This window comes from Electrophorus electricus, chromosome 13 (genome assembly GCF_013358815.1).
Source record: "Electrophorus electricus isolate fEleEle1 chromosome 13, fEleEle1.pri, whole genome shotgun sequence".
Lineage (NCBI taxonomy): Eukaryota > Metazoa > Chordata > Actinopteri > Gymnotiformes > Gymnotidae > Electrophorus > Electrophorus electricus.
In genome coordinates, this window is record NC_049547.1 from 9,482,257 (window position 1) to 9,618,070 (window position 135,814).

The 135,814-nt window shown below is 43.0% G+C and overlaps 10 protein-coding genes across 26 annotated transcripts in view; 5 read left to right on the forward strand and 5 right to left on the reverse strand.

The window, feature by feature from the left end:
• Positions 1–7,739, reverse strand: part of kif26ab (kinesin family member 26Ab) — a 71,320-nt gene extending 63,581 nt beyond the window's left edge. Inside the window, exons 1-2 of the mRNA XM_027000277.2 lie at positions 7,515–7,739; positions 7,089–7,328 (exon numbers count right to left, since the gene is read on the reverse strand). Coding sequence (XP_026856078.2) covers positions 7,089–7,328; positions 7,515–7,571 — 297 coding nt within the window. The 5' untranslated portion in view covers positions 7,572–7,739. The remainder of the gene's footprint in view (positions 1–7,088; positions 7,329–7,514) is intronic.
• Positions 7,740–14,692: 6,953 nt separating this feature from the next.
• aspg (asparaginase homolog (S. cerevisiae)) lies at positions 14,693–33,350 on the reverse strand. 7 transcript variants are annotated; one of them, XM_035533053.1, is made up of 19 exons: positions 32,909–33,350; positions 31,217–31,346; positions 30,481–30,516; positions 27,224–27,335; positions 26,872–26,997; positions 26,609–26,692; positions 25,753–25,879; positions 25,497–25,609; positions 24,014–24,199; positions 23,773–23,886; positions 23,473–23,592; positions 23,164–23,259; positions 22,043–22,206; positions 19,506–19,592; positions 18,937–19,036; positions 18,641–18,706; positions 18,335–18,358; positions 17,736–17,759; positions 14,693–15,290 (listed from the first exon to the last, which is right to left on the reverse strand). In XM_035533053.1, the coding sequence occupies exons 1-19, from the start codon at positions 33,174–33,176 to the stop codon at positions 15,246–15,248; spliced, it is 2,022 nt and encodes a 673-aa protein (XP_035388946.1). In that variant the 5' UTR covers positions 33,177–33,350; the 3' UTR covers positions 14,693–15,245. The 7 variants fall into 7 exon arrangements, with proteins under 7 accessions (XP_035388946.1, XP_035388949.1, XP_035388947.1 ...); XM_035533056.1 differs by lacking the exon at positions 30,481–30,516; XM_035533054.1 differs by lacking the exon at positions 18,335–18,358.
• A 6,455-nt stretch (positions 33,351–39,805) lies between these two features.
• arf6b (ADP-ribosylation factor 6b) lies at positions 39,806–42,464 on the forward strand. The gene is made up of 2 exons (XM_027000261.2): positions 39,806–39,890; positions 40,078–42,464. The coding sequence occupies exon 2, from the start codon at positions 40,891–40,893 to the stop codon at positions 41,416–41,418; it is 528 nt and encodes a 175-aa protein (XP_026856062.1). The 5' UTR covers positions 39,806–39,890; positions 40,078–40,890; the 3' UTR covers positions 41,419–42,464.
• Positions 42,465–54,376: 11,912 nt separating this feature from the next.
• vcpkmt (valosin containing protein lysine (K) methyltransferase) lies at positions 54,377–55,933 on the reverse strand. Its single transcript, XM_027000253.2, is given in 6 exon segments — positions 54,377–54,655; positions 54,825–54,944; positions 55,025–55,097; positions 55,415–55,528; positions 55,652–55,860; positions 55,862–55,933. Coding segments are annotated over 6 exon segments (681 nt in total). The 5' UTR covers positions 55,919–55,933; the 3' UTR covers positions 54,377–54,547.
• A 15-nt stretch (positions 55,934–55,948) lies between these two features.
• Positions 55,949–58,504, reverse strand: tex36 (testis expressed 36). 4 transcript variants are annotated; one of them, XM_035532701.1, is made up of 4 exons: positions 58,421–58,504; positions 57,148–57,291; positions 56,875–56,949; positions 55,949–56,726 (listed from the first exon to the last, which is right to left on the reverse strand). In XM_035532701.1, the coding sequence occupies exons 1-4, from the start codon at positions 58,466–58,468 to the stop codon at positions 56,412–56,414; spliced, it is 582 nt and encodes a 193-aa protein (XP_035388594.1). In that variant the 5' UTR covers positions 58,469–58,504; the 3' UTR covers positions 55,949–56,411. The 4 variants fall into 4 exon arrangements, with proteins under 4 accessions (XP_035388594.1, XP_035388593.1, XP_035388595.1 ...); XM_035532700.1 differs by having other exon boundaries at positions 58,403–58,479; XM_035532702.1 differs by lacking the exon at positions 58,421–58,504 and adding an exon at positions 58,120–58,203.
• On the forward strand, positions 58,454–68,933 carry edrf1 (erythroid differentiation regulatory factor 1). Of its 5 annotated transcripts, none has more exons than XM_027000198.2 (26): positions 58,454–58,571; positions 58,864–59,072; positions 59,337–59,403; positions 59,528–59,653; positions 59,842–59,966; positions 60,084–60,240; positions 60,381–60,476; positions 60,622–60,743; positions 60,908–61,019; positions 61,116–61,263; positions 61,344–61,455; positions 61,581–61,692; positions 61,807–62,073; positions 62,545–62,616; positions 62,762–62,900; positions 63,061–63,252; positions 63,470–63,670; positions 63,963–64,184; positions 64,396–64,622; positions 64,844–65,002; positions 65,134–65,283; positions 65,718–65,871; positions 66,104–66,222; positions 66,856–66,912; positions 67,847–68,022; positions 68,262–68,933. In XM_027000198.2, exons 1-26 carry the CDS (start codon positions 58,479–58,481, stop codon positions 68,416–68,418), a joined length of 3,771 nt encoding a protein of 1,256 aa, XP_026855999.1. In that variant the 5' UTR covers positions 58,454–58,478; the 3' UTR covers positions 68,419–68,933. The 5 variants fall into 5 exon arrangements, with proteins under 5 accessions (XP_026855999.1, XP_026856000.1, XP_026856005.1 ...); XM_027000199.2 differs by having other exon boundaries at positions 68,265–68,933; XM_027000204.2 differs by having other exon boundaries at positions 68,369–68,933.
• Positions 68,934–69,437: 504 nt separating this feature from the next.
• Positions 69,438–85,957, forward strand: tonsl (tonsoku-like, DNA repair protein). Its single transcript, XM_035533083.1, has 28 exons — positions 69,438–69,690; positions 70,078–70,173; positions 70,313–70,455; positions 70,553–70,736; positions 70,965–71,094; positions 72,302–72,473; positions 72,592–72,706; positions 72,827–72,972; positions 73,165–73,317; positions 73,588–73,713; positions 73,917–74,115; positions 74,222–74,277; positions 74,534–74,623; positions 74,708–74,780; positions 74,902–75,065; positions 78,678–78,807; positions 78,958–79,175; positions 79,402–79,873; positions 80,276–80,466; positions 80,551–80,645; positions 80,746–80,902; positions 81,307–81,385; positions 81,525–81,832; positions 82,328–82,499; positions 84,007–84,182; positions 84,423–84,496; positions 85,255–85,388; positions 85,523–85,957. Exons 1-28 carry the CDS (start codon positions 69,666–69,668, stop codon positions 85,708–85,710), a joined length of 4,266 nt encoding a protein of 1,421 aa, XP_035388976.1. The 5' UTR covers positions 69,438–69,665; the 3' UTR covers positions 85,711–85,957.
• Positions 85,958–106,462: 20,505 nt separating this feature from the next.
• Positions 106,463–110,104, forward strand: psmc1a (proteasome 26S subunit, ATPase 1a). The gene is made up of 11 exons (XM_027000284.2): positions 106,463–106,522; positions 107,039–107,092; positions 107,191–107,287; positions 107,451–107,575; positions 107,737–107,922; positions 108,090–108,218; positions 108,368–108,464; positions 108,547–108,736; positions 108,977–109,128; positions 109,305–109,459; positions 109,859–110,104. Exons 1-11 carry the CDS (start codon positions 106,520–106,522, stop codon positions 109,991–109,993), a joined length of 1,323 nt encoding a protein of 440 aa, XP_026856085.1. The 5' UTR covers positions 106,463–106,519; the 3' UTR covers positions 109,994–110,104.
• Positions 110,105–110,307: 203 nt separating this feature from the next.
• Positions 110,308–119,900, reverse strand: zranb1b (zinc finger, RAN-binding domain containing 1b). Of its 2 annotated transcripts, none has more exons than XM_027000283.2 (10): positions 119,716–119,900; positions 117,074–117,967; positions 115,688–115,875; positions 115,335–115,488; positions 114,528–114,599; positions 114,199–114,397; positions 113,277–113,397; positions 112,861–112,990; positions 111,844–112,073; positions 110,308–111,745 (listed from the first exon to the last, which is right to left on the reverse strand). In XM_027000283.2, the coding sequence occupies exons 1-10, from the start codon at positions 119,759–119,761 to the stop codon at positions 111,527–111,529; spliced, it is 2,253 nt and encodes a 750-aa protein (XP_026856084.2). In that variant the 5' UTR covers positions 119,762–119,900; the 3' UTR covers positions 110,308–111,526. The 2 variants fall into 2 exon arrangements, with proteins under 2 accessions (XP_026856084.2, XP_026856083.2); XM_027000282.2 differs by having other exon boundaries at positions 119,704–119,900.
• A 3,297-nt stretch (positions 119,901–123,197) lies between these two features.
• Positions 123,198–135,814, forward strand: part of akap6 (A kinase (PRKA) anchor protein 6) — a 107,626-nt gene continuing 95,009 nt past the window's right edge. For 2 of the 3 annotated variants that reach the window (XM_035532551.1, XM_035532553.1), the window contains exons 1-2: positions 123,198–123,304; positions 134,019–134,405. In XM_035532551.1, coding sequence (XP_035388444.1) covers positions 134,088–134,405 — 318 coding nt within the window. In that variant the 5' untranslated portion in view covers positions 123,198–123,304; positions 134,019–134,087. Of the gene's footprint in view, positions 123,305–123,366; positions 123,563–134,018; positions 134,406–135,814 lie in introns of those variants that run through there. The other variant, XM_035532552.1, reaches the window with a different exon arrangement.

Sequence of the window (135,814 nt, forward strand, 5' to 3'; positions counted from 1 at the left end):
GACGTCTGAGAATATAAGCCTTCAGAGCCACCAGGAGACAGCCCTACCTGTTCACTTCTTTATCTGTGCGGCAGTCTGCTGGCTCTGATAACAGACAGCCCCTGGCATCAGACATCAATCAGACATTGGGTATACACCTCTATTTAATGCCTCCATCTTCACACACACACACACACACACACACACACACACACACACACACACACACACACACACACACAAACACACACACACAGGAACTTTCATACACACAGAGAGCCCAAAGACTCCCTGGAGCCTGTTTCCCATGTCATGCCCTCTGGTGCTTCTTCCAACAGAACGTGATGAGAGAGATGCAGTTACTGTTAATCTGGATATGTCAGCATGTTTCCATGCTCTTTCTTCATCTACACATTAAGACTGAATGCTCTCATACCTCCTCTCTCTGCTGCTCCTGCCCCCGTTCTCTGCTTTCGTCTGTTCCTCTCTATCACTCCTCTGACCTGGCTTCTCTGTCCCCCTCAGTCTCAGCTCAGGCCCAGTGTTCCACAGTCAGCACACTATCATTCTGTTACTTAAATACAGCACATGGGCTTTGGGGCAGACATGGAGAAGGTAACTCCTATTATTGAGATTTCTATCAATATCACTACCTCTTAGGAACACAAACTTCAGAGATTAAAATATTATATATATATATATATATATATATATATATTATATTCCTGACAGTACACAAAACTGCATGGGAGACATCTGTCTATCCATAGGTTAGTTCACTGAAACCTGATGCCACGTTAAAGAAGGCTCAAACTGACAGAGGAGACATAGGCCAAACAACAAATAGCTAGACTAGACACCTCTATGCAACCAATCTCTCTGTCTCTCGCGCTCCTTGTCACTCATCTTCCCCAAAATATAACCAATAAACCATTTAACCCCACACATCAATCTTTCACAGAAGTGGACTTTGGGTGGGGTATTTCTAAGTTGCACACTAACTAAAATAGAAACCATTATCCATCACGGCATTACTAGTGTCACATAACATTTATATTACCATCCCAAATAACATTAACAGAACAATGCTATATCACTCGCTCGGGAAGGTGTAATTACAATCTGTTTAATTAAGTAACAAAATATTAAAATACCATTTCCTAACTTCTCTTGTGACTGCACAGGGCTGTCTTTCTTATACACTGAGTGTATAAGCAAATATATGGGAAGACTGACCCATGTGCCCCTAGTGGGAGAAGTGTGTAACTTCACTGTGCATTAAAAATCCAAACCCAGCTTCTGGAGGCCAACCTCACAGTCATTCACCAAGGCCTGTCAATCAACAGGAATGACATATGTAAAATTGCTAATCAGTTCTGGCTTATCTTCAGGAAAACATATGCTCACATTGAGGAAAAGACAAAAATCTTGAGGAAAATTATTAGAAAAAAAAAACAAAAAAACACCCATTTTTATCTTGCCACCATAAAGTGACACGGCAAATAAAACAATTTAGCTTATCAGCTAAATACCCATGTTATCTCTGAATAGCCTCCTGCAAAAAACAAGTTCAAACGCTGCTGATTGTGCATCGGTTACCAAGGTTTACACAAGCAAATGTTAGTAGCTATGGATGCAGTTCACTGAGCCTCCATCATTTCCTGTGGTTCAGCTTCCGTGGCCCGAGGTGGAAGATGAAAGGTTATGAATGAGGTGAGAGCTGCATGCAGAAACCTGCGCTGGTAGGCGGCCACTGCGACCAGGCGTTCAGCCTGTGCCATGATGTACGCCCACCATGGACCTCTGCCAGCACTTCTACTCTTCCAATCAGAGGGTCCACTACAAACTGCCTTACTGGCCAGACACATCAGTGCAGTGCTCTGCCCACTGTGGAAGGCAGAGATGCTGGCACAAGCACTGAAATTCTTGCACATTTAGGTGGCATTTCCAGAAGATCTTCTCAAACGTACATGTATGTCACGCCCCACTCAGCTGAAAAAGGTTTTGAACAATGTGATTTTTAGAAGGAAACAAGGATCACCCAAAATAATCTCATTATTAGAAGGTTTGGTATATTCTCACAAATAATACAGAGATACAGAGACCACAGGGATGCTGAAAAAAAGCTTTGTAAATCCTGCTGGTGCCCAGCTCAAACCTCAGGAGCAAGCACGCGGCCCCCGGGGCTCCTAAAAGGTGACTGATTTATAGCAGCTGGTTTGGTGTGTGCAGGGCTGTACCCCCTTCAGGGCTCCAGGAGAAGGGATGGGCTGAGCCTGTCGAACCAGGACTTCCAGTAAGCTCTGCAGCTTTCCCTTTTACTGGACCGCCTTCCCACGAGAAAAACATGCCACATATGGCAGGAAGAAACCACTGTTGCTGGTGTCATCAAAGCAAAGTATTACCTACCTAACTCAAGCACGCAGTCGTAACAAAACAAAGTTCACATCAGTTTTCCAGACGGCTCAGATAAGCTCTCCTAGAAGCCTACTCAAAGGTTTATGGGGTGTTGGAGTGATCACAAGGTTGTGATGTGGTTTTGCAGTTCTATGTAAAAGTGGCTTCAAAAAGCCCAAATTCATTCCTTACAATGGTGCATTGATACTGGCTATGATGTATGCACGAGCCGAGAAGTGTTGATGTGTTTTACATCACTGCGTATAAGAGACTCAGACTCAGAATCAAGCTGACTTATTCAGCTTTATAGTCTGGCTGGGTCACAATTCAGTGTGATAGAGGCAGACCATGCACACTAACCTTTTCCTCATATCCTTTCCCAGAAAGACCAAACACTCTGACCTTTCATGTCAAATACAAACATGCATATTCTCCCTCAAATCCTCGCTCTTGCTTGTTCACTCTCTCTCAATCACACACAGACACAGACACACACACTATTTTTCCTGGAGAACTAAGTCTTCATAATGAGCCACTAATTTCCCAAATCCATCCATGAATATCATTCTGACAGTCATTTGCCTTAGAACAAGGTTAATAGGAACAGCATAGGAAAAGCTCATGGCATCCACTGTATCAGGTGACACATGTGGCCAGAAAATGGCCAAAGGCTGTGGAAGCTTTTGACCTGCAATATGAAAGCGTTTCAGACGTCCTGCAGGTTATAGCAGAAGGCTTTGGAGATGTAGTGACCAACCGAGATAGATGACAGCCACTTCAGTCCCTCTCTTTAGACAATAGCCACGAAAAGCCCCCCTCCATGCACCAATTCATCTTATTAAATTTGATACCATGTAGTGTGCAGCCCTGTCCCACAACAATGGGAGGGGTAACAGCTCTGCTCCATATGGTAGAGTTGATCTAACACAGGTGTCCAGCTCCTCAGTCTTGTTGAAAGATCTCATAATTGCAGTGCACAATGCAGCTGGAATCCAGGGCTGGACTGGAGAGTTCTCAGGTTCCTTTTTACTGGTTAATCTCTATTTACAACACAGAAGTTTCAGGATAATTCTGACCATTTGAGTGTCCCTTTAAAAGTCATGCCAGCACTGCTAAAATAGCTGTGCGCTGAATGCTTAAGGCTTTGTGACATGTTAAGTACCAAGTCGTTTTTTTTTTTCTCAGTGAATACTTTACCCATTTTACTGTGTTAAGCATGCGGGAATTTCAACAATTTTCAACACTGACACTGAAGTACATGAAACTTATGAGGCACAAGCTGCAGCATTCATTGTGTGAGAAGAAGTGGTCATTCTTCAAAGATATCAGCTAAAGGAATCGCTGACAATAAATAATAAAACAAAGGACTGTGAGCACCGTGGGCATGGCCTAGGTGGGGGGGGGGGGGGGGTCAGCCCCATTAAATGCTGTGGGCCATGAAGAAAGACTAATTGCCACCTGTGAACACACACACTACAGAAGACTATAAAGAAAGGGCCTGTCACCATAGCTTCAGTGCTGACCAGGCAGTTTCTGAGCCGGGCATCACTGTCAGCTAACTGTACAAGTATGCATCAGAGAAAGAGCCTTGGAATACCCAACACACACAGGGCTTACATACAATACACTTACAAACCCAGCGCTTGCATACACAACTCCTACAAGCCCTGCACTTACATATTCAACATTTAATTCCAGTGCTCATAATTCCCATGCCCCAGCCCTGTTCCCGCTGCTTACCTGGTAGAGCAAGTAGAGCGAAAACCTTGGGTCCTGGGAATGATTCCAGAAAACACATTTATCATTATGACAGTATGTGTAAGTTATTGTTGAGAACAGCATCTGCCAAATGTAAAATGTAATGGAATTTAGCTTACAACAGTTATAAGTCCAGCACTCCTTTATCCAGCACTTACAACTTCAGTGCTTATATACCACAACATAACACATAACACATAATACAAGCTACACTGTGTTCTGTCTTTTAAAAGTCCAGTACAGTGTGAAGACTGCATTTCAATGTGTACTCGATCAAGCTGGTGTGTGGGACTGTGAGGAGTATGTGCTATTGAGTTTCCTAACAGTGTGTACTTGATCAGATTGGTGTGTGAGGAGTGTGTGCTATTGCGTTTCCTAACAGTGTGTACTCCATCAGGCTGGTATGTGGGATTGTAAAGGGTGTGTGCTATTGCATTTCCAAACAGTGTGTAACCTATAAGGCTGGTGTGTGGGACTGTCAGAAGTGTGTGCTGTTCCGTCTTCTGACAGTGTCTAGCAGCTCCCATTTAAATTCCACATTTAATCTCAAAAGTCCAGAAATGGTGTAATGAACAATCCTTCTGGTGGGCAAAAGGTCACTAAAATCTAAGTAACTTCCAACTCTGCTAATGCATATACTGAACAGGAAAGGAAGACCCAAGTTTGAAAGTTCACCTTGCAGGTAACGAACTGTGAAATAAATACTTTATGCAAATCCCAGTCACTGCTACCTCTCATAACAGAAGGAGCAACCAAAAGCAGCATCTCCATGATGTTCCACACATGCTCTCCACTTGAATTCAGCCAGCATGCCAGATTAGGGTAAACTGATCTCCATCATACCTCATACCCTATATACTTATATCCTAATATACTTCAAACATTAAAACTCTAAATTGTACATTTTCATCCTTAATTGGTCAAGCAAAACAAGGTCGAAGGGCAAACGGCAAATCTTAGCAGCTGATATCAGCTGGGTCTTGGAGTTCAGCACAGGTAAGCACTCAGCAGCTCCACCTGGACAATGTCTCCTTTCTGATCTCCAGGTGAGGAGCCCTTCCCTCGCAACCTCCAATAGAGCTTGTGCCCACAGCTTCTGCCTTCTCCCCCCCTTTACCTCCGGACCACACAAGACCAGCACTGCAGTCTGGAGGCCAGGACCCCTTTAGTTCCCATGCTTAACCAATTACACACACATATACATACACATACACATACACATACACATACACATACACACACAAACACACACACACACACACACACACACAAAGACCCCTCTGTCCCCTCTGGTAACCTGAAGTAAGGATAAGGAGGGTCAAACAGAGATGGGGGAGTGTAATCCTACCCAAGTGTGAGATCTTCCCCTGAAACACCACAAAGGAAAGCAGAGCACCCAAGGCAAGCCTTCACAGAGACTCAGACAGCAATAAAGAGTTGAGAGCCTATATTTAACAGTGGTGGGAATTTGGAGCTGGGTATACAGAGCATACAGGAGCACTTTGAATGTGTGGTGAAGGTCAACTGGGTGTCCATTTCCTCCCTAGACCGCACAGCGAACCTACTCGACTATTCGCCCCCCACCGCACACCCCCGAGGGCCATGCAAAAGAAGGGAGATAAGCATTGTTTCCCAAAACAATAGGCCACTTCCAAACAGAGCCTCACTCTACATGCTCCCAGGCCTTGAGACTCTGAGCGTATGGTGCAGAAAGTAGCAGAAACATATTCTACATGAGCATGACTGCATAATGCCAGTCAAGCAAACATTCTTAGTTTATTCAGCAATCACTCAGTTTATTAAGTGACGGATCCATTTGTTTGCAATTAGGGTGCATTTTATCAAAGATCTCTGCATCTTATTTTGATAATAAATACATATTTTAAGATGATTATGTATATGTTAATATTTAGATTTAGTCCCATATAAATTCAGAAAGTATATTAGTTTAGGAAATATCAGTGTCTTCCAGACTCCTTTATGGCCAAGAAAAAGGACTTCATCACTCTGAAGTGCTGTGTTCATAGGAGGGTTTTGACCTGTTTATACAGATTCTCCCAAAGCATTCAGAGATCATCTCATATGGTCTTGACAAGTGAAGGGTTCCAAAACACATGAATAATTGAGTCTCTCACATTATTAAAACCATTCCGCTATGACTTGATTCGGTTAATCGCTGCTCTCACCTTGGGCCAGAGAGCATGTGGAGATCTCTGCCATAAATGACAGAACATGTTCTGTTTCTAGAAACTGACAGAATTGCAAAGTTAGTCTGGATTGGCTTTAGGTGATGCTAACTTCGTAGTTATGGGGTTATTTAAAACTCTGGACACTGCCAATATATTTGATGGAGACAGAATGACCTACAACTCAGTGGAGACTTTTGTGCATGCATGTGGTCTCCACAGTGGTGTGGTAAAGGGTTAATCCCATTCCAAACTGGAAGAGTTCTGTAAACTTCATCTCAATCACTGCCATTCAGCATGACTGCTACCTTTTCACCAATAATCTGATGTGATCAGTAATCTGATAGGATCAATAATCTGATATGACCAGTTTTGTTATGAAGGCAACCAAAAGTGTTCATTTAGAAAAACAGTTCACGGTGCTCTTAGCAGGCAACGCACCAGTGGAATGCAATAACAGGAATGTTCACTCTAGAGATCTTTAGGTACAAGGTTGGGGTCAAGAGGTTATGACACTAACAAAGATCCATATCACACTGCATCAGAGACATCACACAGCCAACAACACAAGGTGACAAATATTTACTTAAATATACAACATATGACTTATTTCACCAACGTATACGAGCTTTACAGGTGTTGCGAATTCGTGATGAGAAACGGATCAGTGAGACCTTGGTCTTGTTTGGTGTTTTGTTTTGGGGGGTTTTGTTTGTTTGTTTTGTTTTTTGTTTGTTTTTTCAGAAACAATATCACTTTTTCACTGACCTTCAGCGAAGCTGGGTCAATCAGCGCGAGGGCTTGCTTCTTCAGCTCAGCTACGATCAACTGACATTGCTTGCACAAGTCTGCCTTAATGTCGTCTCTATCCGATTCGGAGACGCTCACGGAGCCTGCGCCTTCGGGAGGAGGTCGGCTGGCGCACCTTGCGTCCTCCGCCGAATGGAGCCTCTTCCGCGGACTCCAATCGCGTTTGAAGGATGACTCTGCGCTGGGACACCCCTCAACCTTAGGAACGAAAGACAACAGTGGCTTCTTATCTGTCTCTGATTAACAACACATTCTGCAAACGTACAGCACGTGAAGGCTGCGCTTGGAAAGATACCGGCCCCGCTGCAAAGGTTGTTGGAGTGTGGAAGATATTCAAAAGTTGTTCAAGCTAATTAAAAACATCTCAGTCAGATTGTAACTTACAGTGAACCGCTTGGTCTCGGACGGATCCTGTGCAATATTACCCTGAGTCCTATTCATCTCGGTTAAAAAAAAATAATTATCACGTCGTTTTGTTTAAAAGTAACCGTATGCTATACACGTTGGTTAGCAACACGGTTGCTCAAGTGGTAGTAGAAGCACCGTGGAAAAAAACAGGTTTAAATTGCAACAGAAAAGTTTGGCGTTGTAGTCCCATGGCGACGTGGAAAAGCGGTGGTGAAGTTTGGGCTACTGTTAATTTGCGCACTACGCAGCCCTGTAAACTAACTGGAGGGGCGTGGCGGGTTTGCGGAGCGCACACCATTTTATAGCCTTTGAGAAGCGTCAAACCGAAAAATTAAGATAAACTCCCTTTGGTGTCTTCAGTAGATCGAAATAATCATAAACCATATATCAGATTTGTACATGCATACAAAAAGATGATAAAGTTGTCTTAATGGAACAGCAAAAAGGGCAATCACACTCAAACCGTATTTTTAATTTAGGTTATTGGAAATTCTAGTGCTGCTTTAAATATTATTTACAAATCCTTCATTTTAAATATTTTTCTTCAATTTGCATATTGGAAAATACCATTAAATTAATAATAAATCCAAGTTGGTCGTAAATTGTCCTTTTATTCAAGTTAAACGTGACCATTTTGCTACCGCGACTGACGCGCGTGAAGTCAGATCGTTATTTATTACTCTGGCGCCACCATCTGACAATTCTTTCAAATTACAAATTGCATCCTTTGAGGTTGAAAAAACTAAAATAATTGTTAAATATTTAATTAATATGCAAATATTTGATGTTGATGATGCACTGTGATCACATGATTGAAGTCCCAGCCCAACTGGTTTTTCCTTTCCCCACTTCTTTGTCTGTCAGGCGTAGTCACACGATAAGAACAATCAATATTGCTTCAAAATAAATCTCAAAGCACAGAACTCAAACGTAATGCACCGAGTTCTTTAATTCGCACACACGCTGCATCGCCTATATGGAGCTTATGCAGAAGCAACAACTTGCTTTTATAGCCTATTAAACAAAAACCGAAATCATTATTAAGTACACAATACTACAGCTATTGAATCGTTTAAACCGATTGAAACTGGAACCTGGCGTGAAGCCCGAAGGCAAATGAACCTTTTTGGTTTTTGGTGTCAGACACTCAATTAAAAGACCTGATGATTCGTCCAAATTAAAGGAGCCGGTAATTACGGTAATAACGGCATCCCAAATTTGACAATCTAGAAAGCGTCCCAGATTCCATTGTGTTCATACTTTTTTGAAAAGCCACTTAATTAAGTGCACTAAAAACTTTGATTCATTCCTTTAATCCAATTTCGCTTTACACTTTCCATGAGGTCAACGGAACTTGCGCAGAAGTAGCTGGCATGAAAGACCGTTATGTGTGATAACGAGTGTAGACACGGATTTGTGGGTGAGTGATTACCCGTTCGTCTTGATATTAGCTCTACAATATGCTATAGGCTGTTCTACTAATTGCTTTCGCTCGACCGTGGCGAGCTCGTTGTCTGACCCACACATCATTACACTGCCGTCTGCAGAACTTGTTGCCCGAAACGCTGAAACGAGTCCACAGCAGCGGGATGTTTAAGCATAACGGTTCTCAGATTTCTTGCCTTGTGACAAAGTTGAAGGTACAAATGGACGGTCCGTCAGTAACTGAGAATGAGAGCTGCTTTCGGTCCTGAAAATAATAAAATGCCACTCCCGTGTAGGTATTGAGAAATCACAAATTGGCAACCTTGCACATATTTGCTGCCAACTTGTAGAGTGTTCCCTTGCATTTTTGCCACTTAAATTCACTTACCTTTGCTTTTCGTTTTAATAGATGACTTGTAAATCCAAATATTATGTCAGAGTCCACAAAGAATGTTCCCAAGTCAATGAGACTGGGGTTCGGTTTGTCCGATACGGATGAATCTTCAGAGTTTTGTAAATCCATTGTTAGTTATCAGGTTGAACAGAACTGATCCGCCTGTTTATGTCGAATATGGAAAAGTCATTTGCGTTTCGCTCCGCGGAGTCATTTCACATTTTACCAAAATTTTGCTTTTACCCAGAGATGCCCTGTGTCTTACATCCAAAGGATAACTCATTTACAGCGATTTCCTTTATCCGGAATGGGTCTTCTGAGTTATCTTTATTGTTTAAAAATATTGTTTATCCCAAATGTCCAAACAACCAACAAGCCAAATATTCCACCCGTAATCCAAGCGCTATAACCAAACAGCAAATATCCCTCTGAGACACTTTCCTTACCACTAACTATCCACGCCTTGTCTGTCTACACTGCAGGTCCACGATTGAAAAAATCATGTTAGTATTTCGAGGACCACCTTGAGCAACTCCACCTCTTTCTCTCTCTCTCTCTCTCTCTCTCTCGATCGCTCGCTCGCTCGCTCGCTCGTTCGCTCTTTCTTCCCAGCCTTATTTACTTATGGTCCGTGCTGACGGGCTCACATTTTGCGCTGCCAGTGGGCTTTTATGCGTGGATCGTGCTGGTTCTTCTGCCTTGCCCCACGTGGCGCAGCGCTTAGCCCAAGCGTTCTCACCCCTGGGATCTGCAGTGGTCCCGAGTCAACTGAGCTGGTACAAGGTCCCAGTGAAGATGTTGCAATCTGATATTGGTTTTGAAAATGAATAAAGTGTATATATATATATATATATATATATATATATATATATATATATATATATATTGGTTTTGAAAATGAATAAAGTGTGTATATATATATATATATATATATATATATATATATATATATATATATAACAGCGGGATATATGGGTGATAGAGCACAAAACGGGCTTTGAGAGTGTTTTATACGGAGTAGAGTACCTCACTGTGGAATTATTCTCAGATTTTGTATACCTAAGTATTTCCAACACACACACACACACACACACACACACGAATGCACAGAGAGAGAGAGAGAGAGAGAGAGAGAGAGAGAGAGAGAGAGAGAGAGAGAGAGAGAGAGAGAGAGAAAGAGAGAGAGAGAGAGAGACGCACACACGTTTAGTGTAAAGGTGAACTCGCATCACGCCTGTTTCCAATTAAGCATTTGAAGCCAAATGGTTTCAGAATAGTTACACTCTCATATTACAAACGTATCCGCCTAAACTATTGTATGTGATTTTTGATCAGTTGTGGCTTAATCTGTCACGAATCCACCTAATTATTCTGCGCTCTCAGGTTGTTTAAAATGTGTAGCAATCGAGCGGCCTAAATTCTAAGGTTATTGTATTAGATTAGGTTGGTTATACCCTGACTCTGGAAATACAGGACATTACTGCTGGTCTCTTAATACAAATCTTATCTTGCGCACACAGAGGACCTCCTTGTAGATAAGCAGGCAGACATCACTGACATAATAAAGTCGTTTCCGTTTTGAAGGAGCCGTCAATGCTGCCCGATTAAGAAAATGGGGCTGCTGATTTTAGACAAATTCGACCGTGAACACAATATCACAGTATTTAAGAGCTTCAATAGCTCGTGTTTTGTACTTTGTAGAATCGTCACATAATCCTATGAAACCCTACACGCACGTGCGCGCGCACATACACGTGTAAGCACGCGCACGCACACACACACACAATTCTTTTTGAGATGACAGGGTGGTATGGATCGCAGCTTCTTAAAAGGTGGGGGTCACTCATACGTTAGTGTTTTAGGACCTGATGATTACACTCCGCTATAAAGGTGATTTACCACTTGCAGCCTCTAACCTATCTGCTCTCATCGCTGGCGTGGTCACCCCTACACGCTGGATGAGGCACGGCAACTCCGACATGCTGATGAAATTCCGCGAATAAAGTCCCAGGGGAGTCCGACTCGACATCTGCTGCCGTGGTGCATGTAGGCAAATCGCTCCGGGCTGTTCATCAGCACCGCTGAAATATCTTCCTCCTCACACACTAACCAGGTTCTGCCGTTGGGCTTTAAGAAGGCGCGTTAAGCAAATATGCTGTTTAGGCGCACTGCTGAGATCAAAGGGGGAGATAGCTGCGTCTTTGTCGGCTAAAGACCGTAACTGATTGTGCGCTAATGAATTATTTATTAAAAGACACCGGAACATAAGACTATTGAAACGGGTTGAGCAAAACTACCCTCCATCCTTTAAAAGATTTTGGTTCCTTGGGGGGGGGGGGGGGGGGGGGGGGGTGTTCGCTGAATTTGTGGAGTTCAAAATGCAAACATGTAAACATCAAAATCCCGATGGCCTCCTTTTGAACCCATGATTCACTTACAAGGAAAAACCTATTATCTACCGTCCAAAAATACAGTTTTGTAGTTTTCAAAGAGCATTTTTTATTGAAATACTAATTTTTAAGTATTTTAATGTTTAAGACTTTTAAGGTTAAAGGACTGGAAAACATCCATAATGTACTGTTTTTTGTTCGCTGTGTTGTGTGAGCGCTAATCGATTGTATTTGAATTTCAGTACTTATTTGCCATTCGTGAGTCTCTCTTCAGTCTCTTCGATCTTGCGTCTTTCACTTGTGTCCAACAGCCTATAAGACACTGGATTTGTTCACTAATAGTTTGATATTTGTATAGTGCCAATGGCATGAATCGGTTCAATTTCTTTGTCATAATGAACTAATGAAACTGATTGAATGTAATAATTGCACTTACTGATTCTTACCAACAGTTTATTTAGATAGCGCCATTTCTTTAAGGTCGCTGCTGAAGATAATAAAAAATACAGAACGCATGCCATGAGCCAGATTAAGATCATCGTATGCACAGAAATACAAGCAAATACATGCACAGATATACAGGAACAGACGGATACCGTCTTAATTCAACAGATATACGGGAACAAACATCTTAAAGCAAGTTAAAACGAGAACTTTCGTGTAAGGCTCTCTCTTGCCATTTATTTTCATTTTTCAAGCTTCTGGGTATATGTAGTTTGTTCCGTACTTGGGAAGCATAAACAAATGACAAAATACATGTTCAGCACCACGGACAGCACCCGCGTTACGCGCTGCAAACGTGTTCGATAACGTGTTGGCGCAGACTTACGTTTCGCTACTAATCAAAATAAAAATCTTTGGCGCCTGCGAGCAGATGTGAAACCTTATACACATTGCTTAGAGCATAACCTGAAAACTGAAAGCATGAGTACAAGAAATTAATTATTCTGTAACAAAAGAACACAAGGGGGCATTAGAGAGAGAGAGAGAGAGAGAGAGAGAGAGAGAGAGAGAGAGAGAGAGAGAGCGATAGCGATAGCGAGAGAGAGCTTATTGTACATATAATATATTTTTTAAAAATTCGAAATATATTCAAATTTAGTTTCGTTCAATTAACTTTTATTGCCAAAATTATTTAAATAGTATTAAAATGCCATGTCCAAACCTTTCATTTATTTCACCGAGTTCGTATTATTAAACTCCAGGAGTTAAGAGAGAAAACACCACTGTTCTTAAATACAAATACAAAGGTCCATCGCAGACCTGCAAAGGTATCTACAAATACAATGGCGATTTTCAAAAGCTGAATTCGACTAGGCTACACACAGCATCAGCGAGGCCTCTGCTCCAGAGTTAATATACAAACGAAGCCGCTTCTCCTTCCTCTGTTGTCGCAGCACCACAGAAATCGTCTGCCTGATCAAGTGGTCCTAAACATTTCACAATTTTGGGACAGAACTGTTGAACTGTTAAGAACCACTGCATCAGAGAGACCAAAAGAACCCGAAGTTCGATGAGTTCCTTATATCAAGGCGTGCAGTACGGCCATCTTCAAGTGTTGTCTTACCGTATGGTGTTTGAGTAGAATATCATTCCGTTAACAGTGATTTGATTTATTTGAGGTCCATCACATATAAAGGTAACCACAAAAGAAAAGAGAAAGAGCTAAAACAAAGTCTGAGGAAGACGTCTTCCAAACAGTGTTCGTCCCCGATAACACAAATTGTCAGTGTGGTGCAGTCTTTTATACTGTGTGGTGAGAGAACTGTTCACACAAGCCTTTTCAGTGAGACTGGAATGACGGCCACGCAGGTCCAACCGGCTCATCTGGGTTCCAGCGGCATCAGGCGACTCTTAGCCTGCTCTCGATCAACAATGAGTACTGCAGTGAGAGACTCATGCACGTTGGAATCCTCGAAAATTCTTTACATGTGCATTTTCAAACACACACACACACTTCTTAATATTCATCATAAAGCCTGTTTCTCATTGTTGTATAGGAAGGCTGACCTTAGTAGAGGTCAGGTGCCCACCATCAGATCTGAAAAATTAAAAGAAAATATAATCTAATATGTAAAGGTTCGAGCGTAATATATATATATATATATATATATATATATATATATATATATATATATATATATATATATATATATATATTTATTTATTTATTTTTATTTTTTTTAGAATACAAACCAAATAAGATTAAGTATGAATTGGTACTATTCCATTAATTTCATCATGTCTGTATAGCTGTTCCAAACAAACTCTGTGAGATTAAATCAGTCAATAATGAAGATGTAAATAGTTAATTTCCATCTTTGTGCTTTTTCTCAATAAATAATAAACAGCAAATATATTGAAACCTATCTCTCAGTCTTAAAGACAATGCACACATTGTCTCCTGCTATTATGAGAAGACAATTTATTTAATATTAATTATGAAAGAGGAAACAAGTATCATTGTTTCTTTGTGGGGTGCTTTCATTTGGTTTAATGTGTAATTTAAACATTTAAATTGAGTGTTACAAAGGTGGCAAAATAGATGAACATAAATAAGCAAGCTATATTGATTCAATCAGCCAGCTCAACTTTAACTTTACATCTAAACCAGCAGTGCTTATTAAAGCTGATGCAACAGCATTCATTCTAATTACATTCGCTTTTGTCTTGTGCTATTTAAAAAACTGAATTGCTGTATTATTGCAAGAGTTTTACAAAGGTTTTAAGTTTCATAGCAGTAACATCTGTACACCCACCTGACACTACATATGACAGGGACAATTTGTGTTATAAGCAAATAAGTGTTGAAAGTCTGCTGGGCTGGGAACAAACCGCTTCATTAGTGTGTGTTTCTCCAGCAATGAAGCCTACAGATGGACACAGGATTTACTCACCTGAGATATATTCTGTGGTTGTACTTTAAAACTGATTACATGTGCAGATTAATATAAAAGCAAATTTTTATTAAAATTCTGTGGCACTTTGGCACAGTAGAAACTGAACAGCATTTACAAGAACAATATATTACATGGTGATATTGCATCATATTTGCTAATTAGCTAAATTGGCTATAAAAAGACATATCACTACCACTATCAGATAGCTGCAACTAGTTGCGAATCATAACCTTTTTTGCAAAAATTACCCCTTATGATATTTAACTATGTTTCACCAGCATGTTTGAACTGTAACAGCTCCCAGAATATGGGCAACACTTAATTGCAAGCACTTTCTAAATGCATAACAAAATTCAGAATCTTTCCATGTGAATCCAATAATCTTAGACAACAATATTTTATTACTGTCCAATACTGAACTGATATCCATAGCTACCCAATTACTTTACATCACAATACAGTCACATTTGTGTTCTTAGCTTTAAAAGCAAATATACATAAAAGGAAGTGTTTTTAAATGTAAAAAAACAAAAAAAAAGTGAAAATGTGAAAATTAAAGGAGAGTGACCAGGAATCCAGCGAGAGTAGAATTGTCTTGTCAGTTTTCCTGTGGGCAAGCCGTGAACTCAATGAATTCGCCATTCTAGAAAATTAAGAGAAAAAGAATAACAAGCATGACTTACGCTCACTTCTAAGACAGTTGTATGCATTGCAGTAATAAATTAATCTCACTGGAATAAAAATGCCAGCAACTTGTATAACAACGAAAAATGTACAAGAACACATTTTGCAAAGAGTAATAACCCTAATGTACATGCATTCTGCATTAGCCATGATTCAGTGTGGAAAAGAATTCCTCTCTAAATGAGGTTATTTCTTGCCACACACAGCCATTCGATAGTGTTTTTCAGTGTTAAATATTGTGCTTATCTTATGGAAGGAATGTATAATTTCAGGTTCCAAAAGTTTAAGAATAAGTTGATTTCCCTAATATATTCTTGGAAGCACAATTACTTTCTGAACATAACCTGTCCCAGACTGTTATCAGCGCTGCTACCAATTCTATACACATAGAATTCTATACACATAGAAAAGTAGTTTGGTGTCCCACAAAGCTCTGTTCTAGGACCACTGCCATTTTCACTATTTGTGATACCACTGGATAGTTATCCATATCCATAAGCTTCCATTAGCATCAGTGTGCATACTGATAGCTTTAAACTTTTTGTATAAGCCAAAACCAGATGGTAGTTACTAGTTTAGTAAGACAAATTTGTGTACAAGGAATTACGAATTATTATATACGATGTAACAACAGCTTTGTAGTTTTATTAAATGTTTTAGATGTATTAAATGTTAAAGACTAAATACAAACCCCTAATTTGATGCACATTTCACATAAGATTGCTAAAACAGCCTTTTTCCATCTTTTAAAACATGCAGACAACATTTGTTCATATCTTCATCATCTCAAAGTTGGACTACAATAATGCCTGGCTGTCTACATATTCTATGGACTGCCTAAACAAGGTCTAGCTAGTTCTCAATGCAAATGGCATTTAAAAAATGGAAAATTAGGCTATGTGGTCAAAGTCATCACCCAGGTTACCAGTTATTACAATCTATTATGACTTACCTGTAAAACCCTAAATGCACCCGAGTAATCCCACCACCTATTAAAATCTGCCACACCTTCATTGATGACGAGGTATAGGGTTTTTTTTTTATATTAGTACCTAGAATTACCCTTTCTACATAGCTCCCGGCCATGGAATAATCTAAATTTTGGTGTTTGGGTCTCAGTCTAAGCTAAAAGTGTTTTTGTTCAGCCATGCCTTTAGATAAAAGCTTCTCTTCCTGTGGTCTAGAGGGGTGACAATATTTCAGGGTGCCCTCAGGCCTCTGCTAGTCTCCCTTTGATACTCCAGACCTTCCTTTTAATCCTTCAAATGGTGTGATGTGATGTGGGATGGCAGTGGTAGCTCAGTGGTTAAGTGGTTACTTTACTTGTAATCTGAAGGTTGCCTGTTCAAGTTGCCACTGTTGGGCTCATGAGCAAGGCCCTCAATTGCTCAAAATTATACTAAATCATAATTGTAAGTTGCTTTGGATAAAAGTATCAGATAAATGCAAATGATGACTCAATTAAATCACATTCACATTCACAACTATTCACCCATACATGTTCTCAACCTGGTTTTGGATGTTCTAAAACTGCTTTACGCTCACACTGAGCTTCTCGATTATGATGTTTTATAGCCAACATTCAGTTGTCACAGGCTTTTAACATCGCTGGCTCAACTCTTCTTCTTGACTCTCCTGTATGAGGGCTTCTGGTTCTTCCTGCATTGGTACACTTCCTATTAAGATTCCACTACCCAGTGTCACTCGGAGAAGAATAAGGTCCTCCATCTAAGTTCCTCACAAGCTCCCCTCCTTTTACACCATGGATGGCATTTTTCTTCACCATTGACACTCCTAGTTTGTTCAGGTTTGGACAAAGAAATTCTATTAAAGATGCTTTACAACATTATCTATTGGAAATTTTATTAAGCTTTAATGAACTAGTTGTATCAAGCATAAAAGAAAGTTTATTAAACTTCGCAAACTTTTAGCATTCTCACGGGTATCAAAATCAATGGCGTTTTCTCTGCCTGTCTTCAGGACACATTTCATAAAACTGGTAGAATATTAACTACATCACAGGAAGACTTTACATATAATTGAACCACACCAGGAGGACAAAGCCAATACAGAACCATTCACACTGCTCATGTTACAGACCCAGTCAGGGAGTTCTAGCCCAGTAAAGCAAAAAGTCACACAACTAAAGCAAGACACAACATTCAACAAAGACATTAACAACATGACTCCCCTTCAGGCTGAGATAAATATACAAGAAACTATAGATTTCATTTTAATCTTTGTAAGTAGTATAAACTATCCTAGCTTTTCTTCAGATTAAATTAATTTATTTGCCACATGAAGCATGGAAGGATATTTTGATATCATTGACCAATTCTGCAAATCCCTGACTGTGGCTCTAAATGAGCACCAGCAGTAATATCAGACACAAACTGAAATGTACCTCTTCGCTTTCATCAAGAACTGTCTGCAAGATAAAGAACAGTTAATAAAAAGCGGGAAGACAAGGAAATCAGAAAACAGCACATGCCACAAGACCTGGACATGAGTGGACACTCAAACACCACAAATCAATCTATCAATCTCTCTCTCTCTCTCTCACACACACACACACACACACACACACACACAGGATGACATCCCACATGGTTTATGAAGTAAACCCTCCTACATAAAGCCTACAGCAGTTTTATGTCAGATAAACCTTCATTAGCACCATCATCACAACATGCTCTGACATTCAGGTGATGTTCATTAAAGGGGTGTTTTATGGCAGTGTGTTCAGGTAGTCTTCATTAAACATGTATTTTACTGCAGTGTGTTCAGGTGATGTTCATTAAAGGGTATGATTTATTGCAGTATGTTCAGGTAGTCTTCATTAAAGGTGTGCTTATTGCAATGTGACCAGGTGAGCAGTGAGGCACTTTACAGGTGCTCATTGCTCACAAAGCAGTTGCAGATTAAAATGCTTGTAGTTCATCTAAGAGCACAGAAATGTTAATGGATATTCACATTCAAGGGGAAAATTACTGGAATGTTTACCTCATTACCCTCATCTGTCTGTTGCTGAAAAGTGCACAGTAGCAGCAAGCAAATGAAAACAAATAGCTTTACATTATAAAAAGCTTTTTTATCAATCTCAGAGTATTTGAGTGTGTGATTTATATAGAAATCTGCACGCAAAGATTCCAGGTGAGTAACTGCACTATATAGTAGTATGAGATTTAGAGATATTCAAAAATGTAGAGAAGTAGTGAGAAGTACAAGATGTTTCAGACAGAGGTCCATCATCACACCATACTGGTGTGTGTGTGTGTGGGTGTGTGTGAGAGAGAGAGAGATCCACACCTGAGCTTGGCATTGAGCAGCCTTTTGTAGAAACTGCACCATCTCATCATGGCCTGCCTGCATGGCCTGGAACAGAGAGAAATCCAGTCAGACCTCAAATACATAAAAGGCTGTACGACTGTAGCATTTTATGACAACACTTTACAACGAAGAACACATAGTTATTATTATGAGAGGTCCAGGTATACACATGTGTTTCTATAGGCTGTTATACAGACATCTACATTTCACTTAAAAGATCAAAAGTGATGGCATTTGCATATAAGTATGTAAACTTACATGTACTGCTTCCTTACCACTTCTATAGGCATCTGCCCATTGAAACTTGAGGTGGTTAGATCAGCCCCAGCTAGATACCAAATCTCCAGTCCCTCCAGGTCACAGTTTGCTGCTAGACTATAACGCAAACATATGAAAGCATGCTCACACACACAAACCACTCATATTGCACATATTACATTTCTATAGATTATCAACCCTGAAAAGTGTTTATTAGACACTATTAAATCAGAATAACATCCAAAAAAACATCATCTCTACAGTTTCTTCATGTTGTTTTGCAATTACTCTGTTGCTGTTAAAAACTTGCTAGGATAAAAAGCGTCACTCATCTTTCCCCATGAGTGCAGGACCATGCAGGACCATGCATAAGTCTTTGGCCACATATCAACAGGTTTAATGGAATAAATGACACAACTTTGCTTCAAGAATTAAATACCAGGCATATATATGTGCTGTCAAGTTGCAATGTAACTGGGGACCATTCTGAAACCTGATGGAAGCCTTGTATGACTGGAAAGACCTGTGCGAGAGCTGCAGAGTGGAAAGGTGTGTGTGTGTGTGGGGGGGGTGGTCTGGGTGTCACCTGCACAGTTCGGTTCCAACACCCTCCAGTTCCTCCCGAGAGAAATGGGCTCCAGTCTTCCGCAGAAGCTCCACCACATCTTTATGTCTAAGAGAGCAGAGGAGACGAAGGCCGAAGATAAGGTCTGTAGGCAGGAGACAAAGACAGCGGCAGCAGCAACCCACAGCAGAGCTTCTTGAACTGGGCCTGACGGGCCACATTCGGTCTTAGGAGAACTTGTTTGGCCTGCGGTACAGCTTCTTCCTTCACGCAAGATGCTTCAGCACACAGTGTCATCATGCATGCACTTACATACCACAGGGTCAAAAAATGGGCACCCTGAACTAAAGGCTGTACCGAGGTACAGATAAGAGCATGAACATGGCCGCTGAGGAATGCCACTAGGCCATTTCATAAGAGAAACAAAAACACTCCCTATTTGTGACACTGCAAACTGAACTATAGAAAAGTACAATGTTGGATTAACCCTTGTTGCCCCTAGTGACTGTTGGCGCAAGTGTTGCGTGGCTGATACTACAGTACAAGGGTGAGGGTAATGGCCCAGGCAGGCTGGGACAAGTCAGGCCCCGGTGCGTCATCTCCCCAAACAAACAAACACGCCACACAGTACCCAGTAAACCAAAGGCAGGCGCATTCCACGGCTCCGGCAGCTCCATGCGTTGGCTACAGACCGACATGGAAACAACAGAAGAATAAACAGAGGAAACAATCTTTAAAGAAAAAAAACTAGCACTGTGTGCTCACTGGCACCTCTGGAGGGATGTATTACAGTACGAAAGCCATGCCTGTCAGGCCAGGTTTCGGTTAAATTAGCAACAAAATAATGAATTGTCTGAAATAATGACGGGTGTGGTCCTTCTCCAACCTATTTCAAGTGCGTTTGGCCACAGTTTAGCCCTACCCTGCCTACTTCGTCTATTTCCCTGTAAGATACTGACAGTACTAGTGGCTGTTACATATCCAGTTGGTCCTCTCTCTCTCCTAGTGGCACTGTCAGCCCTGGTGAAAAAGCAGCAGTTAAGGCAGGTTTAAACACACCTTCAGGCCGGGCCTCTCTTCTGTGCCTTACAGGAACATGACACCATCACGTAGGCTTTTCTCCCACTGAATGAAAAGGAAGAGTCTTCAAATTCATCTCCCTGCATAGATCTGGTGACAGAAGATTTTAAACTGTTGCGCCCCTGACTGCCAATCTGGAATTCTCACATTTCACCGTTTAGTCCCCCGCTCTGCAACTGGTAATTATACGTTGCGTTCAGATCAAAACTGAAGCTGTTGTTTGCAGAATGCAGACAAGTGAGTTTGCCCCACACGGCATATGCAGCATCACTACTGACAGCCAAGCAAGTGTTCCTCTAACAAAAGGCAGCGAAAACGCTGCCCCGAGAACTCAACCTCTCCCTCATGACTGGAAATGTGCCCAAGGAAAACACAGCTGGAGGAAAAAAAACACCACCAAATCTGTCTGCCTCATGATCAGGCTAATTAAATGATAATTGTAGTCAAGGCCTTTCAACAGCATGTCTAATTCTGTTAGACACAGACACACACACACACAGACACAGACAGACACAATTTATCCCCCCCACCCTTCTTTTCTTAATGAGGTTGACATCTCATCCTGGTCTGTTTGTGCGCTACATCTCCACAGAGACAGGGCAGAAGACAGGAAAAGACCGTCTATGGGGGACTGGAGAAAATGAAGGAGTTAGTGACTGTCCCACTTGGACTTTGTCCCAGAGTCTAATTTTTTTTTTTTCTCTCATTTGTTTGATTTGCTTCCCTTTATCTACTTTTAGGACTTGTGGGACAAATCTGATGGTTTTAGGTCAAATTTATGCAGAAATATAGAAACCTCTAAAGGGTTCACAAACATTCAAGCACCACTGCAGGCTAGCCAAGCATCTATGCGCTTCTGTGGGCAAGAACTGTGGAAACAGCTGTGGGTCACAAAGAACTGGAGAAATGAACAGGCCACCTCACCAGATACAGAGCTAAACGATTCGGCTTGAGCAGCCAAACCTTGCCAAGCCTTTTGCTTACAGTTCGGGCCAACCAATGAGGCAGTCAGGTGCACAGTCACAGTCAGACACATACCAGAGCCAGAGAACCAACCTGATTCTGAGGATTATCTTCCCTCATTAGTGCTGTGATCCATTACACATTAGGCAGTGACAGAAGTTGAAATATTTTCAATTTGTATCAAACTATAAGGATTTTAGAAGGATTTTTAATGGAAAGTAGATTTAGCTATTCGCTGAATGACACTGGACCATGTGAAAAGGTTGAGCTGAAATGCTGAAAGCTTTAACAGGTCACAAAGGCACCAAGTGAATGTGATGAGTGATAAAGGACCTGCAGAACAAGATGCCCACACACACCTACCCACCTTCTTACACCTACGCCTTACGTCATGCACCTGTGCAACAACACACATCTTCACATACACACAAATGCTCAGGTGTAGGCATGCACACGCGCGCGCGCACACACACACACACACACACACACACACACACACACATGCGCACACTTACCTGAAACGAACAGCATTTTGAAGGGGTGTGTCTCCATAGCGATCTTTGGCATATACAGTAGCTCCTTGGCCCAGCAGGTATTGCACAGTTTTCAGATGTCCCTCACAGGCAGCAACGTGAAGTGGAGTTCGTTTGTCATAGTCCGCCGTGCTCAGATTACTGCCCTGTGACAGAAGGGCAGTCCACCAGCTCACTAACACACCTGCTCTATCTCTGGGACTCATCATAGCAAAAAACTGTTAACAACATTACATTTAATTACTTTTTTTATTTTATTTCACCATCAGTATAGAAGCTTAATTTACACCAACAAGCACTAACACTCATCCATCAGAAAAGTAGAAACAACAATCCAAAATCTGACTTCAGCCTAGAGTGACCTGGTCTAACAGGATCACTGGGCCAAATCGTGCATAGGGCCAGCTCTGTGGCGGCCAAGGTTATGGGGGCAGCGGTTTCCAAACAGACTGCGTTTCATCTTATCAGTAGACTGTGTGTATTATCTGAACGTTCCCTCGAACTCCACAACACAACATGTTTGGCTTCCTCATCAGTGTAGTCAGGGAAAGCCTGATAGACGTGTTTTCTTTGAGACATAACACGGGTGGATTAATCATTGCCTCCTTACATAAATTCATTCATATAAGCCATGCAGTTACATAGTTAACTATTGACTAGATTAGCTGGATAAAGATTTTGGATACATTCTGCTGTCAAAAGACCACAGTTGTTGTACCAGTCAAACAGAACTGTTTTCCCAAGTGCATCTACATCACACTTCTCCTCTGAACTTTCTGACTCATGTGACACCTTAGCTTCACTTAAGGTGTGTATGTGTGTGTGTGTGTGTGTGTGTGTGTGTGTGTGTGTGTGTCAGTAAATGTTTCTCTGTTGAACTAAAACAGGTCTGAAAACTTGTCTGAAAACAGGTCTTGGGACTTCAGTGGAGAAATGAGAAATGGCTCATGGAAACCAGCAGCAAAAAGCCAGTGTGGCTGGAAGGCTCTGTGAGGGGCCTCGTTTCATCACACATGTTTGATACAGATAGACAGAAGCACATTGAATGGGTGAGCTGAGGACTGAAGCCCCTCAGTGGTAGGGCAGACAGAGAAAGCCTCTACCATCTCCCGGATGGCCTCCAGTGCCTCAATATCGCCAATCTTAGCAGCAGCACAGGCCAGCGTGGGGGTCAGGGTGTCACGGATAGCCTCCAGCTCCTAGAAGCAAGAATCATAGCTTCAATGTTCTTTATCAGTGGAAAGCCAGGCAGAACTGTGTCCCAAAGCATTGACTGAAGGCTGTTACCAATGGCCTGTCTGACTGGGTCTTCAGTACTCTGCCAGAGAAGCTGAGAGAGAAGCTGGGGAGCTGGCAGAGTACTGACTCACAGAGAAACAGACTTGCAATCAGAGCAGAAGCAGGTATCTCACCTCTTTGCAGCTGATGCTGAGGGACTTGGCAATGACCTGGATGAAGCGGCTGTTGCTGAGGGTGAGCTTGGCCCCACTGAGGTCAGCAACCATCTCACCGCGCAGGTTCCTGCTCAACAGCTGATAGCCAAACAACCCACACTCAGTCTAGTTCATTAGGAGCAGCAGCATCCTATTTATTCCTACTCCCAACATGTCTGGGCCAGTTACAGACTGGGCTGTCGACCTCTGCTGTAGGCAGTACAGCGCTCCAGCTTAGATCTCCACATGCAGTGGGTCAAGTATCAAAGGTCAGGGTACCTTCTTCTTTTCAAGTGTGCTAAGGTCTTTCCTAGCCAGCACGTAGGAGAGTTTAGACAGGGCAGCTTCAGGAGTCATGTCGCACCCGGCTACCAGTCCAGCATCACTCAGAGCCTGAGAAAGACCAGGGAGAAGTTACACACAGAGCTACACAAATACAATACAGCCTACACAATCAAACAAACACCCCGACACACGCACACACACACACACACACACACCCACACACTCACGCACACACCTTTCCTGTGGCATATGAGGTAGTGACAGAGCCTCTGAGGCACTGGGTGCAGTTGACCATGATGAGGCCTCGCTTGGTGGCACTGCGGATCTCCTCCAGCAGGTCTGTGCGATTGTCCGGGGCGTTACCGCTGCCGTAGGTCTCCAGCACAATGCCCTCCATGGGGGGCTGCAAGAAGGCCCGCACCTGGACCAATCACACACACACACACACACAGCTCAGCCGTGCTGCTCTACCAGACCTAACAGGCTAACAGAAGAGGACCAACCACTACAGTTCCAACCGTCTTGAGACCTGATATCTTGAGACCTGATATACTGAGACCTGATATCCTCTATATAACACAAGATATCATAACACCTTTATTAGAGAACGATTTGAAAGCAGTCATGAAGCAGATTTGATTTTATTCTAGGCCTGTTCCCTTTTGATAGTATATAGGACAACTACTTAACAGCTATTTATTCAAAACAAAAAGGAATGCTGTGAGAACATTTTAATTTTGCCATTTGCTGTAAAGACTACCACACCTAACAGTGTCTCTTTACTGCACCAGCAACACTGGGCACAGTGAATCTACCACAGTGCAAAATGGTGTGTGTGTGTGTGTGTGTGTGTGTGTGTGTGTGTGTGTGTGTGTGTGTGTGTGTGTGTGTGTGTGTGTGTGCTTGGAGGGGTTATATAAACAAAAATGAGACTTTGCAGTACAATGAAATCTGAGAGAAAGCATGCAACAGTGTAGCTTCATTCCCAGTGTAAGAGACCTAGCTGACATCACTAGGCTTAAAGGCCCGTTTGGTACAGTAGTCCGAGGGAGTGTGGATTGAACCGTCCTGGGGATGGATGATTGCGTTAAAGCCTTGCCTCATTACATTTAATAAAAGCAGAGAGCTTTTCCACTGCCATTGTTCAACTGCTAAAACTGGCATTAGAGGCCTTCAGACTTGTTCAGCATTTATACATTTTTAGTTGAAACATTGCTCCCAATTCCTAAAGAACAGCCAGTTCCAAGAAAAACTAATCCATCCTCATTCCTCTCCAGTTTTAATGGTTCTAAGGTCATTAATGCAGTTTAAAAAGGTGTGGAGGAGTGAGGAAGCAAATATAATGAAAAAAGATCTAAGGCAAATATCTGCTGCTTACTGCACTGTGGTGTACACGCGAGCAGCTCACTGCTGCTTTGTGAAGAATTTAGACAGGCTCCATAAATCTCTCATTACTGCACCACCTACACTGGGCCCAGGCAAGCCCCTCTTCCACACCATGGGGGGGGCATTTATACAAATAAAGGACACTCTACAGTGAAGTCTGTGAGAACATGTACAACAGCACAGATTCATTATGAGCATCTTGATTGTTTTTGATCCTCTACAGTTCATCTTAACCGAACCTTTATGTTCTATAGTGAGGAGATGAGTTCAGATATGCATGGTTGGGGGGGGCAGAGCACTACACAAAGCCATTCACTGAAACATCATCTCACTGTGTCTGCGGTGATCCCTGGGAAGAGGCGGAGCAGGCCCACGTTGCGGTTCATCTGTGTGTTCACCTGGAACTTTGCTGTCGTGTTTGCCCTCCACACTGTGTCCCAGTTTACTGTGCACAGCAAGACAACAAACAGCACACAGAACAAGCAATGTAGGAGGAAAATCAAAACTGAAATGTACAAAAAAATTTCCATTTGAGCACTTGGAAGACAAGCTCTTATTGCTCTTATTGGTAGCAGTGACTGCAGTTACTTTTGATGTCCACTTCAGCATTGGCTAAAGGAGCCAGGTTGGGGGAGCTGAACGCATTAAAACTCCCAGCATCCACCTTGGTGACGCGGTTGCCTCTGTACAGCTTATGATGGAAGTAGAGGCACACCTATGTGGAATGAAAGGAAGGAACTTTTTTTTTTTTTTTTTTTTTTTTTTTTTTTTGCTTTCATCAACTCAAACCACGTTCACTCCTCTGGCCTATCAGTTTGGCAAGACAGGCCGGGTGTTCGGATGTTGGGCGGGGCTAAACCCTGTGTGCAAGTTTCGGATGTTGGGCGGGGCTAGAACCCTGTGCGCAAGTTTCTGATGTTGGGCGGGGCTAGAACCCTGTGCGCAAGTTTCCGAGGAGTGTCGCCCCGGCTGCGCTGCCACGCCCTGCATCAGAAGGTGAAGCAATCAGACCTGCTGATCCAGTGGCAGCAGAGGAGTGTAAATCACTTTCCTTCAACAACAGAAAGGAGGAACTTCACATACACAAAAACAGCGACCAAAAAAACAAAAAAAAACAAAACACCCACAAACCACCCAAATCAACATCTGTCTTTTCGGAGTGGTTGTTCGGTTTATTTCTAATTACTTGTAAATCTATTAGTATTAGTATTATCTTGGTATCTTATTACAATGAGAAAAGTATGTATATTCACTTTGCTTTTATTGAATATAAATTACTCAGAGAGTAAAGAGTCAGTTCTCCACAGGTTATTATAATAATTAACTGTTTAATTAGCTATTTACAAAATGCATCTTTACAACAAAGCCACATTAGAAAGGCAAATGTCTCGCCTTGTTCGTGCTCGACCTGTTGACTACCCAGAGGCGGAAGAGACTCACTCACCTCAGGAATGACAAATTGCCCTGCGATCAACAGCGCCCCCAGCAGGTTGTCCCGCCCATCATTCCTCATTTCAAAGATAGGTACCTGCCAGACACAGTGAGGTCCATATTACTGCAAAGGACAGGAGCTTTTAAAATGATAAGACGCAGGAACACGTTGCTGTGAACAACCTGGGAAAACACAACATTTGGAAAACAAATGGTACCAGGCTGTAGTGGTAGGGCACTGGGCTATAGGGGTAGTGTGTTCATGACTCAGCCTACCTGAGATCCAGTGAGGATGACTGGCTTGCCGAGGTGCTCACACATGAAGGACAGGGCTGAGGCTGTGTAGGCCATGGTGTCTGTGCCATGCAGGATGACAAAGCCATCATATTTCTCATAGTGTTTCTGTGGGCCGAGAGGACAAACACCATCCACCTCCTCACTAACCGGGATGATCAAAATGACTGAGAGCTCCTTTCTAAGCAAGCCAAAACGCGACTGGCTGTTCAGTCTCGGAATTCCACTAGTTCATCGTTCTGTTTATTTGACCTTAGCTGCAGTGAATGTGTGTATATGGTTTAGTGTGTGTTATAGATCGTACAACTTTGTTACTGTTGTATACAAAAAGCACCTCAATGTCTTTGCCTATTCTGGCCCAGTCATCCGTTGTCATGTTGCAGGAATCCAGCAGAGGGGCATACTCCAACAGAGTATACACTATCCTTTTGTCCTGTTTGGATAGCCTGAATTAAGATTAAGAAAAAGCGACACATGAGATGACGGAGATAAAACACACATCACAAAGACATTTAGATATGTAATAACCAGCTCAAAAAGCAACACGTTCAAGCCAACACAGACTGGCTGTGTATGCAAACAAAAACAAGCCTGCTTAATCCAGTGACGCAAATACAGCACCTACGTTTGCTAAAGTAGAAAAAAAAATGGCTCTTAAACTCTGGCTTCTGTTTGAATTAAGCAATTATTTCGGAATAGTGAGTTGGACAGAGTTCAGATTTTCTGGTCAAACAGAGGCAAGGAGATAAGAGGTTGAGCAGCGGTAGGGGGCTGGGGGGGGTGAGTGGAGGTGGAGGTGGTGGAGCGGGGCGGGTGAGTGGAGGTGGAGGTGGTGGAGCGGGGCGGGTGAGTGGAGGTGGAGGTGGTGGAGCGGGGCTCACCCCAGACATGAAGCAAAACAAAATTGAGTTCAGAGGCCTTCAGTTTAACCAGGAGGGTTCATTTGCCTTGTACTCACAAAGTCTCAAAAAAAGAATGTCGTTTACAGTGTGTGTGTGTTTGTGTGTAAGAGTGTGTGTAAGAGTGTGCGTGAGAGAGAGAGAGAGAGTGTGTGTGTGTGTGTGTGTGTGTGTGTGAGAGAGTGAGTGTGTGTGTGAGAGTGTGTGTGTGTGTGTGTGTGTGTGTGAGAGAGTGAGAGTGTGTATGTGCGTGTGAGAGAGTGAGAGTGTGTGTGTGTGTGTGTGTGTGTGTGTGAGAGAGAGTGAGAGTGTGTGTGTGTGTGAGTGTGTGTGTGTGCGCGTGCGTGTGTTTAGATAAGATTAGCTTCTGATCAGAAACCTCTGCATCTTCTTGACTTTCACTGTTGGGGGATGTGCATTGTTTGTAGGGGTGCACCTTGCTTGGGGCCACTGCACCCCTAAACATGGGGTGTGTTCACTCAATGTCCTAATTACACGGGGGCAGTTTTCCCTAAGCCCTATATCCATAAGACACGTCCCCCTGCCCCAGCGAGCCCACAGAGGATGGTGGCTGCTTGCAGCTCCATGAAAGGACGCCTTAATCTCTTCTTTGGATAATCCCCCAATACAGACATGTGTAACACAGACTCACAGGGCAGCATTTGCCTTGTTCAGCCGTTCAAAAGAACAGCAGGAGAATGAGCAACACACACACACACGCACGCCCGCAGAGACACGTGCGCACACTTCCTATACCTTGAACCTTCTCCACCAAGTTTCTGTTGAGCTGGCAACCCTGCATTAGTCATATGCTACTGATGCTATTGAAGCCCAGCCTGGAAAACACAATATGTTCAAATGGCCAAGTACACTTTTATCTAGCAGTGCTGGCATGGGGAGGAGGAGGGTTAACGTCCTGAGCCGGTTATGAGATGTGTGCGCAAGAGAGTGAAACAGAGACAGGCAGAAAGAGATGGAGATGGGGGGGGGGGGAGTAGAAAGAGACAGGAAGGGAGAGAGAGTCATTATGAGAGAGAAAGCCACTGTAAGAAAATCCAAGAGGAACAGGGAGAAGTAGAGAAAAGCTGTATGTGGGTTTTTTTCCTTTTTTCAACAGTTTCTAATTATTAGTATTAAAAGTTTTATTAATCACTTTGGCAACAGTTGTCCTTCATGATCCACTCCAATAAACCTATTTGAATTTGAGAGAATGACAGGGACAGACAGCGTGAGAGACGGGGAGAGATGGTGTGAAAGTGAAAAGAGAGTTTGAGAGAATGAGATGAAGAGACAGTGTAAAGGAGTGAGACAGGGAGCCTGGGCGTGAGAGGCAGAGTGAGATGGAAGTGGATAAACAGTGTGACGGCGTGAGATGGAGGAGACAAACTGTGTGCAAGTTAGATGGAGGAGGATTAAACAGTGCGAAGGAGTGAAAGCAAACAAAAGCCCTGTAGAGGTACCTGGTGCCTTGTCTGTAGTATATAAACTAAATCCAGTCACTGGGGCTGTTTCATACATGTATAAATTTATACTGATTTCAATCTGTGTCCATGTCATAACTGTTGAGAACTGACTGCTTTACAAAAGTATAGTATAAATGCTGAAAGAATAATATAACAACGAACAAAATTTCAGCAAAAGTCACCGTGTGCTGCATGCTCCTGTCAGGACAGAATGCTTCTTAACTGACAAAAGCCCAGAGATAGAGTTACAGACTAGGAACTAGGTCTGAAATTCAAACCAATGTCTCCTAATCCAGATTGACACATTAAAGAAGAAAACACAGTCGTCAAGTCTGCAGGCTAAGCCCAGAGCTGCTGCCGTTAAGCACATACTCTGACGGTCACTATGGTGAAGCTGCGCTCCTCAACCAACCCCATTTATAAGGCAACTACGAGCACAACCCCAAGACAGACAGAATACAATCATGTTAGTATAAAATCAGGCAACTGGTAATATAAGCACACACACACACACACATGCAATCATATATTAAAAGACACTCAGAATAAGTATGAAAGGATTAGCAAACGGTTATAGCTACAATAACAAAATAGATCATTCAAAGAACGATGCATTACACAAATAATGCCAGTATGATGACTTGTGAAGCCAATGTGAAGCTCTTAATTCTTAACCCATTCTTGACAAGTGGAGGTATTCTCTAATGGCACTTTTTGATATAAACAGAGGTATGATCTAAAGCTGTTATTAAATCTATGCGGAGTGGATCTGATGGTATTATTTGATGCTCCGTCTCACTGAATTGGTTTCCCATTTGTGCTGACACTCATCAAAAGGGCAAAAAATAAAATAGCGTTCATAGCCTCTGAATGCATGTGCGTGTGTGCACGGCCTACATATCTGCCGTGGAGCCAGGCGGCTAGCTCCACTACTGCTAACCCAGACAGAAGGCTCCAGGGTGGGTACGTGGACCCCATCTGCTCTCCTGATGCCAAACTCCACAAACACTTCCGCAAGTCAAACATGCTTAACACAGGCCTGGAGAGCCTGGAGTGCCCGGAGTGCAGCTCTGTTCTACCGAACAGAGAGTGGTGTGAGAGCCAGATGGAGGCGAAGGGCATGTCTGTAAGACCTCCTCAGGAAGCAAACCAAGCAAATATACCTACGCACAGACACACAAATCCACAAGGGCAAACGTTATTCTACCAGTACTAGAGCACTACAGTACCCTTGAAACAGCTCATCGGCATGGTGTGTGGGCATCCTGAGGAAAATGATAGACACTCATTAAGACTGAGGCACTGAAAATGTGGGTTCAAGTAAAATACAAACGTAAGAAAATAGCACCCTCTATTGGCCACTAATAACAGTTAAACATGAACCTAAAGTAGATCCCAGTGTCCGCTCAAGCCCAAGATAAAAATAGAAATGTCACAATAAGTGCTAGTGCTAAAAACTAACAATAATATATTACATGCTGTAATGACCATAATGTTATACACTGAAATACTCTACAAAAACATACCCAGTCACCTGCTCACATCATTTACTGTAATTACAGACTACTGACTTTATTTTGATAGCCTACACCTTTTGGGCTTCTAAATTCAAGAAAAGGTGTACATTACAATACATTACTCTACAAAAGGAGGAGGACAGCACTGAAAGGTACTATACTAAGTCAGTTTAGGTTGCATTAAAAGGTGAAATACATGAAAAATGCTGCCTGGAAATGATTAAAAAATTTTATTAACTTAAATTATTAAGTTATTAAATTAATAACCAAATCAGTTAATTTGCTATGGGGACCATACGTTGAAATACATGTGTGTGTGTGTAAACATGTTAGTGTATGTACATGAGCATATACGTGAACGTGTGTGTTTGCACGAGTGTATGTGCATGTGTGTTTTGTGTATGTGGAGGGGTGTAGGTGTGTAAGAGAGAAAGTAAGGAGTACTCACGGCAGCACCAGTGTGTTATACGCAGGTTCGTAGTACTCGTAGAGCTTGGTCTGCTGTGCATACTGCTCATCGTGAAGGATTGGGAGTTTCCGCAGCACTTTAACCAGGGCGTTGGGCTCCGGACACAGTACTGGCCCCCGCCACAAAATAACAAGGAGACAGACACACACACACACGCACGCACACGCGCATGCACGCACACGCGCACACATAAGGAAAGGACACACAAGAAGAACATATGCACGAGGAGAGCACACATACACACACAAGGAGAAGACAACACACACACAGGAGGAGAAGACACACATCATTCACAGAGGTTTAGTCATACAAACACTAACATGATATGACACAATGACGCGGTCTTGTAGTCCTTAATGTCACAACGCAAAAACCAATTAGATGTTCAAAATCTTGTTTGGGTAACAGTCAATGGCTTTAATATTTCAAATGATTCTGGATAAAAAAAATACATTCTAGGCCTTCACAAAGTGACTTTTTGAAAGAAAAACATAAAACCAGTTTTCTCTGCAGGACCACTCAACAGAATTTTACCAAAATTCTGGCCAGTGCAAAACACTACATTAATAACCCATCCCTTTGTGGTTGACCTGTGTTTCCTCTAGGCTATATGGCACCCTGGTAACAGTGATTTAATCTATTGGTGCTTCCATGCAGTAAATCTATCTAGAAAGCTCAAACACGTAATTCAAAGTATGAAACATCCAAGAAGCAACTTCTATCTCTAGGGATAGAAGTTTTTACAAAATTAGAAAGCAGGAGGGGACTGGTCCACAGGACGGGTCCCATGCACACTTAGTGAGCGGTTAACCAGCAGCTGTGTGGAGGTGTAACCTGAGAAAGCTCTGAGCAGCACTGAAAAGGCTAAATATGGGACTCCATGTGGGCTGCCAAAAACATAATGTTGTTATAGCAGCATTTGCTCACAAACACAACCTTAGGACTTAAACAGGACCTTCATTCAAAAAGTATACATGATATTCATATAAATTGCCGATTTTGACTTGACTTGTACGTAGATTTGAAATACCTACACTGAACCCTCTAAAAAGGTCAGAACATATCTGGCTTGCATACTGTGTATAATCTCACAATTCACAATTTAAAAACACCAGAGCACTTGAGTCTGTCTTTACTACAGCGTGTGCAAAGTGACTCGCTTTTCCAGTGAGGTTCTTTCTTAAATTTCGACTTTGGTCTAAACAGTGACAAAAGGATTGCATCAGCAAAATATAACGCAGGGCTTCATAATGTGACTTTGTGACAGAAACAAAATAGCTAGGCAAATGAATAAAACCAGATGCGTCCTGCTGTAACTACACGTCGCTGCATGTTCTTTTGGAGACTTGCCTTCTAAGACCCGCAGACGACACGTAGCTGCTGTACTGTTTTTGCTTTTTGTGCAGGTGGTGTTTTCATATATTACTGGCACGTATGGCGTCCCCGATCACCGTGCACGTGCCCAGCCAGCGCTAGCCATCGACGAGCTAACTCTACCTAGCAGCACTTCAACACCATTAAGCCTGCCGAGTCAGTAAAGACCGCATTTCCTAGTTCTGGATTTTAGAGTGTGTCTGACGTCTGCTCCGAAAGTTAAAAACTCAATTTTATTCATCGTAAGACGTAATGTTCTGCTGGTGTTTCGGAGGGGGGGGGTGAGGGGGGCGTTACCGTTATCGTGGTACATCATCCCGATGGTTCCACCGGTATTTATGACCAGGACCCTCGCCTCAGCGATGGCATCCACCGAGTCAACACTCTGGCTGCTGGAGACCCTTCTCCTCCTCCAACCCTGCCCCATCCGACAGACAGACGGCTGTGACTGAATAGCCTCGGCCTGTTCCAGCTGATTTAATGTGGTTGACGAAAGTGCCCGAGCGAGAGAGGTCATTTCATCTGAGAAAGACAGCCCCGAGAGGGATTTCGTACACTCCGCCATATCCTCCGGGACAGATAGCTAACCTAGTAGCCCTGGTGCCACGGCTCCTGACTTAAAGGGGCAGTATTACGATTCAGTGGGTGTCTACCCAAACAAAATAAAGTACAGTTTATCGAGCTATGTAAATAGAGCAGAAATTGAAGTAGTTTAAGGCCGTCCGATGCGGAAGAAGAAGAAGAAGAAGAAGAAGAAAAACTTTGTGAAACATATCAGCAGATATTTTGAACCTGTTCACACCGTCTGTTTCTGTGATAGCTCATTGCAGTAACCAATTTCTGAATAAAAGTATATTGTCTTTTTTTTAGGTCTCTTGTTAGAAATTTGGTAAAGATTAGCCAGGAGACTGTATTGGTAAAGATTAATCAGGAAACTGCACTAGTCTTCAGATTTGTGCTGGGTTTTTTTTTTTTGTTTTTTTTTTTCAAACTTAGGGTATATTCAGATCACTATTTTGTGCAGATGTCTAGCTTCAGGCAGCCAGTCTAACATCAGTCTAACACAGAAGTAATTTTTGAGTCTTGTCCTCTCAAGGTTTCTCTGCATCCCATTTCAAGGAGGGTTTTGTTGTTTTTTGGTTTGTTTGTTTTTTTTGTCACACTGCTATTAGTTTGAACAGAGGTCTGATTTTGAGTTTCTGTAAGACTGTTTTTTGTATTGATGAATATTTTAAAAATGAATATACAAACAAAATCAAAATTATGTAAATTGAATAGAACTAATACTTCAGTGGCCCAGTCTTCTATCTAATACATGTATAATGTGGTGTACTGTACAAAGTACAGAACAAACATTTCTGAGCCATTGAAAAAAGTAATATAAAGGATGAGGGACCTACTGCCAATGCTTGACATTGCACATAGTGATCTTTGGCTTGTGTGCAACTACTTGTCCATGGAAGCCCACTCCATTGAGCTCTCAGCACACAGTTTTTGTACTGATGTTGCTTTCAGAGGTATTGTGTAACTCTGTAGTGAATGGTGCATCACATGATATGTATTTTTATGCACCAGCACTCATAGACACTTCCAGTTTACAATAATAGCACTTAATATTGACTGGGGCAAATCTAATAGGACAGAAATTTCATGAATCAACCAGTGGCAAAGGTGGAATCCTATGACATTGCCACATTTAAGGTCATTGAGCTCTTCAGTATGACTGAAGTCTGATGCCAGTGTTTCTTTATGTAGAATATGTGCTTGAATTTATATAGCAGTTATCATTGAGTGTGGCTGAACCACCTGAATTCAATAAGCAGGAGGGGTGTCCACATACTTTTGACCATATAGTGTGTATGTCAGCATTCTAAGTCAGACTGAAGCTGCTCTAAACATAAAGTCTGGCCCTGCTTTTGCTGTTCAGGTACATCATGTATCCTATATATTTGTATTATTGTATCCATGCCTTTTAAAATTGTTTGAAAATAACAGCATCAACTGATATCTATACTTCGCACCTTCTTGTATTGGTTGAGGGTTTACTTTCATCAGTAAAGAAATATTTGTATTGAACATTTTATTTGTCTGAGAATTTCAAAGAAAGATTATGAAACAAATTACTTTTCTTATACAAATTATCTGAAAATATCTTAGTGTTCTATAAAATGTAGCTATATTGTAACGTTGGCCTGAGTGCCGCAGGACGCACAGACTCCCTCGACTTTGTGCAACATTTAATGACAGTGGACATATAGGACAATGCTGGCATTCACACGTAACATTAACAGTGAACATAAACACACTTAACGCTAACGATCATCATTGGCCACACAAACCTGGATACAAACATTCTACTTCGGACGCTAACAAGCAATGACCAACCGTGAGGTGGGCAGACAAACACTTAACGGTACACGTGCGTGCCATCACGGGGGTGTGGCTACAAATAAGTGAACCCCCCCCCCCCCCCCGCACGACTCGGGCCGTACCACGTGACTGGTGGGGGGAAGCGTTCCATGACACATATTATCAAGTCTTTCTCAAGACAGAAATTGCGACACTCTGTCAACAGTTACAGTAAAACGAAATGGAATAGTTACCCAAAATTACACTGGAAATTGATATTCTCCTTTGGAAATGTTTTTGTAGTCTACAAGGCCTCATCTAAAAAATATTTTACCACAATCCAGATACTATAATAACCTAAGGCTTATATTAGGTGAACTCATTGTCATAGAATAATTAACAAAGCTGGTTAATTGTACATAATTAAAGACAAATTGAAACTAGAGGGGGAATAAGATCTAGTGTGCTAAAAATTTGATAAGACTGTGCACAAATACTCCCCTATAAACACATAATCTGGTCATCTGAACTCAGTGTTAAATATTTAACTCTTAAGTTGGTCATTGTCTTTGTTTTAGATCAGTGTCAGTTACAATACAACCCACCATACAGACATCATTTTGAACCAGACCAACTCAATGCTTTTATTAAATCGAATGCAGTGTAACAAGTAATAATGTGCACAGGGTTTCTGCACAACAGGCTACATACTTCAATTCACTGGTGTGACCCCATTCTATCCCTACACCCATTAGTTCCAATAGCAGGAATCAGTACTATAAGACATTTTCCATACTGAAACATTGTCTAATTCAATGTGTAGAAAAAAGGAAAGAAGATTTTTTTTTAATGTACTTTAACAGTTCTACCAGCAAAGTTGGTAACATTAAATTGCTATAAATTCAATTGTTATTCAATTGTTATAAATTCTATCCTTCTATCCTTCTCTCTCTCTCCCTTCCTTCTCATTCCATCCAGACCTCCCCAACGTGTTCCTCCTCCTTCTGTTGCAGTCTGCACTCCATCACTCCTTCTTCCCTTACTTCCACTATTTTGTCCATCCTTCCTCACCCTGACTCTCTGTCTTCTCTCTCTTTGGATACAGTTACAAATACTTTCATTTCTGCAACAATGAATCTTCTATGCCCTCTCTCCTCTAGACCTGCTAAGTCTTCCCCACCTGCCCCCTGGCTAACAGAACTAAGGACTGCAGAGAGTCGGTGGAGGAATCTACCTAGCTTCATACCTCAGCTCATACCAGTCTCTCCTATCCAAGTTCTCACTGGAAGTAACATCTGCAAAGTCATCCTACTACAGAGAAAAATTTGAATCATCAGCATCTGATCCATGCAAGCTCTTCACTATTTTTTCTTCTCTCCTTAATTCTCCCCCTCCCTCCTCATCTCTTACTCCTGAGGATTTCGCCACCTTCTTTGAGGAGAAGGTTGCAGCAGTCCAGCGGTCCTTTTTCTCTGTTCCCACTCTTCTAACCAGTGTGCGTTCCCCAGCACTCCACTCTCTGACTTCTTTTTCTCTTCTCTCCTCAGACGAAATTTTTCAACTCCTGACTTCCAGCAATCCGACTACATGTCCACTGGATCCAATTCCTTCCACTCTGTTCCAGACAATCTCAGCTGCCTCATTTCATCTCTGTCATCATCAACAACTGCTTATCTTTTGGATATGTGCCAACTGCATTCAAACCGCCAGGGTGGTACCAATCCTCAAGAAAGCCACACTTGACGGCTCCAATGTTACCAACTACAGACCGGTATCACTTCTCTCTTAAGCCCTCGAACGAGCAGTTTACAATCAATTGTGTCTTTTCCTCACCCAGAACCAGCTGCAGGATCCCAATCAGTCTGGCTACAAATTGGCACATTTTTACAGAAACAGCCCTCAAGCACTGATGGAGAAACTTCATGCTGCTAAAGCTGCCAAACTGTCATCTGTTTTGATTCTTATAGACCTTTTGGCAGCCTTTGACACAGTGAACCACAACATTCTTGTCTCTGTTTTCTCCAGGCTTGGTGTGACTGGCTCTGCATGGAGATGATTTCAGTCCTGTCTGGAGGGACGGTCCTATCAGGTGACATGGAGAGGATCCACATCCAAACCGTATAGACTCTCCACTGGTGTTCCACAGGGTTCAGTATTAGGCCCATTTCTCTTCTCTTTGTATACTCGTTCTCTTGGTGATGTAATATCTTCTCATGGTTTCTCCTACCACTGCTATGCCGATGACATTCAATTATTTCTTTCTTTTCCACCCTCTGACACGCAGGTCTCCAGACATATCTCAGCATGCTTCACTGATATTGCATCATGGATGACAGACCACCACTTGAAGCTCAACCCCAGTAAAACCGAGTTTCTATACATCCCAGGTATTCCCAACTCTTACCATGACCTCACAGTTTCCTTCGAGAACTCCCTGGTATCACCAGCTGAAGCTGCCCATAGCCTGGGCAGAACTTTGGACAACCAGTTGTCGTTCTCAACTCATGTTTCTAATCTAACCCAGTCATGCAGATTTCTCCTTTGTAACATATGAAGGATTTGGCGCTTTCTCTCACAGGAAGCTACCCAGGTGCTTGTGCAGTCTCTTGTGATCTCAAAGCTAAACTAATGCAACTCGCTCCTTGCTGGTCTTCCTCTAAGAACCATCAGACCGCTAAAGCATGTCCAGAAGGCAGCAGCATGACTGGTCTTCAATCTTCCACAATTCACACACATCACTCCGCTGCTGCGCTCCCTTCATTGGCTTCCAGTAGCTGTATGCATCAGATTTAAAACCTTGATGCTTGCCTACAAAGCCAAAAATGGACCAGCCCCTTCATACATGAGGTCAGTGGTCAAAGCCCGATCCGTACCTCAAGTACTTCAAACCTCACGTACAGCTCAGCTTCATACCATGCTTCAGGTCTCATGGAAGACAAGCATTGAGACTATTTTCTATCCTGGCTCCAAGATGGTGGAATGAACTCCCATTTGCTGTCTGGACAGCAGAGTCCCTTGCAGTCTTCAAACACAGACTGAAATCCCATCTATTCATGGAAATTGAAATGACAGCTGACCCTGCTCCCATATTGACTAAATTAGTACTTATTGTAGGGTATTGTTTATTACACTGATGTTGTTTAACAAACTCTAGCACTTATTGTTTATTGCACTTATCATTGTTTAAGAGAGACGTTTATGTATTTTGTACTTCTAGGCATCAGCAGCGATCCCTGTGTTTCTACAGTATTCTAGATCATTTGTATATTGGACTCTAATCTGCTGTACTAGCTAGGATGTATTCTATGAGTAAATGACAAAGCACTTTTGCAAGTCGCTCTGGATAAGAGCATCTGCTAAATGCTGTAAATGTAAATATAGAATATTTGCTTGACCTCATCATTGCTATTAAAATATTTCTGATTTTTATTAAAGATTATGTTAAGTATTCTTAATATGCTTAATACTCTGAAACATTACCTGTAATTGCTGTTACGGTAAAAACAAATAAACAAAAACCCCTCAATGTCAGGCATCATTTTGTCTATCATGAGGATTTGGCCACAAATCTGTCCAGCTTCCCCCATGCTCATTCCATGGTTTACAGTATGACTTTGTCCACAAGAATTGCTCAAATGTCTTAGGAAATATTTATCTGCCTTCCATTTCATCTTCATCTTCCTCTGGCTCTTCCTCTCTGTAGTCATTCTTTCTCCCTTTTTGTTTTGTCTTTGCTAAGTTTGACATTTCCCTAATCTTTTATAGAGTTTATATGCTCTAGGCAATAAGGAGAAGTGAGTAAATAATGATGATGTACTGTATTTTCACTTGCGGGATGATGATATAGTTCATTGGCATAGTGAGTTTTGATTGGTGATGCCAGTGTTTAGGGAAATGAGACAGGTGTGTTCCCACTGAGAACTGCATAGTGTGCAGAGTTTTGCAAAATGAGTTCATCAGAACTGCAAACTGTGTTAAATTAACTGTGTTATAGCTGTGAAGAAATATTGTATCATTATGGGATTTTAGTATAATGAATCATTTTCTTGATTATTTGTTCAGTTACAGTGTGTATCCAAATGAGAAAAACTGTAATAAAAGTATAATATGACTTTTTCCCTATCCACTGTTTTGTTAAATGTGACAACACAATCTCTCACAGCTGGAGACCCTCAGACACTGGCTACATTCTAGGCTCATCATTTTTTCACAACAGTGATATGGCTCCAATGAAAAGATACCTCTTTCATGATGTTAAAAAACTACTTAAATGGTTTGCCTTATGCCGTCGACAAAGTTAATAGATTTTGGTAAATAATGTTGGATAAATGGTTCAATGGTTCAATGAGACCACAACAGAGTTGTTTATCTGTGAACATGAAAAGCAGGTTTGATGTAAAAATGAGCCTGGCCATTCAGAAAAGAATGTAAACCCCTGGTGTGAAATATCATGATAGGAATGTGATGTTGTGGGACCCTGCTGTTTAAAAAAGGTTTGGGCTTTTTTTCCATCCAAATCATTATCTTGCAGAACAGAAAGAAAATTCGTGTAATACAGTATTTTATTCGTGTTAACTAGAAATTGGTTTTACAGTTTACTGGCTTTACAGACAGGCCTTGTATATAGGGAGTGCCGAAACAAGTTTTTATTGCTTGATTTAATGCCAATAATTTTTTTTCTAGCATTATTTGAAAGTCTTTAGAACTATGATCCGTTAGTACTACTTCGTACTAACCTGCAGAGGTCGCTGTTGCCATTTGTGATAGAAGCAATGCGCATACAGTGAGGGTGGGACGGCGAGTTTCAGAGGAAGTGGCGGACGAGTTTCATTCACACCTTTTCCGGTTTTTCATTCGGCGCTGGAGAGTCGGCTGTTTGGTGGGTTAAGCCCAGGTGTAGAGACTGCTAGAGAATGGTGTCCCTCCAAAGGTAACCTAACTGTTTTATTGCCCTGAAATTAGTGACTAGAGAGTCCTTTCATGTATCCGATTTTTCCTGTTGAATTTTTGCGCAGTTTGTTATTGTGAATGAGTTTGAGCTCTTCAGCGAGTTAGCTTAGCTGCTAGCTCGCTGAGTTGTGCGGTGGCTCTGTAGCTGAACCTCTCTTGTTTCACAGGAGGACGTCAGGAGGAAATCGCACAAAGGACGTTTAAAATCGATGCAGTTCGACTTTGGACGTCTATGATAACAGCGAGCTATTGTGGTGCAAAACGTGAGGCTTCGTCGTCGAGCATTTTAAAATATTCCCCAGTCGCTAGCTGGCTTCGTTGCGAGAAAGGACAAGAACGAAGCCCCGAGAGGCACGTTTAACACGCCGAGACGAAGTCCGGAGTACCGCAGGCTCTTCGAGGCCTTACCGGGATTCCTGAACTGACCTAAGCCGTTGACAGTACAGCGCTACTGGGCAAAGTCATAACCACAATGCTATCTTAAATGCCGTTTTTGACATCCTAATTACTTCGAGTAAGGATTGCTGTGTGCTACGGCTATTGCAGTTACTGCAAAAGGAACAGTGGGTTAAACTCCCATAAGATTCTCCATTTGGAAATTACGGTGCTCAAAGTTTTGCTACATCCACTTAACTCTGGACACTTCAAAGCTACCTAAATGTAATTTGCTGCTATTAACTATTACTCTCACGTCTGACAAGTGTACGTTCATATATGCAGTAGTTACGCACTTAGCAAACACCGTCAGATTTTGCTGTTTCTGAGAAGACAAACCGTCGTAATAGGGTGTTTGAATGAAGGTTAGGGTGTACTGCTCCCCAGGGCCTTGGCTCATAGTTAACGGTGATTGACTCCCCACCTTGCAAAGCGACTGCTCCCATTTAAGAGAGTCTAGTCAGCAAATCTGTTTTCAAATTTCAGGTGACGTGTGCTAACTCTGTTTGTAGGAGGGAAGGACATATTTATGAACTGTTTAAAAGATGGGGAAAATGTTGTCAAAGATATTTGGTAACAAGGAGATGAGGATATTGATGCTTGGACTTGATGCTGCAGGAAAGACCACAATTCTTTATAAACTAAAATTGGGTCAGTCTGTGACTACTATACCTACCGTAGGTTTCAACGTGGAGACAGTCACCTATAAAAATGTCAAATTCAACGTGTGGGATGTTGGTGGACAGGACAAGATACGTCCCCTGTGGCGACATTACTACACAGGCACGCAAGGGTTGATTTTCGTCGTGGATTGTGCTGACAGGGACCGTATAGATGAGGCAAGGCAGGAACTCCACCGTATCATCAATGACCGCGAGATGCGCGATGCCATCATTCTGATTTTTGCAAACAAGCAAGATCTACCTGATGCCATGAAGCCACACGAAATCCAGGAGAAACTGGGACTGACACGTATCAGAGATAGGAATTGGTATGTGCAGCCTTCATGTGCCACCACAGGGGATGGACTGTACGAGGGCTTAACATGGCTTACTTCAAATTACAAGTCTTAATGACCAGTTGATTGGCACTGACTGTTTGTTAGAAAGAAAAATAAACAGGAAAAAAATAACATTGATTATGCTCAACACTTTGAATTATATTTTATTTTATTTTTGACTGATGAAATGACCTTTATAATTAATAATTTCTCTTTTGAGCAAAAATGGGCTTTGCTGGTTTTTAGTTTATTATGTTTTGTGGCACATGTGCCACCTCACATAATTAACTTTTGCTTCACATGATAGACCATTCCTGGATTATTCTAAAGGCAAATTCTATTTTTTTTTCTGAATTATGTTGGGTTTTGTATCTTTTCTCTTTTTTTTTAGGTTAAAGGCTGTTCTTCCTGATCTTTCAGTTGTCTGTGTTTTTGTGGTTTGTGTGAAAAGTGCAGGCTCTGACTCCTGTGATTAGCCCATCATTAAGACATGAGACCTTTTATACAGAGATGTTTAAGAACTGTCCCAGCATCAGTAGCCAGTGACAGTTTTACTGGGAACATTGTAGCAAACATTAGGTAGCATGACAGGTGAAACTACCATTGTCATGTCACTGGCATCAAGTTAACCTGTAAATGAGTCAGTAAGCTATATGGGACAGTAAGCTATATGCAAAAGTGTTTGACTCTGAAAAGAGCACATGCATTCATAAACCATAAATTAAGTGACTCCATGCTGACAAAAGCTTCAAAATACAATACTTGGTTGTTTTGCTGTGTTACTATGGGGCCCCAAAGATGAATGGGAGATAATGGTCTGACAGTTCTAAGCAGCAGAATGCTTTTTGTAATCCATAAAGTCTTTTTTCTACAGTTCAGGCTAATAGCTTCCAACATGCTGTCAGTCACTTTCAGTCCTGTGTCTCCAAAATGTGGCACTGTTTCCTTCTTGCCTTTTCAGTGTAGTGCTTACATCAGAGTGGACTGAATTTGCCATTCAAATGGAGAGAACTCTTTCATATGATTCACTTTCTTGCACTGCTTTACTCATTTTGAAAAACATGTACAGAAACTAATTGTAACTGAAACATCCAATTAAACTTAGTCATTTTAAAGGTTTTACTTTACTCTTGTTTCAGTCCATTTGCAGGAAGTCAGTTCTAAACCAGGCTGCATGCAGGGGTTTTCCACAGACCTTGAGTGAGATCAAAATAAGCAAAGGTTTTTGAGTAGATTTGTTACTCTGCATTTTTGTTATTTAGCCTACCTAAAGATCTGAACCATAGTTTGTTTTTGATAATCCTTAGGAACCAGAGTTCAATTCCCTGTAGCTGTATGGTTCTGTTTCATGTGTGTTCCACTATTGACTTGTTTGCAGTGTTTTCTGAACTGAGGCATTTCTAAGAACTTTGAAATCCATGATGGATAGAGTGTTTAAAAAAATGTAAGTAGGGTTTAATGTTTGACTAGATCACTGGTGCATCTCTATAGACACAACCTTCATAAAATGCACATGCAGAGCACACTACTTTTCACTGCCCTTTCGTCTAGTGAGTTATGTACACCATGCTTGTGTACTCTGTATACCCTATAGGTCAGTATAAGCCAACAAGGGGGCTCATTTACATCTGCTCTTGGGCCTTTGGCATGGCATTTAACTAAACATTCCCCCCCCCCCTTTATAGTCCTCTCTGAAAACAGGATGTGTCCCTCTTAGTCTCCAGTGGCCACACAGCTGCTAAACTGCTTCATGCAGAGAGCTAAAGGCAAGGCAGTGGTCCACAGCACAAATGCTCCAACCTCTGCTGACACAGCTGCTCATAACAAGTGCTTTTCTCAGTTGTGCTGTCCACCATGTTGAATGGATGTTGAGCCAGTCAGTCACCTCTTCAACCCGGATAAGGGAGGACTCAAATGAGAATAACTTACTTGCTCATAGTACTTCACTACAGTCTTGATTACTTTTAGTATCATGTGGCCTAACTGATATAAAATACAAATCATTTAGGAGGCTAATTTATTTGGATATGGGAGATAGCCATAGTGAAATGCGTGTATGTTATTTGTTTATCCTTTACCACATTCTCACAAAAGAAAGTGTTTTACACTGGCATAAATGCTTTGAAATGTGCTGGGGACAAGAATGCCAACAGGGTTTTGTATTCAGTTCAGCTGCCCTTCAAATTTGTGTTCTTTTAAAGAAATCCGGTCTTCAGACACGCATGTTCACTGAAAAGACATTGGCGCCGAGAAAGTGGATCACAAAAGGTTTTAAGGCCACGTTTGTCCAGCCTATCTGCGTTGAACAATATAAGAAGTATCAGCACTATGGTTTATGTTTGCAGCATAAGTGTTTATATAATTTGATTTAAAAATAATTTGATTCCATGAAGTGTCAGTTGTGCCGCATTTATTAACTTGGCATTGTGTAAGAAAATATATGCACAAAGGTTTTCTGATTCTTATACTTTAAAAAATTGGTGGGGATAGCATCAAACATTTCAGAAAATGGTGGGGACATGTCCCCAGCGTCCAATGGTAGTTATGAAAGCAGCATGTAGATGAAGAGGAGTTTGGAAACCGAATATGTTGAAATTGGTGTAGGCCTGGTATTATAAATGGGGAGCATGGTTCTATGAATAATTTCCTTATAAAGGAATAGCCCTCTGAGTTGTACAAGAACATCAGCACCCTTTTAATCTTTGGTGCAAAAAAAGTCCAGTTTAAAGTTTTGTTTGTTTTTTTTACATGGGGACACTTGGCTCTATTGGGCCTGTTTACTTGATTGAGTGAATGTGTTAACTAGGGTGAAGAGCTGTGCTTCTGCTGGGTTAGCATTAGCACTAGCACTACATTCTTTCCCCAGCTTGCTGTCATGTGTAAATGTGACGAACACTTTCCACACAGTTCCACACACATCTATGAGTTTCACTTCCACCCTAGAATCTGAGCAGAGCTCCTTTAAGCCGCATGTATGATGATCACAGCACGGCCCCTTCCGGGAGATGGATTGTTTCAAAAGTGACCCTTTTGTGTGGGTGTGGGTGCATTCAGTGGGTTGTTTTGTTTTCGATTGTGCTTAGTTAACATTAAATAATACATTGCTGTAGAACTGTATCATTTTAGCAAGTGTTCAGTGCAGTGCTGTTTCTGTGGGGCAGGACGCAAACATTCGTGATGTAAGCAGGAAGGTTTGGGTGTGGGTGCTGTCTCTGAGTCAGTAGAGGATGTGGTCACTGTGGTCAGGCCTTAGCCATGCAAGGATGGAGTGAGCGCATTTCACAGTGGTGATGAACCAATGTTCTCTCCTCTATACATAGGTTGTTCTACTGCCCAATTAGTCTGTGAGCAGTACCCACACTGAAAATGTGAGGGTTATTAACACATCTCAGAGACCATTAAACTGAAGAGCTTTGCTGAACTAATCTTACCTTTAATTTTTGTTTTTGGTAATACAGCAGAACCTATCAGAGAGAAAGGGCTGGAGTAATGAGTTTACACTTATTTGTGGTGGAGTGGAGAAATTAATCTGCTCTATGCTCTCCAGTATGGGGCAGGTTCTCTGGAGGAGTGTTTCAGTACAGGGCAGGTTCTCTAGAGGAGAGTTTCAGTACCGGGCAGGTTCTCTAGAGGAGTGTTTCAGTATGGTGCAGGTTCTCTGGAGGAGCATTTCAGTATGGGGCAGGTTCTCTGGAGCAGCACTTAAGCACTTCCTTTAAAGCTAATTAAAACCAACAACAGAGGTATTCACACTCCCACAGAGCCTGGCATAGCGCCACCTTGTTGAATGTGCTGGCTATGCTGTGTTTTTGGCAAAAGTATTCATTAGATCTCATAGTTTTCCCTCAGGGAGTGTTTCTGCAAAGGCAACCCAGTTAGAGGACAGCAAAGCACAGGGAACTGACACCATCTTAAACTCATGCTGCTCTCTTGGGTGTCATTGAATAGAACGATGGGCTTCACTTAGTTCTTATTAATTGTCATTTCAAGTAGATAAATGTCTGCGCCTCCTATTAAATTATTGCATACACCAGCTAGCTCACGTCAGACAGAGGCGTGGAACATCTGTGTCATTTTGGCTCTGGGTTGCATCACACTGGTTTCTGTTGGACAGGTTTGGTTGCATGAGAGATTTTCCTTAACATGATGCACAGAGAGGCAATTGTAGAAAACCATGGCTTTTCTGTGTTTTTTTCAACTGTACAAAAGTGGTTGTTCAGTAATAGCTGAGTTTGTATTGTACCAGTGGGTGTTCAGTAATATTTGCATTCTTAAAGCTGACCTTGGTGGTGCTGATATACAGACATTCTCAGATAACACTGAAACTGGAGGGGGCATATGGTGGAAAAAGGATAAAGATGGTTAAAGGTTAATGTATAAAGACAATGAAAAATTTACAATCACAGTGAATCTTTCTCTTTCGTTTCTTTGTACTGTATATCATATATTGTGCAAATAAAAAAAAAATTATGTAATATGTAATAAAAATGATTTATCTTAGTGACACTATGAAAAAAAGTTCCAAACACATTCAAATCCACCCTTTCTCTCTCTCTCTCTCTCTCTCTCTCTCTCTCTCTCTCTCTCTCTCACCCATATGCACACACACTTTATAATTTTCTTATTGCCCTGATCTGGGAAGGAATGCTTTGTGGAAAAGTATTCATCAGGGAATGTCTGGAATTCTGATGCTGGATTTCCTGAGGGAAAAAATAAGAAGAGGGAAGAGAATGAATGGGGTGGGGGTTGAGGGATATTTGTTTCAGCATTGAAATGATGGTGCTGCCCAGGCTTTGTAACCAAGCAGATTTCTTTCTGCTGACTCCTGAATGGGTCTCTAAGGCGATGAGGAAGCAGAGTGCTGATTCAAAGCATTCTTGTCCTCATTCTTCCTTCCTCCTACATACAGTGCATTCTAGAGTAATAAAACCCCGCTGATACTAACACTACTCGACCTTAATTACAGCTTTTCAATATTCTACTGAGGCCCTATAAGCCCTCACAGAGTTCTTCCACGCTCTCCACTGAGAACTGACAACTGCCTGGAGATCTTAGAGCCATGCTAAATTCTAAATGTTTTATTCTACCTGCATCTATTCAGTTAAACTCACTGGGTAGGACACAGAACCTACAGTTTTGTGAAGTAATTCGTATTGACTAACTAGGTGTAACCATAGGCACAACATGGTCCCACCCATACCTCAGATCTAACATGTGCTGGGCGGGCTCACAGACTGACCTGTTCTAACGAGAGGGCTTCTGTTACCTTTGACTCAGCCTGTGACACCATCCCTGCTGGTCCAGAGTAGAGGAGGTGGTTCCCTGAATTGCCAGAATAGAACTCATTAGAACGAAATAAAATATGTGGGGCTAAACTGGTCCCAGGTACAGACTGTATACAGTGGTATACACTTCAGCTGTCTCCCTACTTCTCCTGATGTAGTAGGTAAGGTGACTTGCTCCTTTGAACTGCCATCTTTGCCCTGTAATGCAAATGTGTACATGTGATGAAGCACAATAAGTGCAGCTGTAGTGAATGACACAGACAGACTTCCCCAAAATTTGCTCACTAACTACCACATAACCTCCTCCCCAACATGTGCTCACTAACCCCCACGTAACCTCCTCCCCAACATGTGCTCACTAACCCCCACGTAACCTCCTCCCCAACATGTGCTCACTAACCCCCACGTAACCTCCTCCCCAACATGTGCTCACTAACCCCCACGTAACCTCCTCCCCAACATGTGCTCACTAACCCCCATGTAACCTCCTCCCCAACATGTGCTCACTAACCCCCACATAATCCCCTCCTCAGTGTTTGCTCACTAATCTCAACCCCGTTATAATAATAGTCCCTAATAGTCATTGGTTCTTCCTTGATGAAATCTTGGGGAATTGTGCTTGCATGTTTTTAACTTCAGAGGCATTTTAAAATTTTTCTACAGCATGGCAGATGTATAAAATAAGCCACACAGCAAAATGCTGTCCACCCTCATCAGTGAGACTCGGGATGCCGAGCATTCTTGTGTCCTGTGGATTTATGTTGGTAAGAGGTATCTTCAGAGCTTCACTCATAGTCTTACTCTGCTCATAAACATAACATGCCATTGCTTTTGATTTGACAGGAAGTGGTTTATAGCTGTCTTCCTGTTGTGGTTCAGAAGCTTGAATGGAGCCATCTGTCTTCATTGACTCTCTGAAGCAGGCTGCAATGACATCTGCTTCCTCACTGCTATTCAAACCGGTTTAGGAGATAATTCCAGGCTCCAGCAAAAATTAAATCTGGATCAATTGCAAGGAGTATGAACAACAAGCAGCACAGAGGTGGCTGATAATATTCCAAAAAATCAACAGTTTCAGTACATAGAAAGGAATAGGAAATAATACAGAATGGAGAACAGTTGTCACAAGGTGTTGGAAAAGACATATATGGCTATAGTGTTCAGTTCCAATAAAAGGTCTGTGAGAGTGGGTATATGTGGGTATAGTGTTCAGTATCAATAAAAGGTCTGTGAGAGTGGGTATATGTGGGTATAGTGTTCAATATCAATAAAAGGTCTGTGAGAGTGGGTATATGTGGGTATAGTGTTCAATATCAATAAAAGGTCTGTGAGAGTGGGTATATGTGGGTATAGTGTTCAATATCAATAAAAGGTCTGTGAGAGTGGGTATATGTGGGTATAGTGTTCAATATCAATAAAAGGTCTGTGAGAGTGGGTATATGTGGGTATAGTGTTCAATATCAATAAAAGGTCTGTGAGAGTGGGTATATGTGGGTATATTTCCAAATTATTAAGTTTGTCTCAACTAGCACATACTGCATCACCCAAGAAAATGTACATTTGGTGTGCAGTGTGAAGTTCTTGTCTTTTATGCATTATTTGCACTATTGGAAGCATTCTCTCTCTCTCTCTCTCTCTTTATTTTTCTGTGTGTGTATGTCTGCAAATGGAACAAGAGCTGATTTATATTTCCTGTACAATGCCAATAGCCTTCTGCAAAGAGCGCAGTTGGAACAGCTGCAGCAGACAGTGTGAGGGAGGGGAGAGAGTGAGAGTAAGAGGGTGGGGGAGGGGGGCTTGGCTGCAGTGTGCAAAGGGAGAGAAATGTGACTGGGAGCAATTGGCTTCAGTATGATATTGAAATGCTTGGACATTTGGGCAGAGTTGTATGCAAAGCCATCTCTCTGCTGCCAAGTACTGGTGGACTGTGAATGGAGCAAAGCCTAAAGAAAACTAATTCTAATGGAGTATATAATACTGCATGCTGAATAGGGATTTCAGAGCCATTTATTTGACTTAAATGTTAAATAAATCATGGACATTTAAGTAACACATTTAATTTTAGATACCAACACAAAATGAAGCAAGCTAATATTGCTGGTTTATGATATCTTTCCTTATTGGCCAAGGGTGAATTTAAGTGTCAAACACCATTAATTATGAAATGCACACTTTTATGATGCTTTTATCCAAAGCAATTTACAATTATGACTGAGTACAACTTGATAGATAGAGGGGTTAGGGGCCTTGCTCAGGGGCCCAACAGTGGCAGCTTGGCAGTGGTGAGTCTTGAACCAGCAACCTTCCAATTACAAGTCAAGTACCTTAACCACTGAAAGTTATCAAAGATTTAAATTAGCAGGATAGTTATGGTTACAGAAAACAGTTTCCAATGTGTTTGAGAGACATTTTAATACACCAACTACAAGCAAATAAAAAACTGGATTGGGTTGAGAAATTACTGTTTGAATAGATGTTTAACCAGCTTGTGGAGAATATATGTTAAATTACAGTGTGGTCTGTGTTTGGGGGTTTGATTATAACCATCTTACACACACAAACACACACACAGCATGGCTAGCACAGACTGTGTCATAATCTCACACATCACTTCTCCGGCCACTTCATGGCAAGGCTGCGTAAGGTTGAAAATTCACACAAGGGCAAACCATTGATAAACATATACACCCAACTCTACCTCGACAGCAATGACTCAGGGAAATGCAAAGTCCTGTCCCACTGCCTCTCTGGGTGTATTTGTGTGAACAGCCACACAATCGCATTGTACTGGAACAAATGGCTGAAACACATCCACTACACCAAGGAGTGGGCTTCCTGAGAGAATGGTCACATTCAACTGCAGACTAAATAATCTGCTTTGCTGACTTTATTTTAAACTTTGAGCATTCCTGTTTAAGATTCCACATTCATTTATGAGAGTTATCTACCAGTGTAATTTTTGACTATGACTCGCTCTAGCTTGAGTGTACACACACACACAAACATAGGGTCAGCCAGGTTGAAATACTGCTAAGATTTCTGAGGAGTGTCTACTTTTGACTAGCAGCCTATTTTTAATCACCCAATTCTCATTTCTATTCTGGAGACTGTTTTAAATCGGGAGTGTGATGAGGTTGGTTTTTCTGGAGCATTCTTTCCGCACTGCACAATGGTTCCTCTGTGTCCAGGCTCAGAGCTGAAGGCAGCTGATCCAGGAACTGTGGGGCCACATGGGCCATAATAGATATGCTGTGTGTGTGATGGAAGCCAGATCCCAGACCAGCCTCTGACCAGCCAGAGAGTCTTACTGCATGAACTTGCAGTTAATAGTGAGGCGGAATTAGCAGGCCTTTGTGGGGACATCATTGCCAGTGTGGAGACAGAAAGGAGATATAAGATAGGCTTTCTCAGCATTTGAGACTCAGGTGAGATTATCAGCAGTGTGGAGATAGGCTTCCTCGGCATGTAGGACTCTGGTGAGTAAACACAGACTTTGCCACCAACTGTCTCACATCCCTGACAGCATGTCTCCACCCCTTACCGCCGTGACTCAGACAGACCCAGAGAGAGTATAACTCTCAATCCCACTGGCCCTGCACTGTACATTGATCTGGGGCATATAAAATGGATGCGCGTGTGTGTACGTGTGTATGTAAGATGGTGGAGTGAGTTTAGCCTTTTGTAGGAACCTATTGTTCTCAGTTAACAGAAAATAAGAACATTTTTATGGTTTTTGAGATGTGCTGGCTCTTATACCAAAATAAAGCTTTCATATGAAAAACTAAAAAAGTCAAAAATTTGTCATTGGTTACTGAGACTACGTTTAGATTTAAGAATAGCATTATGCAGCTGCAATAATACACATCTGGAAACCCTCCACAAAGATAATATACAAGAATTAGTTTGTGTGTGTGTGTTTCTTGATGTATGTGTGTCTAAGATGGATAACCTAACTCAAATGGAATTTGCTGTTTTATTTCTCTGTAATAACATTGCACTGCAATATGCTTGCTGCCACGTCTGATAAAACAGTGTGATTTGCAAGTGAACAGATCCCACTATGTCTGCGTGTGTGTTCACATTTAAAACGGACCCTTAGCCTACTGCAAGATGCACTCCATCTGATGTCACTGTTCATCAACTGGAGGAACACATGGCCTGTGATGTCATCGTCCACCAATTGGAGGAACAGATGGTCATCTGTGATGTAGTGATGTAAAGTAGTATGTCACAACTTCGTGGAATAAGAAGTCTTATCAGTGTCCTATGTTGTCATTGAAATGTACTTTATATCAGGGAGGTTAACAGATTAGATGGAAATTTGCCTTTGTGTTTGCATCATCATCCTTTGAGAAATGCCTGACTGCCTACTCCCACTGAATGATCAGAGCTCATGCCTTTCCCCAATAAAGCTAGCAAATATTCTGTTTGGCAACTGCTTCCACAGCAGATCATCGTGTAAATGATCTGGACATGTTTGAGCGCGCTCCTCCCCATGCATGTGCTGACTGCTCTTCAGTCCAGCTAGTGATGCATGATGTGCACTCCTTGTGTCACACAGAGGACCATGACCCTAGTGATCTGGAAGTTTAATTCCTCTCAGTGCTACTGATACCTACCACTGTAATTTTATGTATGCTTGTGCAACTTTTGATGGCTCACCTTTCAAAGAGAGGAAATGTGGGTTTCCCTTAGTAACTGTTTCTGGGGAAGTTAGTTGTAATGGTTTTTAAATGCATCATGTTTCATTAAGTGGCCTACCTAAATTCTGTTTTTTCAGTAGTATTCAGAAACTGGCTCATTATACCATGCAAAAATACTCAAGCTCATATGATGAACATACTCATCTCTTTACTGACCATATTTCTGTATCCACAATTAACATACCTCTCTACCTACTATGTTTTAGTGAACATACCCCCTGCCTGCCAGCTACTATACTTTAGTGAACATGCTCCTCTGTATGCTATACTATACTTTAGTGAACACGCTCTTCTGTATGCTATATTTTAGTGAACACGCTCTTCTGTATGCTATGCTGTATTTTAGTGAACACGCTGTTCTGTATGCTATACTTTAGTTTGCCCATTAGACTGCCACCTGCTGGTTGCCCACCTGAATAGAGGACAGCATGAGTAGTAAAAGTGTTCACTGATCCTGTGGAAGGATTTGGCCGTTTAAAAAGTAGTGAAAAAGAGAAGAAAAAAATAGTAGTAAAAGGAAGAAAAAATAGGTCAAATGAATCTTCTGCTTTAAAAAACACACAAACTGCTTTCTTTTTGCCCTGGAGACTCTCTGTGGCAAAGTAATTAGGGTAATATATCCTCACCACAGCAGACACAGATACAGACAGTAGACAGATGCAGTCTACATATTATATGTAGTAACAAATACCTGGGAGAGTGGCTAGTTGTTCAGATGGAAGTAAGAAGAAAATAAATGTAATCTTATTATATTGATTATTATACTATTATTTTTTAAAAAATGTATTAAAATATTTAAAATTTGTCTTTAATTTAATTGGGTTCTCTGCATGGTTGGGATATGAGGAGAGGGTCATTCCCAGGAAGAAGGAACGCTTCAGTTGTAGTTTCAGCTGTGTTCTGCTCTAGTTTATTTGCTGAGTGAATAACGAGGCCAGCAGTTCTGTCTTTAACATGTCACCAGGCCAGTAGCTCAGTCTTTAACATGCCAATCACACCAGTTCTATGCACCAGTATTTAACATGTCATCTGTCTGTCTGTCTCTCTATCTATCTATATATACACACACACACACACACACAACATTCTGTTTCTCTGGTAACTGTGCACTTTGCTACAATTTTGAATATCTCTCTCTCTATATATACACATACATGTATTCATGATCTTTTCTGAGAAGAAGTATGAAATATGAGTCACATTTCCCTCAGCATGTAGGGTGCGGGTGGGGGGTGGGGGGGGGGCTCAGATACCCTTAGCCTATTTATATATGAATTGCCTAAATTACAGTTATTCTCTTATTTTTGATGGATTTACAATTCTACTACTAGATTGAGCATGTGTGTCTATGTATAACATTAATCTGTACTATACAGAAATACCTGTTTGTAGTTGTGTATGTGGGGACAGAGCTAGATGAACATATAAACAGTTAAACATATAAACATACAAACAAATAAAATCAGAAAAGCTGGGTGTGCTTGCATCCTGACACCTCTAGCACCGACGCCCTTTAGAGATGACTCTGCTGTGTGGGCCTAAAGCCCAGCTGCCTGCAACACTTCAACCATCTCTCTGTGGGCAGACAGGGAAGCTGTCGCATGGTCTCTGTAACACAATCACGCTCTGGCCTTAGTCTGAGACAGTGCCTTAAGCATTTTAAACAGCTTCTAAAGATATATAAAGTCTGTCTCTGTGTGTGTGTGTGTGTGTGTGTGTGTGTGTGTGTGTGTGTGTGTGTGTGTGTGTGTGTGTGTGTGTGTGTGTGTGTTGATATTGAAGCTCATGTTAAAGGAGATGAAAGTGACTCAACTTTAGGAAATGTGAGAAACTTTCCACATTGTCACCATGCATGAGAGGCATCAAGACTTTCAGTTCCATATCTGAGTTTTATGACGTATAGTTTTTCTAATAGAAATGAAATGGAAAATAATTACCGGGTGTTATCTTGGCTGATGTCAGTTTGCTGTACACATGATTTCTCTAGTGGACTCATTCAAAATGTGAATAAGACTTGATATTTCATTTCAAAATAAAAGTGAGTGATGAATTGCACAGAGGTAAAGCACAGCTGGCAGCAAGAAAAAGAAGTACAGCAGGAATTGGGACACGTGTGGACCTGGATAGACCCCTCTGGCAGAGGCAGTCATGCTGCCTGTGTGGAAGGCACCAGGGGGTCTGGGTCTGCCTGGGTCTGTGTGAAGCAGACTGAGCTGTTTCATGCTTTGGGCCGTGAAACAGCCTAAGTAACCTTCCCAGCATACATAGCTGAGCTTGCCTTACACAGACTGCCAGACACACACACACACACACACTACACTCTCTACCATCTGTCTAACTTCACAAAATTGGACCAGCAGATTTTGACACCGTCAGAACTGCAACCTCGTGACAGCTGTACTCACTGCTGGAGTTACCATGCCGTCTGTTAAATATATCGCCTCAGAGTAAGGAAACACAACATAATGTGACATTTCAGCATAGATAAAACATCTAAAAACCATCACAGTTAACTGTCTGTTCCAGCCAAGATTCATAACTTCTCTCCACTTGATATTTCTCATTTACAATCCACTGCCCCCTGCTGTTAAGATATAAAATCTACACAGTTGCAGAATAAAATGTGAGAAATTTATGGGGAAATTGATCTCAGGTTATGGACCTGTTAAAACTGTAAATGGCTATTGCATGTTAGCTGGGGAATATTGCCTTATTTATCAACATTACCTTATAACACCAGGTAATAATGAACCTATTTACCATCCACTATATAGAAAGACTGGAATATTACTGCTAAAATTGTAACTGAAATCAAACATTAGTTTAAAGTGATTAAATATTAAGAACAATTACTTAACAGTGTGAAGGCTTACAGCTCTGCAACCTAGTGGTCTGGAGCAATTACAGAACACAGGGTGATGAAAAATATGCTCTATATAACATTGTATATATTTTTGAAAACAAAATAAAGAAGATTTGATGCAATAATGAGGGGATGAAAAACCTTTGATGCTCATGCCATTATTTGACACAAAAATATGCCTCAGATTAAATCCAAATCTTTTTAATAAATTCATTAAATGGACTGTTGTAAAAATACAGACCCAAACAAATGACTATGACATTAACACTAACACAGAGAATAAAAGCGCGCACATTTTGCATACGCTCACTGTGACGTCAGCATCATCTGCACATGCACACACAGAGGTATTCAACTGGGTTTGCGTTTCAAATGCAGGATATGGATGTCAGGGCTGTTGAACTCTGGGTCTTGTCTCTCTGCTGGTATCTCCTCACACGCAAACTCCTGCAGCAGCATCTGAACACCACAGGCAGTGAAGAATATGCCAAATCAGCCACTGAACAGCATGTTTAGAGTTCTCCAACACATTTTACGCGTCTACACTTCACTAATTCAAGATGGTACAAACTGTAAAGTGTCCCACCTTCGTTTCTACACATTTAGCCTATCAACTATCTGCACTCGCCTCAAAGAATCTCTTCTCCACGGCAGGATTGAGTCCGAGAGTTCTCTGCTCGTAACAGCAGATGATGCACGTCTCAGGACCCGCCAACACCTTCAGAGTGTCCACCAGCGGCTTCACAGACTACAGCAGTGCAACAGTTCGAGACGCTTAGCAGTTCAAACGCATCTCCACATGCAGTAGTGCCTAAAACTGAACTGTACCTGCTCATAATAGATGCAGTCGGCCATTAGAACGTAATGTGGATGTGGCAGGAAGTCTGTCACATCTTCACCCCTTTAAGACAGACACATTCACTGTTACTGATCTGCTGATAAACACATGCACCTTATTTATATATTCAGGTGAATATATGCAATTCTAATTTACCAATTACAATTTATAATTGTGCTGTGTCATGTAATAGGCTGTAGTAAAGTCTAAATGTCAGGATTACATCTGTTAAACATGAGTATGGAGATTACTTTACTACACATCTCAACACATTTGCAGAACACTGATTTCCCAATCACTGATGTTATCTGACTTCTCTGAGATAGCTAACCTAGAAATGTGCTATGCACGCTAATTAAATGCTGGAAGAGAGTACAAACCATTTCAGTACCTTGGCTGTAACTGAGCCTGTACTGAGAAGTTCCTGGTTTTCCAGGATGTTTAGTTCAAGAAGTGGTTGTAGATCCTCCAGATCTGTTACTATGACATTCGCACTGCGTGGGTGAAACAGGACGGGAGTTAATGACACTACACATAGGCGACCATGAACTTAAAAACTACACATCAGTCACAGGCCGATTCCACGCTTGTCACTGTAGACTATAACGTGAACGTACCCCAGGGACGCAGCCATCAGGCCCACCACTCCTGTACCAGCTCCCAGCTCGATCACATTTTTACAGGACCACGTACTGAGGCCACACTGTGGATTAATAAATTGTTCAGTCTCAAGGTATTTGGAAAGTACGATAGCCGCGTCCCAAACCACGCAGCCCACATCGCCTTTGCTGCACTGGTACATTTTTAGAACTGACCCATCGTTTTTTTTCTATTTCTCTAATAAAATAACTACCGGATGTCTCATCTTCAGTCATGGTCGCCATGTTTCATGGCTACTTAAAACCATAGCTAGGTCTGTTTATGTCGATGGTTAAAGGCAGCCAATGAAAACGCGCGGCGACCGAGGGCGTACAACGTGTTTCCACCGGTTGCCAGATTGGGATATTTTAGTTTCGTACGATTTTAAGGGGAAACATAAAAATAATTGTTTTATATTTGACATATTAGCAAAAATTGTCCTGATGTCTATATTCGAACGCAGTAAGATATCAGAAGAAATGTTTTGTTTTCCTTAGGATTTGGGAAGTTTATGTTTTACTAGTATAAACACCTCTGGTGATGTGAACGTGTCTTTGTCAAAACGAATAACTGGAAGAAAAGATCGACTTGTACGTCAGATAATTTGTTAACACAAGATAGGCACAGGCTGCTTTAAAATCAAAGTGGTCGAACTGAGAAACACAAAGATCAAGAAGAAAAAGATCATTTACACAGAGGGTTGCTTTAATACAGTCTGCCGAGACTGGGCTACATCACTTAACAGGAGTGGTTAGCGGCTGCTAGCACATTAAGGGGAATGTGGCGCTCTAAATCATGCCTCCCAAACCACATGTAGCCTTCTCTGTCCTGGACCGTAGCAGCCCGATGAGTCCGCTGCAGATGGCTTCTGGGAAAGCGCCTTGCGTTGGGGCCGCCGGAGGTCTCCGCACCCTGCCTGGGCTGGGGGTCTCTTTGATAAGCTGAGTGGTCCCTGGTGCTCGGGCACACTGCACTCACACCGCCATCGTGACAGAGGGAGATGTGAGAGTTATACTCCTGGCGGTCACCCACACACTTCTTACGACCCAAACCCTTCACACACAGGAAAGTAAGGAATAACAAACGCTATTAAACATTAAATAAAATGTAAACATTAAGAATTGTTTGGTTTTTCCTGTTAACCTTTGTGTTACTTTAACATTTATAGTGATTCATTTATAAACAATAGGAAAAGACTTACATATGTGTCAATATTATGTTTCAGTGTGGCTCGGTTATCATGCTCTGAAAATGGATATTTCCTGCCCATTGTTTTCTAAAAATAAAAACAAAAAGAAACAATGATTAGAACTGAGCACACCGAAGGTTATGTAATAAGCACATGTTCTATCCCACTGTCACTATATCACCATTTCACTGTCAGTCTCTGTACTTTAGAGCTTTACTGTTCTACATCTTTCTGGAAACTGGTATATGGGAAGCTGAAAAAGAGTAACATCACAAATCTCTCCACCTTTTCAGGGTTGATGAAGATTTTGGGATATCGCTCTGCTGCCTGGACTGCGGAAGGGTGCAGCTCTCGGGCTAGCACATATCCTGTACTAGCAAATGCATCTTCTTGCATTTTCCCAGACTGGTGCTTTCCAACATGATCAAACTATATTAAAAAAAAAAAAAAAAAAGTATATTGAGTATTACTAAAGTCATTATAAAGTGTTGCTACAGTGGGACTTGTGTATATATGTCAGTGGATGCAGAATAATTAAAAAGACAGACTTCTACAGCAGACTGTCTTCATCATGACCCCTTGTGTGTGTGTGTATTCAGCACAAAACAGTTTTAGAACCTGGCTAAAAATAAAACAAATTACACTAAATATGTCTTGAAGTATGAGTGGGAATGAGTTTAAAACCTGAATCCCCTGAACAAACACGTACTGTTTCATAGCCATGACAACACATTACAAGCTATTTACAAGTTTTTTTTTTAATATTTGTAAATATTACTTAAACACAAAGACTCTCAAAACATAAAAAAACAAAGCCATCTCAGACGTTCTCACACCCACTTTCCATCTTGATCCATATTGCTGTATCTTTTGCCTGTAGTACCTGGCTAAATTAAAACAGATTCCGCTTAATATGTCTTGAAGTATAGAATGAGTTTAAATCCTGAATCCCCTGATCAAACGTGTGCTGTTCCGTAGCCATGCCAACGCATTACAAGCTATTAACTACTTGAGTTTATTAATTAGGAGATGTGGAACAGGTCAGGATAGGTATATCTAAATGTTTGAAAATGTGCATTGGTCACGTTATTTAAAGACAAGGCTCTAAAAACGCGCAGGCCCCTAGAACCACTTTAACAAACACTCGCCTGTTAGCTAATCATTTCTCATCTTTTTTCTAGAACTTTTTGCCAACGTCATATCTACTTCCGGGTAAAGCAAGTTCGGCACTTGTGATGGGTAAAGGGTTACTAGTACCTTTCCTTTGAGACGGACCATAAAACGTTGCCGCGTCTGTATTGGGTTGTATTCGTGCTCTTATAGGGAGTTAGTTTGGCAGGGAAAATGAGGCTGAGAGTTATAGAAAGAATGCAGCTTTCACTAGCTTATCTATATAGCTAGGTACCACCGATGCATAGCGGAGCAGTTAGCTAACGCAACAACGAATATACAGGGGACTAGCTAGCTAGTTGAGTAGACGAATCTTGGAGGCTATGCTGCATTAATCACCCGTCGGGGATTTTGCAGTAGTTTAACTTGCCCGGTGGTCGTTGCCTACTTCGTCGAAGTTTCTGGATGGCAAAGAGCTTTGACTGAACGCTGCCATTCTTCCCAATATGAGCTCTCCAGAACATGAGCAGGACCCCTCTGCCTTCACAGACCCCAGCCAGGACGAAGTGGATTGTGAAAGCAGTCTTGAAGACAAACAGGTAACCAGCGTTACTGAAACTTCATAAGATGTAATCAGCTGCCGTGGTAGCAACGTTAGGGATAGTTATGCTTCTGGGTAGCTGTCAGTCTAGAAGTACCTCTGGATTGTTTGAGAGTAATCTTCGAAGAATATCACATGTAAAAACAGATTAGTAATTTGAAGCTTTGCAGTGTTTGTGGTCTAACCCGAATTTGTAGTACAGGGCAACTCTTGATTATTGCATTCATGATTCTCTCTAAATGTTTGAAATGTTAATTGTTTGTTTGTTTGTTTGTTTGTTTGTTGTTCAGGGGGAGGTCGCATGTCTCACAAACAATGAAGTGAAGAGCCGTGCTGTGGTGAAGTATTCCGCAGCTCCGCCACCTGCCACCTATGCCCTGCTTCAGGAGAAGACCGACCTCAAACTGCCCCCTGCCAACTGGCTGAGGCAGAGTGCCCAGCTTGGCTCTGCAGGCACCACTGTGCTGGGCTCCAGCAGTAAGAGCAAGCCCTTCTCTAGGTACGACTGCTGCAGTACCTCAGTATCTGTGCGAGACCAGGTTCCCCCACACATCTGTACTTATGCTGTGAGATTGGTCATTCGAGGAGATGTGCTGGCAGGCCTTAAATGCTTCGCAATAGGCGAATATTAAAAGGCAGAAACCTGCTATTTTGTTGACTAAATTTTCTAGCTAAGCTTTCTTTGTGAACAGTTTACTATATTTGACTGCAACCTGCAGTCTGCTTTTGAGTCATTGGGGCCCTTTGTGTACTTTATTTAAAGCTTCGGTATGGCCTATGACTTCATAGACTCCATTGGGAATGATGTTGATGTGGTGTCTGATTCAGAGGTAAGTTTTCTGGTGTGGTATGTGTGTGTGCTGTAGTTTGGATGTCTGTGTATTTGTGTGTGCGTGCTTGTTGGCTTTCTTGGTTCATATTTTTTTAAATCCCTATGATGATGATCTCTGGCAGAACATAAAGAAGTTGCTGAAGATTCCGTACAGTAAATCTCATGTTAGCATGGCAGTGCATCGCGTGGGCAGGACTCTGCTTTTGGATGAACTAGACGTTCAGGAACTCTTCATGAGGTCTTCACAGGTGAGTGTAGCTCCATAGGTGGTCATTACCCATGCGCTCCTGCCCTTCCGCTGAGCTAATGTGCTCCAGCTGCACTCCCATTGATCTTATGGTCAATAGTGCACAGAAATTATATAGACAACTTAAGATGAATATAACAAATTCATCTTAAACATAACAAATGTCTATTTGTTGTTTTCCTTGTGGAGACTGGCGATTGGACATGGTTGAAGGAGTTTTACCAGCGGCTCGTTGACCAGAAGTGGCAGAGGAAGAAGAAAAGTAAAGAGCACTGGTATGAAAAGGCCATCCTCTCAAAGTTCCTGTACTACAGGTGAGCCATCTTTGCACATAAACCAAAGCAGCGCTGAATGCAGTATCCTAACAGTTTTTGCTTAATTAGTTTTGGTCCCTAATGAAGTGATGAGCTGAAGTGTGTCATGTGTTGCAGTATAAACGGGGATGGGGCTGCAGAGCCTGTGCCATCGGGCACGCACGGCTGCCCTGGGGCAGAGGGGCATTGTGGCGCAGCGCACTGCGCCCCCTCCTGGCCAGCCACATACAGCAGCTCCAGCTCAGACTCCAACCAGCCCACTGTTCCCAAAGAGGTTTGATCTGTTTTCATCCTGGCTTGGATATGAGGGAGACAGGGACCAAGCGCGTGAGAGGGAGAAATGGAAGGCGAGAAGTAGCGGGAGAGTGTGTGTTTGAGACTGCATGTTTCTTTAAATTCTCCTTCTCTGTCCAGGAGCGAGTGGGAACCACGTATGCGCTCGGCCATGTCACCTCTGTTCCTAAAGAGCAGAACTTGCCCACCCTCTTTAATGAGAGAGAGAACAGCCAGGTAGCCATGTGTCCCAGTTAGCCCAGTGATGGCCAGTGTCTCATAATGCATTCATTTTTGAATTATTATTATTATTATTTTTATTTTTATTTTTTTTAATGGACAACTGATGTTCTGTATGTCTGCTTCTGTGTCCTGAGCACAGGGTTTAAAGAATGACTTTGTGCGGAACATTCTCTGGACATTTGAGGACATTCACATGCTGGTGGGATCCAACATGCCCATCTTTGGAGGAGGACGATACCCTGCAGTCAGCCTGCGACTCAGGTCAGAGCTCTGCCCCTGAAATTGAATGCTCTACTGGATTTCAGAACTTTTTTTTTTGCTGCCACTTGGTTAATTAAAGCTGGAAAAAAAGACAAACCTCTTTTTTTAGGACTCCTTGGGTAAAAACTCAACATATTTCTAAACTTTTCTTTTTTGTTTTTAAGGGATAACAACAAACCAATCAATGTACTCACTGGTATTGATTACTGGCTTGACAATCTGATGTGTAATGTCCCAGAGCTTGTCATGTGTTTCCATGTGAACGGCATAGTTCAGGTAATATCTCCCTCTGGCTATCACCTTGCTCATGTAAGTGCTGCTGTCAAAAGAATACCTTTGAGATGGTGTGTCTGCCACTCTCTTTGCTAACAGAAGTATGAGATGATAAAAACCGAGGATATCCCAGATCTGGAGAATTCAACGTTTTCCACTCGAGTGGTGAAAGACATTGCCCAGAACATTCTGTCCTTTCTCAAGTCCAGCTGTACCAAAGAGGGTCACACCTACTGGCTCTTTAAGGGTGAGTGATGACAGTCTTGATTGCTGGTTCGGTTTGGTTTTGCTGTCCTCGATGACCATTTCCATTCTGTTCCCTACCAGCCAGTGGGAGTGACATTGTGAAACTGTATGATCTGACTACACTGTGTGAGGAAGCACCTGAGGAAAAATGTCAGAATCCCTTCACTCTGCCTGTGGCTGTGCTACTCTACAAGTGCGTGCCCTGTCCAGAACTACATTTTCCATTGTACACTCTGTACCTTGTCGTTTATGAATGAACAGGTGTTTTCATTGTGAACATGGCTGACTTTAACAGAGCTGCTGTTTTGGGGGTTACAGGGTGGCCAGCAATATGATGCTGAAAAAAACCCAAAACAGAAAGCATTATGGGACCATCAGAACTCTGCTGCTCAACTGTGTCAAACTGCTGAAGGAAGAGAAGCACCCTCAGGTACACACTCTTGACTCCCTCACTACAGCACACCTGAATCTGGCGAGATGATTTCAGTTCTGCTTTGACTGGACCATGACTTATCTTTTGCCCCTTCCTGACTGGTTTGTATAGATTATCGCCTCCGCTCACTATATGCTGTCAGAGCTGTTCCAGCTGGATGACTCAAGTGAGGATGAGGAGGAAGGTAATAGTGAGTCTCTGCGCAGCGGTGTTTCAGAAGACAGCTACAGCGAGGAGGAGGAGGATGAAGAGGAGGAAGAGGACTGCTCGTACAGCGCGGCAGCGGAACTACCGCAGGAATGCCAGGCCGTGGCTGTTATTAAATCCGTGGAGGAGCTCTCCGTCCCCGAGAAGTACAAGTCGACTCACAAGATCAGAGTACGTGAAACCCTCCGCCCCATACCACCCCAGGGCCTTCTGCAACCCTTACTCACAGCTATCCTACTTGATGAAGCAAAACAATTAGACTTGGGGATTCCCTTTTTATTTTTTTCTGAGTTTAGTCAGTCATTGTTTATTTTGTTATCTGTCAGAATAGGTAACTGAATGTTAACTTGTTTTAGCACGATGCAACAGATAATGACTTGTTTGCACACTTTATCATTGTCTGATAAACAGGGATGCTCGCCTCTGTCCTAGAGTTCTGTTGTTCTGCAGACTTCAGTTCCAACACACCTGGCTCGAAAACTGTCACGCCACTCAGGGCTCTGTTTTAACTGGATCAGGTCTATTAGACTCAGGATGGTGCAAAATCTTTCAGGGCAGCAGATCTCCAGGCCCAGAGTTGTAGCATGCCTGTTCTTAATAAACACATGTTAACTCCCATGTAAATGTGTGTCCCCCACCCAGCCCAATTGTTCTTTCCCTGTGCCCCAAGACAAAGAAGAGAAATGCAGACTGGTCCTTATCTATGTCCTAAAGGTGAGAACTCTGTTGGCACGCACACAGGTGTGGAGGTGCGCGTGTAAAGTAGTAGTATAGAGGAGCTGTGTACAGTGTGTGTGTGCGTGCGTGCGTGCGTGCACACTATGCAGTAGTGACCATGTTCTCATCATGTGTGCTCTAGGGGCTGAAGGCAGTGGACAGCAGCATTAAGAAGGAGAGTGACCTGCCCGCGGCCGACCCCAGCACCCCTATTCCTCTCAAGTACGAGGCGAGTGGATCCAGTGCTGTGGAGAAGGAGATCGCTCTGCTGCTGGACAGAGGTCAGTCTGCTCACCACCCCCACCAGGGGATTAAAAAGTTGATTGTGGGATAAAAGGTGTTGACTAAAGGACTCTCCACACCACTGAACACTTTCTTTATCTTTCTTCTCCTTTTGCTCTACATTTCTTCTTGCATCCCCCATCCTGTGTGGGTGTCCAGCTGCTCCACGGGGTGAGGGCCTGCAGGCGCCCACACGCTCTGGTATGATGCCTGGCTCCTGGCAGCACCAGCTGAAGTTGCAGCTTTTCCTGAAGGCGTCAAAGGCCTACTACGTGCTGGCCGAGGCCGCCTCCAACCTGCAGAAGTACGGCCGTGGACTGCGCTACATCAAACTGGCCCTGCAATGTCACGGTGAGAGGAGCCTGGGCAAGCAAAGTCATACCAGCACACACTCAATTACTTCCAGAGAGAGCAGACCAATACCAGCACATGATTACTCGATTACTTATTCAAAGAGTTCCATCTTTACAATTACATCTGGAACAGAATACATTTGTTCTAACTTTAGGACTTTGAAACATTTATTCTGCCAGTGATTTGATCTCAGTCTCGCTCCCTCTGTCTCTAGACGCGTACTGTGCTATCAGCAGTGGGCTCCACCCGCATGTCCTGCTCTTCCACAGCCAGTGTCTGTCTCTGTGTGGCGACGTGCAGCTCATGCTGGCACAAAACGCTTCCAACAGGGCTGCCTACCTGGAGGAGTACAGCTACCAGACCAGGGACGACCAGGAGCTCCTTCACTCCCTGCACCGGGAGAGCTCCTGCCAAGGTGTCGGAGTCGCTGCCAACACCTGCCTTGCCTTCCAGCCATACATGCTTTCTCCACTGTTGTACAAGAACTGGCTATATAATATTCTGGAACGTCTACTCGAAGCTGATCACTAGAGAAAGCCCCGCCATAATTGATAAGACTGGGAGATTCTTTCTTACTGGTCTCTCTGGTTTTGTGTGTGATCACTAATACTATGGGAGGATTGTTGTTGTTATTGATCTGTGTTTCAGAGTATGTTTGATAAGACTGTGTGCTTTTTCCTTAGCCATGATCTGTGTGTTTCTCTCAGCGTTCAATATGGCCACTGACCTGGCCACTGATCCTGAGTACCAGCTGTTTGTCAGCAGCAAGTGTTATGAGGCTGCCCATGACCTTTTGACCTCGGAGCCCCTTAGGGACCTGGGTGTGGAGAAGCTGGCACAGGTTCTGAAGCGTCTCGGTAACATCCGCAACGAGATGGGTGTGTTCTACATGAACCAGGCAGCTGCTCTACAGACTGAGAAGGATGGGGGTGGGTGCTCACATCCCTGGAATATAAATGACAATGATGTGGACGAAACTTACACTTCAGAGGGATTCCTAGGAGGGAGATGAATGGAATCTGCTTTCCAAGTTTCCAGGATTTTACTGGAGAAAAGCAGAGCCTTTTTGATGAACTTGTGGCATTTTTACTGCCGTGTTTTAATGTGCCTCTCTGTGCCCGTGTGCCTGCCTGTGTGCAGTGCGCAAGGCTGTGTGTGTGACGGAGCAGGAGCTGTGGAAGAAGAGCTTCTCGTGCTTTGAGAAGGGGATGCAGAACTTCGAGGCCATATCTGATTCTGTCAACAAGGCCCTGCTGCTGTGCAACATCGGCAGGCTGATGCGCATCTGCGCTCAGGCCCACTGTGCCATGGCAACAGGGGAGAACCGGGGAGAGTTCTCTCCAGAGGAGGCGCTCTACTACAACAAGGTTCACACTCACCCTTGGTAACCTAGCACAAGCTGTAAAGCTTTTTTTTAAGTCATGCTCACTCAGGTGTCTAGAAACGTCATACGTGGCTTGCACATCTGGTATTTAACATGTGAAGAGGAGTTAGTGAGATGCATTTGCAAAGATGGTGGTTTTCAATAAAAGACGCTGCCATTGTAGATTGCTCTGTCATGGTCTCTCCCGGGGCTCCATGTGTGTAGGCGGTGGATTACTATCAGAAGGCCATGCAGTGTCTGGGCAGCAGAGAGTGTCATGCAGCTGTATGGGACTCTGTGAACTGGGAACTTTCCACCACATACTTTACCTTGGCTACACTCCTACAGGACTATGCTCCTCTGTCCCGCAAGGCACAGGAACAGGTAACTTACCCACTTACATGTAAACACACATACTAGCTGTGCTTTTTCAGGGCCATAGAAGTCGGTTTATTGTCTGCGGAAGCGCTATTGTCTTAAAGGTGTGTGTGTGTGTGTGTGTGCGCGCGTTTCAGATTGAGAGGGAAGTAACGGAGGCCATGGTGAAGTCACTGCGCTACTGTGACCTCCAGACAGAGTCAGCACGGCAACCTCTCTACCAGTACAGGGCGGCAACCATCCACCACAGACTGGCCTCCATGTACCACAGCTGCTACCGCAACCAGGTACACACACTTATTATTTACATATTATTTACTTATTATTTATTTATTACTGGCTGATTCCTATTTTCTTTCAAAGAATTAGAAGTGACAGCATGCAGGAACATTTTTTGTTCAACTTTTTCTTTTTGTAACGTTCTTACATCTCAACATAAAAAGTACACTAGACTATAGGACAAATTTTTTCCTTTCACAAACCTCTGAATAAAATTAAGAGAAATAATTTTACTCTTCCAAATGAAAACAAGTGCACCAGGTTAGACAAATGAAAAACCAAGGAACATTTATGTTGGCAGCATATAGGCCTAATGCAGTCACTGCAGTTCATTTGTGCCTGTGTTTGTGCTGCTGGTTTGTGTAAATGATGAGCACGGGAATGGTTAAACTGTGTGTGTGTGTGTGTGTGTGTGTGTGTGTGTGTGTGTGTGTGTGTGTAGGTGGGTGATGAGAGTGTGCGGAAGCAACACAGATCTCTAGCAGAGCTCCATTACTCCAAAGCTGTGCGTCTGTTCGTCAGTCTGAGCGACGCCCCCTGTGAACTGCTTCGCACACTGCTGGAGAGAGTTGCCTTCGCAGAGTTCACCATGACCGGTCAGAACACACATGCTCCCACACACACACACCCACACACTCACTCCAGCATATACTTACACTCACTAAGTCCCACGCTCACTTCTTCACAATGGTTTGTTTGTACTATCTGTAGAGTTACAACATTACAACATTCTTATAATATTATTTTATATATTGTACCTATGGATACATGATGCAATGTTTATCCAGACATGCATCAACTAAGCAGGTGTGTGTGTGTGTGTTTCAGGGCAGAGTAGTAGTGCTGTAAAACTAAAGACTCTGACAGGAGCTCTGGACATCATGGGTGAAACTCACCATGCCTTCATGCTAATCCACAAAGACCTGCAAGAGCAGCAAAAGAGAGAAGTACACACACACACACACACACACACACACACACAAAGGAGTGATGTGTGCATAGATACATATGTACACAAAAGAGAGGTATACATAGGCGCGTGCGTGCACACACACACACAGAAAGGTGCACAGATGCACACAAATGGGAGTGGTATGTATATAGCGTTTTCCACTGGGTAGTGCGGTACAGTTTGGCACAGATTTGAAACCGTCATGCATTTTATTGCTTTTTTCCACTGACACCTGTACCATACCAGGGTGTTCAAACCTGATTTGGTTAAATCTTGTTCTAAGGGACCAAGCGTACTGAGGTGGAACATATGGGTAAAGTAATGCCAATCACTGATTTGGTTAAATGCAGTAGTCACAGAATTGTCAATTGAATCACACAAACACAACTGCCATTTTTAGAAAACCAACTGGCTACAATAGCTTTTTAACGTTACTGTTTAACTGGAGTATAGCTAAATATAATCATATAACTATTTACTTTTAAAACTATAGCTATAAAGGCTAAGTGTATGATCATTGGCCAACTTTGTGTTGCCTGTTTGTGTGGTCTAACTAAATCTAAATGTCTTTATTATTGTCTACAAGTATCTTTCTCTTTTCGAGTGTTCTTTTCCTGACTGTTCTCAGCTTTTTGGCCGCCTCTCGTCTCTGTTTCTTCATGTAAAACCAAATGCTGAGCAAAAGGTAAATCATAATGTGAAGGTCCTCCATTGTTGCTACTGTTTTCTGTACTGTTTACATTAGACTCTTGTGGGAAGTCACATGATGAAAACAAATACCTCTCCAAATACTCTTCCTGCCTTCACGGTTCTGGTTTGCAGTGGGAAACAGAAACGGGTACCAGTGCTGTACTGCACTGCCGAGTGGACAAATCCGTTACATGCACACAAAAGGCAGAGGTCTAGATAGTGAGATTTACGAGTGTGTACACACACGCAAGCAAGCCTTGACACAGCTCCATTTATGTGAATATTGTTAAATATATAGTGCAAATATACAAAAGTATCTGCAAATAATCAAAGGATTTACCTCTGCTATATCATTAATCTTTGAAATAACATTACTCATTTAAAGATGTTTGTCTGAAAATGTATGACTTATGGCATGTTAGGAGAGCTTAATCCATGCCACCAGGTCAATAGCAAGATCAAATGTTTTGCATCTCCTTTGCTAAATATTCAAAGTATTTAACTTAATATGTAAAATTAGGTGCCATGGTCTTCAATCTCTAGACTTGAATATAATAGAAAATCTGTAGGTGGATTAGAAGAACGCGGAACGTGACAATCAGCCCAACAGTCTGGCAGAATTTGAGCAAAAATGCCAGCAAGAATGGACTAAACTGATGAGGCTACAAAATCTGCTCAGATGATCTACAACTAGACAGGAGGAGGTTTTAAATGCAGAGGGTGGACATGTAAATTCAGACAGTATTCTTTTTGTTTGTTTGTTTGTTTGTTTGTTTGTTTGTTTTTGAACAGATCATTTTGTCACTATCATTTTCCTCATTCACTTTTTGACCACATTTCTTACCTCTGCTCGTTTAATGGTTACATTTGGGTTATCCTTCATAAAATATTAAATGAATTAAAGCGTGTGTGCGTGTGTGTGTGTGTAGGCAGTGGCACCAGAAGGCCAGGTCAGGCCTGACGGGAGCTCCGAGGGCCTGGATAGCTCCACATCAGGCTTCAACATGCAGGAAGTGCTGAAGCTGATTGGTGTCTTTGAGGCCAGTTTCTCCTTCTTACTCCTGCAGCTGGTCAAACTCATAACCACCAGCAAACGCAAAACCAGGTAAGGGCAAACGAAATGGTGTTGTGTGAGGCTGGAGTTATAGGCTACAGCAATGTTTGGCTAAGCGTAACATCTGAGTTGAACAAATTTAAGCATATTACCTTAAAACCACCTGGGAAGGTAACAGTGAGTATATGAAGCAAAGGCTTTTACCTCTATAAACAAGGGTGTGCTAACATGTTTCTCCATATAAATACAGTAGTAAACACCTTTAGAATTGTGTGTCTATATGTGTAAAGCAGCAATAAAGAAGAGGAGCAAGTGAAGGTGTATAAGCATGTGTACTCCAGGCTGTTACGAGCAGATAAGAGCGTCCCCCTGATTCAGCGTGTAGTCCTCTACCTAGAACTACTGGACCAGCTGACCCACCAGCATGAGAAAGGACCGTCAGTGTGAATCTGACAGATGCTACCATTGACTCATCCATACTCTATGGTGAAATAAAGTGGGACAGGCTGTCAGGAATGGGACCGTCTTCATTATTCAACTGGCAGTGCCTTGTTCTCCCCCTCTCAGCTCATCATTCACTAGACCTTCGTCCAGCATGGCCACCAGTTCACCTTTTTTAATGGAGAAGTTTGAGATTTTGCTGCAAAACATTTTTGCTTTGTTTGTGTGGTGACGTCAGAAATATTTTCTGATTACTACTGTGAATATTTTGAGATTACTAGTGTGAACCAATGAAAACTACCTTTGAAAAAAAAAAAACCACATTTTACTGGTATATAAAGTTAACTTTTGTTAATGCTTCTGAAGGTCACAATCTATACAAACTGAACTTGAAGTGCAATAATCAGGCAATGTTCAGGGCAAGACAGAACACACTTGTCCAGGTTGCAGCTTTTTGTATCAATGTGTGTTGACGGGTGTCATTGCTACTTATTAAAATGTTTGATGCCATTTTTAAAATACATGTTGTGATTGTGTCTTTAATTGATTACATCAAAGTGCCACTATAGACAAGGGAGCACTGTAATAAGTTGTAGAGTTTTGTGAAGTTTCTCTACAACTTAACTCTCTGTAATAGCTTTTACAATTGATATGTCATGACGTGTTATACAAAGGCTTTGATACATTAACATAAATGTTTTCTGCTTATAGCATGCCTGCACCCAGCTTTACCTTATACATTTCACACGATCTCATCTTATGTATGCCTGTTTCCTGCATAATGATATCCTTAAGGAAAAGGCCTTAATGATAATTACAATCATCCAGATACGTTCTTACACTAATTTTTGTATCAGAAGATGAAGGTGAATATTTGTTTAAATGAGGAGTAATGCAGCACTACTGTAAAAACCTGAAATTGACCTTTGCAATATGTCCGCTTAGTTCAGCCACCTTGAAGAGGAGCATTCTGGGAACATTGTGCTACCTTTAGCCAATCATCAGACGAAGGGACTTGGCGCGGCGTTGTGAACGGAATCGGACGTGGCTAGCTAATATAGTTAGCAGACTAGCGTAAACTCCACATTAAGTAGTACCATACCTTAAAACAAACGATCGCGGTCATAATTGGAGCTGCTAATGAACTGAAACTGGACAGAAATTTCGGGATCGAGTGTGTCGTGTTTTAACATGTTAGCTACTGTTTTCATGTTGCCTTTCCACTGATCTCAGTATTACTCGGCAACAGGACAATGAGTGCTGCAAAAGAAATCAAGCGTAAGTAGATGGACAGCTAGCAATACAGTCCGTAGTGGTCTTTAAAGATCAAGACGCTTTTTTATTGTTTAAGCTTTTGGGTATAAAAAACGCGATTTCACACTTTATTCCAGGATCATAGCTTGCTGTTGAGTTAATCACTTGGCTAAGGTCAATTATTAACGTAGGTTAGATTAACGGCAGCTAACATGGTTTCGAGGGGTCGGGTATCATAGATTAGTTTACAAAACTTACATAGTTTTGTAAGGGTGTAACCTATTTAAATAGCTAGCTAGATGTCGAGTGTACTTGTTGTCAGATTAGACATGATCTGCCGTTAGCTCATTTCGAAGACTTGGCTAATGGTCAATCATATTACTTCATCTCTGTTTTTTTCCAACGCTACAGAACTTATGAAAGCCAAAATCAAAGCTCAAAGCAGCAAGAATCTGAAGGAGGAAGCCAGTCTCTGCAATCAGCTCGGAGAGGTTTTAGCCAGGAATGGTAAGAAAGTCTAAGGATGAATATACAGGCGTCAAAATATAGAAAAGTGTACGCGTCGTTTCTCATATTTAGCTAGCTGTGTGTTAAGTGACTTGATGCCTTTTATATGTTTAGTCTGTCATTCCTTCTTGTTCTTTAGGTGATTACAGAGGCGCCATTGAGGAGCATCGTCAGGAGTTGGCGCTGTCGGAGGTCTTGCGGGATGTCATCGGTTGCGCTGTAGCCAATCGGAAGATTGGGGAGTGTTACGCAGAACTCGGAAATATCGAAGCTGCTCTCAGGGTAAGCAAAACTTCTCTTAAGATCTGGCCTTGTTGATTTATTTCATTCTTTGAGTTTATCTGTGGTTTCACAGGCATGCTAACGTTCTCTCTTCCAGCACCAGAGAAGACATCTGAACCTAGCGCGCTCTGTGGATGATGCGGCAGAAGAGCAAAGAGCTCTGGCCACCATTGGCCGGACCTATCTCTTCCTCCATGACTCTGACCAATCACAGGACAGCCTGAAGCATGCAGAGGATGCTTTCAAGAGGAGCCTAGCCATAGTGGATGAACGCCTGGAAGGTGTTGTAACGCAATAACTGGTTGATTAGGGGACTTGTTTTAGGTGATTTAGTATTATAGAGTGTAGTCCCAAAACCCAGAAACCCATTTCTTTTCTCAACCAAAAGAAGTGTGTGTTAATAATAGCTTTTCTGTGTATACCCGCTAGCCTCCGTGTGTGTAGTTATGCACACAAGTAGTTTAAATGAGGCAGTTTGGCACTAATGTATGCGTGTTTGTGTGTTGCAGGGACGGTGTCGGTGCATGAGCGGAGTGAGATGCGAGCGCGTTTGTTGCTAAATCTGGGCTTTGTGTGTGATGGCCTGAAAGACCCTCAGCGCTGCAGTGACTTCATCCGCCAAAGCATCTATATCTCACAGTGAGCGCCTCCCCCTAAATACCTGTGGAACCTCATCCTCTACACCCTGCCCTTAGTGCCTGTGGAGACCCTGGTCCTCTACAACCTGCCCTTACTGCCTGTGGAGACCCTGGTCCTCTACAACCTGCCCTTACTGCCTGTGGAGACCCTGGTCCTCTACACCCTGCCCTTACTGCCTGTGGAGACCCTGGTCCTCTACAACCTGCCCTTAGTGCCTGTGGAGACCCTGGTCCTCTACAACCTGCCCTTAGTGCCTGTGGAGACCCTGGTCCTCTACACCCTGCCCTTAGTGCCTGTGGAGACCCTGGTCCTCTACAACCTGCCCTTACTGCCTGTGGAGACCCTGGTCCTCTACAACCTGCCCTTACTGCCTGTGGAGACCCTGGTCCTCTACACCCTGCCCTTACTGCCTGTGGAGACCCTGGTCCTCTACAACCTGCCCTTAGTGCCTGTGGAGACCCTGGTCCTCTACAACCTGCCCTTAGTGCCTGTGGAGACCCTGGTCCTCTACACCCTGCCCTTAGTGCCTGTGGAGACCCTGGTCCTCTACACCCTGCCCTTACTGCCTGTGGAGACCCTGGTCCTCTACACCCTGCCCTTACTGCCTGTGGAGACCCTGGTCCTCTACAACCTGCCCTTACTGCCTGTGGAGACCCTGGTCCTCTACAACCTGCCCTTAGTGCCTGTGGAGACCCTGGGCCTCTACAACCTGCCCTTAGTGCCTGTGGAGACCCTGGTCCTCTACACCCTGCCCTTACTGCCTGTGGAGACCCTGGTCCTCTACACCCTGCCCTTACTGCCTGTGGAGACCCTGGTCCTCTACACCCTGCCCTTACTGCCTGTGGAGACCCTGGTCCTCTACAACCTGCCCTTACTGCCTGTGGAGACCCTGGTCCTCTACACCCTGCCCTTACTGCCTGTGGAGACCCTGGTCCTCTACACCCTGCCCTTAGTGCCTGTGGAGACCCTGGGCCTCTACAACCTGCCCTTAGTGCCTGTGGAGACCCTGGGCCTCTACAACCTGCCCTTAGTGCCTGTGGAGACCCTGGGCCTCTACAACCTGCCCTTAGTGCCTGTGGAGACCCTGGTCCTCTACACCCAGCTCTTAGTGCCCGTGGAGACCCTGGCCCTGTACACTGTGTGGTCTTCTTATGGTGTTCTTGATACTGTTCCACAATGATTTAAATCAGTTCTTTCCCTGTATTAGGAAGAACAACCTCTTGGAGGATCTCTACCGTGCCAACTTCAACCTGGGTAGTATCCACTTCCGAAACGGGCAGAGCTCCCTGGCCATTCGCTGCTTTGAGAAAAGCAAAGAGTGTGCACGGAAGATGAGTGAGAAGTTCAGCGAGAGTGAATGTTTCTATACCATTGGCAAGGTGAGCACCAGTGACCATGACACACAGCTTGCTGGGTTGTCCCAGACTGTGTCTCAGGCCTGTGGATGTGTTGAATGCCTTTACACACGTTCTGCTGTGTGTGTGTGTGTGTGTGTAGGTTCTGCTCAGCATAGGGGATTTCCTAGCGGCACGGCGCTCTCTGAAGAAGGCCTTCCTCCTGGGCTCTCAACAGCCTGCAGAGAGAGAGGCAGTGAAGAGGGACCTGAGATACGGTGAGGGGAGGCTGACCCTTAACGGGGGGGGGGGGTTCAGTAAGTACAACTGCAGCTCTGGCCAGTCCAAATGCTGTCTGATGCATCAGCTTCTTGGCTTTGCTGACACTGTTTCCATAGCGATCCGTGGCTGTCACCTAGAGGAGGCTATTTTAGCCCTAAATAATAAGGTATCTCAGGAGACCCTGGGTCTGTCGGAGGAGCTGGGAGACCTGTACTGCAAGGTGGGCTGCTATAGCAGAGCTCTGGCTGCGTACCACACCCAGGTAAGGGCCTGCTAGCTCTACAGGAGTTGTACTCCGTTCACACACAGCACATTCCTCTGAGCTTCCCAAATACTATTAGCACGGTTTGGTTCCATTTGCCTGGTGTTTTTGGATATGTTTGTTTGACTCACTGACTCAATATTTGTGTGTGTGTGTGTGTGTGTGTGTGTGTGTGTGTGTGTGTGTGTGTAGTTGTCATGCGCAGAGGCGTTAGGGAAGCCTGCGAGAGAGCAGGCTGTGATCCATGTGTCGCTGGCAGCTACTCACACAGACCTGCGTCAGCACCAGAGAGCTGTGGAGCACTACAGACACGAGCTACAGCTGAGACAGGGAAATGCCAAAGAGGTGTCACACACACGCACGCTTATATACACACACACCCAGGCTTACGTGCTCACACATGCACAGTCATACGAACACACCCTCACCCACTTAAACACCAGGGAGTTTGCTGTGATGTTTTTAGCACAGACACTGCATGCTCCAGGGTCTGCCACTTAAAAGGCTGAGGGGATAAGCAAACATCACCAAGGCTTCAGTCAAGCTTCAGCGCTCTCGTGTTCTCTGTGTGCGCGTGTGTGTTTGCCTCTGCGCGTTCGTGTGTGCATCTGTCAGGAATGTGAGACATGGCTGAACATCGCAGGCTGTCAAGAGGAGGATGGTGAGACCCTGGAAGAAGTTGAAGCCAGTTACACTGCTGCCCTGCGCTGTGCTGAGAGAGCAGCTCAGAGCAAGCCGCAGGTCAGCCTCTCTTACACACACACACACACACACACAGCTGATTAAACTGCAGGTCAGCCTCTTACACACACACACCCACAGCCCCTCTTACCTATACTCACACTTCATTCAAACACACACACCCCATTCTAAATAAGGCATCACCAGCCTGCTCAGTCTTTACTGAAATCATTTCTCTGTGGTTGCATGCTGCATGCTCTTAGCTGCAGAGGCGTGTACTGAGGGCATGGTTGCAGGCCCAGAGGCGGGGCAAATCTGCAAATGCCGATGTCACACAGGCCCGCCTTCAGGAGCTGTGTGAAGCAGAGGGCCCGACACTGGATGACAGCGAGGAAGAGGAGGGAGATGAAGCACTTCAGAACAGTGAACCTCTGGACAGTGACATACAGCTCTCAGATTCCGGTCAGCACGCACATGGAGAGTGGCCGTATTCAGGAATATGGGCTAGAGACTGGTGGTGACTCCCTCCCTGTGTTGGCTCACACTCTCTTCTCTGTTCTCTGAGTAGATGATGACCTGGAGGGTTACGATAAACTCGTTACTGGCAGGAAGAAAGCTGGCAGGGTAAGATTTTTTGATCTTTAATCCACCTCTTCCGAGTCTTTGTCTTCGTTATTTTATGCTCGTTTGTATTTTTTCTTATCCATGTCTTTTGTGTTTCTGCTTTTCTATATTTCTACCACAAAATCACTAACAAACTAACTGTAGCTAAATAACTATCATTAATAATGTAACTAGTTGTCACTAACTAGCTGTCACCATTAGCAAGCTAGGTCACTCTAACTGGTCATTCGTACCGTGTGTTTGTGCTTGCGCTCAGTGGAACCGGCGGAACGAGAAGGGAGAGACGGCGCTCCATCGAGCCTGCATCGATGGAAATCTGAAACAGGTCCAGTACCTGGTGGAGCAGGTGAGTTGATGTGACTGCACACGGGCCCCTAGTGTGTGTGTGTTTGTGTGTGTGTGTGTAATGGCTGCTGTGTTTGTCCTGCAGGGTCATCCCCTCAACCCCAGAGATCACTGCGGCTGGACCCCACTGCACGAGGCCTGCAACCATGGCCACCTCGGTACTCAACACGCCTCCGGCAGAAAGAGCAACTCCCAAACAAACCCACTTGTTTACTAAAGGCTGTAGTTCTCTCCTGGAGCTACATAGCTGACCTGTGTTGTGTGTGTCTGTGTGTTAAGAGATCGTAGCCTTGCTGCTGGACAGCGGGGCAAATATGAATGATTCTGGGGGCGCGCACTGCGATGGGGTCACGCCTCTTCATGATGCCCTCAGCTGCGGTCATTTCCAGGTGGCAGAGCTGCTGGTGCAAAGAGGGGCTTCAGTCAGTGTTCGAAATAACAAAGTACGACACACACCTGCACTGACCCACCTCACTGTCCCCACCAGAGAACGCGCACCTGCAACACTGACCCACCTCACTGTCCCCACCAGAGAACGCGCACCTGCAACACTGACCCACCTCACTGTCCCCACCAGAGAACACGCACCTGCAACACTGACCCACCTCACTGTCCCCACCAGAGAACACGCACCTGCAACACTGACCCACCTCACTGTCCCCACCAGAGAACGCGCACCTGCAACACTGACCCACCTCACTGTCCCCACCAGAGAACACGCACCTGCAACACTGACCCACCTCACTGTCCCCACCAGAGAACGCGCACCTGCAACACTGACCCACCTCACTGTCCCCACCAGAGAACGCGCACCTGCAACACTGACCCACCTCACTGTCCCCACCAGAGAACACGCACCTGCAACACTGACCCACCTCACTGTCCCCACCAGAGAACACGCACCTGCAACACTGACCCACCTCACTGTCCCCACCAGAGAACACGCACCTGCAACACTGACCCACCTCACTGTCCCCACCAGAGAACGCGCACCTGCAACACTGACCCACCTCACTGTCCCCACCAGAGAACACGCACCTGCAACACTGACCCACCTCACTGTCCCCACCAGAGAACGCGCACCTGCAACACTGACCCACCTCACTGTCCCCACCAGAGAACACGCACCTGCAACACTGACCCACCTCACTGTCCCCACCAGAGAACACGCACCTGCAACACTGACCCACCTCACTGTCCCCACCAGAGAACACGCACCTGCAACACTGACCCACCTCACTGTCCCCACCAGAGAACACGCACCTGCAACACTGACCCACCTCACTGTCCCCACCAGAGAACACGCACCTGCAACACTGACCCACCTCACTGTCCCCACCAGAGAACACGCACCTGCAACACTGACCCACCTCACTGTCCCCACGAGAGAACACGCACCTGCAACACTGACCCACCTCACTGTCCCCACCAGAGAACGCGCACCTGCAACACTGACCCACCTCACTGTCCCCACGAGAGAACACGCACCTGCAACACTGACCCACCTCACTGTCCCCACCAGAGAACGCGCACCTGCAACACTGACCCACCTCACTGTCCCCACCAGAGAACGCGCACCTGCAACACTGACCCACCTCACTGTCCCCACCAGAGAACGCGCACCTGCAACACTGACCCACCTCACTGTCCCCACCAGAGAACGCGCACCTGCAACACTGACCCACCTCACTGTCCCCACCAGAGAACGCGCACCTGCAACACTGACCCACCTCACTGTCCCCACCAGAGAACGCGCACCTGCAACACTGACCCACCTCACTGTCCCCACCAGAGAACGCGCACCTGCAACACTGACCCACCTCACTGTCCCCACCAGAGAACGCGCACCTGCAACACTGACCCACCTCACTGTCCCCACCAGAGAACGCGCACCTGCAACACTGACCCACCTCACTGTCCCCACCAGAGAACGCGCACCTGCAACACTGACCCACCTCACTGTCCCCACCAGAGAACGCGCACCTGCAACACTGACCCACCTCACTGTCCCCACCAGAGAACGCGCACCTGCAACACTGACCCACCTCACTGTCCCCACCAGAGAACGCGCACCTGCAACACTGACCCACCTCACTGTCCCCACCAGAGAACGCGCACCTGCAACACTGACCCACCTCACTGTCCCCACCAGAGAACGCGCACCTGCAACACTGACCCACCTCACTGTCCCCACCAGAGAACGCGCACCTGCAACACTGACCCACCTCACTGTCCCCACCAGAGAACGCGCACCTGCAACACTGACCCACCTCACTGTCCCCACCAGAGAACGCGCACCTGCAACACTGACCCACCTCACTGTCCCCACCAGAGAACGCGCACCTGCAACACTGACCCACCTCACTGTCCCCACCAGAGAACGCGCACCTGCAACACTGACCCACCTCACTGTCCCCACCAGAGAACGCGCACCTGCAACACTGACCCACCTCACTGTCCCCACCAGAGAACGCGCACCTGCAACACTGACCCACCTCACTGTCCCCACCAGAGAACGCGCACCTGCAACACTGACCCACCTCACTGTCCCCACGAGAGAACGCGCACCTGCAACACTGACCCACCTCACTGTCCCCACCAGAGAACGCGCACCTGCAACACTGACCCACCTCACTGTCCCCACCAGAGAACGCGCACCTGCAACACTGACCCACCTCACTGTCCCCACCAGAGAACGCGCACCTGCAACACTGACCCACCTCACTGTCCCCACCAGAGAACGCGCACCTGCAACACTGACCCACCTCACTGTCCCCACCAGAGAACGCGCACCTGCAACACTGACCCACCTCACTGTCCCCACCAGAGAACGCGCACCTGCAACACTGACCCACCTCACTGTCCCCACCAGAGAACGCGCACCTGCAACACTGACCCACCTCACTGTCCCCACCAGAGAACGCGCACCTGCAACACTGACCCACCTCACTGTCCCCACCAGAGAACGCGCACCTGCAACACTGACCCACCTCACTGTCCCCACCAGAGAACGCGCACCTGCAACACTGACCCACCTCACTGTCCCCACCAGAGAACGCGCACCTGCAACACTGACCCACCTCACTGTCCCCACCAGAGAACGCGCACCTGCAACACTGACCCACCTCACTGTCCCCATGAGAGAACACGCACCTGCAACACTGACCCACCTCACTGTCCCCATGAGAGAACACGCACCTGCAACACTGACCCACCTCACTGTCCCCACCAGAGAACGCGCACCTGCAACACTGACCCACCTCACTGTCCCCACCAGAGAACGCGCACCTGCAACACTGACCCACCTCACTGTCCCCACCAGAGAACGCGCACCTGCAACACTGACCCACCTCACTGTCCCCACCAGAGAACGCGCACCTGCAACACTGACCCACCTCACTGTCCCCACCAGAGAACGCGCACCTGCAACACTGACCCACCTCACTGTCCCCACCAGAGAACGCGCACCTGCAACACTGACCCACCTCACTGTCCCCACCAGAGAACGCGCACCTGCAACACTGACCCACCTCACTGTCCCCACCAGAGAACGCGCACCTGCAACACTGACCCACCTCACTGTCCCCACCAGAGAACGCGCACCTGCAACACTGACCCACCTCACTGTCCCCACCAGAGAACGCGCACCTGCAACACTGACCCACCTCACTGTCCCCACCAGAGAACGCGCACCTGCAACACTGACCCACCTCACTGTCCCCACCAGAGAACGCGCACCTGCAACACTGACCCACCTCACTGTCCCCACCAGAGAACGCGCACCTGCAACACTGACCCACCTCACTGTCCCCACCAGAGAACGCGCACCTGCAACACTGACCCACCTCACTGTCCCCACCAGAGAACGCGCACCTGCAACACTGACCCACCTCACTGTCCCCACCAGAGAACGCGCACCTGCAACACTGACCCACCTCACTGTCCCCACCAGAGAACGCGCACCTGCAACACTGACCCACCTCACTGTCCCCACCAGAGAACGCGCACCTGCAACACTGACCCACCTTCCTTGTGTGTGTGTGTGTGTGTTTCAGGGACAAAAGCCTCTGGACACCCTGAGACAGTGGCTGGGGACATACAGGAAGGAGCTGGACCGGGAAACCATGCAAAAGTGCACAGAGACGGAGAAGCTCCTGCAGAGGGCGCTGGCAGAAGGAGTTACAGGTGAGAAACCAGTGATGACAGAAATGGGGCTCGAGTGTTCAAGAGGAAAGCATAACGTTCTCTCTCTCTCTCTCTCTCTCTCTCTCTCTCTCTCTCTGTGTGTGTGTGTGTGTGTGTGTGTGTGTGTGTGTGTGTGTACTTGTACTGTAGCGGCAGTTCCTGTGACTCCAGGGCCTCTCCAGGACAGCCAGCTGTTTGACGCTGAGTTTTCGGAGCAGATGCTGCAGCAGGACGAGCCCAGTCCCACCACCCAGCATGCTCTGCCAACTATATACACCCACCCAGAGGCCAGAACGCCCCCCAGGGGCAGACGATCCACGGGGCCACGCCTCCAACCCAGGGGGACCGAGCAAGATGTTCTTTTTAGGGTGGGGCTGAACCTAGGGAATGCTCATTTACTAATACTGCTGGCACGCATTGGTTTGAATGGGATTTAGTGCTTTTGTGTGTGCTCAGACTAGCTCATGAAGTCAGATTGGTGCTGATGTTATCCAGGTTCATATCCACCCATTTCTGTTTATTTGAAAGTTTTATTTTAATGTGTGTTTTGGTTTTGTTTTGTTTTTTTCCTGGTTCCCAATCCACCTCTCTCAGGACGACAGTAGCTCCTCTGAGCACTCCGACTGTTCCATCAGCCCGCTGCGACCCGTGCGGCCAAGACTGCGTTTTCCAGAAGGCCCGCATTCCCCACAGAAAGTGTGCACTAATCAGGAGATGCCCACTCCCCCCGTGGGCAGAGAGACTGCACTACACCCTCAGGCGGTCTCGGGCACAGAGGAGTACCAAAAGGCCATGCAAAATTTGGGCAGTGCAAAAACACGCCTTCTCACTCAGACCCTGTCAGAGCCAGTCCTCAAGAGCACACCAGAAGTGTTGTCCAGTCATGTGTCAGCTCTGGTTCCTGAACAGGAATATGTAGCAGATGATTGGCTGGAAGATGATTTGTGGATTGCTCAGCCAAAAAAGAAAAGGAAAGTGAGCACTGAGCAGGGGTGGGGACTGGAGAGGGGAACAGCCTCTAAGAGTCACGTCCGAGTGTCTGGATCAGCTGAACCCTCCGCTAAAGGTGTGTAATATCGACACGATAGGAATGCATTCATTGTAGTTATTTTGTCGAGTGCTTAAAGGATTTTGTTTTGTTTTGTTTTTTCGCTTGACTGAATTGGAGCACCTACTGCTGACCTCTGACCTCTAAAACTTCTAGCATGTTTTTCTCTCCTACCCAGTGGAAGGTTGAGACTTCTGATAATGACGCTAGGTGGAGACAGACATTGCAGCGCTGTTTCCACACTGTAAACACTAAGGGGAAGGGGGCATCAAAGAGGCCACCAGAGATCCTTCTGTCATTTCTGGTTTCTCTATAGCTCAAACCAAAAGGGAAAGAATTGTTTGGAACGGCGCACTTTGAACTGACTCATTGCTGCAAAATGAAAATTTGTTTGGTTTTAAGAGTTGTGTGTCCCTGCAGATCATTCCTCGTCCAGCAGGGGGCACTCTCTAAAGAAGAGCAGTAAGATGCGACAGGTGAAAATGATTCAGCTGCCTGGCATGGTGATGCTGGGCAGGAGAGAGGTCAACAGGTCACCAAGCCCCAGTGTAACGTCTGAAGATGACCCTCCTCAGGCCGTTCATGCTCAACCCCGCAGTTCTCGGGCAGCGGTGAGATTTCCTCCGACCAGCCACTGTTCAGCGGTAAAGGGTTTATTTCATTATATTTATTTTTGGTTTGTACTGTTGTCACAGGCTGCCCCTCACACTACACCAGCTCCTATGCCTGCACCAATCAGGATGAGGGTCAGAGTTCAGAACAATGTCTTCCTGATTCCTGTTCCACACAGGTTTGAATTACCAGTATATTTTCATTTGCAAGCATGCGAGGGTTATTTATTGATTTTTAACTGATTGACTGTGCATGTAACTGTTATGCTGTGCTCTCAGTGAGGCAGACTCCTGCACAGTGTCCTGGCTGTGTGAGCAAGCTGCTCAGCGTTATTATCAGACGTGTGGGCTGCTGCCACACCTCTCCCTGCAGAAAGAGGGCGCTCTTCTCTCACCTTCGGACCTCCTGCTGGCCGTGCTACACACCAATGAGGAGGTTGCAATACACAGACATTTACAGCAAGAACAGCTTTAGAAGTTGTATTAATTATAATGTCCAGGTGTAAAGACATTCTTTGTTGCTCATTGAAACATTCCTTATTGGCCATGAAGATCAGCTAAAAATATTTTCTTGTCACTATTTTGATTATTGCCAGAACAAATTCAGATTAATATTTGCCCCTACACTTACTTCACTTCGAGAAATGTAACTATTAGTTTTAGGAGAACTCCAATCTAAAGTGGATTTCTTATAGAGCCTTTCTCAGTCATCAATGGCAGCATCATCTTGGGTCTCTGCACAGTTTTTTGATTGTCAGGGGATACTGATTGCTGGTAAATTGGTGCAGTTGTTGTCTTGCCTGGTGGTAAGGGAGACTTATGTGAATCGTCTGGCTACAGGTTCTAGCGGAGGTGTCTTCTTGGGATCTCCCTCCACTGTCCGAGCGCTACAAAAAAGCCTGTAAGAGTTTAGCTGTAGGTGAGTGTCTACCTGTAAGGCTCTAGCTGTGGGGTAGGGTCTCCAGCTAATACCATCGTCTTGTCTCTGTTTTTACAATACATGCACATATATACTGTGTGTGTGGGTGTGGGTGTGGGCGCACGCGCTGACGTTCCAGAGCAGAACATGCGTGTGTTGCGCCTGTGTGAGGTGCAGGACGGCTCTCCGTCTGTGTGTGTATGTGGTCTCAGTCTGCCTCCAGCATGTCTGGCTCCTCTTCTGCGTGCCCTCAAACTTCAAGACAGCCTTACGGAGCTCCGCATCTCTGCCAACCGCCTCAATGACGATTTGCTACCCGAGCTCATCTCTGCAGCAACCACCATGCCCCGCCTACGGCTTCTTGATATCTCAACCAATCTGATAACAGGAGAGGGCCTCAAGAAGGCATCTAACAGCTTAGAGGGCAGCAGTCAGCCACCTTTTCCGGTACTTGAATCGATTCAAATGTTGATTTTTCTGATTGATTGTGTTTCTTCTTACCACACTGCCCTATATTATGGCTATTAGGACAGCTATGTGATCATCCGAATCGTTGTAAAAACTGGAGTGGAGATAACTAACTTAGTAAAGTCTTTTGGAAAACATAGCCAGATGCTGCTGGTTTTTAAAGCTTAGAATGGCCCTAGAGGGAATGAGGTGTTAAGATATCTGGTCTCATGGGAAAGAATGTTGGCACCCACAGGAAACATTCACAATATCTCAGTATTTAAGTGCATCTAATCCCTGGCAGTGCCCTTAAGAGGAATGAAATGGTAGAAGAGTTTTGCCTTTTGGCTCGAGTTGGTTGACATTTGATGTATTCAGATTCGTGTGTTGAACATGACGACATCTTTCCCTTAGCAGCTTCCTTTTACTTTCTGGTTTTGCTCAATTTAAACTTTTTCATGTTCATGGGTGTCTCTGTGTCTGTCTCTTTTCCAGTGTCTGGAGGAGCTCAACATGAGCATGAATCCTCTTGGAGATGGCTGGTCTCATGCTCTGACCTGTCTTCTTTCAGCCTGCCCAGTGCTGGCCACTCTGTCTCTGCAAGCATGTGGGCTCACAGCCCGCTTCCTGCAGCAACATCGCCTCCTGCTGGCCAGCGCTCTTACAGGTAATAGAGGGAGGTAATACAGTAGCAGAACGTTTTGGACAGACGCCCTTCATCAGCTGTGCAAGTTCTTCTGAATTAGTAGGAGGAGCCAGTTATATATGGGAAAAAGTAGATGTTTAAATCATAACATTCTTTCCATGGGGTTACCAGTTAACCACTGGTTTCTCTGAAAACTCTATGTACTTTACTACAATTTTGACACTCTCTCTCTCGTTGGACCTCCTTTGGCCTTCAGAACCTCAGCAAGTTGTCATGGCATATATTCCAATAGGCATTGTAATCGCACTGCAGGGATCTTTGTCCCATGCAGATAGGGTAGTTTCTCGCAGTTGCCGCAAATTAGATGGAGGTCGAGACATCTTCTGAACAGCCCGTTCTACCTCGTTCTGGAGATGCTCTATAGGATTGAGATCCGGGCACTATGAAGGCCAGGGAAGCGAGGAAAGCACGCTGTCATGATCCTAGAGCCAGTCCATGACTATACCACCCTTGTGGCATGGCGCGTTGTCCTGCTAAAAGTGCCCTTTCAGGGATGAACTTGGTCGGCCACAATGCTTCAGTAAGTAAGTCCTACTGTCCAAATATCTGTCCAAACAGGTATCAGAAGACCCAGGGTATGCTGAGAAAGCTTTCCCCACACCTCCACTAGCCTGAACCGTTGACCCCTGACAGGAATGGCTGATCGACTCGTGTTGCTTGTGCCAAATTTTGACCCTCCCATCTGCATGGTGCAACAGAAACCTGCAGCCACTGTTGGGCCCTTAAGCAAGGCCCTTAATCCTCTTCGGTCCAGCTTTGCCGTACAGTGGCTGACCCTGCGCTCTGACCCGGATGGGCAGGAAAAGAATTTAATTGTACTGTACACGTGCATGTGTATATATGACAAATAAAAGTATTCCATCTGGCCTAGGTCACCAACATATTTTTGCACTCTTTTGCCCACTGGAATTTTGCATTTGTTTCCATTGGAGAACAATAGCAGTGTAACTGGTCATGCTGAGGAGTTGTGCATTCGGATGTGTTTGTTGGAGCACCAGCGTTGTGTTCGCTTGCACTTTGCTTGGCTGTGCACCACCTTTTTGTCAGATTGATTCTTGACATCCTTCTCTGACCGCTTTCGTTACGTTGGTTACATCCACAGGATCCCCTTTCACTGGATGTTTTTCCTTGATCACATCATTTTCTGTAAACGTGACACCATTGCACAAGGTTAACCATTTTTGAAATACTGGCCCCAGGGAGTTGAGTACCAGTGACCATGCCTCACATGAGGCAGCTCAGGTCACGTGATGTTCCCATTCTAATGTGGATTCACACTGAAGCTGATCCATGATCCTTGCTCACCTGATTTTTTGCTGTACTTTGGGGATCATATATCTAATCTCCAAACAGATAAGCTCCAATCGTTGAGGCCTCTTAGGTGTCTCTAATGGTGTTCATTCACTGTGATCTTGATTATGATATGATATTCAGTGTATGAATTCTGATCCCACTTCTCTCACTGCAGGTCCAGGGTCGTTGAGGTCAGTGTGTTTGTCCCACAATGCACTGGGCTCCACAGGGTTTGAGCTGGTGTTGAAAACATTACCACTGCAGTACCTCACACACCTGGAGCTTAATGCAGTATGTAAAGGACCCTCAGAGCAGCCTGCTCTGGACCTCCTTACCAAACTCCTAACACAGGTACACACACGCGTGCACGTAAACACATAACTATAGCATGCACGGAAACCGAGACCAGAGATTTGTAGATTTCGGGTCAAAATTGAATTTGAATATGCAACAGTTAAAGTATATAAATGAGTCATTTGTCTGTTTTCGAGTTTCCTCATTTATTTGTTGGTCTGACTGTAATAAAAAGACAAAAGACAACCAAATAATTCAACTTTTTCTAAACTCTATGGATGGTTGGGTGTTTTCTAGGGTGACTGTGTCCTCACACACCTAAGCCTGGCTGCGAATGGCTTGACTGATCAGAGTGTGCGCTCTCTTGCCAGGTAAAGCCTTAGGGGTTTTTTCACATATAGTTCTTGGGAAAAAAAGAACCATACTCAGTTCTGTTAAAGTGAACCAGCTGCGGCTCTTATTTTCCCTGTGTATGTACATTTTTAAACAGGACTCACTCAGTTTTTCTGTTCCTCTTTAGCAGTGATGAGGTCTCAGACCACTTCTTGTTCATACAACAGTTCCTTTAAAGTTCAGACCACATCAGTGTAACATGATCACTTTTCATGCTGCTGTTTTTTGCGCCTGTTACATTTTCATGAAATGGATGGGGGGCATTCATGATGTAACTGATAAAATACCAAAATGGTTTTAAAAGCAATAAGACTCAAACATGCAGCTATTTAAAAAAACAAAAACAAAATTGATATCCATGAAGATCGTGGCTCTGAATGGCATGCATTAAGGTTTGCTGTCAGTGGAAATAGTCTCACATGCAAAAGGAAATGGCTCAAGTGTGAAAATGCCCTTAAATATGAAACAGTGGGGGTATCATGAAAGGATGATCTGATGATTAAACCCATGATCCACTTTATCAAGTTCATTGATGCTGACAGGACTGCATTATTTTCCTTTGGTGCTGGTTCAGACTGTGAAATTGGTGGCAATTGGTCGTTGGGATCTGGTGCAGGGCGTAGGGAACAAGCGTTTCCTGTGCAGGGCGTAGGGGGTGCACGTTTTCACAGGAACGTTATATTCAGTTACAATATAGTGTGCATGCCATCAGTAATGGTCAGTGGATGGTTTTTAGGTGCCTACCTATTTGCCCATCACTGGTGTCTCTGGATCTGTCTGCTAATCCCTCTGTGACATCAGAAGGCCTCTACAGCCTCCTCAGCGCTCTCGGTGAGGCTAAGAGACCTTTGACCCATCTTAACATCCAAGGTATGCTGTATGGCACTGGGTTTTCAGTCCAAGCTAAAGTATCATATATCCATGTGCATCCATTTTTGTGTAGTTGTGTGTTTTTGCATCTCTGTCTGATTAAATATGTTGTCTCGTGAATCTGCTTCTCTCAGGCTGTCAGGTGTGTGGGCCATGGGACTCTGTGTATTTGGATGGTCTCTCTGAGCGTGTGCAAGATCTGCAGCTGTGTTGTCAGAGACTCAACAAGCTGGATAAGGAGATTCTGCAGCGCAGCTGGTCAGGACATGCCCTGTCCCGCAGTTCTAAATGTCTGCTCATCACAGCCCCTGCACCTCAGTGACCCACACCTAAAACTGCCTTTTAGTTGCTCTAGGACTGAAGAACTGAACTGACCCAAATCTAGGCCATCCTGGATGAACTGTGGTTTCTGCTTTGGCCATTTTCCTATTTTATGTATGAAGGCTCATCATTGTATATCATTGTTGTAATGTACTTCTTTGTTGTTGAGTTTTGTGGTTGTTACTGGATACATGCTGAACTTCAGAAACAATAAATTCTCTGCCTTGCTTGTACTGATGAAAAGCAGCCAATATTTCTGCCATGTGATATTTCTTTGTTCTTGCATTTCCTCTAGATAGGATAGGAAGCCCATGAGCCGAATTTTACACTGTGTGTGCAATTATTAGGCAAGAGAGTATTTTGACCATATCATTTTTATGCACATTTCCCAACTCGAATCTCTGGAAACTTGAATGCTTATTGGATTTAAGCATATCAGGTGCTGTGTATTTGTGTAATGAGGGAGGGTGTGGGCTAAGATCAACACCCTATATCAAGGTGTGCATAATTATTAGGTACTGCCTATAGGGTGTTTCCTCAGGTAAAATGAGCCAAAAAAGATGTGACCCCGAAAAGTCAAAAAATGCAAAAGGTCTTTCAGAGGGATACAGCAGTCTTAAAACTGCTAAGAGATTGGGGCATGATCACAGAACCATCAAAACATTTTGTTGCAAATAGTCAACAGGGTCGCAAGAAATGTGTTGAGAGAAAAAAATGTAAATTAACTGCCAAAGATTTGAGAAGAATCAAATGTGAAGCAACCAGGAACACGTTATCCTCCAGTGCCATCATATTCTAGAACTGCAACTTACCTGGAGTGCCATGAAGTGCAAGGTGTTCAGTACTCAGGCCAAGATAAGGAGGGCTAAATCCCAACCACCTCTGAACAAGACACATCAGGTGAAATGTCAAGACTGGGCCAAGAAACATCTGAAGACAGACTTTTCAAAGGTTTTATGGACTGATGAGAGTGACTCTTGACGGACCAGATGGATGGGCCTGTGGCTGGATCAGTAACGGACACAGAGCTCCACTTCAACTCAGATGCCATCAAGGTGGAGGTGGGGTACTGCTATGGGCTTAGACCTTTGAAGATGGACTCAAAATCAACTCCCACTTACTGCCAGTTTTTAGAAGACACTTTCATCAAGCAGTGGTGCAGGAAAAAGTCTGCCTCTTCCAAGAAGACCAAGATTTTTGTGCAGGATAGTGCATGCATTGCATGCATCAAAGTACTCCACTGCCTGGCTGGCCAGTAAAGGCCTTAAAGATGAATGAACAATGACATGGCTCCATTCTTCACCCGACCTAAACCCTATTGAGAAATTGTGGGCCCTTCTTAAACTGGAGATTTACGGTGAAGGAAAACAGTACACTCTCTGAACAGTGACTGGGAGGCTGTGGTTGCTGCTGTACAAAAAGATGATTGTCAACAGATTAAGAAACTCCATGAATAGAAGGCACTTTTTTTTGAATGTCAGAAATGTTTTTTTGTAAATTTTGAGTTGTTGTTGTTGTTAAAAAAATAATGATAAAGATTAATAGTAATGTATAACAGTATCATTTGCTACATTAGAATTCAGTCCACATCTGTGTAACATTGAATTATGGGTCGTATATAATGCTGCTGTTATTTGGGCCTGTTACATATTCATGAAGCAGATGGGGGGTGTTCATGATGTAACTGACATAAAAATGTTGGTGGAATTGCAAGAATATTCCTTCCTTATTGTCTTTGATCTTGAGTTATACAAATTGACTGGTTGCCAGTTTTGCTTTCGATCTACTGTGTAGTTAGACTGAGTGCATTTGCAGGAGAAATGGGTTGAGATTCTGCAGCAGCATGACAATGGGACTAGATGTACCTTGGCATAAAGAAGACAAGACTTATCAGACATGTTCAAATACTTCAGTATATAAAATACAGGCATTTAAGGGTGGAGTCCAGCGAGCTATGGCAGCACAGCTAAAAGGACAGAACCTCAAGATAACACAGACATGGGGGCGCCCTGTAACATCAGCACCCTACTGCTTCCCAACAGACTTGTGTGACAAATAAGGTGAAGTGACAGCATCACAACTTCACAAACTTAGGAGCTTTGCAGGAAAATCTCTGCCCCCTGAGGTAATATCCTTATTCTAGGTACTAATAAAGAGTGCATCTTTTTTCGAAGCAGACATGGTGGCTCAACATAGAGCAATAGTTTGCTAAGACACTGGGGCAACTTTCTAGTTCTAGTAAGAACTCAGGCTGCTGCATTTTAACTAACTGGAGCTTGTTTGTGCACTTAGTGGTACAACCGGATAGTAAAGCATTAAAGCAGTCCAATCTAGAAACGATAGACACATGGAACAGCTTTTCTGCATTATATTATTATATTTTTAATCTTTTCAATGTTTAGGATTTGAAAAAAGGCAATCCTAGAAATATTTATATGAGCTTCAAACAAGATCTTTGAACGATACACATAATGTAACTGAGAGACCGTCAAAGTTTATTACATGAATGTAACAATAGGCCTGTGGGCCTAATAAAAGCACTTCTGTTTTGTCAAGAAGAGAAAGCTTCCCAACATCCAGTGCCGGATATCCTTTACACATTCTTCAGTAATATTAAGCTGATATTTATCATTTTGTTTGGTTGAAACATTTAACTTTGTGTCATCAGCATACCAGTGGAAACTTGCACAATGTTTATGGATAAAAAAGCAGGGACTCTAGAACAGAGCCTTGTGGGAAACCAAAGCTAAACTTGGTATATGCTAAATCACCATCTATGTTTACACACTGATAATGGTCAGTGAGATCTAATGTAGGAAAGGGCTGTTCCCTTAATTCAAATACAATGTCATGCCTATCTAGTATCTAGTTGTGATCTAGAGTATCAGCTGAACTCTATCTGATATTCAAACATCTGATTAATACTGCAGACCACAATCACCTGTCATATGACCTGGAATGTTTGTGTGAAGGTTGGAGTGTTTGTGTAAAAAACTGGCAACTCAGTGTGTACATGGTAATTTGCAGTGTCAGACCAATACACATTGTGTGTTGTGATTTGTAGTGTTAGACCTACGCACATTGCATTACATCCAGATCAGAGAAAAACATAACCACATTTTTGATGGAATGAGTGTCCCCGTTTCCCTGGCTACATAAGCACTTCCTGATTTTACTGCTGTCATCTGTTTCCATGGTTCCCTGTCTCCTCCCATTCAGCTCCAGCTGTTCCTTGTTTGTCATTCATTAGTGTTTCTATTTAAAGCTTGTTCCTCCTTCTTGTGGTTGCAGGTCGTTGTAGTGCTGCGTATATCTATAACCTCCAGGTTAAGTTACCCTCTCCCTGTTCAGTTTTGCCAGTCTTATTCCGTTCCCATTCCTTGTCAGGTGTTGTCCTGTCTGTTTTACTTTCTATCTGTATTCCCGTATACGTTGTTCTCCCTTTTCTTGTTTGCTGGTGGTTTTCTGTGTTCTATCCTCGTCAGCTGTTCCTCTGTTGTTTTTCTTTTGTCTAGGCATCTTTCTCATGTTCTTATACACAAGTGTTGCCTGGGCTTCCTTTTAGCACAGTTATGTGTGCTTTTGTCTTGGTTATTGTCTGCCTAGTTAAAGTAGCCGGATTCTGTGTATTCCCATTCCTTATTATTTCCCTTCCCTGCTCGTCTTGGTTTTTTCATTGTCAGTTATTCCTGAGTGTTTAGTTTTCCAAGTCTCCCAGTATTCACCTTCATCCTGTTACTAGTTAGCCTTCTGTTTGTTTCTTCTCTTGTAGTATATTATTAAACTTATTATTCATTAAGTCTATCCAGTCTGTTCTGATTACGGCATCCCTGGTCACGCTCACATCCGAGGCGTTGTCACGTCGTGTGTGTGATCACTCTCAACCTCCCCTGCGTTAGTCACTCAGATCTTCACCTTAGAGGTTCAGCTATATACGCTTGCATTCCTGTGGTCTTAAAGTATTCACCTGATGAGCACAACTGGGGGATTGTCACAGTATATGCACTATATGGATAAGAGTCCTGGCGCACTTACACATTACACCTACGGGAGCTTTTGGCCACCCATCCTAAATCCATAGGCATTAATATGGGGGACCTGGTTTGCAATGTCTGTGAGGCTCAGTCACGTTCCTCCACACCAAACTCACCCAACCATGCCTTTATGGACCGGATCACAGTTATGTTGGAAGAGAAAAGGGCCAGAGAACACGTGCCAAACCCAGACTCCTCCATCAGACTGCCAGATGGGGAAGAGTGATTTGTCACTCCACCGACAAGTTTCCACTGCTCTGGAGTCCAGTGGTGGCATGTTATACACCACTCCTTCCAACTCTTGGCATTGTGCTTGTTGATGTAAGGCTTGTATGCAGCTGCTTGTCCATGGAAACCCATGCTGTGGAGCTCCCAGTGCAGACTTTTTGTGATGTTAGTGACATAGGAGGTTTGGAAGCAGCGTTGGCGACTTTTACACACTATGCGCCTCACACTTGACAACCCTGCTCTGTAACTTCACGTGGTCTGCTACTATAGCTGAGTTGCTGTGGTTCCCAAATGCTACTGCTTTTTAATAATACCACTCAGCTGATCGTGGAATATCTAGGAGTGAAGAAACTTCACAAACTGTTTTGTTGCAGTGATGGCATCCTATTACAATACAATGCTTGAATTCAGGGAGCTCTTTAGAATAACCCATTCTTTCACAAATGTTTGTAAAGGTAGACTGCAGGGCTAGGTGCTTGATTTTATACACCTGTGGCAATGGGACTGCATGAAACACCTTAATTCAATGATTGAGGTGTGTCCAAGTAGTGCATGTCCAAAGTCCATTAAACTGGAGTCCATGTGTGCGGGGTCAGAGATCTAGATTAGTCATATTCCTGTCATGTTTGTGGTGTGAGTGTGCTGTGTAAACCATTCTCTGTGATATGTCAGTCAGGGCAACAGCCTTAAGAAGGCCACTAATACTTTAGGGAAAGTCCAAACTTTGGATTTCTTCTTGTACTAAACAAAACATATTTAACTTAAAAATTAAATAATTGGCAACTTCCTATCAAACTAGCTTTATGTAAAATTTATTTGACATGTTATGTGAATTGATATTTATTTATACATGTGGCACTGAGCCGTCTCCATGTTTGTTTGTACCAGATCTAGTCTAGAGCTCCTCTTTTGGTTCAAAAGAAAAAACAGCACAGGATCCACAGCTAACAGCAGATGCCTCAGATAGTGAAAATTCTGATCCACACCCTTAGGACTTTAATGAAAGCATGCACACTTTTCCTAAATCCAGCACTATATGCTGCAAGTGTGTACTTAAACACAGCACTGTTAACAGGTTCTGCAGTGCGTTTCACATTGTGAATCAGCACAAAAGCAAAAAAAACCACAGTTAATCCACATGGGTCTGTACTGTGCATACTACTCTGTTTTAGTGGTGGTGATGTTTCCTGTCAAGTTTTACACATTTACATATGTGCATATACATGTGTTATGTTAAACCGCAACACTGTAGCTCATGTTCCTGAGTTAACAAACCCACTTCTTCTGTGAAGTGGGACTTATGCAGATGAAGAGGTCGAGAGAACTGTTTAAAAATGCCCAACAGATGGTGAAAAAGATCATTTTAGTGACCTCTCAAGAATTCACAGATCTTTTCCATTTCTGTCAACCAACATGCTTCAAAACATCCTCATTGCTCTTATACTCATGAAATCAGTTAAGATCTGCATTACTCTCACAATTCTTGGTTATCCTTTTATTTTACTAAACAGAATCTAGGGCAAATTATTAGTGCTAAAATCTGTTTAATGTAACAGTTTTGATGCATAGAGCAGATGCTCTTATCCAAAACAACTTACAATTGTGTTACAGAGGTAGACGACCATACTGTTAGGTGTCCTCTTTATGGACTCATATTGCTATAGCAGAGAGCACTTAACCAGAGAGAGACTGAACCCCAGTGCTCCATGGGAGAAGCAGCTTTGTAACCCATCACACTTTACCTATTGTGTTTACCTTTCTTTGCTCCTCAGCCTGGGCGATGCACCTGGAATATCTGAAAGCTGACTTTGCCGAGGACGACCTCCATGAGAATTTGGTGTGTCAAAATCACAGTCAATTGTTTTTTATATAGCACTTTTTACAACAGCTGTTGTCACAAGTAGTTTTATACATGTCGGCGCCCAATGTAACATGGCAAGGAAACACTACCTATGGCATGAGGAAGAAACTGAGAGGAACAAAGCCTCAGAGAGGGGGACCCGTCCTCCTCTGGCCGACAATGGACACTATAATAGCGCCAGTATAAACAATAAAAAGCTAAATAAGTATCGAAAGAAAAGAACGATCATGTCTATCTGTGAAGTGTGTCTGTCATCACCCCATCCACCCCTCCCTTTTCCCAGATTCTTTCTTATAGGCAGCGGGATTGTCAGTTAATCAATATACACATAAGATTAACTATGTTTCTGTACAATATATGCAGTTAAGTACACTCAGGGCCACAGAGGCCCCAATACTGAATTTATTTCCAACAGTTTCTGTTGCAAAACACAAATGGAGCTGTCTTATGTAACTTATTTTCAGTTGTGATAGCTGTTGTCTTATCTTATTTCTTAGGACTTTTTGATCAGTTCTCATGGTTCCCTCGATCAGACGGTCTTGCTGACACCTGCGGTGAAGTTTCCAGGGGTTTGCTGGGCGTGTAAATGGCTCATAAAAACAATTCAAATGCAGCTTGGTCCGAACGCACCTGCGGTGAGTGTCAACTATCACACTCTCACTAGAACTACAAATTAAAAATTGAGGGAACTCTGTAACACTGACCAGCAGCTCAGTGGTTAAGGAACTCAACTTCTAATTGGAACTCAACTTCTAAATAGTTGCCCGTTCAAGCCCTGCCACTGTTGGGACCCATTATCAAGACCCTTAACCCTCAATTGCTCAAGATGTGTTCAATCATAATTGTAAGTTGCTTTGGATAAAGCCAACCGTATCATGAAAATATGCTTGTGTAATTTTCACTTTATAACAGGATGCCATTAAAATGGCACTGAATGCAGTCTGTGATCAAATTGGCTTCCTGAGGTTTCTGTGTAAGCCACTGGTTTCCAAATACATGGATGTTTTAACTGAGGAACTTTCTACCCACGATACCCCAGCAGTTGCCTGTGCTAATATTGGCATTTGCTAATAAGGTACAAAAAAACATAGAATAGTTTATAAATATTCAACCAGTTACTAATTTTAAATTTTCTTCATATATTACAGGTTAAAACTGGAATTCACGGAATTCACCTAAACCTTTCCACAAATCTGGCTTTGAAGCTCCAAAAGAGTGCACTACTGCATGCAAAAACAAACGAATCTTTAAGCTAGAAATATTTGCATTATGTTATATTAACAAAGGCAGTGGTTTTGCTCTAATAAACGGATTTAGCATTAAGTGTGGTTGTCTGTGCCTCAAACTTTCTTCCCAATGACAACGTCAAAGATAGATGCTCATATTGCCAATAGAGGAACACAAGAAGGAAGTTGCCGTTGGTGTGATTTGCATACTGTGTGTGAGTGTGTGTGTGTGTGTGTAGCTGGACACATGCTGGACATCACAAACAATAGATTTATTGCACTGCTTGTAGAGCTGATGAAAAGCAGCCAATATTTCTGTCAAGTGATATTTCAAGAACCAATGTTCTTGCATTTACTCTAGACAGGATAAGGAGCCATTGAGCAGAATCTTATAAAACCCTAATTCCAGTAAAATTCCAAACCAAACTCTAAACAATATGAATGCTTGCCATTGGTAAAAAAAAAAATACTGATAAATATTAGTAGTAATTTGTAGCAGTATAATTTGCTACTTTATAACTCAGGCCACATCTGTGCAACATTGAATTATGGGTGGTATTTAATGGTCACTTTTCATGATGCTGTTATTTGGGCCTGTTACATTTTCCTGCAGCGGATGGGAGGCATTCATGACGTAATTGACATAAAAATGTTGGCGGAACTGCAAGAATATTCCTTCTTTATTGTCTTTGATCTTGAGTTATACACTTTTACTGGTTGCCAGTTTTGCTTTTGATCTACTGACATAAAATATCAAAATGGTTTTAAACTCATTCATACAGATTTTGCTTTAGATATACATTGTTTTTTGTGTTTTTACCCATGAAGATTGTTACTGTAAATTGAAAGCCTTGAGGTTTGCTGACAGTAGAAATGATCTCATATGCAAAAGAAACCAGGTCTCAAAGCTCAAAATGGTGCAAGTGTGAAAATGGCCTTAAATATGAAAGGATGATATTGTGATGATAAAAAACTTTACCAGCTTCATTGATTCTGACAGGAGTGCTTTACTTTCCTTTGGTGCTGGATTAGACTTTGAAAATGGTTAGAATTGCCCATTGGAAGTTGGTGCAAGGCATAGGGGACGAGCATTTTCTTTGCACAACGTAAGGGGCAAGCCTTTTCTGTGCAGGGTGTAAGGGTTAAGCATTCTCTTTGCTAGGCCTAGCGGGAGAGCATTTTCTGTGTGCAGGAGAAATCTGAAAAAGGGTTCAGAACAATGTCATAGTTCGGAACAATGACTATGTTTCAAAGGACTTATATCTGTGGTAAGACTATCATCTGGTTCAAAATTGAGTACTTCCTTACTATACTTTGCTATTTTGTAGTATGACTGATTGGTTAGTACGTTCACACTGCCAAAACAACATATTCCAGTATACGTAATAGAACCCAGATGCTGCTCTAAGTTTGCTGAAATAACTAGTGCACTGATGAGGACACTTCGTGTTATTTCAAGTCTGTCATGCCCGGCAGAAAAGAAGGTGGTGCTATCTGCAGAAGACAAACATGCCAAATCTACTTACTTCAGCTCAGGCTGCATTTATGAACTGATGCACATAATAAAACAGTTCTGCGTATTTCTACATACTTTTCATGTGTATCAGTTTGAGCAATATATTTTGGCTAGGTCATATTTGAATTGTGCCGGCCAATGTCAGCTAGGTTACGTGTCATGTTCACACGTTACTCCACTGCTGCGCTCCCTTCATTGGCTCCCTGTAGCTGCACGCATCAGATTTAAAACCTTGATGTTTGCCTACAAAACCAAAAGTGGACCAACCCCTTCATACATGAGGTCAGTGGTCAAAGCCCGATCCGTACCTCGAGTACTTCAAACCTCAAGTACGGCTCAGCTTCATACCATGCTTCAGGTCTCATGGACGACAAGCATCGAGACTATTTTCTGTCCTGGCTCCAAGATGGTGGAACGATTTCCCACTTGCTGTCCGGACAGCAGAGTCCCTTGCAGTCTTCAAACGCAGACTGAAGACCCGTCTATTTGCAGAATATTTAAAGGGCAACTGACACTGCTCCCATATTGACTGACTAATTTAGTACTTATTGTAGGGTATTGTTTATGTTGTTTAACAAACTCTAGCACTTATTGTTTATAGCATTTATCATTGTTTAAGATAGACCTTATGTATTTTGCACTTCTAGGTATCAGCATTCATCCCTGTATTCTACAGTATTCTAGTTCATTGGTATGTTTAATTCTAACCTACTGTACTGTACTAGGATATATTCTATGAGTAAATGACAAATCACTTTGTAAGTCGCTCTGGATAAGAGCGTCTGCTAAATGTCGTAAATGTAAATGTAAATGTAAATAAATCATAGTCATATTCTGTAATTCTGTAATTCACTTGTATGAAATTTAACCACAAATGTCATAGTAGCTTTCCTAAATTGCAGATACTTGACATATTAGTGTGGAGTATATGCAGGTAAAGATTTAATAATGTTATAGTGCTAATGGAACGTACTAACTTTAGCTTGTTGACATTAACTGACGGCACTTGCTCACAGTTAATCTACCTGGGCCTGTGAATACTGTGCATGCTGCTCTGTACTGTGATGGTGGTGATCTTTCTTGTCAAATTTTACACATCTACACATACACATATAGATATGTGATTATAATCCACAACATTGGAGCTCAAGACAATTACTAGTGGTAGAGGTGTTTCAAAGCAGACAAACCCACTTCTTGTGTGAATTGAGGCATATGCAGATGAAGAGGTTGAGAGGGCTATTTAAGATGATCAAGAGATGGTAAAGAAGATAATTTTAGTGACCGCTCAAGAATTCACAGATCTTTTTCATTTCTGTCAGCCAGTATGCTTCAAAACATCTTCATTGCTCTTATACTCATGAGCTCAGGTAAGACCTGCATTAATCGCACCTGTTGTAAGCTGTGGTTATCTGAACATTTTACTAAAGAAAATCAAGAACATCATATGACTTTAGAAATGATTAGTGCTAAAATGTGTTTAATCTTACATTTTTGATGCATTTGGCATATTTAGAAAGACCTACAATTGTGTTACATAGGTAGGCAGGTGTAGTGTTAGGTGTCTTGCTGATGAATTCATAATGGTATAGCAAAGAGCACTTGCCCAGAAAAGGACTGAACCCCAGTCCTGCACGGGAGAAGCAGCTTTGTAACCCACCACACTTTACCTGTTGTGTTTACCTTTCTTTGCTCCTCAGCCTGGGCGATGCACCTGGAATATCTGAAAGCTGACTTTGCCGATGACGACCTCAATGAGAATTTGGTGTGTGTCTTATTACCTTAATCTACCCCTCCCTTTATCCCAGATTGTTTATTATAGACAGCATGACTGTCAATGAATCAATATTCCCATAAGATGAACTATGTTTCAGTACAATATATTCTATGCAAGTTAAGCACACTCTGGGCCACAGAGGCCTCCACATGAATTCAGTTTCTGTTGGAAAATACAAATGGAGCTGCCTTATGTAACTTATTATTAGTGGTGATAGCTGTTGTCTTATTGTTTAGGACATTTTGGTCAGTTCTCGTGGTTCCCTCGATCAGACGGACTTGCTGACACCCGAGGTAAAGCTTCCAGGAGCTTGCTGGGCATGTAAATGGATCATAAAAACACTCAAAAGACAGCTTGGCACGGAAACAAATATGGTGAGTGTTACCAATCACTCTAGATAGAACTACAAAGTAGGCCATATCATGGCAATATGCTCATACCATTTTTACTTCACCACAGGACAATATTAAAATTGGACTCAATCAAGTCTGTGATCAAATCAGCTTCCTGATTCATGAAAATTTGCTTGTGTAATTTTCACTTTATAACAGGGTGCCATTAAAATGGCACTGAATACAGTCTGTGATCAAATTGGCTTCCTGAAGTTTCTGTGTAAGCCACTGGTCTCCAAATACATGGATGTTTTAACTGAGGAACTTTCTACCACCGATAATCCAGCAATTGCCTGTGCTAATATTGGCATCTGCTAATAAGGTACAAAAAAATTTTTTAACAAAAATGTGACATAAACCAGTTTATAAATATTCAACCAGTTACTCATTTAAAATTTTCTTCATATATTACAGATTAAAACTGGAATTCATGGAATTCATCCAAACTTTTCCACAAATCTGGCTTTGAGGCTCCAAAAGAGTGCACAACTACATGCAAAAACAAACAAATCTTTAAACTAGAAATATTTGCATTATGTAATAATAACAAAGCCAGTGGTTTTGCTCTAATAAACGGATTTAGCATTAAGTGTGGTTGTCTGTGCCTCAAACTTTCTTCCTTTTTTTAACTGTGTGTGCCATAGACTAGTTTATAAATATTCATCCTGGTACTCCTTTAAATTTCCTTTTCATTGTGTTCAAATATTATAGGTTGTTAGTGTTTCCTACGAGGAGAATTCTTTTCTATAGAAACTTGTCCTTTAAGCACATTTTATTTTGACATAGGTATAAGATGTGCTGTGAGCAAATTGGGAGAAACCAGTTTACTAGTTTTGGTCTCAGGGTGCTTTTATCTGTTGCTCGAAAATTCTATGCTGGAACCCACAACGGTTTGTTTTTTTGTTCTACTCTATCTGCCATTATTGCTTTGACCATGTATGATCTTTCATTGCAGTTTTTGTCTATGTAGTCTACTAATACTGCTTAGTGTCTGAACATGCTGTTTTTGTTTTGATGATAAGCCAATTTTTTTTTCTGGAAAAAAAAAAGAACTGTAGTGACTACATTCTTGAAAATATGCTAATCTGTAAATTGTTCTGCTTTTTTACATATATAGTTTTATGTGTAAAGAAAAACTGTATGCACTTCTCTGTATCCGTGTGTGCCTCGGGGCCCTGAGGAGGAACAAACATGATCAGGTGAGGCTGATAGTGGCACCAAGGGGAGGTCAGGTTAAGGACACCTGGAATGCTGGAATTCATCCATACGTTTCCACAAACCTGGCTCTGAAGTTCCAAAAGAGTGCACAGCTACATGAAACAGTTTTAGCAGTTTTGCTCTAGTAAACGTATTTATCATCAACAATGATTGAGACAAAGACGTACCTTCTTCCCAATAACAATGTCAAAGGCAGATGCTCATACTGACAATAGATCAGAACAGAAGAAGGAAGTTGCCTTTGGTACATTTTGTGAGCACATTTGTAGACAATTGTTGACAAACCACTATGGACTAGAACTGACAAAAATATAAGACCTTGTTAAATTTGGCAAACAGGAAAACATTTTATTTTCCTGTTTGCCAAATTTAACAAGGTCTTATATTTTTGTCATAGTCATGTTTACTGAGACAAACATTAAGACTGAAGAATTTTCTGAATTTTAAGGCATGGATCACCATGGACCACATACCTTACTTCTAGATAGAGGTGCAGAGAACGGCACACAGGTACTTCATCAGACAGAGATACTGTAACATTTGGAGGCTAAGCAGGATGCGGGGACGAGGCACGTTAAACAAACATACATTTATTCACACGGAAACAAGTACTACGTAGCAATGAAACTAACATAACATCAAACACCGACAACAAATACATAAGGGTTTATATACATACGTAAATGACAGGCAGTTACAAACAGGTTTGACACATGGGGGGCGTGGCCACATGGACGTACACACACACACACACACACACACACACACACACACACAAACACGGGGAGACACTCGGGGTGAGGGGCCGTACCTTGACAGATACACAAAAGATCAACTGGCGTGACACCAGGAACTGGCAGAGAGCTAGACACCTGAAATGTCTACTGCCCATTACTGATTACTGCTCCTATATTTATTGTTCAGGGCACTCCCTGATTGGTGCTGCAGGCTGACATCATTAACATAGCCCACCTTCTTTTATACTTTAGTAAAAATGACATCAATACTTGACTCTTTTTTTTTTTTTTTGTATACATATGACTTTTGTCCTATGTCTAAAACTATCTGTTGTGTTAACCACAGCCAAACAGGAAAAGCAAACCACTAGGTTAAAGAGATGTGTTACTCAGCACATGTCATAAAACTACCAGGAGGACAAGTGTCATGTGCACTCGGAGAGACACTTTCCTTTACATTCCAACTCTGCTGATGTACTTTAGAGAACACAGAGACATGAATGCTAGACTCCTCAAAAGACTCCTCACTAGAGTCCTAGTCTCTTCACTTGTTACATTCAGGTTAATGCCTGATGATTATTGGAATCGTAGTAAATGTAATTAGTACTGAAGCTCAAACTGCCTTCCCATGCTGCCCTCTAGTGGGGATGCAGTTGCTATAGGACTGGAGAACTGGACTGACCCATATCAATTCCATTAACATGAACATTATGTGGTTCCCTACTTTATGTATTTGACTCCATTGGTTGTTAATGTACAAATTTGTGTGCCATCTTATCTGATGATTCAGTTTGTTTTGTTTCAGAGGTGTGTGTGTGTGTGTGTGTGTGTGTGTGTGTGTGTGTGTGTGTGTGTGTTTGTGTGTGCGTGCGCACTGCTGGATACATGCTGAATTTTAGAAACAATAAATTCCCTACATTGCTTGTACTGCTGAGGGAAAGCAACCAATGATCTTGCATTTCTTCAAAATTTGATAGGGAGCCCATGAGCAGAATATCTAATCAAACAAAACTCGACACAATATGAATGTTTAAAGATCAATACTCATCAGTAGATCAGATAAAGATCAGTAGTAAGGCTCAATGATTTGGAAATCAGCCATTACGTAACCCTAAATAAACCTGAGCACTCTGAACAGGGCTGAAAAGGAGCTGAGTTTTTTCCATCTTTTCTTCAGGCTGGAAGACTTTAGTCCAATCTCCATGCCATTCAGTCCTCCTCCAGCAAGCATGCTTGACAATAATAAAATACAGAATAAACATCACTTTAATTGAGTTGAAAGCAACAGTTACCCATGCTGGTCTATATATAAAACCAATGCAAACCAGTGCGTATTGTGTGTGTAAATGTGCCACAAGCCTCCTCTACACTATTCAGCTACTGGCTGTAGGACACCCTCTCGGCTGTATGAACTTTGTTTGGTAAGGGCAGAAAAAATATATGAATAATCTGTTTGTAGTTTCTTTATGATATATATTTTAAAGTCTCTCCAAAACAACTGCTTAACAACTTAGAAGACCAGTGTGACAGAGGGCAAATCTCTTTACATATATTGGAATCATCCTCCATTTGAACAGAGAAGGAGCATGTTAAGGCCTAAACAATTCACCAAGCTGAAACCCCAAAATAGTTCCCTACTGCTTCTCACTACTTACATGAAGCTAACTCTTTTATGAGCCTACAGCATACCAATAGAGCTTGAATGGAAGTGAAAGTGACCCATGCTAAGTTATTAGTTTAAAACATGAAACATGAAAACAGTGATGTTTCACATAGGGAGAGATTCACCACAGTGGTTCATCAGCCCCTGTCTTATGTTGAATCCACCCTCCTCCACCATGGTGTGGAAAAACGTGGTACAAAGGAAATGGTTTTTGAGGCTGAGCAGTGACTAATAGTGTGAATGCTTCTATGTATGGGTGAGTGTATGTGTAAGTGAGAAAGTAACAAAGAATGTGCGTGACTGAGCGCTTTGAAAGTAGTACTTCAGGTTTTATATTGCACTCCCTATACTATATCATCTCAAAGTGGTTTAAGGATTAATTAAGTACTCCAGTTAGACATTGAAGTGTCCATTGGTTCAGTAAACATTAAGATTGGAACTCAAAAGTTTCACCCACTTAATTGCAGAATGTTATACTGTATCTATACTGTAATTATATACATGTTCCCCTGATACACAGTGTCTGCACTTCTGATTTAATTTCAAATTATTCTCCACTGTGCTCAGAGAGAGAGCCTCCACGCAGCTGATCAGCCTGTCAACACTGGCATGAAGTTGCCCAAGCTCCTGTCCCTGGTCAGAAACTATTTACTGTTGCCTCCTGATGGCAGCCTCTTGGAGGCTAATAGCTTCGTCCGGGGCGATCTCACCCATTGCACTTCCAGAGTTCGGCTATCCAATCTGTGACATTTTGAGTGAACAATTGAGGCGCAAGTTAGATGTAACCAAATGAAGAGAGCAATGAGGAGACAGAGGAGCGAACTGAGGGCAAAATGTAGATTTTAGATTTTCTTAAACAGACTGGAGGGATTTAGATATCTTTTACACTATAAAAAAGAGCTAAGTGAGACATGCCAGAATAATGTGATGTGCAGGACTGAGACTCTTTAACTGGCCTAACTGTTGTGTCATGTCATTCTCGTGTCTATTATGGTAGATCCAGATGGAACCAGTGGCACTACATGCAATAGCAGTGACAGTGAGGCTGGTCTTAGTCACTGGGGAGACCAGTATGGATCTTCCGTGTTAGGGAATGCTTTGCGGCTTATTAGGTAAAATCCATATGGAACTGGTAGCACTGAGTACACATTAATAGTGCCAGTGGGGCTGGGAATGGCCTTATTTGCCAGGTAGGCTCATATGGATTTTATGGGTTAGGAAGTGATTGGCTGTGCGGAGCAGCACGATAGGTAAATCTAGGATTAACTCTGGGTTTGCTGTTGGTGCCGGGACTGCTGGCAATGCATTAACGATGTCAGTGGGACTGGGTACGGCTTTAGTCACCAGTGAAGCCAATGTAGATATAGATCTAAAAGAGGTATATGAGGTAGGTGTAAAACGGAGCAGCGAGGGGGTGGGGTTGAGATGCCAGACCTCACTGTTGAGCTTGCTGGAGGTATTGTGGGCTTAATTCAGCAAAACACGGATGAAGGGAGGTGACTACCTGGTGACCCGTCTGAATAGCTTGCAATGGTGTGGTTTCTAGAATGAATTGAGTGGACTGAGCCCTATGTGCAACTCTAATGGTTTGGCACAGGATATTTTACATCTTCTGTGTATAATTATAATAGAGTATAAAATATAAAGTAAGAAGTAAATATGTCCATATATGGGCCATTTTACTGAATGGGTGCCATTTCTGTCCCAAGGACATTATATGTATAAATATGCATGAAGATTAATTGTACAACACATTTTATTATTAAGAAAGTGACATACACATTAGTGTAATTGCACATTTAAAGGATATATTTTAAAACAATAATAAAAACTACATACAACACTAAAAAATTTGTATCTGTTAACTATCCCTGTTCTCAAACACTACACCATAAAATCTAATCATGAAAATACTTTAGAAATATATTTTTTTCATTTTTCTGTGACTCCCATCTATGCTTTCTAGATTTATTTGCAAAAAATCCATAAAATACTAGTTAAAATACACATTTTAGTCATGTCCCCAGATTATTTCCCCATATTTTCACTCAGTCTAGTTACCCTAACACATTCTCCCTTCTTAAAAAATTTGGAACATTCCAAAAGTCATATGTTCATCAGAAAATCACATCATCTGGATCTACTGAAGGCCATGGGAAGACCAAAAGCATTTATGCATTTGATGATATTGTAACTATGACTGAGAGGGTCAATCTCAACAAACTTTCTTGTTGCCAAAATTAATTCTTAGATTTTATTATTTTAAATTGCTAGAATGTGCTCACAGAATCCTTCATTTATGTTGACTTTTCTGAACATTACCTCTGAACGTACAGTGCAGAAGTCCACGCAGTCCACTTTGGAGCAACATGCCAGCAGGCAACATTGCACAGGCATGTAAGGCCAGGCGTATTCACTGACACACAAAACCACACATGAGTACACACAAAAACACACATGCATGCACGCACATACACACACACACCCAAATACGGACACACATTCCTGTGACCCAGTGTATGTTCCTGTTACTCAGTAGTGATTTTCTATGAAAGCAAACCACTATAAAAAAAAACAAAACAAAACAAAACTTTCTTCCAATTAAAAACGGTGTAAAAATGAGATAAAGCTGCCTGACATTGATGTGAGTTATTAGATTCAGTGTTGAAAAAATATAAAAATTAAATTTAATTAGGAAGAATTTAATACGCAAATGTCACCCGTTTAGCAGAATGATCAAAATATACCCAAGTCCTCTGAGCAATGTGATGAGCAGGGTGCTAACCACAGAGCAGATGAATAAGTGTAATAAATGGTGCAAATGCAGAAGAGTCAGCATGAAACAGAAACTGTGCAGCAAAATAGATTTAAATTCTTTAACACCTGTTATCTGTACATCTATTATTTGAATTACAACTGATTTTAATCTTGTTTCTTGTATCCTTTAACAATTTGTCTCATCCCAAAATGTTAACAATCCTGATGTTTTTTTTTTTTTTGGGGGGGGGGGGGGGGGGGGGGGGCGTCAGGCCTGTTGGTACCTAACTTATATTAGCTTGGTTGTGTCATGTGAAACTCACGGCACAAATGTTTATCATGTGTTAACTGAGCCGACACGTGGTGGTAATGGCGGATGAGATCTGCATAGTTCCCATGTGTTCTCTATTTAGATGTGCGCAGAACATTGTGAAACTAATTAATGCAATTAGCATGACGCTGAAGGTGTAAAGAACACAGAGCGTGGACATTATGAAATGCAGGATCATGAAGACTCACACATCTCGGGGTCAACCAGTTGAAAGTGAAACTGTCTGCTAGCGTTATACATTTAGCCAGCTGCATCCAGCCTGGAATTTGTAGCATCTCAGTTCAGGTTTTGTGCAGGCTGTGTGCCTTCTGTGTGCACGACTCTGTCTTTGTGATTTATTTAATTTATTCGCAGGCCGTGTCTTCGCCCTCGTGCTGCCAGTGAGTAGTGGCAGTTCTTTTTTGGATTTCAGGTGTGAATTCAATACATTAGTCATCTCTGTCTAATGAACTACCTTGGCAGTACTATTTCTACAGATTGGCAGGAAGCACTGCAGTGGTACTCAGTTGGGACAGCAACACATACCTTCCCAAGCAACTCTGAAAAGAGCCATCGCTGTGGTTTACTCTCTGTTAAACATCCTAAATTCTGTTTGTCAGTCTTTAGATTATCTGTGCGATACAGGGCAAATATTTTTAAATATAAAGTAAAGTGAAGCAAAATATGAATTTATTATGGGGGGAAAAAAAAAGAATGGAAGAATGGATAACAATCTATTTCAAAGTACTGTACACCACGTTTTTCCACTCCTCAAATCTAGTAAGCTTGTATGTATGGGTGAATTGTTATCCACTCACCACCTTTGTCAGTGGTAGCTGACTGTGGTTTAATTAAATGTCTGCAAATGCACTCTGTTAATGTGCTATAGTCATAGTCGTCCTCTCTACGGCTGTTGACACTTTCTGTCAGCAACAATGAAGAAAAGTGTGAAGAAAATGAAGAAAAGTTTTTATTCAAAGCCTCATTACATAACACATGCACACTACATTTGAAACACTTACTGCTGTTATTTTAAAATATTTGTTAATTTCAAATATTTTATCAAGTAGGTTTTGCAATGCAGTTGTGATCTCTTTCAGAGCTTCTGGTGAGTTTGTTGAGAATCTTGGATGAATTTCCATATTGGGTTTGACCTGTAATATTTAAATAAAATGTCAAGAAAGTGACATAATTACTTGTAATTAAGCCTCTCTTCCATCTTTCAAATAGTGAGCAACTGGATTAATATTTATAGCCCATGTCAAGATTTTTTTGTAACTCACTTGCAAATTCCAACATTAATACAGACAGTTTGGGGGTCATCAGTAGTAGAAAGCTCATCAGTCAAAACATCCATGTATTTGGTAACCATCTTCTTACACTTAGTCTTCATCAGGCGAATTTGATCACAGACTTGTAGCAGTTTATTTTTAATCACTTCCTGTGGAGAAGATTAAGCTCTGTGAGAATATTTTCTGGATGCTAGTACTTTACAGTCTATGCAACATGATGGTGAATACTCACCGCCTTTGCATTGGTGATAAGATGTTTTTTCACTTTCTTCACAACCCACTTGCAGGCCCAACAGAAGGGGTCTGCTCCAGTCTTGGGCAAGGTTTCACTTAGACCCTCGGATTCATAATACTGGTCCAAAACCTAGTGAACAATAAGAGCACAAATAAAGCTGATTTTTAATTTTTTTGCAACAAACTCTTGGAAATTAATTCAATAATGGGACCCCTGTGGTCTATGAAATCCACTGCTTTGGTAAGACTGAGTAATCATCCTAAATGGATGGATGGTTTCACTTAGACCCTCGGATTCATAATACTGGTCCAAAACCTAGTGAACAATAAGAGCACAAATAAAGCTGATTTTTAATTTTTTTGCAACAAACTCTTGGAAATTAATTCAATAATGGGACCCCTGTGGTCTATGAAATCCACTGCTTTGGTAAGACTGAGTAATCATCCTAAATGGATGGATGGAAGGACAGACAGACAGACCAGCTGACCGACTGACTGACCGAATTCAGAAGATCGTCCTCGGCAGACTCTATTTTCAGGTATTCCAGGTGCATCGCACAGGCTGGGAACAGAATGATATACTACTGAGTGCCTTCCATACAGGCAAAGCAGACTATATGACTATATGTAATGAGTATAGTCACTTATGTCTTAATGATTTAATTTACTAAACAAAAGTCTCAATCATAACAATAGAAAGAGGTGTGATGATTGTAGGTCTTACCTGAGCATGCGAATAAAACACAAATGAGGATGTTTTGGAGCATGGTGGCCAGCAGAAATTCTGAGAGGTGACTGACTTCAGTGTCTTTTGAGGGGTCTTATATACTTGCCTTAACCTTGCGGTAAACCACAACCCATAGGTGCAGAGCTATGACCATGGTAAAGTCCATATTTGGTCATATTCATGTGTAATGATGCACTGTCAGAGAAGCAAGAAGCTAAGTGCTCAATCTAACTGACCACTGTAATTTAGGGCATTACCTTTCCTTGACATCACAATTTACAGTACCTGAATGTTTTTCATATTGTTATTTTGATCTAAATGCCTATGCCTAAACTTGTTTCTGAGACAAATATAAACACGTTAAGCGTATGAAATTAGTAAAAACAGCATATACTAAAATTTAAAAAGATTTTTGGAATCCCCCCTTTCCCCCAATAAGTAGTTAATTTATTTGAGATTATAGTGCATCACACAGCAAATAACTCAAATACCCACACTGCCACAACTATTTAACATGCAGTGGGCAAAACATTTTTAATGTCAGAGAGAGAGATTACATTTACAGCATTTAGCTGATGCTTTTATCCAAAGCAATTTACAGTTATGACCGAGTACCCAATGTTTCCAGAGAAACAGGACGTTTTGGACAGAGGTTCTTCATCAGTGGTGCTTGTGCATTTCTATGAGTAGGAACCAGTTTTTATCTGAAAGTATAAAACAATGCAAATTATTATATTAATATATATTATATCACATGGTCTCTGATGTAGTAGGCCTGGTCCTAGACAATAGGTGACGCACTAGAGCGGCACTCAGCACTAGCAAACTAACGACAGCAATGGTGAGCAAGCATATTTATCGCCTCTGAAGTGAGACACCGCAGGCTTAGTGAAGGAACCGACAGAAACAAATAATATGTTGAATATTGAATTCGCATTTGATAGCATTTGTTTTTATTGTGAAAAGGTCGTTTTCAGGGGTTTTTCCCCCGTGTAACTGACATTAGCTTTAGCTAGCTAGCTTAGCTGGCTAACTAGCTAGCTGTTTTGCAAAGCTTTGTTAATTGGACATAGTGGAAATAACTCTAGTCATTACTGTACAGAGGAAGCAAATTTTAACTACTGTTTTCTGCACATTGAGGAAGATACGTTGGGGACTCAGATGGTGTTAATTTTGCTTTGTAATGGTCCTCTTTGTAGCTATACAGCACTATAGTCTGAAAAGCACTATATTGTTATTATGAGTAACTGGTTGCAGATTAAAATGTTGCTAAAACTAAAAGGTCAGCGCACAAAATCTGGAGAATAACGTATGCTGGGTTTGTTGTCCTGTTTTACTTTACCGTTGTGTTAAATAGGGTCAAAACCAGAGTGGAGGACATGGCCCCGGAGGAGGGAAAAAAGATGATAAGGTGAGTAGCTTGCTACCTGTCTTTATTTCTCAGTGTGAAACATTGCAGGTACTTTTATATCGCGGATGTTTAATTCCAAGTCTGCCTTTTATTGCCAGGATAAGAAAAAGAAGTATGAGCCACCGATTCCCACAAGAGTTGGAAAGAAGAGGAGGAAGACCAAAGGGCCAGATGCCGCTAGCAAGCTACCGCTGGGTATACTAACCTTGTATTATTAATCCCAACATTCTGCCTTTGGGTCAAATAAACCTGAACCAACCCCAGCAAGCTACCGTGGTGTAGACTAAAACTGCTAACCCCAGAAACTGTGTGACCATGATGCATACCACTTTGAATAACACACACACACTGTTTTCAGTTACACCCCACACTCAGTGCCGACTGAAGCTGCTGAAACAGGAGCGCATTAAAGACTACCTGCTGATGGAAGAGGAGTTTATCAGGAACCAGGAGCAGATGAAACCACTGGAGGAGAAACAGGAGGTATTGCGGTCCAACCACCACGGGAAGTGGAAGTCAAATGAATGTCTAGATTGTCTTCCCTGTGGATTTTGAAATCTTTTATGAACGAAGCTGTATAAGTTGCAGAGTGTCTCAGTAAGACATACTGTCCTCATAGCACCGATGTCTGTTGTTCCCTACAGGAAGAGAGGTCCAAAGTTGATGACCTGAGAGGGACACCCATGTCAGTAGGAACTCTTGAAGAGATAATTGATGACAACCACGCCATCGTGTCTACGTCAGTGGGCTCAGAGCATTACGTCAGCATTCTTTCCTTTGTGGATAAAGACCTTCTTGAACCAGGCTGTTCAGTTTTACTAAACCACAAGGTATCAGTATCTTCCATGTAGTGTTGCATTTTAACAAGGCCACTGCTTAGGCTTTGAAATGGGGAATTCACTAATTGGTTGACATGTATAAAGACTAAAAGTGGTTTCTTCTCCCTTTTTTAGTTGATGGGGTATAATTGTAGGGTGTGAACACTGACTCCTTTCAGGTGCATGCAGTAATTGGTGTGCTGATGGATGACACGGATCCACTAGTGACTGTGATGAAGGTGGAAAAAGCTCCTCAGGAGACCTATGCGGACATCGGAGGCCTGGACAACCAGATTCAGGAGATAAAGGTGCTAGACCTGTAGTGGGTGAGACGGATGTTGGCATGTCGGGGAAACCCATGCAAGCTTGGAATTCATGCAGAAATATTGTTTGCTTTTGCACATTTGCTTTTCTCATACTTTGAGATTGTAATACTGCATATTGGTTTCTTTTGCAGGAGTCTGTAGAGCTGCCTCTCACACACCCAGAGTATTATGAAGAGATGGGGATAAAACCTCCCAAGGGAGTAATTCTGTATGGCCCCCCAGGGACAGGTCAGCCAAAAGCAGGGCTCAGTCTGAAGGCCTGTGGGTATCAGAGCAGTGCTGTACTGATGCTGGGTGCTCTGGCGTTTAGGGAAGACCCTGCTGGCTAAGGCTGTGGCCAATCAGACGTCTGCCACTTTCCTGCGAGTGGTGGGCTCGGAGCTGATTCAGAAGTACCTGGGAGACGGACCTAAACTGGTCCGAGAGCTCTTCAGAGTAGCAGAGGACCATGCTCCCTCCATAGTCTTCATAGATGAGATCGATGCTATAGGAACAAAGAGGTAAGGCATGTGTGTGCATGTTCATCTCGTCCATCAGCAAGGAACTGTTTTGTTCTGTTAATTTGTGCGGTCACACGTTCGCTGTGACAGTGAAATAAAAAGACGGTAACCAGCACAGTCATTTTTGTTACTAACAATAAAAAAAAGAATAACAGCATCATTTGGATGCTGTTAGATGTTGGGTTTTTGTCCATGCCATTCTGGTGTGACTGCACGCGGCTGGCTGGGGGTTGTGTGCAGGTATGACTCGAATTCAGGTGGAGAGAGGGAGATCCAGAGGACAATGCTGGAGCTCCTTAACCAGCTGGATGGATTTGACTCCCGTGGAGACGTGAAGGTCATCATGGCCACCAACCGGATAGAGACCCTTGACCCCGCACTCATTCGCCCAGGTACGCCGGGGGGCTAAGTGCTCTGTGGCTCCCTACTCTATACAGACAAGTGGACATAACACTGTCTTGTTATTTCCTGTAATTAGGTTTGCTGTGTTTAATTCAGTCTATAAACAACATCCATTAGTGGAATGCATAATGCATGCTGAGATTGAGTGATGTATTTGATTTTGTAGGTAGAATTGATCGAAAGATTGAGTTCCCACTGCCTGATGAGAAGACCAAGCGCAGGATATTCCAGATCCACACCAGCAGGATGACTTTGTCAGATGATGTAACCCTGGATGACCTTATAATGGCTAAAGATGATCTCTCAGGCGCTGACATAAAGGTGACGCCGTGATATTTTAAACACTGAAATAAATACACAAAACCTACACCTAAATAGACACAGAGATGCACAATTATGTTAGCTGGACCAAACCAACATTTGGTTCTTTCTATATGTATTTTAATGGCTTTTAGAAGGTTTTGTGAAGCCAGTATAAAGTTTGATCCCAAACTTCTCTTTAAACTGTAAACTGGCATTCAAACATGAAATTTATTTTTGTTACATTTAAGCATGGAGCTGACAGGCTAAATGTCTTTAAATGGAAGCCACTCTTACATGTCTGAGCTATAAGTGCACCACTGATGATTCTGATCGTTATCTGAATGTCCAGTTGATAGTAGCAAGAGCGCTGCTAAATGTAGGTGCAGCCTTTGATGCGACCCTGGCTGCTTCTTTCAGGCCATTTGCACAGAGGCAGGGCTTATGGCTTTGAGGGAGAGGAGGATGAAGGTGACTAATGAGGACTTCAAGAAGTCTAAAGAGAACGTGCTCTACAAGAAACAGGAAGGTACCCCAGAAGGCCTCTATCTCTAACACAGGGATGCCATACTTAAAACATTGTCTCTTTTTACATTACACTTAATCCCGTTTCAGCTACCTGTTGTTTATTCCATCATCATGGAAATAAAAGTATTACATTTTTAAGTCGATGATGTTTTCTTTTTAAAGTGTGGGAGTTCTGTTAATAAGGACTTCAGTTGAGACGCATTCAAACTGTAAATGTGTAATGTTTTGCATTGGACCCTAAATAACATTGAGGAAAACACATCAGTGTCTAATGGGGGAGTCTGAAAGTATAGGCAGGGTTGTTCCAAGTGTATGTACTTAGACATGAATGTCAGGTAGCCTTTTAGGAGTTATTTATAAAACATTTATTCCTGTTGCAGGGGATCTTTAACACAAGTATGCATGTGTGCATACACTGAAAAAGATAGTGCTAACAGATGGTGTGTGTTAAGAACTGATACACTGCTTTTCAAAACAAAGTTTTAAAGAAGCTTCATGTTGGACATTTGACTCTTTAAAAGCCTTCAATGATTTGGTCTCCACCTCATCAAACATCAGAGACATACAGTATATCCAAGATGCCAACGTTCTAACACCATTTGTAATTTGATGGCAACTATTAAGTAAACAAACACACAAGAGCAGGGGAGGTGCTAGACTGGTCATGAGTGGATGGAAACAGTGCAGTAGGAGAGCAACACAAAGCAAAGGCAGCCTTACAGCATTCCACAGACCAGCGCTCACTTTGGTTTCAGTCTCTGAATGTAATAACGGACATATCCAGAGGACATAAAAAAAAAAAAACCCCAAAAAAAACGAGATCAGAAAAGCTGATCTGAATGCAATTATGGCTAGACACCTAAGAGTGTAACGGTATGTAGAAACATTAAGATAGTGTAACTGCATTAGAAGAGTGTGAATGTATGGTCCCTCTGGGACTTCCATCCTGGCAGAACCAGGTTTGAAAAGAGCCCAATGGCTCACCCTTGGGCCTTAGTGTTTGCACTGGATTTCCTTATTTATAAGCAAGGACAAAATCGATAGCACACTGCAGTAGGTTTGTGTTCATTTCTATAGCTCACAAACTGTTAGGTAAATATGTCTCGGTAATTGGATGAAGATAAAGGACTGATCTCAGTGTAGAGGTATGTACAAGCATATGGAAAGCATTGCCAACAATTAAAAGTTTAAAAAGTCATATTTTTAAACAGAACTGAAGAAAAAAAAAAACACAGAAGTGTGCTTAAGTGCCCTTGATAGACCTTCTGGTAGAATATCCTATTTCTTTCTCACTTACCACTAGCATATATATATATATATATATATAATTTATAACTGGAATAAAACTAGGGACATACTTTTAAAGCATGTACCAGTCATAACCTAAATTCGTTTATTCCTCACAGACCCAAATCTCTTGCAGCAATGATGAGAACAGACCATTGGTTTGCTTAACAGAACCTGGTTAGGATTTATGTGTATGTAAGTACGACAGGGATAAATAATGGTACATTATGGGTCAAAGTGTGCCAAGTTTCACTGGAAAGAGAACTCCACTTCTCATTCGTCTTCATCCTCCTCTTCCTCCTCTCCATCAGAGAGGGCTGGGCAGTTTTCCAGCTGTCGGTAGCCGTCCAGCCACTTCTCTACCATCTGTGTAACAAGTGGGTGGCTCCGCCTCCGTGAGCTCTTTTGTAATGCAACCAGAACCCCGCCTTCCGTCACACAGCAATCCAACCACTGCCTCAGCAAGCGCTCCTGCTGCTCCTCGGTCCCCATCTGATGGACACGCAAACAGCCAATCAGACTGCAAGCTTCATCCATGCAAAAATAACCCATTTTGTGAGATACCGGCTGGAAGGTAAAATCCCACTCACCTCTTGTGCAGACAGGAAGTGGATGTGTAACAGCTTCCTCTCGCTGTCCACCAAGGGCAAAAAAGTGACCGTAACGTCATCGTCCGTGTTAAGGTTAGCACCTGCACCACGGTTGTCATAACCATCATTCTCCATGGCGACCAGGGCAGAGAAGTGGCCGCGTGTGTAACCCAGGGCGATGGGGCTCTTCCAGCAAAAGCTCTGTTCCCACAGCAGGGGGAGGTACACACCTGCAGACATGACAGGGCAGGGCATAAGCCTCTTGCACATGTGGAAGCTCTTACCTGCACCACCACCCCAAGCTCAGTACCCCAAACACATCCGTGCACCACCACCCCAAGCTCAGTACCCCAAACACATCCGTGCACCACCACCCAAAGCTCAGTACCCCAAACACAACCCTGCACCACCACCCCAAGCTCAGTACCCCAAACACAGCCGAGCACCACCACCCCAAGCTCAGTACCCCAAACACATCCGTGCACCACCACCCCAAGCTCAGTACCCCAAACACATCCGTGCACCACCACCACAAGCTCAGTACCCCAAACACAACCCTGCACCACCACCCCAAGCTCAGTACCCCAAACACAGCCGAGCACCACCACCCGAAGCTCAGTACCCCAAACACATCCGTGCACCACCACCCGAAGCTCAGTACCCCAAACACATCCGTGCACCACCACCCCAAGCTCAGTACCCCAAACACAGCCGAGTACCACTACCCCAAACACAGCTGTGAAAAGGTTCATTTTAATGATTTACAACATTAATAACTATTTTATTTATAAGCGCATTTCAACATACCCAATGTAACTACAAATTGCGTTATGTTATATAATACAGTAATATAAAACAAACAAAAAAACAACAACAATAAAAGAAGCCGAAAATGACACATGAAAAGTGTATACAGTGATCTATAAAAGGTATCTGACTGCATTTCCAGGGTGGAGTACTGAGCAGCTTGAGCACGGCAGCTGAGCTCCGCCCCTGGGCCTCAGTGCTGCAGCTCACCCTGGAAGCGAGTGTAGCCCAGCGTCTCCCCGCGGAAACTCTTGTAGTACTTCACGCCATACACGATGATGGGCCTCCTCAGGATATGAGCCAGAACGAAGATGTGTGTCTGCTCCAGGCTCGCGCCAGGCTGCCGCACCGCAGTGAAGAGAAAGGACCGAGTGAAGAGAAAGAGGGAAAGCTGCAGTTCACGAATAAACATCAACACTGCTGTCCGTTAAACAAGCTGGGGTATGGACCACAAGGCAGTTGGGAGGAGGAAGCAGAGAATCACACAAACAACAGTTTCCACATGGGCAAAAAGGTACTGAGCATGAACGCAGGTTTTGCTACAGAAACTCATAAATGATGCTAAAACAGTTTCCTCTGAGTGAGGGACAGCTGAAGAATAATACTGTATTCATGTGTGTGTGTACCTGACTGGCCAGTGACAAAATAAATGCCCAGTCCTCTTGCCACTGCTCCTCTCGGAGAGAGAAGTGCAGGCCAAAGCTCTGAGAGTACCACGATTCCCACTCCTTCCAACGGGTGTAGAACCTGCCATACACAATTGCGCGTGCACACACACACGCAGTTCAAAGGTAAAGTCGGCTTGGTTGCATTTAGCCTGATTTGGAATTAACCAAGAAATCAAAAGCTGACATGTAAGAATATATATTAAGACCATCCAAAACATAACAGTACAACTTGATACATGATGGATAGTAAATATATTTTATCTAGACAAAGGAATCATCAATGCCCTAAAGACAAATTTCTGGTTGCTATTAGTCATGTATAACGACAGCACCGTCAGCCAGTCTTGCTTAACGTAGCAGTTGGGCTTTTCACTACACACTCACTCCTCCCCATGTCTGCCCTCACGTGATGTGCTAGGCATAATTTTCCAACTCTAACCAAAACCTGAGTAAATCACACCAACCTTTTGAACCTTAATAGGATCACTACTACTATTACAACTATAGCAACTGCTATTATTATTATTATTATTATTATTATTATTAATAATAATAATAATAATAATAATAATATCATTATTATATACATCTGCAATAAATTCTTGCCTTTTGATGTTTGTTTTATTCTTTACATTTTCTGATCTCTCATACCAACATGGTAAGGCTGAGAGGCCCCATTTTCAGAGCAGGACCAAGGGCCTGCATCTTCTCCAGAAGTCAAGCACACGATCTTCTCAAGCTGACCAAAGTGTTTGGGTTGACTGTAGAACCAGATTCATCAATCCAACTCCCTGTTCACCAAGTCATTTAGTTTATGTTCCCAGAGTAGCCTCCATCTGAGCCCAGTGTCTCGTGTCTGTGTTTGTGTGTGTTCTCTCACCAGTGTGAGCAGTCATGCAGGCTGTCATGCAGACTCTTCCTCAATATGGAGTCTTTGTCGTAGATGCCCCAAGTGGCCTGTAGGACGGAGTCCAACAGACAGTCTCCTGCGGTACGGTTCCACAGGGCATACAGACGGCTGTCCAATCGCGTGCCAAGTTCCAGTGACCAGTTTATGATGGGAGACTCCTCCTCCAGCTCTACAGCAAATGCATCATTTTGGTGTTGTTGAGAGGTTTGATTATATAAGGTGGCTCAGGCTACTCTCTCATCGGTTTTATGTTACACTTCTAGTTGTCTTATAGATGTAAAGCTAGAAGTATCTTTTACCTTTCTGTACATCTCGATCCAACACCTCGTCAAACAGCTTCTCTTGGACGTTAGGGGGCAGGTCTTCAATATCTATAAGCCATAATATGGAACGTGATGTAAAGGGCAAGAACAGAGTCATGCAGACTGCTCTCAGCAGGGAGAGCGAAGCTGCATTCCATTCCACAGGATTCCTGTGCAGTGCCCTTGTGTTCCCTACACAATAACCATATGATATGGGTTAAGGGAACAGCAGTTGATTAAATCCCCTTCATTCAGAATTCCCTACAACATCACTGTGATGAAGACATTATGTGGGGTTTTTTTGTTTCGTTTTGTTTTTTGGTTCTCTTGACAGCTCGGCGATTACACAGTTCTTTTGTTTGCCAGTGTGACTAACTAATTACTGAACTGTAGCTACACAATGTTGACCCTGAATTTTGCATGTAAAATTAATATTAGGTTGATGTTGGCTAAACAGCTTGGTAAAGCCAATATTTACCACAGGATAACTAACATTAGACAAATAGGTAACCTTTAAGGTAAATTCTTTTCACAGCTGATTTGACAATTTTTCTGAGCAGGTTATTTTCACATCATTGACAACAGGCTCAACTTGCCAGAAAATCTTGACATAACGCAATGATTGATGAGTAAACTTTGTGTCAAATTCCTGTGGAGTGATAAACCATTATACATTTCTCCCTGCACAGTTTTAAGTTTCCATTGAACTGAATGTTTTCACTACATAGGGTTTGGACTCCCCCTTAAAATGGCAGAATTCCTTTTGGAATTCCGGTCAACTGGAATGTGCCCGGAGGGTCCCACCTGCTGGTAGTGTGAAGGTGGTGATGTCAGTGAGGAAGTAGCAGGGAAACTCTCCCTTCCGCCTGTGCAGGCCAGACGCCACCTCACGACGGATCTGCTCTGTCAGCTCAGGACAGACCATGGCTGGAATACACTTAGCAGCCTGCTGAGACACCTGAGCAAGCAAGCATGCACGTGCACGGGCACACAAACGCACAGACAAACAAATCTAAAAGTTAGAACCGTTTGAAGAGATAACAACGAGAGTTGTTATACACTAATCACATCTATAACCTTCACAGCTAGACTAGTCCACCAGCAGATGGAGGACATGTGGGGAGCAGGTGGAGAGCGCGAGCTCCTGGGCAGCCTACCTCAGTGAGCAGCACAGACAACATGTCCTGGCGCTGGAAGCGGATGGCGAGGTGCACCAGAGTGAAGCCGGCATTGAATGCAGATGGCCGATTCAACAGGCGCACTTCGTCTGAGGTCAGCTGACGTGCGATGTCTCCACCCGAGGACTTATAGGCCTGCACTGCAGCCAGGTCACCCTCCACCACACCTATGTTCCCACAACACACACACACACACACACACACACACACACACACACACACACACACACAGTGACAGTCCTTAGCCTCACCTCACACACACATTTTATGAGCAGGTTTCTCAGTGATATTCTGATATCACATAAATAGAACTTGAATTGTTTTGCAGTGGTAGTCCAGTGTACTGTAGTGATAGTGCAGTGTACTGTAGTAAGAGATGTAGAGATATATTTAAAATTGTAAAAAATAAATAAAAAATTTTTTTTAAGTACACAGAGTTCCTAGAAAAACAACATAGATGTTTAAATGACAGATGAATGAATTAATGATAAATTAATTAAGAATTAGTCATTTCCAGTGGCAAGGCAATTAATGACATATCTATTTACTTTGCCAGTTGTTGCTATGGCAGCTATAAAATTAAGAAACTCTTAAAAATGACTGATCTGCTTTACAATCTTTAGAATCCCATGGAAAGAATGTTAAAATGTAAACATTCATATGGAGAATGCAGCACTACTAAGCTAGTTTTTGTAAAAGAAAATCAACCTGACATGTTTCAAACAACAAAGCACAGATTTTGACAAATATGAAATTGAAGCTGTAACTGAAGTACTTTTAAAGGGGCAATATCCTATATTTTTCTTTCAAAGATTGGATTTTCCCTTGATTTCCACTTGTAACATTTGCATGGATTTATGTTCCAGAAACATAATTTATTCTTAGATGACCATTTTCCAACTGAGTCATATTGTGCCTCATTCAAAAAGCACTCAAAAAGCATACAAAAGATGAAATGCACCAGAGAACTGTAATGTAAGTGGGTGGGGCTAAATTGCTGTATGCTAAATAGGCAGAGATATGTGAATGAGTCTGTTCCCACAAGATCAGTTTTCAAAACTGGCTGATTTTGCATCTTAGATTTCATATATTAGCTGCAGGTACTAGGGGAGTGAATATTGAGTTCTGAAACAATATTTACATATTACTTCAAAAATCTTCATTTCAATAAAGAAAGGGAAATTCAGTTTTCCATAATAGTCTCAACAAGCATAATACAGGGAGAGACAAAGCAGACTGTACTGTGATGCAAGACATCATCTTGCAGGACCATATTTAAAAAACAATAATAAAACATCATTCTGTGGTGATCGAGCAGAGGACGAACACTGTGAAAGTGAAGGACAAGGACAGCGTTACTCTCACCTGCGCAGGCGTTGAGGAAGAGCCAGTCCGTCCTCCTCATCCTGTTCCTAATCTGCTTCAGCTTTTTGAAGTCCTTCTCCTGCTCGTCTTCGGTGCCCTCCGCCCCGGAGGCCAGCTCGATCTGCACCTCCGCCTGCCCCGTGGAGATGGGAGGTGAGAGCTTCCTCTGCCCCACCTTGCTCCCACTGCCCCCCCCTCCCCCCGTGGTCCTGTCCTGCTCGTTGGCCACGGGCAGGGATGTGGTGCTTTCCGGCTCAGCATCCTGCTGCTCGGTCTCGGGCGTCCCGCTGGGTTTTGGATGGTCACACACCACACAGCGGAGGCTCTTGGGCCAGTTCTCATAGGTGCAGGCAGAGCACGCCCAGTGCTGTATGTGTGTGTTCAGCCGGTTGCGGTCGTTGTACTCCTCGCAGGGATCCACGGCAGGGGCGGGTCTGGAGCTGAGCTCGGAGGTCTGCGGGCTCTCGGAAGGGCCCTGCTGTCTCTGGCTGAGACACTGCGTGCAGCGGATGGCCCGCGGCCAGTTCAGATAGGTGCACATGTGGCATGACCATTTGCTGGTTGTCTCAGGTAGTTCGTCAACAATGCGCACCCGAGGCCGGGCACTCGAATCTGGGCAGATGAGCACACTGGAGCCCTCTGGGGTGGGGCATAGGTGGGAGTCCAGTCTTGAGCTGCTTTTAAAGGGCTCCTCGGTGATGATGGGGGCAGTGGGTCTTTGAGCACGACACATGGTGCATTTGATTGCAGACGGCCAGTTTTCGTAAGTGCAATACTCACAGCTCCACTTGGGCTGATGATCAGTCATCCTCACTTGAGCTGAGCTCCTAGTGCCCCCTTCCCCTCCCACCGCCTGCTCACCTAACCAACGAACACGCAGCCCGCCAGGGTGCTCTGAGAAAAACACACACACACACATAGTCCATCTTTCACAAAAAACTGACCATCTGCTGATAAACATAATGTAACATCAAAGCAAGCAAAGAGAAACAGCTTCCAATAAACAAGGGGTGGCCTAAACAAATATACACACACATACACACAAAATCTAAACAAGGTATAGAACAAACTAACCAAAATTCTAGTCTTTAAAGTCACATGACAGCAAGTAAGAAAAGAGCACCTGAGATATCCTTTGACTAGATCTGAGTTTACTAACAGAGAGTAGGGCAGCTCATACAGCTGTCACTGTTTAAAAAAAACTCAGAACCAAAAACACTTGCGAAAACACAGCAATTCTTTGCATTTACTCGAATGAAAAATGCCGTTCCATTTGTTTGCTTTAGCAAAACGGAGCACAACAGGTGTTGGGTCAAACAGAGACACTTTATATCCATATCCGAATAGAGCACTTTGAATGGCCACCGTGTATGAAACGTTCTGGGCCTATGCAAATAAATTTGCTTTGTCTTAAACGTTTCTAGCAACATTTGTTGCACAAATGTGACTTTTCACTGATGGGATACAATTATTGTTACTCACTTACAATGTTTTGCATTCCCAATACAGGAACTCACTCTATTCACCCTTCAATGTGAAACAGTAATCAAGCACAAGAGAGAGCCGATACAAGGGTGGCCCCACTGGAAACCTGACCATGACTCTGGATCATTGCTACAGCAGGCCGAACAGGTGAACAAAGGCACACAGCAGATCAGCCCAGCACACTCGACCAATGCTTGCTGTCCTCCTTTAAAACCCATTACTGTGGTGGCCTATTAACTCAGACAGGAAGATTATTTGTGATCTACTACACAAAACGAAAAGACTCAGTATACTTAATGTGAGTGGTGCTGATAAGGCCAGAACTTTAACAAACAGTTTCGCTAACAACTTATATACATACTGGTTTATGCCTTCGGTCTTACAGCCTGTGATTACTACTAACGCAGTCTGTAAACCCGAATATTGCTACGATGAAAATAACTTAGCCCAGAGTGTAAGGTCGCTAGCTAGGTTACCTGTCAAAGTCAGACAAACTGGGAGTGTGTTACAGAACACAGGACACTCGTTTTAGCACAGTTCGTAACGGCTGGGATTAAATTATAGCAGAACAACTCCTTTAGGTATGTAACTACACTTGTACCTGGAAATTCAACACTAAGGAGACGGCCAGCCCGAATGCGAGGATTCAACATTAGTACTGGTTAGCTAGCTAGCCAGCCATCACTATAAATGACAAGATATAACATTAGACTAGAAAGGTATCAAATGGAAACTGAAGTTGAGAGCAGTTAGCTTCATCGCAAATTGTGTTCGAGTTTTCGTTCTCTAATACTGAAACGAGTGATTATTCACAGGAATAAAGCTATACCATGCTTAGTCCGACCAGACTGCTTGGATTTGGGGCATAACGTGAAGAGCAGGCAGGGATCTACCGTTAACCCATGGAACCTAGTTAGCCTACGGGGAGATCAGTGAGTAAATCAATGAGCAGGCGAAATTCACAGGCCCACACACACACATTCTGGATTCGTTATCAGAGAGCACAGAGCCCTCTTGAGTTGCCTTTCTGCAGTAACACATCCCAGCACTTTCGCGCAGTGGTCCTAACGAGCCCGATCCTAGTTACCTAAGCGCGGAGAAGCCCGCACCTCTAAGCTCCAGTTTAGCGCTGGCAGCCCACTTACCTAGATCCGTACCTCTTAAACGGTCACAGTCGTCCAATCCGCAGACTCCAGTTTTCATTAAATGTTCTGGGGGCTTTATTTTTTTAGCATTTCCATTTCCAGTGTTGATTTTTCTGTGTCTAATGGCGGAAGCACGGGAACAGGGTAAACCAAAATAAACCTACTCCTGAGATACAAGAAGAAGGGATACCACATGGATCAGCGCTCAAACCTGATTGGTACATTCTTCGCTTGCCTCTTTTTAGCCAATGAGAGATCATGTCTTTCACTGACTTCGATTAAAGGTCTTCCAACTCTCCCTATATAAATAGGCTACTAGAAAACTGTGAGTCGAGTAAGCCATCTTGGCTCTTTTAACAAAGTCTTAGGAGCTTGTTGTCACATTCCTTTTGAGCCACAATGGCGTGTTTTTCATCTATTTGATTCCACAGCACCCAGAGTAAAGGGATGATGTAATGTTTTCAGAAAACATCTACCGCAGCATTATGCAGTGGTACGGTTTTACAAAACAATACATAGGTTTACCTCTTACAGTTTCATCGGCGGTTTACAGCTGTGTGTCCTTGTTTTTGTTTTTTTCGTTTTATCTAGCTTATTAGCTAAAGAATTAACGCGTATAATTGTTTTCTTGTTATTTTTTAACTATTTACTTAATGGACAATATATCGTTGTATTCTATTATTTTCACTGCTGTTGGTTCAATTTCTGAAAAAAAAAAAGTTAACGTGGAAATATTCAGAAATTCCATAGATTGAACAGAATAGACAGAATAGAATAAAGCCTAATAGAACAAAGAGTAAAATAACCCAGGTAAAATAAAAGTAATCATTGTTTACATTATATTCAATGATGCCAAACATTTAAAATGTCAAACTTATTTAAAAATACCTTTTTAATGAACAAAAACTAATTTAATCTTTTAACACAACCTGTGACGTTTCAGTCATCGGTAAGCCAAAGTCTTTGGCATTATGGTCCAGTCTTGTTTAAGTAATAACAGAACATCTATTCACCAGGTGTATTGCCAGGTTTCTGACTGATCCACCATATTGTTTTCTAATCTTAAATCTTGAAATTCCTGCTGGTGAGGCTGGAAGTTTGAGTTTGGGAGTTCCAGACTGGGAGTCTAACGCAGTGTGCTGTGGTTATAATGCTCAATAATTTGCACAGTAATACAGTATTTTCACTGGATTTAATTATGTCTCATGTTTCAGATTGGATAGTCTGTTATGTCCCTTCAGCAACATTATCCAGGAAAATGATGCATGTAAAACACATAATAATTGACAATAAGGAGTGGACCAAAAGTATGTTGTTAAAGTTTATTTTGTGGACACAGTTCTGTAAATCACACTAAATGTAATGTTAATATATAAGATGATATTGTCTTGTATTCACACAGTTCCCTTCTTGTTTGGGCAATTTTATCATTACTAGACCATTTTTGGTGACATTTATGTCAACTCAGATTTAATTTATGATTTTTAATTTTTAACAATTTTTAAAAATCAGATTGGCAGAGAGTTTTGACCCTCACAGTGTGCTACACTATTTGAATATAGCGAGTAGCTTTTTGAGTTCTTTTTCTACACAGTTGGTGATACTGCTGTTAAGGGTCAGTAACAATAACAGGCTTCTCCATAGGTTTTAAAGCCTACTGAATCTTTTGTAAGCTTGTTACGGGTTGATAACCACTGAGTCACTGTGACTCTCCCAGGCCTCCTGTTACCTGCCAAGAAAATAGTGCTGCTGCTTTCTTACTGTTCCTGCCACTGAGTGCTTACTGTCACAAAAATTGGAATTCCTCCAGATCTTCTGTCCTAATTTCTTAAACCATTGCAATAATAATCTAATTATCGATACAGATTAAATACAAAAGTTTATATGCTGCTTTACTTATAACTATAAAGCAATAACATGTCTAAACAAACCTTATCACTAGCAATGTCAGCATTATTTTGTTGGCTTCGTTGTCCTGGCAATTCTAGGACATGTTTTGATGTTCAAAAACAACACATTTATGAAATCGTTGTCCTTTTTCCATGTTGCCACACGTCTCCCTCAATGCCCAAATATCACCTCTTCATACCAACCATAACAGATGATCTAGATGTTTCCAAACAGGGATTTGAACATTTAGATCAAGTTAGAAAGGACGACAGTCTACCTGTTTTCTTGTTCTTCTCATTCCTGCAGTTGTTTCTGCCAGTTTAATGGACTTGAATGCTATTATAATGTATAGTGTAGGCCTGCTGTATTCTCTTTGTGCCGTCAGATTACTCAACACTGTGATGCTCCCAAAGCTGGTCCAGCCCTCCGGTGTTCAACCTCGTAACATTGTTGCCATCCAATGGAATTAATGTGTAAATACAGGCACACAGTGAGCTGCTGTGAACTACAGGCACATATCCCGCCACTGCCTTCACATACCCGCGCTTCCTCCACTCCCACAAGCTAGCACAAAGAAAGGCGTCCCATCTGGAAGTGGAGCAATGATACCCGATTTACATTTTGGGTGTGCAAAAAGAGAAGAAATAAAAAATCCTTATTAACTGAAGACGTCTGGAAAAAAATGCATGTTGCTTCTTTGCCCAAGGACAACGATTATTTAAAGCAGGAATAGTCAGAGGCAATGGGCTGTAAGTTACAGCAGAGTCTGAGCAGCTTTCACTCGTTCTATTTAAATTAGGATAAAATCAATTTGGATTAATTAATTAAAATTAATAAGGAATTAATTAGGGTAAAAGGTAAAACTTAGATAACAGTACTGAAGTAATGTATAACTTGTTACTGGCTATTGCTTCAGTTTCTCCGTACATTTTCTCTGTACTTGTAACTTAACATAAGGTAGCATTGAATGCTTTAGAATTATGTCATCATGGTGGTTCAAATCATTAAGTTAAATCATTTCAGTATAGCCCTCGGAGAGACCTTCTATGAACAAAAGATGGAAATTTATTCAAACAATACATGAGTCTCTAATTTGTTTACACAAAAGTCAGCAAAACTGTAACTCTTTAGTCTCATAATAAAAGCTTATTTAATAATAGATTTTGTTCAATTAATGTAAATTTAAAAATAGCAAAATATAAGTTGCTATATAAGTTATATATGATCTATATAACAATATAATATGTTTACAAGGAACACAATAATTATAGGGGAAAAAAAATATTATTCATATTTTGTAAACTGCTCCAAACTGAAGATTTCATGTTTTGTCTAGTGAAGAATTTAATGTAACTATTACTAACTGGGAGTAAGCTTGAATGTGAATCTGATAGAGTGCATTAAATGAAGACTGTTCTTGTTGATGTAGTGCAACTGTTTCCACTGCTTCTCCCTGCTTGCCTTCCTGTAGCCCCTCCCACCTGGAGCACCACACCGCTCCAGGCCAATCACAATGCAGCATGTCCACTCCATCACTCCTTAGTTTCCAAGGCAACAGAGCTGCTCTTGTGAAAGGAGCTGCATCATCAGCATCCGACAGGCCGCTGGCCGCTAGAGCAGGCAGCTCCGCAGCAGCTCTTAGCAGGCACCTCCCCCGCACTGCACCCTGTACTGACGCCCTGCACACGAAATGGAGTAGAGGAGGAACAGGGTGAGTGCCGCGCTTCTCTGCTTTCTCTCTGCCCAGAGTCTCTGCTGCTGCTTTCGGCAGTGTCGGGGTGATGGAGCCGGATGCTTACGTAAGGCTTCGCCAGCAGAAGATTCTATTCCCGGCAGCTAGTTGCTAATGGCGTTAGTGATGACTGGCAAGGCTTTGTTAAAGGGGCCTGCATAGACAGGGGCTGTCGCATACACAAGCAGCATCCGCTGGAGGAAGACCCACACATACACATACGCGCACGCATAGCTGGTAAGGGAGCATCTGTGTGTGTGGTGTGGGATGTTTTTCTTTCTGTTTTGTCCTTGAGGACAGAAGTGACAGAGGGATGTGAATGATCGCACTGTTTTCCGTAACCACCCTCACAGGGCAGCATGATGGGGCATCTTTCTACATTAGCTCTTTGTTTATGTTTGTGTTTGCGTCTGTGTTTGAGCGTACGTTTGGAGTGTGTGTCTTTATGTTTGTTTGTGGCAGTGTTCAGCCATGGCTCTCTACCCTCCTGCTGTGAGGGTAGTGGAGACTAGGGGCTGGGGGTTCATGGTGTGTGGTTACAGGGGCACGCCTGTGTAGCACAGTCCCCAGGGCCTCTGCGCTCTGGAGGCCTGGGGCTCAGCCTCCGTCTCCACCCTGAGCCCTCATCTGCCCTGCCCAGTATGTTGCCCACGCGTCGCCAGTCGTCAGGTGTATGGAAGAAATGGAGCTAATCTTGTTTGTGTGTGTACTTATTTAACAGTTTGCGTGTATTGTGAAGTGCTGTGTTACCGTTTTACAATGTGCGTTTGTGTGTGCACCGTGTAGATTTTTAAATCTCTGTAGTGTGGTTGTGTGTGAATGTGTGTGAGTGCGTGTGTGGTGCTGATAGTGTGGTGCGTGTGAGGAACTCCTCAGCTCCTCCACCCCTTGTCCTGTGAGACATGTGTTTAATTCCGTGCTGAAGCTCTTCCAGAGAGGTGTTTGGGAGAGGTGGGGTGGGTGCGGATACTGAGGCCTGCCCTCTGCTGCTCTCACACCCTGGTCCCTCTCTACAGCTCCTGCCATTGTTTCGTTCCTCTCTGCCGCTGAACTTTCAGACTACGGACCTTCCCGGACAGCTGATTTGCATTAGCGCACCACCAGTATACAGTTTTACATGAGTGCAAATCCTTAACACAACTTGTGTAAGTCAGCCTGTGGGATGATTTAAGGGATTTTTTCCAAACATGTTCTGCTTCGGTGTTGATCCGAGCCGAATACATGTTGTCGGTGGCTCACTAGCCCTGCCCCCTCCACTCAGCCCTTGTGGAGATATGACAGATATATCATTTTTACGATTTGCAGTGTTGAGGGTGGTTATGTCCTTCCTTCGGCTACAATAGGAAACAACTGGCCTTCAGCACAAAGGCCTTACAGGGTGTGGCAGAGGTCCAACATCTACTGTCAGGCTTGAGTTCAGAGCATCATCCAGCCAGTTTCCAAACACACGACAGAGTAATACGCAAGGACGACATTCATTATGTTTGATTAACAGATTAATGATTTCTAAAAATATAGGGTATTGTATTCAAACGCTATAGGGTAGTGGTAGCTGAGTGGATAAAGTCCCCGATTATTAATTGGAAGGTTGCCAGTTTAAGCCTGACCACTGCCAAATTGCCACTGTTGGGCCCCTGAGCAAGGCCCTTAACCCTCAGTTACTCCAGTTGTGTTCAGTCATAACTTTAAGTTGATTTGGATAAAAGTGTCAGGTATATGCTTCAATAAACAAACCCTCCCATGTTTTTCTGGAGAATTTTGTTGTTGTATAGACTGAATTTGTTAGTCTATCTTTAAGTTGTAGCATCATGCTCTGTGCAGTTCAGTTGGGTTATGTTGTCATGGCAACCAAAGGTGTGCGCAAGCAGAATAAATAAAAGGGTCTGTCTTGTAGTCATTGTGTTCATTGTGTTCACAATGTGCTATCCAGGAAGTAGATCCTTTAAAAAACAACAAACAGTATACAATGTCTCTAATGATAGTTTCTCATAAGCAGTGTGTGTTTGTGAGTGTGTTTGTAAGTGTGACATAATGTCATAATATCATGCAGTATATCCAACTGTGCAATCCAGTAAACATACCACAGTGCTCGAGTAAAGTAAAGTATCTGGGGTACAGTAACCTGACAGGACAGGCAGATATGGAGCAGTATCTGGTGTACTGTAACCTGACAGGACAGGCAGATATGGTGCAGTATCTGGGGTACTGTAACCTGACAGGACAGGCAGATATGGTGCAGTATCTGGGGTACTGTAACCTGACAGGACAGGCAGATATGGAGCAGTATCTGGGGTACTGTAACCTGACAGGACAGGCAGATATGGTGCAGTATCTGGGGTACAGTAACCTGACAGGACAGGCAGATATGGAGCAGTATCTGGTGTACTGTAACCTGACAGGACAGGCAGATATGGAGCAGTATCTGGTGTACTGTAACGTGACAGGACAGGCAGATATGGTGCAGTATCTGGGGTACAGTAACCTGACAGGACAGGCAGATATGGAGCAGTATCTGGGGTACTGTAACCTGACAGGACAGGCAGATATGGTGCAGTATCTGGGGTACTGTAACCTGACAGGACAGGCAGATATGGTGCAGTATCTGGGGTACTGTAACCTGACAGGACAGGCAGATATGGTGCAGTATCTGGGGTACAGTAACCTGACAGGACAGGCAGATATGGTGCAGTATCTGGGGTACAGTAACCTGACAGGACAGGCAGATATGGTGCAGTATCTGGGGTACTGTAACCTGACAGGACAGGCAGATATGGTGCAGTATCTGGGGTACTGTAACCTGACAGGACAGGCAGATATGGTGCAGTATCTGGGGTACAGTAACCTGACAGGACAGGCAGATATGGAGCAGTATCTGGTGTACTGTAACCTGACAGGACAGGCAGATATGGAGCAGTATCTGGTGTACTGTAACGTGACAGGACAGGCAGATATGGTGCAGTATCTGGGGTACAGTAACCTGACAGGACAGGCAGATATGGAGCAGTATCTGGGGTACTGTAACCTGACAGGACAGGCAGATATGGTGCAGTATCTGGGGTACTGTAACCTGACAGGACAGGCAGATATGGTGCAGTATCTGGTGTACTGTAAGCTGACAGGACAGGCAGATATGGTGCAGTATCTGGGGTACAGTAACCTGACAGGACAGGCAGATATGGAGCGGTATCTGGGGTACTGTAACCTGACAGGACAGGCAGATATGGTGCAGTATCTGGGGTACTGTAACCTGACAGGACAGGCAGATATGGAGCGGTATCTGGGGTACTGTAACCTGACAGGACAGGCAGATATGGTGCAGTATCTGGGGTACTGTAACCTGACAGGACAGGCAGATATGGTGCAGTATCTGGGGTACTGTAACCTGCATACTGTTGACATGTGGAAGTACTTCAGCTTCGAAGTGCTGTACACTGGGGATGTACTCTGCCAGGAGAAAGCCAAGGGGATTTGTAAATGTATTGACCTACACTTTATCACCTGTGAGATGTTTATAAGTGTAATGAAGTATGCTTTCTCTCTGCCTGTGACATGTGTTACTGCAAACCTCAGAAAAACACCCCTGTTAGACTTTCAGTATAAATCAATTCCAGGCATGTATTATAGTCATCTTATTATTATAATCTTTTGGAGAAACAATATTCTGACTTCTCTTATATAATAATATATGGTGAGTTTGTTTGTTTGTTTAATAGGAATGTAGGAATATATAATATCTAATATAATAATATATGGTTTGTTTATTTAGCTAGGAATATGTATTGTCTAATATAATAATACGTGGTTAGTTGATTTATTTAGAAAAGAATATATAATGTCTAATATAGTAATTCTATATGATTAGTTTGTTTATTTAGATAGGAATGTGTAATATGATAATATATGCTGAGTTAGTCCAAAGAAAAGGATGAAACAATCAAAAGTACAGTGCCCATCCCTCCCCAAAAAATGGTGGTTGCTGTGGTTTATTTGGTTATTTCTGCCATGAATTATTGAGGATCAGCCAATGCTGCTCAAAACAGATGCTCATGTCCAGAGTGACTTACAAAAGTGCTTTGTACAGCAGCCTTTTATGCTGAACTCAGTCCTAGTTCATTACACACTGTTCTAGATATGGGTGTGAGTTTTACTGCTGGTACTTTTGCTTCCAGAAGGGAATACTAGTTTTCTGCCATAGGAGTATTGTGCTTAACTGGGCCAGAGGAACAAAGAACATTAAAGCTAAAATGCATATTCATGTCTTAAAACCAAGAATTCTCCCTGGCATTCTTCGGTGAATAAAAAGCTTATTTAGATGTTGGCTACGAAATAAGAGTCATGTGAAGAATTTAATCTGATTTATAGCACCCGTGTTGAGTGAGTAACGTCATTCTCTTGACGAAGGCTGACGTTGAAATGCACTGGAGAGATTCTTTGTCTGTTTCCCTAATATTTAATAAAAGCTTTTTTTATTAACTGAAGAGTGCCAGGGAGAATTTGAGAGGTTTTGAGGTCCAGAACCCTAGTCCATAGAGCACCTTCTAAACGTATACGACTGTTTCCCTTCAAGGCGCACTCTCTATGTGTTTTTCTCAATACTATATATGTCTGCTCAATTTGTGGAATAATAAGCATTTTGCAGTAAAGGTGTGATTTATTTTTTTAAATAGCAAGCTGTTTTTACACCGTGTATTATTACCAAAAGCAGAAACCACTAAAACCATTAGAAACTAGAGTGCCACTGAGTGCCATGGAAGACCACTCATTTTTTAAACATCATGCCGAACGTGCTGCCAGGTAATCGGAGTGTAGCCTGCTGGAAGTGATGCTGCATGACTCAGTGGGGAGAGATGATGGTGGGGGATGAAGTAGAGTAATAAAGAAGAGAATGAGATAGTGGCTTCATACAGTCTGAGAAGGTCACTTGCCTAGGGAAGGAAATCACGCAGTGTGTCACAGGAGCCTCTACGATATATGTTTATTTTAGAGTCAGTGTAGCTTTAAATACATAAGTGACCTTCCTCACGGCCCAGTGTCCTGTTTACTACTGTCTGCTCATGTTCCACAAAGACATACTGCATGCTGACCTCTAGAAGGGCAGAGAGAGAGAGAGAGAGAGAGAGAGAGAGAGAGAGAGAGATTGAGATTTACTGTTTGTAACATAATTTTCTTAGAAATAAGATGACTGTCTGGAAGAAAGATTACGTCACCATTTACAGTACTTAATAATACATAATCTAGGATTATGTAAATGTACTGTATTCCATTTAGAATATTATGTTTTATGTCTGTACCACATTCCACATTATTGTGCAAATTGGATTTAATTGTCATAAAGATTTAACTTTTTGTTTTTCAATTAAACTCATGGATGGTATTGTGTCTCAGGGCTCTTTGAATCACTGAAATCAATCTCAGACACCTGTGATAATTAGTTTGCCAGGTGAGCTCAATTAATGGAAAACTATTTAAGAAGGACATTCCACATTATTAAGCAGGCCACAGGTTTCAAGCAATATGGGAAAGAAAAAGGCTCTCTGCTGCCGAAAAGTGTCAAGTAGTGCAATGCCTTGGACAAGGTATGAAAACATCAGATATTTCACGAAAACTTAAGCGTGATCATCGTACTGTGAAAAGATTTGTGGCTGATTCAGATGGGTTTGTGCAGATAAAGGTATAATGAGGAAGGTTTCTGCCAGACAAATTCATCGGATTAAGAGAGCAGCTGCTAAAATGCCAATACAAAGCAGCAAACGGGTATTTGAAGCTGCTGGTGCTTCTGGAGTCCCACGAACCTCAGTGTGTAGGATCCTCCAGAGGCTTGCAGTCGTGCATAAAGCTACTATTCGGCCACCCCTAACCAGTGCTCACAAGCAGAAACTGTTGGGCCCAGACATACATGAAGACTAATTTTCAAACAGTCTTGTTTACTCATGAGTGCCGTGCAACCCTGGATGCTCCAGATGGATGGAGTAGTGGATGTCCACCATGTCCCAACAAGGCTGCGACGTCAGCAAGGAGGAGTCATGTTTTGGGCCGGAATCATGGGGAGAGAGTATAGAGTTTATGACTGACCAGTTCTTTCCATGGTACAAAAAGAAGAACCGTGCCTTCCGTAGCAAAATCATCTTCATGCATGACAATGCACCATCTCATGCTGTAAGAATATCTCTGTCATTGGCTGCTACGGGCATAAAAGGAGAGAAACTCCTGGTATGGCTACCATCCTCCCCTGACCTCAACCCTATTGAGAACCAAAAGATCTCTGAGGGTCTCTGAGGCTGCTTCACATCAAAACAGCAGCTCTGGGAGGCTATTCTGACATCCTGCAAAGAAATTCAAGCGGAAACTCTCCAAAAACTCAAGTTCAATGGATGCAAGAATTGTGAAGCTGATATCAAAGAAGGGGTCCTATGTTAACTTGGCCTGTTAAGATGTTTGTTTTTTGGGGGGGGGGGGTTGTTTTTATTTTTTTTAAATTGAATATAGCTTTTGATTTCAGTAAATGTGACCTCTTAATGCTGCAAATTCAACAAATGACTATTTTCACTTCTTTACAACCTAAATGTTTTGAAGCTGTTGTGCCTAATTTGGAACAGTGCATTTTGAGTTTATTTTTGAAAAAAATACTGTTATTATTGGGAGGTTTGTTCAATAAAATTTGATTTTATAATCTAACTCTTGATGACTTGAAAATTATACTGACTGTCATATTTGCATTGACCATTTAGGAAAATCAGAGAAAAAATATAATTTTGCATAATAATTCAGTGTATTAGGTTCTGCCACAAAGCAGGAAGAATTAAAAACTCAGTCAGTATTTTCTCACCAGTGATCCTTCATATTTCTCACATCTTAAACAAAGGTCAAAATATGGCCATTTGTTTCCTGTTTCTATAAATAATTCCTGGTGTGTGCTTGGCAGCTCCTCCCTTTCACCTCCACCATGATGCACATGCACACACACGCGCACACACACACGCACACAAGGTTCATAGCAGCAGTGCTGTGAAAATTGCATTACAGTAACTCAGATGATGCTAGTCATGTTGACTCACTGCTTGGCAGGAAATGGGTTTTAAACACAGTTAAAGGGCTTAATTGTGATGTTACTCCATACTAGTACAGCACTGTGTGTGTGTGTGGAGCCAAAAACACATCACATGCACTCTTACCAGTCTTCAAGCCTTCTAATCCCACTCACTCCTACCTCCCAGCCATCCAATGACATTCACTTCTAACACCCAGCCCTCCAACCACAGCACTTCTTCCACACAGCCCTACAGCAGTATTGATTTTGACTCCTCTGGATTAGCTGAGGCAGTGATCAGTGTTACAGGCCTGTGTAAGAACACCATGTTCCTTATACAATCCTATCCCACCACTGTTCTACAGAAATTTCTGGCCCTAATTTATGGCACTTCTTGGTAGATTTGTACTGACAGACATCTCAATATCATTGTAAAATGTTATTTTCATTAAGTAGTATTTTAGTTCCTCAATATACCTATTTGAACAAATTAAAAGGTTATTCTTGTTACTGTTCCCTTGGTAATCCTGCTCTCAGTCAGCGTGATCCTGTTCATATTTTTATATTGCTGTTCATTTCCCAACAGCTCTACCACATGGCGGATCATTTCTGCTGTAGGTGGTGAATGGTTGCAGGTGTTTGCTGGACTGTTTCTTCTTGGCTTGCTTTTACCATCATGACTGTGTATGAAAACTCATTCTAGTTCTCAGAAGTAAACCAGGAGCTCGACCACATCTAACTAATATGATTGTCAGTAGGCATTTTGAAGACTCAGTGTTACTGACTCCTGGTGTTTGGAGAGCCTGAGTATTGCAGCTAGTCTCCTGTCCCTGGGAGTTCTTGGTGTAAGATAGTGTTAGATAGTGCCAGAAGCTTTTAGCATTCAAGAGAATTTGTTAACCACATGGTCTGCTCAATGATGCTGTGTGTAATTGCTCAGTTCGGTACCCAGCAGGACACTAGAGCTGAGTGTCCCGGTGGATCTTGATGGAAGGTGCTGAATGAGTCATGCACTGCTTTGTTTTCGTGTGGCAACTTCATCTCACTCTGACATACACAGGCAGTAATGGGAATCTGAAGCATGATGCTACCCACTGTTTACAAGCCTAAAGGTTTCCTGTGGAGATAGTGAGAAAAAGAGAGAGAAGGAGATTGATTGTTAATGAATTATTTTGTAAATAATATGTGTTTGTTTATATTCCTATTTATTTTCCTTTTTTTGTTGTTTTTTTTTGTTTATGTTACCTTGGTGGTAATGTGACTTGTAACATTTTGCAAATAAAGATTTGTTGAATTGGACTGTGAGAGAGTGAGAGAGAGATAGAGAGTGAGTGTACTCTCTCCTTCAGAAGAACTGTGATTTGATCCTCACTTCTCATTAGGGAACATCGCACCTGGTAGGAAGTACTAGGCTGTTGATAGGTTCTTAGGCTCTCTCTCCCTCACATCAGTACACCTCTCCCTCTCTCTTTCTCTCTTGCCCTGCCTCTTACCCTCTCTCTCCCTGCTCCCGCACTCCCTCCATCTCTCTATCTCTCGCCCTCTCTCTGGTGTGGGTAAGAGCGATGTCACACTGTGATTGTCCTAGCAGCAGAGTGAGAGGCGCAGGCAGGGCTGAGAAGGCAGCTTTACTCTCCGGCTAACCTGAATGGGGATTTGTGTTCTTTAGGCAGTTGAAGAGTTCAGGATTCCCTTTTAAGGCTGGCTGGATATGTGAAAGCAGAGGGAGTCTGTCTCCTCCTTTCAACGGGACAGTGGGAGGTGCTCAGAGCCTCCAGTCTGACTAGTCCTACCTCCACAGACATAACACAGCTAAATGCAAACAGCTGTTTAGGGGCCTGTGAATGTGTGTAATACAGCTGTTTTAGAGGCCTGGGGAGGGGCCTGTGAATGTGTGTAACTCACTATGAGAGTAACTGGTTTACTGGATGATACTGAAGAAAATCAACATCACAATATTTTCCTGACATGCAACATGGCATCTGTTGATATTTGACTTTACATTAATAAATTGAAAAACATGACCCCCAGATTCAGAAAACCCTGAAGACCCAAAAGCATGAGGTACAAACCAGCTGTGTCATGCTTGGACTGGATTGTTCTCATCTTAGAATATTACAGTAATTCAGAGGGAAGCTGTACACTGAATTGCCATATTTAATAGAAATTATTTCAGATTTTTAGCAAGAAAATGTTCTTCTTATTTACCTTCCATTTATTTTCAGTTGTGCCATAGATGCAGGAGAGATATGCATTATTATGGTTATAATGCACACGAACTAAATATTTTCTATTTCATTTCAAATCTGTCAAATATCAAATATTTCATCTATTGGTTGATAGAAAATGTACATCGTAGAAAATGAACATCGTGATCTGAAACCAGTGCCCATGTGGTATTATAGATGGTATAGTGCACATCTCTGTCCCACAGGACTCATTTCCTAGTGTTCTTTCTGTCCTCTGTGGACAGGCAGGGTGGCTAAAAGGAGCGGAAAGGGCAGGGAGTCTGAGCGGAGCAGGGCCCCTGACCGCTGGGCTCTGATAGGGCGATACAGAACAAGCTTTACATTAAAACAGCAGCACAGTGTCTGTCTAGGAACATGGATGTCCTTCAGCACAGCTTGATTTATCAGTGATGCATTCAGCACTATGTAAGCAATGTAACTTTAATGTAGGTGAAAGGTGAAATAACTTTGTAATAATATAGGATTTTGAGTTTAATATATGTAGATATAGTTTATATGTGTGTTTATATATTGCTCACCTTTGCCATAGGGGTGTGTTCCTGGTATTTTGTGAATTATTGTTCTCATGTTGTAGCATTTACTCACTGTTAGTGTCCCAAAGCTGCAAAAGGTACAACAGTCAAGGAAATCAAGCTGACAGCTGGAGAGCACACACAAACACTCCACACAGAGCTTCTCCTTCCTAGACAAGGACCAGTGCAGTCTAATCAGTCCTATCACTGAGGACCAGTGCAGTCTGATCAGTCCCCTTTATTAGACACCAAAGGGAGCATGAAGTGCCCGGCCAGACAGATTAGAAAGTAGCTCAGTGCTTCTTCACACATCTGGGATATTAGCAGGCCAAGACCCTGCTCAGTGAATGAAAATCACTACTGGAGTTACAGAGCAAACAGGAACAAATCACTACTGGAGTTACAGAGCCAATGCAGAGAGAGCTAATCAGACAGAGGCAATCAGAGAGTGAGACTGTGCATTAGGCAGAATTTGATGCCTCACTGCTAAGGATAAATGTGAGTTTATGCAGTCTCCTGAACAGCACACTACTGCAGCCACATGCTGCTACTTTTATGTGTGTGTTTCTTGTTTTTTATCAAGAGAAAGATGTAGCAGAATTCACCTTTCTGCGAACAATGTCCTATTTATTTCAAAAAGAAACAATACTCAGAGGTTAAAGGTCTTTCGTTCCACTTCTATGGTCTCTAACGTCATCAGGCGAGTGAGAGCAGAGCGTGTGCTTCCAGTGGACTTGCATCCTAATTTCTCTGCATGCCTTTTCCTCTCATATAGTAAACATAATCTGCTGGCTTGTTTTATTTCTCCCTCCTTCTCTTCCTCCTCCTCATTCTTCTTCCTCTTCCCTCTCTCTGTCTCTCTCCCCTTCTCCCTCCTCCTCTCCTCCTCTCTCCTTCTGCTCCAGCTCTTTCAGAGGACTCCATTCTCAGGATCTATTGGGCTTTTTTTTGTTTTTTGGTGTTTTTTTTTTACCATGAGCATCGTGGTGTCACCTGTGGCCAGTGAGGCCGCTTCCCCCATGATCACCTCCGTCACCCCCACCCTGGAGCTGAGCCTTGACGAGGAGCAGCATAGAGGAGGTGGCAGTGGAGAGGACCGGGGCCCAGACCACCAGTGCAGTTACCAGAAACCCCCTCCCCTGCACACAGGAGCAGACTGGAAGGTGGTGCTCCACCTGCCTGAGATAGAGACCTGGCTTAGAGCCACAGCAGACAGAGTGAGAGATCTCACACACTCGGTGCAACAGGACAGCCTCAACAAGCATGTGGACGTCCACCTGGTCCAGCTCAAGGTAAGAGGGGCAATTTTACCCTGCAGCCTGCACGCTCAACTACACACCACCCTGGTTAAGAGATCTACCCCGCATCTACACACAGGTCACTTTAGTAGGGTCTCCAGTCTTACAGTAAAATGCTGCCATGCACATTAGATTTCAACTGTCCACACCCTGTTCATATAGTCCAGCTCACCATATATTTGGTTTGTGGAACAGATGCCTCTTTAAGGACCAAATATCTCCTCTTTAAGGACCAAATTTGTCTTATATTCTAATAAAATGGATGCTCTGCACAGGACAGAGAATCTATTGCCTCAAGCCTTGTAAAAGCCTGTGGGAACGAGGCTTAGCATAGAGAATTACAGTATGCAGACTGAACCCATAGGGTGTGGAGAGCCTCTCCCTTTGGAGACTCATTTGATTAGAGGTGCTTCAGCAGCTCAAAGGGCAGGGCTCTAATTGCATTTCACCAAGCAGTATGGAATAGCTAGGCCTCAATAGATGTTGGAGCTGAGCAGTTTAGCATGGGGTAGCCATCAATCAGTATAATGTTTAGTATGGTGCAAAGTATGTAGTTCAGTGTGGTGGTCAGTATGGCGTTATGTGTGGTGTTCAATATGGCTGTTACGATCAAAACACTAGCGCTCTCGTTCTGTTAAGATGTCATGTGATAACACTTCTCCAGAGATTTTCCCAACAGTTTTTATATTCCCCATTATGAGCAACTATATGAGGTTTTGATTTTGTAATAATGTAAGCAAAGGACACAGAGCTTCAAAACTCCTTTATCTCTTTTGGATTTATAACTACTGACCCATGAAGAACCATAGATATGTGTTATTGATATGTACCATAGATATGCATTATTGATATGTACCATAGATATGTATTACTGATATGTACCATATATATGTATTACTGATATGTACAAGAGATATTTATTGTAGATATGTACTATAGTGTGACGGGGCAAGCCAGCTCAGACGCTCGCGGATGTAGAGCGATGGATTTATTGTATTCCAAGTTCGTGGTGGGTGAACAAGCCAGGGTCAAAACCAAGAAAGCAAAGACAGGGGTGATCCAAATCATTATGGTAAACAGTCCGAGTCAAAAAACCAGAGAGCAATCATAAACCAGGCAAACTATTCCAAAAAGGGCAGGCAAAAATCCGAAGACAGAAAAGCGAAAAACCAAAACCGATACATGGGAGAGAAATCAAGAAAAGAACACTCGGTGTGCACAGTATATACTAGTGGCAATACTTCACAATACTGGGAAGTTCTAGGCAGGTTTAAATACAGCTGAATGTAGAGAAACAGGTGATATGAATATTCTGGTGCTGATCTGAAGAAATGTGTATGATTGGTTGAGTCGTTAGCCAGGTGACGAACAGCATGTTGTGTGTTGTAATGTGCTTGGGGTTT

Coding starts and splice junctions, on each gene's coding strand:
- psmc1a (XM_027000284.2), top strand. Junction 107,923..108,089: donor CAGTTTTACTAAACCACAAG/GTATCAGTATCT, acceptor GACTCCTTTCAG/GTGCATGCAGTAATTGGTGT. Junction 109,129..109,304: donor CCCCGCACTCATTCGCCCAG/GTACGCCGGGGG, acceptor TTGATTTTGTAG/GTAGAATTGATCGAAAGATT.
- tex36 (XM_035532700.1), bottom strand. CDS start 58,468: ATGGCAGCGTTCAGTCAAAGCTCTTTGCCATCCAGAAACTTCGACGAA. Junction 57,292..58,402: donor AAGTAGGCAACGACCACCGG/GCAAGTTAAACT, acceptor TTTTTAATATAG/TTTGATCATGTTGGAAAGCA. Junction 56,727..56,874: donor AACATAATATTGACACATAT/GTAAGTCTTTTC, acceptor CTGTGTGTGAAG/GGTTTGGGTCGTAAGAAGTG.
- edrf1 (XM_027000198.2), top strand. CDS start 58,479: ATGAGCTCTCCAGAACATGAGCAGGACCCCTCTGCCTTCACAGACCCC. Junction 59,073..59,336: donor AAGAGCAAGCCCTTCTCTAG/GTACGACTGCTG, acceptor CTTTATTTAAAG/CTTCGGTATGGCCTATGACT. Junction 61,020..61,115: donor ATGTGAACGGCATAGTTCAG/GTAATATCTCCC, acceptor CTTTGCTAACAG/AAGTATGAGATGATAAAAAC.
- aspg (XM_035533053.1), bottom strand. CDS start 33,176: ATGGCGGAGTGTACGAAATCCCTCTCGGGGCTGTCTTTCTCAGATGAA. Junction 23,887..24,013: donor CCTCATATGCCACAGGAAAG/GTGTGTGCGTGA, acceptor GGTCTTTCTCAG/GCTCTGAGTGATGCTGGACT. Junction 15,291..17,735: donor TTCTTGATGAAAGCGAAGAG/GTACATTTCAGT, acceptor TTAATTTTCTAG/AATGGCGAATTCATTGAGTT.
- tonsl (XM_035533083.1), top strand. CDS start 69,666: ATGAGTGCTGCAAAAGAAATCAAGC. Junction 75,066..78,677: donor TCAGTGTTCGAAATAACAAA/GTACGACACACA, acceptor TGTGTGTTTCAG/GGACAAAAGCCTCTGGACAC. Junction 80,903..81,306: donor TGCTACACACCAATGAGGAG/GTTGCAATACAC, acceptor GTCTGGCTACAG/GTTCTAGCGGAGGTGTCTTC.
- arf6b (XM_027000261.2), top strand. CDS start 40,891: ATGGGGAAAATGTTGTCAAAGATATTTGGTAACAAGGAGATGAGGATA.
- zranb1b (XM_027000282.2), bottom strand. CDS start 119,761: ATGAAAACTGGAGTCTGCGGATTGGACGACTGTGACCGTTTAAGAGGT. Junction 115,876..117,073: donor CTTCCTCAACGCCTGCGCAG/GTGAGAGTAACG, acceptor GTGGGAACATAG/GTGTGGTGGAGGGTGACCTG. Junction 114,398..114,527: donor GGATCGAGATGTACAGAAAG/GTAAAAGATACT, acceptor CATTTGCTGTAG/AGCTGGAGGAGGAGTCTCCC.